Source organism: Stigmatopora nigra, chromosome 13, assembly GCF_051989575.1.
Source record: "Stigmatopora nigra isolate UIUO_SnigA chromosome 13, RoL_Snig_1.1, whole genome shotgun sequence".
NCBI lineage: Eukaryota > Metazoa > Chordata > Actinopteri > Syngnathiformes > Syngnathidae > Stigmatopora > Stigmatopora nigra.
Window position 1 is genome coordinate 10,150,150 of NC_135520.1, and position 140,729 is coordinate 10,290,878.

The 140,729-nt window shown below is 38.8% G+C and overlaps 12 protein-coding genes and 1 non-coding gene across 26 annotated transcripts in view; 4 read left to right on the forward strand and 9 right to left on the reverse strand.

Annotated features, from left to right (window-relative positions):
- Positions 1-2,518: 2,518 nt before the first annotated feature.
- On the reverse strand, positions 2,519-16,169 carry LOC144206582 (uncharacterized). Of its 2 annotated transcripts, none has more exons than XM_077731629.1 (6): positions 16,102-16,169; positions 14,677-14,780; positions 8,900-12,724; positions 7,923-8,049; positions 6,488-7,333; positions 2,519-5,902 (listed from the first exon to the last, which is right to left on the reverse strand). In XM_077731629.1, the coding sequence occupies exons 3-6, from the start codon at positions 12,204-12,206 to the stop codon at positions 5,362-5,364; spliced, it is 4,821 nt and encodes a 1,606-aa protein (XP_077587755.1). In that variant the 5' UTR covers positions 12,207-12,724; positions 14,677-14,780; positions 16,102-16,169; the 3' UTR covers positions 2,519-5,361. The 2 variants fall into 2 exon arrangements, with proteins under 2 accessions (XP_077587755.1, XP_077587756.1); XM_077731630.1 differs by lacking the exon at positions 16,102-16,169 and having other exon boundaries at positions 8,900-12,291; positions 12,646-12,724; positions 14,677-14,863.
- Positions 16,170-18,299: 2,130 nt separating this feature from the next.
- Positions 18,300-29,202, forward strand: rin3 (Ras and Rab interactor 3). Its single transcript, XM_077731617.1, has 14 exons — positions 18,300-18,687; positions 20,271-20,733; positions 21,246-21,357; positions 21,735-21,807; positions 22,256-22,347; positions 23,205-24,192; positions 24,792-24,966; positions 25,056-25,227; positions 26,191-26,312; positions 26,396-26,582; positions 27,526-27,657; positions 27,749-27,915; positions 28,257-28,371; positions 28,648-29,202. Exons 1-14 carry the CDS (start codon positions 18,653-18,655, stop codon positions 28,917-28,919), a joined length of 3,105 nt encoding a protein of 1,034 aa, XP_077587743.1. The 5' UTR covers positions 18,300-18,652; the 3' UTR covers positions 28,920-29,202.
- On the reverse strand, positions 20,568-33,615 carry tedc1 (tubulin epsilon and delta complex 1). 3 transcript variants are annotated; one of them, XR_013328383.1, is made up of 9 exons: positions 33,412-33,615; positions 32,733-32,814; positions 32,431-32,636; positions 31,797-31,934; positions 30,904-30,963; positions 30,673-30,759; positions 30,453-30,599; positions 26,410-26,510; positions 20,568-21,332 (listed from the first exon to the last, which is right to left on the reverse strand). XR_013328383.1 is itself a non-coding variant. In XM_077731616.1 (8 exons), exons 1-8 carry the CDS (start codon positions 33,547-33,549, stop codon positions 26,484-26,486), a joined length of 885 nt encoding a protein of 294 aa, XP_077587742.1. In that variant the 5' UTR covers positions 33,550-33,615; the 3' UTR covers positions 26,195-26,483. The 3 variants fall into 3 exon arrangements, 2 of the variants coding, with proteins under 2 accessions (XP_077587742.1, XP_077587741.1); XM_077731616.1 differs by lacking the exon at positions 20,568-21,332 and having other exon boundaries at positions 26,195-26,510; XM_077731615.1 differs by lacking the exons at positions 20,568-21,332; positions 26,410-26,510 and adding an exon at positions 27,719-30,025.
- Positions 33,616-34,339: 724 nt separating this feature from the next.
- Positions 34,340-38,197, reverse strand: dnal1 (dynein, axonemal, light chain 1). Its single transcript, XM_077731166.1, has 8 exons — positions 38,043-38,197; positions 37,898-37,936; positions 37,506-37,615; positions 37,331-37,386; positions 37,203-37,258; positions 36,923-37,049; positions 36,680-36,820; positions 34,340-34,689 (listed from the first exon to the last, which is right to left on the reverse strand). Exons 1-8 carry the CDS (start codon positions 38,046-38,048, stop codon positions 34,646-34,648), a joined length of 579 nt encoding a protein of 192 aa, XP_077587292.1. The 5' UTR covers positions 38,049-38,197; the 3' UTR covers positions 34,340-34,645.
- Positions 38,198-39,387: 1,190 nt separating this feature from the next.
- On the forward strand, positions 39,388-57,381 carry gphna (gephyrin a). Of its 4 annotated transcripts, XM_077731163.1 has the most exons (24): positions 39,545-39,639; positions 43,168-43,246; positions 43,311-43,368; positions 43,547-43,639; positions 43,914-44,008; positions 44,111-44,177; positions 45,540-45,824; positions 47,251-47,352; positions 48,640-48,777; positions 50,320-50,362; positions 50,442-50,579; positions 50,727-50,819; positions 51,034-51,089; positions 51,891-52,010; positions 52,096-52,154; positions 52,253-52,406; positions 52,486-52,607; positions 53,079-53,166; positions 53,242-53,315; positions 53,666-53,730; positions 54,258-54,361; positions 55,115-55,211; positions 56,273-56,411; positions 56,474-57,381. In XM_077731163.1, exons 1-23 carry the CDS (start codon positions 39,576-39,578, stop codon positions 56,404-56,406), a joined length of 2,328 nt encoding a protein of 775 aa, XP_077587289.1. In that variant the 5' UTR covers positions 39,545-39,575; the 3' UTR covers positions 56,407-56,411; positions 56,474-57,381. The 4 variants fall into 4 exon arrangements, with proteins under 4 accessions (XP_077587291.1, XP_077587288.1, XP_077587290.1 ...); XM_077731162.1 differs by having other exon boundaries at positions 39,389-39,639; positions 53,079-53,315; XM_077731164.1 differs by lacking the exon at positions 47,251-47,352 and having other exon boundaries at positions 39,390-39,639.
- Positions 57,382-62,714: 5,333 nt separating this feature from the next.
- Positions 62,715-66,821, reverse strand: LOC144206238 (C-type mannose receptor 2-like). 2 transcript variants are annotated; one of them, XM_077731078.1, is made up of 8 exons: positions 66,577-66,821; positions 66,214-66,374; positions 66,018-66,127; positions 65,326-65,453; positions 64,676-64,821; positions 64,038-64,153; positions 63,303-63,416; positions 62,715-63,216 (listed from the first exon to the last, which is right to left on the reverse strand). In XM_077731078.1, the coding sequence occupies exons 1-8, from the start codon at positions 66,731-66,733 to the stop codon at positions 63,213-63,215; spliced, it is 936 nt and encodes a 311-aa protein (XP_077587204.1). In that variant the 5' UTR covers positions 66,734-66,821; the 3' UTR covers positions 62,715-63,212. The 2 variants fall into 2 exon arrangements, with proteins under 2 accessions (XP_077587204.1, XP_077587203.1); XM_077731077.1 differs by having other exon boundaries at positions 62,720-63,216; positions 64,676-64,830; positions 66,577-66,820.
- Positions 66,822-79,814: 12,993 nt separating this feature from the next.
- Positions 79,815-91,146, forward strand: LOC144206239 (guanine nucleotide-binding protein G(I)/G(S)/G(O) subunit gamma-2). The gene is made up of 5 exons (XM_077731079.1): positions 79,815-79,946; positions 80,950-81,031; positions 87,463-87,537; positions 89,272-89,367; positions 90,324-91,146. The coding sequence occupies exons 4-5, from the start codon at positions 89,281-89,283 to the stop codon at positions 90,450-90,452; spliced, it is 216 nt and encodes a 71-aa protein (XP_077587205.1). The 5' UTR covers positions 79,815-79,946; positions 80,950-81,031; positions 87,463-87,537; positions 89,272-89,280; the 3' UTR covers positions 90,453-91,146.
- A 727-nt stretch (positions 91,147-91,873) lies between these two features.
- On the reverse strand, positions 91,874-91,956 carry trnal-cag (transfer RNA leucine (anticodon CAG)). The gene has a single exon. It is a non-coding gene; the product is annotated as a tRNA-Leu (tRNA).
- Positions 91,957-91,983: 27 nt separating this feature from the next.
- dusp23b (dual specificity phosphatase 23b) lies at positions 91,984-93,306 on the forward strand. Of its 2 annotated transcripts, none has more exons than XM_077731738.1 (3): positions 91,984-92,107; positions 92,619-92,890; positions 92,968-93,306. In XM_077731738.1, exons 2-3 carry the CDS (start codon positions 92,621-92,623, stop codon positions 93,151-93,153), a joined length of 456 nt encoding a protein of 151 aa, XP_077587864.1. In that variant the 5' UTR covers positions 91,984-92,107; positions 92,619-92,620; the 3' UTR covers positions 93,154-93,306. The 2 variants fall into 2 exon arrangements, with proteins under 2 accessions (XP_077587864.1, XP_077587865.1); XM_077731739.1 differs by lacking the exon at positions 91,984-92,107 and adding an exon at positions 92,119-92,283.
- Positions 93,307-93,594: 288 nt separating this feature from the next.
- Positions 93,595-102,489, reverse strand: afdnb (afadin, adherens junction formation factor b). Of its 2 annotated transcripts, none has more exons than XM_077731737.1 (23): positions 102,303-102,489; positions 102,118-102,224; positions 101,927-102,033; positions 101,749-101,834; positions 101,602-101,667; positions 100,981-101,165; positions 99,822-99,967; positions 99,645-99,739; positions 99,249-99,520; positions 98,743-98,886; positions 98,324-98,522; positions 98,173-98,252; positions 97,442-97,528; positions 97,220-97,285; positions 97,068-97,141; positions 96,872-96,990; positions 96,685-96,804; positions 96,511-96,590; positions 96,282-96,440; positions 95,087-95,752; positions 94,350-94,422; positions 94,202-94,247; positions 93,595-94,027 (listed from the first exon to the last, which is right to left on the reverse strand). In XM_077731737.1, the coding sequence occupies exons 1-23, from the start codon at positions 102,472-102,474 to the stop codon at positions 93,934-93,936; spliced, it is 3,243 nt and encodes a 1,080-aa protein (XP_077587863.1). In that variant the 5' UTR covers positions 102,475-102,489; the 3' UTR covers positions 93,595-93,933. The 2 variants fall into 2 exon arrangements, with proteins under 2 accessions (XP_077587863.1, XP_077587862.1); XM_077731736.1 differs by having other exon boundaries at positions 96,685-96,807.
- Positions 102,490-103,867: 1,378 nt separating this feature from the next.
- On the reverse strand, positions 103,868-112,958 carry slc22a3 (solute carrier family 22 member 3). Of its 3 annotated transcripts, none has more exons than XM_077731903.1 (11): positions 112,365-112,958; positions 110,084-110,187; positions 109,848-110,002; positions 108,059-108,227; positions 107,870-107,987; positions 106,599-106,702; positions 106,307-106,518; positions 106,126-106,234; positions 105,406-105,518; positions 105,208-105,307; positions 103,868-104,168 (listed from the first exon to the last, which is right to left on the reverse strand). In XM_077731903.1, exons 1-11 carry the CDS (start codon positions 112,749-112,751, stop codon positions 104,126-104,128), a joined length of 1,614 nt encoding a protein of 537 aa, XP_077588029.1. In that variant the 5' UTR covers positions 112,752-112,958; the 3' UTR covers positions 103,868-104,125. The 3 variants fall into 3 exon arrangements, with proteins under 3 accessions (XP_077588029.1, XP_077588028.1, XP_077588030.1); XM_077731902.1 differs by having other exon boundaries at positions 106,599-106,705; positions 112,365-112,952; XM_077731904.1 differs by lacking the exons at positions 105,406-105,518; positions 106,126-106,234 and having other exon boundaries at positions 106,599-106,705; positions 112,365-112,957.
- Positions 112,959-115,572: 2,614 nt separating this feature from the next.
- Positions 115,573-124,296, reverse strand: txlnbb (taxilin beta b). The gene is made up of 10 exons (XM_077731956.1): positions 123,723-124,296; positions 122,259-122,496; positions 121,307-121,398; positions 121,069-121,239; positions 119,536-119,730; positions 118,404-118,523; positions 118,263-118,337; positions 117,019-117,111; positions 116,840-116,935; positions 115,573-115,936 (listed from the first exon to the last, which is right to left on the reverse strand). Exons 2-10 carry the CDS (start codon positions 122,479-122,481, stop codon positions 115,607-115,609), a joined length of 1,395 nt encoding a protein of 464 aa, XP_077588082.1. The 5' UTR covers positions 122,482-122,496; positions 123,723-124,296; the 3' UTR covers positions 115,573-115,606.
- A 3,636-nt stretch (positions 124,297-127,932) lies between these two features.
- Positions 127,933-140,729, reverse strand: part of hivep2b (HIVEP zinc finger 2b) — an 18,087-nt gene continuing 5,290 nt past the window's right edge. For 2 of the 3 annotated variants that reach the window (XM_077731644.1, XM_077731643.1), the window contains exons 2-7: positions 133,087-136,591; positions 132,355-132,506; positions 132,113-132,288; positions 131,766-131,864; positions 129,831-130,537; positions 127,933-129,219 (exon numbers count right to left, since the gene is read on the reverse strand). In XM_077731644.1, coding sequence (XP_077587770.1) covers positions 128,917-129,219; positions 129,831-130,537; positions 131,766-131,864; positions 132,113-132,288; positions 132,355-132,506; positions 133,087-136,509 — 4,860 coding nt within the window. In that variant the 5' untranslated portion in view covers positions 136,510-136,591 and the 3' untranslated portion in view covers positions 127,933-128,916. The remainder of the gene's footprint in view (positions 129,220-129,830; positions 130,538-131,765; positions 131,865-132,112; positions 132,289-132,354; positions 132,507-133,086; positions 136,592-140,729) is intronic. The other variant, XM_077731645.1, reaches the window with a different exon arrangement.

Consider the following 140,729-nt stretch of genomic DNA (forward strand, 5'->3'; position numbering starts at 1 on the left):
ATATGTACACATATTTTTTAAACCTTTTCAGTGACAGTGGTCAGTATGGAGGACTTCTATTCAATTTTTTTTTTTGCTCATTTTACTAACTGCCACCTCAAGCCACAGAGTACCGTATTTTTTTCAGGACATAAGCAACATTTTCTCATAGTTTGGCAGGGGCTGCGACTAATTCTCTAGTGTGTTTTTTTTCCTTCTTAAATCTTTCTGACCACAAACGGCCTGTTATGTTGTTCGTTGGCTATAGTTATCTGGAAAATGCTTATATGTTAGAAGATGCCAATTTAGTCTGTTGTTTTTCCATTTTACTTTTGCTACTTGAATTTATGTTTGTTCTTGGTTTCTGATCAAATAAAAAAAATGCCCTTACAAAATGTGCAATTTTTACTCCAGTGCCTTTTTTTATGATTATTTTTTCCTCCTCATTGTGCATTACTTGGCTGTAGTCAGGTATAACTTATTCATCCATTCATTCATCTACTGAACCGCTTATCCTACCAAGGGTTGCGGGGGGTGCTTGAGCCTATCCTAGCTGACTTTAGGCCAGAGGCGGTGAGACCTAAATTTGCAGCCAGCCAAGGAGATGGACAACCATACACTCTCACACTCATAAACTCAGGGCAATTTAGAGTGTCCAATCAGCCTACCTTGCATGTTTTTGGAATTTGGGAGGAAACCGGAATACCCGGAGAAAACGTGGAGCGCGGGGGGCTTCTGTAAGGTGTTTTATGAAATTGCATTGTCCCTATACAATTACATTAAACATGACAAAACAAGGTAGCACAGTGCCTGAGAGTCAAGGCTCTGGGCTCCATGTGTGTGTTTATGTTCTTCCTGTGTTATTGGGTGCCAGCCAATTGAAGGGCACAAGGAGATGAACAACCATTTTTGCACAAACTCATACCCAGAGACAATTTAGAGTTCAATCAGAATACCATGCATTTTTGGGTGATGTGGGAGGAAACCAGAGTACCTTGAGAAATCCCACGCATGCAGGGGAGGCTGGCACCTGATTCAGTGTACCACACCTACTGCCTTTGGTGGGCTACAGTGACTCTTGTGAGGATACACGGCTCAGAAGATGAATGAATGAATATAAACAGCTCTCTACCACCACATTTTCTAGCTCGATTTTGCATCACCTCAAAATCTCACAGCTGACCCTTTGCATCCTTCTCACTAATTTTAACCTGTGACCTAAATAAAGCTTTGAGATAAATTAAGTGCCCCAAAAAGTTCTAGGACATCACATTTGTTTCAGATTTCAACAAACTGGCAAGGGTGGATAATAACAGATTCTATTTAGTCTTGGTTACTGAAACTGAGTTGGGTATTTTTTGTTTTAATTTTTTAAATGATAATTTTATTTGAACTTAATTAGAATTTACTTCAGTGACAAAGTAAAAATTACAATAATAAATATAAAAAATAAGAGGAACAATAAAAAAAAGAATGCTTTCAGGATCAGTGGTTACTACAGTGGACAGTTATTGGAAAAAAAAGACGCTTAAAACGTTTGACCCTTCTAAGGGCAAGTGACTGTTAATGGTAATTAAAATTTTATTCATTTATTTTCTCAACCGCTTTATCTTCACAAGGGTTGCGAGGGGTGTTGAAGCCTACCCCAGCTGACTTCGGGCACGGGTCGGGGACACCCTGAACCGGTCGGTGCAAGCCGATCGCAGCGCATGAGGACAGAGACCCAATTAATCATTGATTCATTCTTTCCTTTTTTGTATTGCTTATCCTCACATCGATCATGGGGATGTTGGAGCGTATCGCAGCCAACTGTTCAGTAGTAGGTGTGAATTCTCAATTTCTTGCCAGCTAATCGCAGGGCACAATAAGACGAACAACCATACACGCTCACACTCATACCTGGAGGCAATTTAGAGTGCCCAACCAGCCTACCATATATTTCTTTGGATTGTGGGAGGAAACTGGAGTACTCGGAGGATAAACCCACATGCAAGCTCCCAATACTAACAAAAAAAATCGAATTAAAATGAATATAAACACAGCGGCTCAGAGACCGAGTGGTTAATGTGTTGGCCTTACAGTTCTGAGGTCAAGGGATCGATCCATGGTGTCCGATGTCAGCTGGGAAAGGCTCCAGCACCCACAATGACCCTTCTGAGGATACACAATGCAGAAAACGAATCAATGAATGAAAACAGAAATATGCTCCGGTTATTGCTCCCAAAAACACAATTCTTGTGCAAATATCATATTGTATCTTATTGGTTTCCATTGCCAAAGACAGATGTCCTATCCAAACTGAAGGAAGGTTGGCTATCAATGCTTATCTTTCAGCACAATTGATGGGACAAAATGTCCAATCCCCTTTGACTGGAAGGAGTGAATGAATACAAGTAAGTAAAAGTTAGATAACTTTTTCTTGAGACCAACTGAGTGACTTCTTTCTCCTGAGGGAAAAGGATATCATCATATTCTGGTTTAGAGTCAGATACCAGGCACGGAATTTGACAAGTGGCATTTGAGCATAACAAATCTCATCTCCAGGGAGAAAAAAAAACACAATTTATTCAATTATTTTAGAACATTAATATTGCAATAATCCTATAGAGTTAATGCTGCCATATTGTTATGAAAGGCAATGCTTTTCAAAAAACTACATTCAGCGTAACTTTGTAATATTAATAATAAGGTTCGAAAATTTCTAGTACAAATAGCATTGTTTTAAAACAAACGTAATATCAGGCATCATCCAGTTACCTCTATTAAATAATAGTAATACCTCTACTTGAGGGCAAAACTACATTCTTCATATCTGCCTGTCTAAAAAATAATGATAAACTACGGTATATTACACAAATAAAATAAACACTTTTCACTTAGAATAAAGCATTGATTTGTAACCATATTGCTCGATCATATTCACATTTTTCAATACCAATCAAAACATTTGAAATAAGTAATCATAAACCCTTCCATTATATTCTCTGTCTGCATATTCATTGCATACAATATAGAATAAATCGTTCTCATCTCACTGTTGAAAATATATTGATCACACTATAGTACACACACTGTAATGGTAGATGTGTTTAAAAACACAGCTTGAACTCAGTCATTTTAAAGGTTTGTCTGTTAAATACATCCAGAGAGTTTCAAGTTTAGAAAAGTAAAATATTCCAGTTCTTGCAAATACAACATAACTCGCTGCTTTTGACAATGATAGATCGATCATGTAGTGTCCAATCGAAATTCTGATGTGAATTGAAATTAGTTTATCTAGAACAAACATCCAATCCATTAAAAAAAAATCAAGTGCCATCTAATCACCCTTCTATTGCCAATTTAGATGAGTTTATGACTAGTAAACTAGCAGCTCATTCGCTCATTAGCAACTCCCCCATTTCATGTTATTGGCAGCCAAGTTATTAAGGAGTCTCTGACGCACTCATGATAGAGTTACTTTACATGTGAACATGCCAATATTCTGTATTGCAGCAAAAAACTTTTAAAAACTAAATGATTTTCAAACGTGGTATCGGTACAGTATCAATACCACACAATCAGAATCGGTAACTGTTGCTGAAAAAAAGTGGTATCAGTTCAACACTGATATGGATTTTGTTGTATCGTTTCTGGAGTGGATTGTTCTTGTGATCATATATGTTCAGTACATTCAACATTAGGTAAAAGAGAACAACTGTAAAAATATGTATACAGTAATAGGCTAGCCTGGCAAAACAGCCTGACTTTGGCAATGTACAAGACACATGGCAAGTCAGGCTAGTCTTTTGTAGTTTTAATTGGATTTCACCTTCAGTCCAATCTGTAGAGGCAAATCATAGCACAGAAAGCGGGATTTTGTGATGCCTCATGAATATGGAGGTGTCATTGTAATATTATAGTGCTGTATCGCTAGAGTTAGTACAGTGGTACCTCTACAAATAAATACTTGAACTTTTTTCAGTTCACAAAATGCTTAGATATGTAAATTATTGTTCCAAAATATGAAAATTTGACTAAATTGCAAAACATCTAAATAAGTTTAGTATATAAATATAACAAGGAAATGCTGCAATGCATGCTGTAGACTTTACTTTCTACACTGTAAAATCTACAGCCATCATGCAAGCCATAATTACAAATTATACTTGTTCCAGCAACATCCATGCTAGGGGCCTATCAGTCCTAGCACCAGTGGTTGCATCACAAGGAGCATTACGAGATAGAGAAAGATAGAGAAGGCGAGATTTGAAAAAAAATCTAAATAAAACAAGTGATTTTTGTGGGAAAACAACAACTACAATGCCCGCCATCACCAGTGGACGAAAAACCCTGCCATCACTTACATCACTTTGGGTAGTGACTCTGACATCATGGACGAGAATAAAGTGGGATTAAAAACCTTTTTTGGGTTTATTTTAGATAGAAAAGAACTATAGGTTGTGGCTCAGTGAAGTTCAATCTATCCAATTCAGTAAAGTACCCCCACAGGGAATGTGGGAAGAAACCAGAGTACCCTGAGGAAACTCACGCAGGCCTGGGAAAAATATGCAAACTCCCCACAGGTGCAGCGACCTGGGTTTGAACCCAGTTCCCCCACTTTGAGGCCGACGTGCTAACCACTCAACTGCCGGGATGACCCCCACCAACCCTACCCCCCTGTTTAAATTAATTGAAAATCCAGTGTTGTCAGTGTCAGGCAATGAGTTACACAAGACACACATTTGTTTACAGTCTGCCAGAGTACAAAATATAAACAATGTTCCTTTTCCCATTAAGAAAGAGTTTGTTATTCTTTTTAATAGTTCTATTGCTGAATAATGATTAATTTCCTGACCCATGTATCGGTAGTTGTTGTATTGCTGCATTGATAATTTATCATTATGAATTTTATTCTATCAGGAGGTACCAAGAGGTTTCCAATATACCATGTACTCTGAACATCGATTATAATATCTAGCCCAAACCACAAAAGACCAGACTGATTTGCCATCTAACTTGTAAATGGCAAAAGTAATGCTGGGTTGCCAGGCTAGTCAAACCTGTAGTTCACAAATACAGGAATTATATCATTCATTTTTAAATATCTATCTAAATATCTTAAACCATCAGTGGCTGTATTTCCTTACAATCTAGTCTTAGGATAACACTCATCACATAAAAATAACTCATTTGATAAAATGCATGATAATCTCATTTGGTTAGCGATACTGCAGCTGAATGTGGCAAAGTCACATGAAGGCAATAGCAAAAGCGAAACGCAAGATTACAAGAACACGGACGGATAAAAGGTTGTAAATTCTTTAAACTGTCACCTCCTACAGAGAAAGTTGAAGAACGTCTCTACCTTACTGGAACCAACACAGCTTTGGTGTTGAAAACTCAACCGGAAGAGGAGGAGGATGGGGAGGATGATAAAGAAGATGAAGATGAACCGGGAGGTTGATACTCAGCACCTGCACCATGTTCGGTGACCATAGCCTCTGAAAACGATGTTATTTCTTTGTTCTTTTCCTTTCTGCTTCCAGTACAGACAGATCTCTGGGCTGGTTTAAATTGCCAGGTAACTTTCTTGGTTGTTGACGACTGCTCACCTGTGGTCGTTCGCGCCTCTGCTGTTGAAGCAGGTCGATTGGCCAAGTCTGATGAACCAGCATTGCTATTTTGCTCCATTTTAATAAAGGACTCGTCCTGGACACAAGGTTCTGCGGTTTCTCCAAATGAGCCCCAACGCTGTTCTGGTGCTGGTCTTTTAGGTCGCGCTATTCCAGAAGATTTAGCTCCAGTGGTTGTGACTCTTGAGGGGCGACTGAGCCCCGAGTCAGAAAGGTCTGAGTCCCAGTCACTGTCACCTGCCACTGAATCACAGCCCAATACAGACTCATCAACAGGTTCAGAGCCAGAACTTTCCGAGTCTGACTCCCTGGGAAATAGAAAAGATACACGAAAATTAGTAGAGTTTATATCACTTTTTGGCTCCCGATACCGACACCCGGCAGTGTGGTAGATGGCATATTGGTAAATTTGACATTTCCCTTCCAAGTTCATGCATTGGATGAGAAAATTTTGTCATAGGTAGCTCATTTCTCAACCAATTTTTACAGGTTATTTGTCTGTGTCAATGCATCTCCTATTTAATCAGTGATGTCCTTTAATTCGCTGCCACCCTCCCCAATTCAATTAGATTGGACATCTACAACTGATAAGCTCTAAATTCACAACAGAAACATGAATGCATGCCACATAATTGGATGTCCAAGTTGGGTAGTAATATAAATTAAACCTTATAATATTGACTTTTTAATCTATGAACATTACAACTTGAATCTCAAAATCTTAAGACCTTGTTTTTGTAGGCCTATTTTTTTCCAATTTATTTCTGTGGTCCTAATTCTCCACCAAAACCAAGTGTTCACACAGAACAAAATGATCAACACTAGGAAAAAATGAACGATTAAGACAAAAGGATTCGTATCTCTGATATTATTATATATTAAACGAAACACACCTGCCACTGTATGATGTTGATCCTTCCGGGCCTAAAAGTAGGCAATCTGGAGCAGCAAGGTACACAAAGCTATCTGTACACAAAAAGTCTCCTTCTTCTGGTTTACGTGGGCCAAAGTGAGACAGCCTAGCATCAGGTTCCATGTTGGACTGCTCCAAGTGTGCTTTTCTAGGGTCAAAGTGTTGGTGTATACTCTCTTGTTTTATGTCTTGAGTGGAGTAATCCGGAACTGCGGAGATCTCCCCTTGTCTTTCAGATACAGCAAGATAAACAAAGCTATCTGGTTGAGCAAAAGGGTCAATATCACCACAGTCCAATCCTGAGCTTCTAATTGGCTTATGATATGGATCAATCAGATGTTTGATTGGCTGCCTCATTGGAGATGGTGGCAGAAGGGGATCATTCCCCATTACGGTAACTTTTCGTTTCTGCCGCATTGCTTCAGACTGACTTGCGTCTTTGTTGTCCAATGAGGATTTGAAAATTGAAAACTGTCCTCCTTCCGTTTGGTCTGTGCTTTTTACGTCACGGCTCCCTTCTGAGGGACAAAGATTCCCATCTCTTTTTATATTTTCCTCAATGTCTTCAGGAGATGTGGTGCTGAGGAGTGAGGGGTAGCACCACTGAAGTTCAGCAGACTCCTCCCTGCCCCATTCCTTTAAACATCCATCCTCTCCCTCCTTCTCCAAGGACGTGTTGCTGCTGCCTAGGTCGGAGCCACTGATAGGCTGGTCGCTGTCAGAGCCAGCCCCTTCCTGGCTCTGATTGGATGATGAGAGAAAGACGCCACTGGAGTCAGATACTAGCGTAAGGTTGGAGTCTGGAGAGCTGTCCTCTTTATTGGGGCTGAACAAAGATGGGACAGTTGCTTATCAGTATTATGTCGTTGACTCAGTAGTACCAAGTAATTTTCCTACAGCCATAGATGGATGGTGACCCAATTATAAATTTAGCTTGTTTAAAAACACAGGGTTGAAATGTTAGTAAGGAAAGTTGTGGCCAAACATTAAACTCAAATGTGATCCTATTAGAAGATAATGCAAATAAAATATAAAGTTAATAATTTGTTGGCAATTCTCACACTTCAAGTGCATTGGACATCTACTAGTTGTAAAATACGTAATTCAAAAATACAAACGATAACTGGATGTCTATCATTGTCAATGGGACTGTTAGAGTTAAGGGTTAAAAATATATTTTATTTTTAATTAAACCATCTAATGAATTTATTATGATTATTAACAGTTAGAATGAATGTTTTTGGAATTTCAACAACAACAATGCAAAACAGCTTAGTCCGTTGTCAAGTCTGAATCGACTGACATCCTACGCGAATGCCTGTTTGTGTATATATTCTAAAAACCTAACACTTGACTTACTGTAGGCTATAAAGATTATAATTTTGCCTGCCAATAATGTTAAGATTGATTCTCACCTGATGCTCACAGTGGAGGTCCCAGCAGGAGATTTTAATGACCACCCGACAGTGTCTTTCTCTGTGTCAGTAACTGGTAATACCATGGAGCTCAACTCAAGATTGACCTGCGACCTGCTCCCTACTCCTGCAAAACATTAGATGTGATTAAATCAAGATCCGAAATAAGCAGGGGAGATTTACGAATCAACATTGCAAACCCACATAAGTAACCTTAGCCCTTCTACTTGTTGACATTCAAAGTACTAATCATCAAATTACACTCTGTGCTCCTGCTGTACACGTGCACGTACACATGTGAATCTGTGTGATGAGGAATAATGATCATTAGATTATATTGTATTGTGTTGCCGACAGCCCGGCGGATGAGTGGTTATGAAATATTTTTACATACTATGTATGGATGCAATGGATGCTAATTTATCTATTACCTAACATCAATGCCTCAGTTTAAAAGAACATTATTAAGAGCATTCACAAATAAGGAAATACATAACTTTGGTCACTTTTTTAGTGCTCTAACAAAAGTAAAATAATGTACTTATATGAACTATTCAGCTGATTTAGCTAAAATGGCCATAGTGCATTGATAAATGTTATGTATGTGGAAATCCCATAATATTACATTAATAATATAACTTTTTTTCTCACAAGATTACATAAAGTTACACAGTATGATGACTTTGATCAAATATTAATGACTTCTCGTAATATTAAAACTTTAATATCGTATGAAATATGACTTTATTCTCATAATATTTCAACTTAATTTTTTTGCTCTATCCAAATTTTCATACTATTTTTGTTCGTAAAATAATGGAGGGTTTTTTGCATTTCACTCGTTAACTCGTTCATTCGCCTCTACTATTCAAAGTGGATTTGAGGTCTAGCAATCATTGTCAATATCAGCCAATGAGTTAAAGTATGTACAGAATTTAGATAAAGATTCAAAATAAAACAATACATGTTCTGCCTACCTGTCCAGACAGAACTTTTCTCTCTCTGTGGCCTGGGGTGTGTTTGGTACATGTCAGCTCGCTCTTTCTGCGACTCCAGCAGTGTCTGGTATAAATCCTGGGTGTCCCCGTGGCTCTGTGACAGATCTAGGTGCTCCAAATCAGAATCCAGTTCTCTCGCTCTCCTCTCTAACTCTGTCAAGCTGAGCTCGGAGGCCGCAGAGGAAGAGGGATGGGAGCCTCCAAAGCCTACAGGGGGCCGAAGGAGCGGCCAACGTTGAAGAGAACCTGTTAAAGAATCCGTATCATCTCCAGCTTCTCCTCCTTTCTCCCAGCCATCATCCCATATAGTGTTGACCATCTCAAGTACTGAATCCCAACATTCCATCTCATGTTCCTCTCCAGAGCCTGCTCCATGTCCTCCTTTCACAACGCATTCTTCATTCTTTGCCACCACCACCTCCACTGTTTTCAACTGGCGTTCTTGTTTTCCATCCTTAGTATTTTCTATTTCCTCTTCAAATACTTGTTTGATTTTGTTTACAGTCTCTTGATCTTCTTCTGATCTTATTTTGATCTCGTCTTGTTGATTTTTTTCCACAAGATATTTTTCAGCCGAAGCCTCCACAATATTGTCCTTAGTTTTACCACGACTCATCTCATTTTCTTTTCTCCCTTGTTCATCATTATCACCTTGTCTTTCTTTGGATTTAGATCTCTTAGTTTCTTCCTGGTCCTTGTAGATCCTCCAGTGCTCCAGGTTCTGTTCTTTAAGGGACGCTCTGCCCACTAAACCAGCTCCTAGTGATTGCTCTTGATGGGAGGGCTCTTTTAGTGAGCACCGGCCTGTGAATATAGTAAGATCTGTTGAAAGCGGGTTCTCTGAGTGATGGCCTGGACGGAAATGGAGGTGGGAATTTGGACGGCGCTTCTCCAAGGCAGAGATTACTGATGGAAGCGGGGGAAGAATAGGAAGGTTATGAATTGCACCACCTTGTCGAACAGTCCTCTTTCTAACCATAATGCGGCGAGGCCAGGTGGACTCGATGCCCTCAGCCGGGCCTGTTGAGTCAAGATCTGCAAGCCCTTTTCGAAGCCTTGGGCTAAGCACCCCAGGTCTCAACCCTGTGGCTGTGCCAGGGCGAGATCTGCCACTGGACTTGGATGATTTGGACTTCTGGCTTTTAGATCCTTTTCCAACATGGCCCGATGTCACCTTTTCCATGTCCATAGGGTTTATCTTAACTTGATCTGGAGGAGTAGTTTCAGTTTTATCCACAGCCTCTTGATTTACCTGAGTCTTATGTATAATGTTGTTGTTTTCATTTTTGGCATTATCGTTTTTAATTTTAGTTTCCATTCCCTTATCAAACCCCACTTCAAGAACTGCCTCCTGTGCAGAAACAAGAGTGACCTCTTTTTCAAATTTAGCTTCTAGCGCAGAACCTGGTGCCAAGTTTAACTTTGTTTCTGTTGCATTTTCCATGGGATTTGTAATGTCCTTTATTTCAGGCCTTGTTTCAATGTCTGCCATTGTTCTAAAATCATATACAGTTCCATCATCAATTTTATCTCCAGCAACAACTTGATTGTCCACAAAATACGGGGTAGATGTAGTAGCTGCAACTGTTGTCTCTGGTTGAGCAGGAGCTCTTCCAGATCTTCCTCCAGCCCTTGTTCCTCCCCTTGAGCCCTCTCTATTTACAGCTTTTGACATATTTTGTACCTGCATTCCAGATTCTACATTTCCTTCAAAATCCCTCCCCCCTGCTCTTGTTTTAACCTGTGAGCCCATTCTTTTGTCAGCACCACTTTTAAAACTAGCTTTGGCATCATTTTCATATTTTGTTGAATTTCCAAATCTATTTTTTCCATGTATTCCTGTCATAATGTCAGCCTCAGCCATGCTTCCACTCCCACTGACTAATCTTGATCCACTGCTGACTAATCTTGATCCATTGCTGTCAACTAGGCCTAAACCCATATTCCCATTGTCAACTTTAGAAACCATTGAGTCTGAGCCGACTTTCGAACCAGCTCTATTCCTACCCACTGCACCAGTGCCCATTCTTGGGGCAGCATTTGGTGAAGGTGAGGGTGAAGGTGAAGGATGGGGAAGTAAAAGAGGGGTTGTGTCTAAAGCCTGTTCAGATTCTAAAAAAACAGAGTCTCTTTCTGAACGCACAGGGACCTGTCGACCATATCCAAAAGTCGCAAAACTTGTTTCCTTCCTCTCCCTTTCTCTCGCTCGCTCTCTTTCTAATCTCCCTCTTTCTCTCTCTTTTTCCCACTCCCGTTGTGCCCATCCTCTTTCCATTTCCCTCTCTCGCTCCCTTTCCCATTCTCGCTCTCTCTCACCACAGCCCCATCCACCTTGCTCTCTGAGGTCCTGCTCAAGGTCATGCGCAGAAAGTTGGACCAACGGGGCTCTGTAGGGGGAACGACTAAGTTCATGGGGCGGCGACATCCTTAGGCTTTGGCTTTGGGAGTAATGCCTCGGTTGAATCATGTGCGGCGGTGAACAACGCAAACTTTGAGACTGACTAGGGCGAGGTTTTGCAGGTGAGAAAAACACTGGTGTATGGTAACCAGATGAGAGAGGAGAGCCAGAGAAAGGGGATATAAGAGGAGATGTAAGAGAAGAAGATTGCCCTGCTTGGTGAGAATAGTGTCCTGGGTTTAAACAGCCGCCTCCTTGGGGTATCATTTCATTTGTAGAGATGTCCATACATTCTAGGTGTTTGGGAGGTGTAAGAACTTTCCATGAATGGCGACTATCTCTACTGTTTGTGCTTTCACCATGATGAGGGTGATAATGATGGTGGTGCTTCTTAGACGATGAAGACATTCCTGGTGCTGAGAAAGAGGACACAGCTGGAGAAACTGATCGATTGAAATGTCCCGGTGAAGGACAGACACCACCGTCGCTATCTTGGACTCCGAGTTTCAAAGAGTCATAGATGATTCGTTCATCGAGTCGGCGAACAAATGATGGGTTTGGTGTCAAAGAGCAAGGGTGAGAGTCAAACATTTCAGCTGGGGCTCTGCTACCCCTAAGGGAGCCACTGGCGGAGTAGCTAAAACTGCCCTCACCTCCACCGTCTCTCCTTCCAGATCCAGAATGGTGGTGATGATGATGGTGGTGGCTGTCAATTTGTTGATTAATACACATTGTATCATAGATAGAGCGTTGCGGCACATACCCATCACCGTATCCCCCTTCCATCATCACGTCTCGGCCTCTTACTCCTCTTTCCCCAACTGGATGTTTCTCCAGACAACATGAGCTCTTCCTGAAACAGCCAGGGCGGCTAAGTGGTTTTCCCATGTTTTGTTGGTAGGTAGCCGGTGGGAAGGGACGATGGGACAAACGGGGGTCGTTTGAAGATTCAATTGTGAAGTCTTTAGTTTAACTAGATAAAACAAATATTGACAGGGATTATAGTATGCACAACAATGGGCAGTTTGGCTGCAGCAGAATTTAAAGTTTAATGAAGAATCATTTTGTCTTCACGCTAATATTAAAAATTGAAATTGGGATCTTGACTTCTAAACAATTTCCTTGCTCAAAAGCATCACTTCATATTTCCATGATTTGAAACATGTCTGAAATTTAGACATTGGATTACATGTACTCCAGGCATATTTTTTTGTCCAGAACATGTTATTTTGTTCGGATGTTTCTTCCAGCATGAGCTTTTTTTATATTTTCTTTTTCTCTGAGTCAGTTGTGTCTTAATCCGCAAAAGCGTTAGAAAGACACGCACTGAGCACAGTGGATGGAAGACTGAATGTTGTCAAAGCTTCTTCTCATTCTTGCTCTGTTTGTTGACTTGAGTCGTCCATCTGTGAAAAGCAAACAAGAAAAATGATGCTGAAAACCATTACATTTTTTCTCCTTAACTGTCATCGTCTCGTACATTATATTTCTATTTTTAAATGCTGTCCACTTTTTTGATGAACAGTAAAATGGACTTTGACCGATTCTCACCCCTTTCTCATTCCAAAAATTTCATGTGACGTAAATTCGTTTAGTTTTTGATTTTTGATAACGAAAAAAAGCCCAATTCATTTCCATGAGTAAAAACATTAAATCATAAAACGTTTCTCATCCTACATTTTCATCCAATTCGTTTACACAAGAATTAAGGAAATACTAGTGAAAAAGTTTTTGCCAAAAAAACTTCCACCAATATGTAACAAAGCATCCCCTTTTTATCTGAATCGCCAAATCTGTTTCCAATTATGGGGGAAATGACCCAATATCATTAGAAAGTGACCAGAATGTACAGACTTACTGTACATTCTGGTCACTTTCTAATGATATCCCCAGAAATGCTCCAAATCATCAGGAGATGATTCAAAATTTACAAGAAGTGACCCTAGAATGCCCAAAAGCATACAAGAAGTGATTAAAAGTCAACAGGAAGTGGCCGGTAAGTACCCTAAAACCAACAAGGAAGTGCCTAAAAAATAACTAAATGACAAAGTAGATATCCAATTCATTCAAACTGGGAGGACTACCTGTGAATACTCTCGGTGTGCCATTCAACAGGGGCGAATTTTTATTTCAAAATGCTATAACATAAATAACAGGAAACAAAGATAATAATTCATGCTTTCATTTCATGCTATATTATATATATATATATATATATATATATATATATATATATATATATATATATATATATATATATATATATATATATATATATATATATATATATATATATATATATATATATATATATATATATATATATATATATATATATATATATATATATATATATATATATATATATATATATATATATATATATATATATATATATTTAAATATATGTATATAGTTATGGAGTCAAGGGTTTGGGTTAGAGTCGGTCCTCACTGTGTGGAATTTCCATGTTATCCCGGGCTCGTGTGAGTTTTCTTCAGGTACTCCGGTTCCCTCCCACATCCCGAAAAAAAAGTGTGGGCTGGTTGAACACTCTAAATTGCTCTTAGGTATGAGTGTGAGCGTGAATGGTTGTCTATATCTTTGTCCCTGCCACCTATTCAGGATGACCCCGCCTGTTAGTAGGTTGGGATAGGCTCCAGCACCCCCCGAGACTCTTGTGAGGATAAAGCGGTTTAGAAAGTAAATGCATTTATAAATATTTCTCTCAGTCCAACTAAGCTTTCTCTACTACCAGATGTCTCACCATTCACACAACTTCCACAGTGAATAACTTTTTTTTAATTGACTTGAAGTCATGAATTATGATGAAGGACCAAACAAAAAAGAAAATAATAGGACTAGAAGAATTATGTCATGTTTGTTTGTGTCTGTTTGTGTGTGCCAACGTCACTCTTTTCAGCTTCTAGACTAATTTTCATCTGTGATCTGGATAATATAATATACGTGACTATTCTTACATCAGCTCAAAATTATTTTTAACAAGTGAATTCTCATAAAACATAAAGAGACATGTTTATTCAGTGTCAATGCTGTGCTTTTCATGAAGGACTGGAAGTTTTTTTGTGCCTTAATTGCCTTCATTAGTAATATCCTGTACACCAAATATTGATCCCCACCCATAGTATATTCATCAATAGCTTAATTACATTTTAAAACATCTATGCATCGTTTTGTTTTCTCTCTGGCTTAATTTAAGCATCTTTAGTTTATCACCGCAGCAGCCATCTGCTCTATTTCCTCCGGTCAATAGAAAACATTCTCAAAATGACAGTTTTTTTAAGAATCAGTTGTTTCATGCCATTCCAGGAATACACTGCAAAATTATTGTCCTTACCAGAATGGTGTCTGTGACGAGCCTCTTGATGCATTTCACATCTTGATCTTTGTCGTTTTCTCCTTCTCTAGCTTATATTCCTCTCCTCCTCTTCTCTTGCTCGCCTGTGAATCATGCCTTCTGTCAGAGGAAGGTTTTTTTTCTTTTTTTCGACACGCGCTCTGCCAACCAATACACCAACGCAAAACCTCCTCCTCTACCCTTCTCTCTCCTCTTCACCTCTCTCTCTCTCTTTTGCTTTCTCACAGGTCCGTAGTCCCTCTCTCCTTCCCTCCCACTAATACTCTATATGCTACTCAAAAAATACTCAATATAATTTTTAATACTACATAAAAATAGTCTCCCATAACCCTAAAATACATTTTATTTTTTATCATCTCTTTCTGTATCATTAATCATGATAAATGTTGAAACGTGGGTCATAAAGCTAATTAAAAAGTCTTCAAAGGAATTCACACACTGCCAACCCTATCAATTTAAATGGATAGGACGTTTAGTGTTCTCAATGAAAGCCAAATGGTTAGGAAGTATATACTTAAAGCATTGGAAAATACATTAGTGTATAAGATGAGTATTAATTAAAAAAACTAAAAACTGCATAAAAATTAAATTGAAATGACTGTTATTTAAATTTTAAGGTTTATTTATTTTGTATTTTGATTCCAATTTTTTTATTTAAATAATTTAACCCAATACCAAAACTCAAAAAGAATGAATAAATCAATCAGTCTGTCTGTCCATCCGTCAATCTATCGTTTGGTCAGTCTATCGATCAGTCAATCTATCGATCGGTCAATCAATCGATCGGTCGGTCAATTGGTTGACCAGCCTGCCTACCACTCTTCCAACCATCCATCCACCCATCATCCATCCATCCACTCACCCATCTATCATCCATCAACATATCTATCCATCCACCCATCATCCATCCATCCACTCACCCATCTATTCATCCAGCTATCCTTCCATCTATCCACCATCCATCATCCCTCATCCATCATCCATTTTCCATCATCCATCGTCCATCATCCATCATTCATCCATCCGTTTATCCTACCATCCATCCATATTTCCATCCATCCATCTATCCATGCATTTATCCATCTATCTATCCATCCATCCATTCACCCATCTATCTATCTATCTACTATCTACAGTAACTGCTCCCACACACTTCTCAACATCTCTTTTTCCCCGGCCTCTTAGTTTGCCCTCTACCTCCCACTCTTCACCTCAACATTAACGCAACATGCATCAGTGTGGAGGCGGCACGGTACTTAGTCCAGGCATCAGCAGCAGCTGTAGTAGCAAAGACATCCACATAGAAAACAGCTGGCGCTACAGACCTCACCAATGGAAGATAATCTTCATTTGATTGAAAAAGAATTACTTATACCCCCATTCCTACCAAAATAATGAGAGTACCTGTTTGGTGCTTGTGCTCTTGCAGTGCTTTGTTGTTGGTTTGAAATCACGTGCTCGATGTTAATCACGTTTCCCTCCATAAGGAGTCAAGTTGAAGCCAAGAGCTTGCTGCACTTCAGTTTTCAGGCTTCAAAACATAAAGATATAAAATTAAAACTTTTGGTCAAGAATCACCAACAAGTGTGGCACAATTGTGAAGTACAATGAAATGTATTGGGTATTTTAAACTTATGAAACAAATGAAAAACTGAAAAGTGGGGCGTGCAATATTATTTCTTTTGCTGCAAATCGCTTGGGGGTATTTCTCTAGCAGTTTTGCACATCGAGATATTGAAATTTTTGCCCATTCTTCCTGGCAAAACAGCTCGAGCTCAGTCAGGTTGGATGGAAAGTGTTTGTGAAGAGCGGTCTTCATCTCTGCCCACAGATTCAGGTCTAAACTTTGACTTGGCCATTCTAACACCCGGATACATTTATGTGTGAAACATTCCATTGTAGATTTGGGTTGATTTTTTTGGATCATTATCTTGATGGAGGATAGATTTCCATCCCAGTCTCCGGTCTTTTGCAGACTCCAACAGGTTTTCTTCCACGAATGGTCCTGTATTTGGGTCCACTCATCTTTCCATCAATTTTAAGCATCTTCCCTGTTCCCCATGAAGAAAAGCAAGCCCAAACCACGATAGTTGCTCAGCTGTGTTTCTGTTAAGCCGAACACATTGTTTTGCAGGGAGTGGATGAAATAGGCTGACGTTTTTAGGTAATGATGAGATTACAGCATTTTTTGGTGCTTTTGCACTCTCTAGTGGCAGTTTGCTCTAGGTGAAACTGCGCAAGTACAACTTGAGCAATACCTATACCCTGCACAAATCTTGTTTTTTATACAGGAAGTAGATGCACAAAAAGTGTGCTCAGTGGTAAATTTGGTCGTGTGCGTATGCTTTGATCACTCACGAATTTATACTGACTTGCTTTTTTATTAGTGGCTCAACAGTCTGGATTTCTGCAATATTTGGATTCAAAGGGGGATTTTTCATCTTTGATATTTCTCCAGAATTTTTTTCAGAAATATTTTATTTTAAAATCTTTATTTTTCATTCATTTCCTGATTTTTTCTTGTTCTTTTTACCTTTTTTATTTCTTAAAAAATATTTAAACCAAATATATTTGCATTAATACTCAAAAATACGTGCAGCCCGGCGGAAGAGTGGTTAGCATGTCAGACCCCTGGGTCCTGGGTTCAAATCCATTGCATGTTTTACCTATGTGGGTTTTTTTCTGGGTACGAAAATTCATGGTAGGCTGGTTGGTCACCCTAAATTGACCCTTTGTATGAGTGTGAGCATGAATGGTTGTCTGTCTCCTGGTGCCCTGCGATTGGCTAGCCACCAAATACACAGGGTGTCTCGAGCCTTGTGTCCGAAGTCAGCTGGAATAGGCTCCAGCACCCCCTGCAACCTTTGTGAGAATAAAGTGATTCAGAAAATGAATGAATAAATACTCAAAAATACTAAATACTGTTTTTGATACATATAAAATAAATACAGTTCTAATAATAATAAATAAATTAACCAAAAATTAAATGCAGCAAGCATCCATTCATTCTTTCGCTGCCAGTCCTCCAACTTGGAAAGAATTGGGCATCTGGTGCTCTCAATAACAGCCAATGAGTAAACAAGAAAAATGCAGAAATAATCTCCACTACTGTCTACAGACGTGCGAAATCAAAATTAGCAGTTGAAAACGAATTCCTGGGTGTACAAAAACAAATAACAAAAATATAATAACCAAGCCTGCAATTGGCTGCAAACCGATTGAGTGAATATACGAACATGTATAGATATTTTTGCAATCAAATATCTCATTACAACATTTCAGTATCAAGACGTACAATACTTTATGATAGCAGTTTTACATGATTTCAAGGTCCAGATTAGAGTAGGAGGGAAGGTTTTCTGGAAAAGTAGTGCAAAAAGGAAGCAGGCAGGAGGAAATTAAGAGGGTGTGTCAGGGAAGTTGGAGAGAGAGAGAGAAACATGAAGTTTTACATTCCACAATGGGACTTTGGATCCATCTGGAAGCCTTTAAAGGAGTGGGGAGGAGACGAGGTGGAGTCATGACTAGCAGCTGTTGAATATGTAGGACAAATAAAATGGGTGAACAGGGCCATTGCTAAGATACTTTAATGGATATATCTTAATAAATAACAACCATTAGAACGATATAACCGATGGTTTCACTAATGCTTGGTTAAAAACTGATTAAAAAAGACATTCAGTTTTTTTTAAACAAAAAACAACCACAACATATGGCCAATACTAAAAGATGTAACTTGACGACATTTAACAGCCACTTCCTCTAACAGCTAAGGAAGTCAAGGCCAGAGCAGACTAATATTTTCCCCTTATTTTTGCCTTTTTCGACCCTTCTTGAATAAACAAGAGGAAGGATCAGGGGGGGAGTGCAAGGCACAGAGAAGGCGGGATTTGAGTGAAGCTGAAAGCAGAACAGAAAAAGTGATTGAGCACTCTTGCAGTCAACTGCAAAAGTTATGATGGAAGACAGCGTTGATTCTCAGGAAAGAGGGTGAGTCCAAAAACATTGAGATTCTATTCTTTCAAAATCCGACTAAGAAGCTGCATTTTGCCATAGCAGACGTGTGTTTTAAGAGAAAGAAGGGGGAGTTATGTGGGTGGGTGGATGGAAGTCCACAGCAGGAAAAACAGATGTGACTCACGAACTAATAAATAGGTCATTGGCTGCAAAAGATCAGCAGTGATGTGTTTACGTCATCACATTTTTACACTGTTACCCATTGATCTAATTTGTAAAGTCATCTGTATTAATGTCAGTCATCTTTGTTATGAAAATCCTGATATTGGAACATTGTCTGATCCATAAGTGCCTTTTAACTACCATAGAGATACTTTTCTTCGACCAATGCCAAAGACAGAAATCGTTGCAATGTCATCTGTACTAATGTCAGTAATATTTTCTAATGAAAATCCTGAAATTGGAACATTGTCCACTTCATAAGCACTATTTGACTACATAAGAGCTATTTATTCGAGCAGTGCCGAAGACAGGAATCTTCGTAATGTACACACACAACTACATGAGCTGGATTGTTTACATCGATGTTTGAAGTTCCCTCGCGGCCTAGTGACTGAGTGGTTAGTATGTTAGCCTCACAGTTTTGGGGTCCTAGGTTCAAGTGTTCCTGTGTGGATTTTGTATGTTCTTCCCAGGCCTGAATGGGTTTTCTCCATGTCGTCCAGTTTACTCCCACATTCCAAAAACATGCATGGTAAGTGGGTTGGACACTCTAAATTGCCCCTAGGTGTGAGTGCGAATTGTTGTCTGTCTCCTCGTGCTTTGTGATTGTCTGGCCACCCGCCTCCGGCCCAAAAGTCAATTGGGATAGGTTCTTTACGGTACATGTTGGCCAGCAGATGGCACCCAATATTCTCTAAATTGCTGCATTTTGGGATTCCATTTTTCATTGTAGTACTATCAATCCACCTGAAAATGTCCCTTTTTCGCAAAAATGAGCTGATTGACTCAAATCAGAACCGGACATGAGTAATGCATACGAGACAATTGAAAATAGTAACTCAAGACACACAGAACACAGACGACACAATTTGTTCCAATATCAATAGTAATTAATTCATTTGAAATGATTACTAAGCCAATTCAAAAGCCAAAAGCATATCTGACAACCATACATGACAAATGCATACAAGCCAATGAAAAATAGCAACTCCAGTCACACAAAACACAGACAACACAATTCCAATATCAATGGAACACAGTCAAAATTGATTTGACTTCTAACATCACATCATTGGCAGCTAATATCTGATGTATGGCTTTATTGCGTGTTAGTAAACTACTTTTATATGATTCTGATTCAGACAGGAAACTTCAAGCCAGATATTTTAACCATATGTATAGTTCTTGTACGTAATCACTTGGGCTAAAAACTAAGTCTCTTTTGATGAAACAATGATCCAAATCGAAAAAATTCCCTAAAGAGAACAATTGTTCATTGTCATCAAATGGGTCAGGAGCAAACAATACACACAGGGGAGTTGTCTCCTGAGGCATACTAAAGTCGGGACAACTTGCCAGTATGGAATTTGTGACCTTCTCCCTGTCCTTCGCAGCCACACAAACAACCGGACAGGAGCACACAACAACCCCGCCCTCCCCCCTTTGAGGCCATATCGACCTAAGCCTCCTCCTCCAATCACAAAGGCCTCTCCTTCTAGACCTCCTCTCCCTCCATCCACTCCTTCGTCACTTCCTTTAGTCTCTTCTCCTGTTCTTCTTCTCCCCTCTAGCCCACTTCCTCCATCTCTCCCACCACCTCTCTCCCCAACCCCACACAATGTGTCCTCTGACAACACTGAGCCAACTCCCTGTTTAATTCCTCTCCCTTCACCCACACCCGAGGCGGTGTCAACCTCACTCTCCTCCTGCCTACCTTCGCCCCCCATGATTTTGCCACTTCTCTCAACACCAAAGTTGAGCCTTGTTGACCAGTTGATGGGGAGCAGCTCTGTATGGCTTACCAAAGGACTCAGCCAAGAACAAATCACATGCATCCTCAAAGATGAAGATGTTGGGGTGAGAAACTCAAAGTAATGTTTCCTTTTTACAGAAAATGTAGATATTTTGAAGTAAGACTTCTCATCTTATTTTACCTAGTATTTGCTTCATTTCCGAACTCCTGTCGTTCACATGGTATACCTATACTTCAAGTTTGAAGATGGGCAAACTATTGTAAATATTTACACCAGCAGATTACGCCAAAAGAAGGAAAGAAACAATCGGTCGGAGTCTTACTTTTTAAGCTATATTTTTGAACTATTATCTAGAATTGACTGGCGACCATTCCAGGGTTAGGGCGTAATCAGCCTCTTGCCAATCAGCTGGGATAGGATTCCAGGGTTAGGGCGTAATCTGCCTCTTGCCAATCAGCTGGGATAGGCTCCAGCACCCAACGACCCTGACCAGGATAGGTGGTGTCGAAGATTAATGTATGTACTCAGAATTCAAACGTACAAAGTAAGAATCTTACCCAAAGCCATATTCCTCATAGTCCGGCTTGCCTTAACAGAATTTGTAATGTCTGGCAGGTCTTCTTGGTTCACAGCACAGAGGAAAATGGTATGATGCTGTCGGTTCGGCTGACTGAGGACCAGGACTCGTTGGCAGTAAATAACCTGGAAATCAAACAGCACAAGTCATGTATGTGCAAGCATTTATATGTGTATATAGTTTCTAAGGATTTAAAAAGTATCTAAAAAATTCTACGTATACTGAAATGTTGCATTCAGATATAATATTTAATTGTATAAGTAGCCGTACATAATTTGTTGTAAATTTAGTACATTTAATTTAGTACTACGTTTTAGAAAAAAATGAGGATATTTTTGCATTTTCCTTCTTACTTAATGGAGGACAGGGAGGGGATGAAATGTCTAATCCATTTAAAGTGGATAAACCCTCTTTGTTTCCTACCACCCCAATTTAATTAATATTAATATGTATATTATTATTGATTGTAATTATAATGGATTAAAGCAAAAATGTAGCAGATCCCACTAGTAATTCTTTTTCCACAGTTCTTCACTTAGACGGTTCCATTTTGGTTTTTGATGACATCTATAGGCTCATCTCCTTCTACTGTGTCAGCAGGTAACAAACACACAAACACACACCATGATGAACTCGATGGGAAAAATAAAACGATAGCACGCACAACCTAATTAAGTCATTAAATTGCTGTTTATAGATGGACTGTGAGCTGTTTTTAATGCAGTTTGTTTTAGTGAAGCCCTACGGCTGACTGGCGACCAGTCTAGTGTGTATAATTTTCTTCTTTATATTTAAGTATGAGAACCCTACTTTTAAATTAAGGTACCTATAATAAAATTTGTTGAAGTTAAGAGTTTGAAGCGTATTTAGATATTTCACTGAAGTCACATTAACTCTCATCCTTATGTATAGATTTTTTGTGATGTTTATAAGTATATAAATAAATTGTATGTGACCGCATACTCCCAGCCAAGTAGTTGTCATGGTAATAGAGCAACCAATCACTTTATAGCATTCTATAATATTGTTTGCTCTTGTATTGAAACAGGGACATCCTGCCTGCAGAACTGAAGTTACCCCAAGCCATTTCATTGGCAACAAAGAAAGAGGAGCTAGAGATCATCTCTGCTATGTGTACAGGTAAATACAGAATTTGCTGTAGATAATAAATAATTTACTTTGTAAAAGATACAAATGCCGACCATCGCAGTTTTCTTTTCATTTCTATCACTGTCAATGCCAGAGAAAATGTAGTAGTTAGCGCGCCCGCCTCATAGTGGACAGTTGAGTTTACATGTTCTTCCTGGTTCTGTGTGTGTTTTCTTCGGGAACTCTGGTTTCATCCCACATCCCCAAAACATGCATGGTAGGCTGTTTGAACACTCTAAATTGCCTTGAGAAATGAGTGTGAGCGTTTCGTGTTGTCTGTCTCTTTGTGTCCTGCGATTGGCTGGTAACCAATTCAGGGTGTCTCACACCTAATCCCTAAGATATGGTACAGTACACTCTGTGATCCTTGTAAGGATAAGCAGGACAGAAAATAAATTAATTAATTTGTAAAATCATGTGTTAAATTTTCACCTGAATATTCATTCATCATCCCAACCATTTATCCTCACTGGGGCTGTGGGGTTTAACTTAATATCAATACAAAACATATATATTTTTTTCTACTACTTTTTCAATGAGCTTAACACTAGTAGACATCCAATCCAATCCATTTGAACCGTGAAGTTGGCTGCCATCTAGTTACTCTTCCAAAATAGAGAAATATCTACCAGTACAACAAGAAATAGTGCAAAATCATTTTTTTTTCATAACAATACATTTCTGGTGATTTGTGTTTGTGCAAGATGCAATCAAATATCGTATCCAATACATTTCCATATTGACACTTTCAGTATTGTTATATTACATTTTTGCACAGTTTCTACAAGTTGATCATTATCTGCCTGTCTGTATTTGAACTATTTTGCATTTTATCGTGTTTCTTGCAGACTTTTGGACATCAGATATTAATCAGAAGAACAAAAACCAGGACCTAGGTTTTGAACAAAGTCCCAAAAATGAGTACATGTACATCAACCCAATGACTTTGTTTGAAAAGGAAGAAACCAAGCAGCAAAATGATTTTTCAGAATCCAAACCACTACTAATTAACACGCCTGAAAGCATAATCACCAAATTGCTCAATGGCAAATCTCGACCAAAGGAAAACAATCAGGTCAAAAATCAGATAAAAACTAACTCTAACCAGGACACAAAATTTAAACGTCCTCCTCCCAGGCCTCCTAGCCTAGGATCAAGCACTGGAATGGGTTTGCTTTTCTCATCTCCCCCTTTAGAAAAAAATGGTTCTCCTGCGGCTGACAAAAAAGAGGAAGGAAGGGTGGGGGGAGGAGACAAACCAGAGAGGAAGACAGCATTGATGTCACCCCCTCCAATAAGGCCTCCTGTCCCCCTGCAGAGTAAAGCCCACCCTTCGTTACCTCCTGCTCCTCTCCGACGCAATTCTTCAAAGAGCAGTACAGATGGTTGTGAAATCGGCCAAAAACCTTTGAAGGGAGCTGAAAAAGAATGTGAGGCTCTAAAAGAGCAATCATGTCTTTTAGATGATGGTGATGAACTATTAAATACTATACATCAAGCGGAAGCTAAGACAGACAATATGAAGGCGAAAGGGGATGAAACTATTTCAGTCAAGAATAAAGAAAAGGATAAACAATTTGGCTGTCCATTATTAGTCAAAGGACCCTCACGACCGATACCTCAGCCAAGAAAGAAACCATGTCCATCAGACAGACCTGAAAGTGGGTTGGCCAATAAGAATGTTGGGAAAAAACTAGGTCCTCCCTCCCCAGTAAGAAGGCCAGACGTTTCACTCTACTCTCCCCAGGGGTGCGCCATGATTGGAACAGATCCCGACACCTGTTCTAACAGCAGCACTGAAGACGAAGGAGAGACGAACCAGGATCAAATCCATTGGTGGGTACAACTAAATAAATGCAAGGGATGTGCCCTACAATTGGCTGGCAACTAATTCAAGACTGCAGACTCATTTACCAAACCGCTTCACCTCAGAAGGGTCATAAGGAGATGTAGCATACATGTATATATATATATATATAGTATTTTTTTGTAATCTAGTGTCATATTCTTGGACGCAATAACAACGTTAATCATTGACTATTGCATAATATATTTGATTTTAGACACGGACACAACCCTACAATACTCCCGGACATAATATTCCCCAGTCAGCTTGTATTGAGTGTCCTCGTGCCATTTACAGTGTCCATTTGCGGTGTACTACCATTCTTTCTAATGATTGGTTATCAATATTTTGTTGTGGTGAATTCAATCTTAAGCCTATATATATATATATATATATATATATATAGATAGATAGATAGATAGAGAGAGAGAGAGAGAGAGAGAGAGAGAGAGAGAGAGAGAGAGAGAGAGAGAGAGAGAGAGAGAGAGAGAGAGAGAGAGAGAAATTCTTCCAATTGTTTTGCTTGTGGCTGTTATCAAACATGTACAAGTTATCAAAGAACTACATTTACTGTACACATTTATTTTAGTAACCCATCGGAAAACCGTGGCGGCAAAATAAAGAGGACGCCAACCACCATCATTTTGGGTAAAGCACGGTCCCGCTTGTCTACTGTTATTACTGGCCTCATCAGTCACGACCGTCGCCTCGCACAACGCTTAGTGGAGCTCGCCAGGGATCCACTGAGCTATTTTGGTAACCTGGTAAATGCGTTATCTTGAAATATAACGGTATACATGTTTCAAAACTGCCAAGACACAATTAAAATGTTTTTCCATTGTGGAATTTGCAGGTTAAAGAGTACCAAGCGTTCAGCCTTGAGACCATGTGCAACCACTCCACCACCACCGAGCTGTTGCAGGAGATCAGGCAGATGATGACTCAGTTAAAAAATTACCTGCTCCAGAGTAGGGAGTTGCAGGCCATGCTGGAGCCACAGCATCAGTATTCACAAGAAAATTTGGGTAAGATTTTGCGGTTGGACATAATTGTTTGCTTTGCCAGGTGTCAACGACATATGAGAATAAGCAAAAGGTTTTGCTCTAGTTCAGATGTGTCAAAAGTGCAGCCCGTGGGCCAGAAATGGCTTGCTAGTGAATCCAATATGGCTCATTCATACCGGATGTACAGAATTGAATGCTTTCATTTTTGCAACTGCAAAAAAACTGAAGTTTTAGAGTTGTGTGATTAAGTGTTTTCACGACTGCACTTTGCTCAATTTCCTTTCCACAGTCACGCTCGGTTATCCACTCCCTGCTTTCAAAACAGCGCCTTGAATGGCAGAGTTAATGAAGAACTTTAAAATGCCCCAAAAAACAACAGGAAGTAACCAGGAAAAGCCCAAAAATCAGCAGGAACCAACAAACGAACATGAAGTCCATTAAAATCAATAGGAAAATGACCCAAAGTGTGACCCGCAAGAACCCTAAAATAGAAGTGAACAGAAAAGTGACGCAAAATTTACTCAGTCTGCTATTGACAATGATAGATGTGCAATTCGCTGAAACTGACGTCCAATCCAATAGCATTCGTTCATTTTCCCCCCAATCAAAATGGATTGGACGTCTAATACCGTCGATGGCGGGAACTAAGTTACATTTTTGGGCCAAAAATAAACTGGTCCAAACCCTATGAGATCTAGTTGTCATTAACGTTGCCTTTGAACCAAACTAAGTCTGACACCTCTGCTCTAGTTCTTATTGTCTACATGAGGTATGATAATTTCATAGCAATTCGTCCACTTTGGATGTATAGTTGTAAATTAAAAAGCACATAGCTCCCTTCACTAAATTGACTGAGATGTTTCCAATCATATTTTTTGTGTACTGTATATACATATAAAGCAAGAAGTTCAGAATGCATGTGGTGTGTAAAATATGTCTCCTTGCAGACAATCTAAAAGTTTTATTTGTACGTTGACTTTGTAGAGACCATAGTCGAAGCTGCTCTGTGTAAGAGCGTATTGAAGCCACTGAGAGAGCCTATTTACCGTAATCTGGAAAAACTGCACACTAGTAATGGTGACCTTAAGCAATTGGCACAGAACCAGGTATAGAAAAATATTTCCGCTCTGCACTTCAATCATTATATGCTCAACTGCACTATTAATTCACTCAATCTTTTCTGAGTTAGTCTGTAGTTCTCACCAGTACCACTACAGCTTTGGGAGTCACCACCGCTGTCCCAGAGGCTTCGGCTATGGAGAAAATTGGTGTGAAACTCAGCAATCTGCATCTTGAATATTCCCCTGCAAAGAAAATTGACATATTGCTGAAGGCCTGTAAAATCATCTATGAATCCATGTCTATAAGCTCTCCAGGTAAGGAAAACTACTTTTTGAAAACACTGTTTTCATTACTACACACACAACACCACCATTTACAATGAATGCATCTTAATGTTTGTGATAGTCCGGCAAAGATGGCTTTTCTGGCCTTTAGCGCTTTCATGGAGCTAAACTCAAAATTTGATACATAATTTTATACCATTTCTACATTTAAGACTTTTTATGCAAAGTGACTTTTTAGGTCATTTAAAATAACTTAAGTATATGAGCAATTTTGATTCAAATTATTTGTTTTTATAATTAACTAAGTGTGGCCCGGTGACGTGAGAGGTTAGCGCGTCGGCCTCACAGCTCTGGTGTCCTGGGTTCTAATCCACGTTACGTCCACCCGTGTGCAGTTTGCATGTTTCCTTCGTTTTCCTCCCACATTCCAAACACATGCATGGTAGGCTGATTGGACACTCTAGATTGCCCCTATGTATGAGTGTAAGCATGCACGTTCTAACTAAATTTTACAATTCATTTAGACTGAAAAATGCTTGTCTGTGTCATTAACGGCACTAGACGTCAAATCCATTTTGACCGGGAGTGGTAATTTAATGTAATACCTTGCGGTCTCCAATATGTTATTCATATGCTCCTGTCTAGAATTGAAAAATATGGTTTATAAAGTTTCACTGTGTAATAAAGGAACCATGTGGTTGCGTCCAAAAATTTCCACTCTAATTGTGTCTGTTATCTTGTTGACTGCCATTGATGACAATAGACATTCAATTCCTTTTGACTGGAAGGTCAAGATGTATTGGACATCTAGTGCTGTCGGTGGCCGCCAATGAGTTCAATGCGTGCCCTCTAACTCTGCATAAGAGTTCAATCTTATTTTGGATTTACACTTTGTGTAATGTTCCCTATGAAGTAAACAGAATTAAATCAACAATCCTCCCATGTGGTGATAACATCTGCATTATTTTTATAGGGCGGGCCCATGGCGCTGATGACTTCCTGCCTGTAATGATGTATGTTTTGGCCAGATCTAATCTGTCAGATTTACTGCTGGATGTGGAATATATGATGGAATTGATGAACCCTGCACTAACAATAGGAGAAGGTACAGTACACTGGTGACATGTTCCTTTTAAGTCAATTTGACTATCTGACACACCTTTAATATTTTTTTTATTTTATGTATGGATACGTAGGGTCATATTATTTGACAACCACATACGGAGCACTTGAGCATATTAAGACATTTGACCAGCAGAAGACAGCCCCACGTCATTTAAGTAGGGAGGTTCAGGATTCCATCCAACGTTGGGAGCGACGACGTACACTCAACCAGGAATGTTCGGGCCAAAGATCTGTCCAGGTCAACATACTCCAATATTCTCAAGCACTAACTAGTACAAGCGAGTACATAAACAGTACAAGTAACTTTAAATCTCCACATTAAAATGTACTTTGGAGCATTTCCAAATGTAAGACGGTGTATTAGGGGTAGATATAAGTAAAATAGGCCCACATGAATACATTTGTGATATTACGACTTTGATAATAAAGTCGTAAACTTTTTGAAGGACTATTGGACAAAATTTACGTTACCCAATATAAAGTAGACGGGAGGTCGTCATTTGATAATAACCATTCAATTTTATTACCACTGTATAAATATTATTGATTTTAATAATTGTTTCTTTGGGTGCTGTGTAGGACTTTTTGACAATTTGCTGTCCTGATATCGGAAGTAATCCCAAAACTCTGGGCATCCTTCCGACAACCACGATCCAACAGCTGATTGAAGAATGTGCTACACGCTTTGAACAAGGTATGTAACTTGTGATTAAAGTTCATTATTGAAAAATGCTCAAATGTTCAGCAGAACTCCCTAAGATTAGTTTCTGTTTCATCACTGATTTTGATGCAGAACATGTTTTTTTTAAGTAGGTTTTTTGTTAGTCAAAAATAGGGGTGGGCGGGTTCTGGGACTTAACAGCAAAATTCCACAAAATACTGGATGTCTTCCATAATGCCAACTAATGGTCATTTGCATTTTAGACAAAATGTATTTATATGGAAAAAAATACCATTTTCTATCCTGCAGATTCATACATGCTCAGCATTCATGACGATGGTGTCCGTCGGCCACTGGCCCCTACAGAACTGGCACTGAGTGTGAAGAACAAATGTCAACCAGGAGCATATTGTTTCATTTATCACCCCTTAGATCACGGACCAATCCAACAAGCACCTCCTGGCCGCATCTGTCCCTCAATCCCACCCCCCCGACCACCTCCCCAAAGTACTTTCCAAAACATTTCAGCAGACAATATTGAAAAGCCTAAAACAGAAGAAACAAGTCTGATTAGCTGGTAACTTTTTTGCACATAACTGCAACACTGGTGCTGAATGCGATCTATAAAATTTGCTCTGATTTGGTGCCTTGACAAAAAAAAAAGCAAGGAATTATTTCCTGACTTTTGTTTCTGTTCATGCCATCTTCTGTTTGTGCAATGTTCAAATATAGTAGAAATTGTCAGCTGTGTGAAATAGTTAACATGGGGTCTGGAACTCCTTTGTGTTAAAATATGTTGTTGTAACTGCAATATCACCATTTTGTTGTAATGTATTTCAATTTTAATAAACCTACTTCTGACAAGCCCTGCTTGTATCCCACCTCTCCACAAATATGAATTGGGAAGGCTTCAAATCCATTTGAATAGTAACAGTGAATGAATATTTAATAAGCATTTAGTGACACAAGGTGGCCGGAATGAGTCTTTACCTTCCCGGGCCGCACAAAATGATGCGGCGGGCCAGATTGGGCCCACTGACTGCCACTTTGACACGTGTGCTAGAGCATATGGAATCCCATTAATAAAGTAAATCCTCTCAAATTTGGAACCATTTGCGAGCCAAAAATGTGGTTTGCTTGAAGTGGCCTACTTAATCATTGGGATATACAATGTTGATAGAAAGTGTTTTATCATAGAGCACTAATGAGCTTCATTATACTATATTTTTCACATGATAATTGATAAAATTGAAACACGATCTAACCATAGTCATCCCCAGATGACAATTCTGTAGCATACTAAACATTAGGAAATCTAAGGAAAAAATGTTTATGGTGGTATCAATAACAGCTTGTGCAGTTTGGCAAACATCTCCTGCAGCTGCATCCTGTTGGCCAAACTCTGTATGTCCCTCTCGTCCAACAGTTGTCTCTCAGCATGAGTAAGCAGCTCGATAACCTGAGATACTGGCAATTCGTCTGCCTCTTCAAGTGCACCTTGAAATGTTTCGACTGAGCTTCTCTTGACTGTCTTCCTAGTGAAAAGTTTAGCTCTGTATGGATGAGAGACTAATAGCCTGGGAGGCAAAGAATTAAGAGGGGGTGCGTCACTGCAAATGTCCAATCCATCCTGACATTGCCATTTCCCGTCCTTGATATCCATTTTCCCGGTCTCCTCTCCTTTCAACTGAGGGTAGGGAAAAAGCACAGTGCTCCTTCTAAATCTTTAAGATTGAGGTTTTTATGTTTTTTTTTTTCCTTTTAGATTGTCAATATTTTTTCAGATTTATCAAACTTCCAAATCTGTTAAAAATATAAGCCTAAAATGCGTCTGTATGCGAGGACTTTGACAAATCTGATTTTAGTATAGTAGTTGCTTTATCTACGGTTAAATACCAAAGATAGTGATAGAAAATGAATGACCTATACAATGACTGAATGGTCACAGTAAATTAAAGTGCTAATCGCAAAGGAGAATTTTTTTTTAAACACTTTTGTCAAAAGAGCGTCTGGTAAGCATTCACAGGGCCACAATGGTGATCAGGCCTTTTACACTGACCTTTGACTTAATGAGTACTGGCATCAAAATGATGTCTGTGCACCTGTCTGTTTACCTCCAAAGTTTTCAGTCTCAGCAGTATTTTATCCAGTTTCTCTAACGCAAGTTCCCCAGCGTGGTAGGTGACATCTCCCCGACCCCGAGTGATGTGTGTAGGCCTCTTCGTGACAGCATCGTTTTCATGATAGTCCACCACACTGTCCTTTAACACGAAGGACACTCATGCTTATAACCTCGAAACAAATTAGACTTATATATATTTAAGTACAACTTACCATCCATGTCCAGAAAACATTCTCCAGCTCCTTCCATTTAAGGTACAATGCAAAGATCTCAGAAAGCCGTTGCGCATCGTTGCATATCTATAAAAAACACAGGGAAGAAAAGAAAAGGTGATGCAATAAGTATCATCAAGTCACATTGAAAATTTATTATTTCTGGAATCTGTGACATTAAAAACTAGTACAGTGGTTTAAATTTCTGTCATTAATCTCTGTACATGATACCTCATTCAGTGCAGGACAGCTCTGTCCTGAAGATGGAGATGATTGGCCAAGAGAAAGAAACTGAAAAATGAAACACAGAAATATATTTATGTATGGGAAATTCTATCACTCCTCCAATGAGCTGATTCAATTTGTCAATAATATAAAGCAGGTGGGGTTAGCGCGTCAGCCTCACAGATCTGGGGTCCTGGGTTCAAATCCAGGGTCAGTCGATCTTTGTGGAGTTTGCATGTTCTCCCCAGGCGTGCATGGAGTTCCTCCGGGTACTCCGGTTTCCTCCCACATTCCAAAATCATGCATGGTAGGCTGACTCTAAATTGCCCCTAGGTATGGGTGGGAGTGTGAGCGTGAATGTTTGTTTGTCTCCATGTGCCCTGTGATTGGCTTGCTGCCGATTCAGGGTGTACCCCGTCTCTGGCCCAGAGTCAGCTGGGATAGGCTATAGCACCCCCCGCGCTCCTAATGAGGATAAAGCGGTTCAGAAAATGAGAACCGAGATAAGGCAGGTGCCAAAGTGGTAATTATTGAAAGCCTGTGGTGAATAGATTTCAACAACACAACAGTACAGTGATCCCTCGATTATCGTGTCTTCGCTTATCCTGAATTCACTACGAGTTTTTTTTGTTGCCTTCATTAATTATTAAAATAATAATAACAATGTTTTAAAAATGCATGAGAATGTGAAAGTCCACGTAGAAACTCATAAGCAGAAGCCACTCTTGCTACGATGGCTCACCATTGAAGAAAGAAAGAAAAAAGTTATAATAGGGGTGACCCTACTTTGCAGATTTTCGATGGCCATGTCCGGTCCACATTAACCACGATATTCGAGGGATTACTGTAAATTCATTCAATTATGTGTTTGGCTAATTATAAAGTATAAACTTACTCACAGCGTGAAACAATGAGGCTTGCTCATCTTGCATGGACAGAAGTATACGTCCTTGATGTCTCAGGGAACCAACGAGCCACTGAAGTCGTCTAATAGAAGTGCAATCAATCACAGGCTCCCGAGGAATCTCAAATTTAATCTAAAAAAAACAAACCACAGTCTCAATCCTTTCACAAACGAATTATGACTTATTCTTGTACCTCTACAGGGCACACACTAAGATTGGCTACCATTGCCAATGCTAGACTTCCTATCTATTTTGACTAGGGGGAGCAAATGAACTTGCATTAGGGATATATCACCTTATTAATACAGTGTCATCCCTCCATTTGATGTATCTTAGTAATTTTTCAAATTTTGCATGTCATAATTTGGAATTTCTTTTGTATCCAGAAAACATTTTTCACTTGAGTCCTTTTGTAACTTGAATATATCATTTGTAGAGACATTCGTAAGTAGAGGTACTATTATACCTAAATAAGATTAACCCATTGTGATCACTCTGGATACCCAACATTGGAAATTTAATGTAGGTACTTAAATTGTATGTGCACGTTCAGTGAATTTAATTTTCACGGATTGCGTAAAAACTAAATTATGCGAAACAAGAGGAGTTGTAATCTATTGGAACTTACAAGTACTGGAGGAAGTAGTGTTTTGTCCAGTTGATGTACTCGCCGGATCAAAAGTTCCTCTAGTGTTCCAGCAGCGAGCAGCCAGCCAAATGCCAAAAGGAGTTCCCTGCTTGAGACTCCTTCCACCTTCTTATCATACAACCAACCAGCATAATAACCACTCTTCCACAGGCCTGTCCTCACCAGCATCTTGCACTCTGAAGTAACTAAAAAATATAGACACCATAGAGGAAACTTGGTCAGTCCTGGATCAACTGAAGACGATTATAAATCAAACAGATCTACCCATATATACGACTGACCATTTTTCATTTGGGTACAGCCAGTAGAGGACACATTTTTTGACTGCAGGATGTTGGCTAGCAGCTGCCAGAATTCCTCTTCCTGGAAAATAATGGGCAAAAAAGGGTACATTGTGAGTGCACAATAATCCAATAACAGTTATAGACATTGGCATTGTATTATCCCAGTTTGGGCAGCCCAGTGGTTAGCTCTGGGATCCTGGGTTCGGTCCACTTGTGTGGAGTTTGCAAGTTCTGCCGGGGCCTGTGTGGGTTTCCTCCGTGTACTATGGGTTTCCTCCCCCATTCCCAAAACATGCAAGGTACACTGATTGAACACTCTAAATTGCCCCTAGATGTGGGTGTGAGTGTGCGTGTTTTTCTGTCTCCTCGTGCCCTGCGATCGGCTGGCGACCGATTCGGGGTGTCCCCTGCCTCTGATCTGAGGTCAGCTGGGATAGAGTACAGCACCCCCTGTGACCCTGATGAGGATAAAGCGGTTCAGAGAATGAGATGATCCCGGTTCTTTACTGGCATTGGCGGCGATGGATGTCCAACCAATCTGGTCTGGGGCAGCGATCAGTTTCCCCAGATATAATGGATTGGATGACTAGCGCCGTCTTTTGCTGCCAAAGAGATAAGTAGTATACTACAAGTAACCTGTTGGTAGGATGTACTACAACAGGGTATTGACACCTACCGCTTTGTGCTCAGCAAACTTTGTCCTTCTAAAGGTCTCCGGCGCAGGCACGTGCAGGACTCCAGTCGACGCCATTAATTTACACAAAGTTGTAATCACTTGCTTTATCTCCACATTCGCTTTGTGGCGATGCATCATTCAGTGAGTGCAACAAGCCTCCAAATGAAACATGAGACACTGGCGACTTCCTCTACTTGAAACTCTCAGCAAGTTGAATTATGTGGCATTACTGCCCTCCTTAGGACAACCATAGAACAACAACTTTCTACCACCAGTACATAGTATGAATGTTTTATTTCATCTTCTTTCATATAGATAAAGGGATAAAAAATTAGAAAATGATAGCTACACAAACCCCCATAATGAGTTAAGACGTACTGAGTATGCAATAGGATGCTGTTAAATTTAACACTGCACACTGGGCAGGAAGTCATGATTAATTTCTATATCACCATAGATGCAAAACTCAGAGAAACAAGGACATAGCATTTGTAATTATTCATCCATTCCTTTTTGATGTCGCTTTTCCTCACAGGGGTGCTAGAGCTTATCCCCACTGACCTCGGGCAGTAGGCAGGGGGCAGGAAATCCCCAGTAAGCACCCCAAATCAGTTGCCAGCCAATCACAGGGCACAATGAAACAAACAACCATTATCACACACACTCATAGAGTTAGACCTACCATGAAGGTTTTTTTGAATATGGGAGGAAACCGGAGTACCCAAAGAAAACCCAAACAAGCGTGGGGAGACCATGCCAACTCCACTAAGACCACTGGATTGAACCTTTCATCTCAGAATTTTGAAGTGGACGTACTAACCACTCTTTCATCGTGCCACCTTTTGTGATTAAAAAAGTATTGTCAGACAAATTTAATGATTAATTCCACAAAATGTCAAGGCAACAAGGTAGTTAAGCAGTATTGAAGTATGTAGAGCATGAAGTTTTTATTTTGTACCAACCCTCTTTACAGTGTTACTTCTTAGGAGGCTCCAAGCAGTTTGAAAAAATTACACTATCCGTGAGTATTGACATTTACAGGAAAGATACTTTCTTCTCAGGGAATATTTTGTAGTTTAAATACATTTAAACCGGATACACCATTTGAAGGGTAGCAACAGTATCACAGCACTAAGGAACTGTTTTGACATTACATTTTTCAAAAAGAAATTTCAAGAAGATGATCCACAAAGAGAACTTTTGTAGTTTTGCAGCAAGACAGTTCTACAGTACATCAGTCGTCATCACCACCTGCATCTTGTTTAATGACTGGTATACCTGGAAACAATAGAAAAGGGGGCTAACGATTACCATTCCATTACACAAAGCAAGGATACTGCACATGAAATGATATTCAGTGCCTTGTGGGTGAGACTAGAACTTAATTGTGCACTGGAATCAAAGTGGTAAGGTTTTCCCAGGAGGTTTTTTTCTTCACTCCCCTTGAAATAACAGGATGAGCAGCATTGTAATACATCTTAGGAAGATCTTCTGGAATGGAGTATGTGCTTGTGTATATTGTGTACCGTATTTTCACGACTATAAGGCGCACTTAAAAGTCTTAAATTTTCTCCAAATTAGACAGTGCGCATTATAATCCAGTGTGCCTTATATATGGAAAAAACAGAAAACCAAAAACCACCACTGTCGGATATTAAAAAAACACAAACGCCTGAACTGAAACAATACTGTTAAATATGCAGATGCCATCTTAGTTTACAAAATCTTCCATTATAAAGCTCCTCCCCCACTGCAAGCTTTTATACAAAAAAATCCAAAACATGAACAATGGCTGGCTCTAGAGGTGACTGTGTAGTGAGTGCTTCATACCTGGAAGTCAATAGCAATTATTTTCACGACTATAAGGCGCACTTAAAAGTCTTACATTTTCTCAAAAATAGACAGTGCGCCTTATAATACAGTGCGCCTTATAATACAGTGCGCCTTATGATACAGTGCGCCTTATATATGGAAAAAATGTCATTCATTGAGTGTGCGCCTTATAATGCGGTGCGCCTTATAGTCGTGAAAATACGGTATTTAAAGAAATCATTGCGTACTATGAATTGAACTTTAGTTTCCAAAAGCAAAGAAAACTAAAGGTTAGATGTAATTTCTGCAGGTCACACAGTTAATGGAAATTAGTGTTGCATCGATTTTGTTTGGTGGTTTATAATCCTATCCCTGTCAACTGGCTGTGTGGTATTGTTCAATGCCTGATCAAAAATTGTTTTTTTTAAATATATAAATTTTTTCTTTTAGTACTAAATTACTCCTTACTCACATGACTGCACAGTTAGTAATGGTATATGTATTACCTTGCTCAGATGCTGCTTAACTCATTTGCTAGGCGTCCAATCCATTTGACGCTATTAATAGATTAACGTCTGCTAGTGGTAAACAGATTGGTGGCATTTAAACTTGGCCAGAAGATCAGCAAATTTTATTTTTACCTCATTGGATGTAATTGACACGACAAGAGGTCAAATCTAAGATGCCCATCAGCAAAAAAATAAATAAAAAATATGTGAATTCACTGCAGCCCTCCTGCTTTTAATTGCATGGACGTTAGAAAATAATTGGTGAGAGGATGAATCTTTTCCAGGGAAGCATTTTTTTTTTAGCTCATTGGCCACTGTTGAATGCACTAGACGTCCAATTCATTTGAAATGGGAGGGCTGATATTAGTAATAAACGTAATGGAATTTGCAACAGACAGCTGATCAGGGGAACACAATTACAAGTCTATTGTGGGAATGACAGGGTTTTTATTTTTTTATTTTTTAGAGTGGCATGCGAAGCTAGTGGTCATCTTGGATAAGGTAACTAGTGACCAGCTAGATGTCGAAAAGTATATACTATGTATTGCAGCGCATCGGCACAGTATTGCTTAGTACTGCCCGGTAAAATTTTGGTGATGTATCATTCCTAATAATAGCCTAGGGGCAATACTTTTGGTTTCCTTTCTTAATGTATCTTAGTAAAACTGGGATAAGTTTAAGAAACTACATGATGTAAATATGTATTTAAAAAAAATGATTAAAGATGGAAAAAACTAATCTATACTTCCTAAACAATGTATAAATGATCCCTGTTTTTAATTTTTCTGCATGGAGTTGTTTACTTCCCTGTAAAAGTTTTCTGTCAAAAACAAACCATATTGTATTTTTGCCGACATTCCATGTTTTTATTGAAATTATGTAAATTTGATGAACATAATTACCAGCAGTAGGATTATGAATAATATCTTATGTTCTGTATTACTTACCATCCAATTTTGTGAGTTTGGGTAACCTTTTCGTGGCTTCCTCCATCCAAGTTCCTTCAGCGGTGTGTTTATCTTCTAGAGGATTTCCTACAAAAAGCAGGTCTACCAGGCATGGTAAATCAGCCAGTTTTGTAAATTCCCCTACAAAAAAAATTAAAAAATATATATATACTTTTAGGAATTTCCATAAACACAGTTTAGTGTCACTTTTCACACATCAGTTGTGTTGAGTGAACATATTACCCCAATCTTTGACTAGATTATTGGACATATAGAGAACCCTTAGTTTTTTCATCAGATGAACACCCTTCATTTTCTCAATCAGGTTGTAAGAAATCCACAATTCTTCTAATGTGTCACCAACTGCATCCTGCGGAATCCAATCACACACAATGTGAATGCAATTGTTAGTCTGCGTTGTGTAACCAACAAAAGAAATACTACATGTAAAAGTTCTTCGCGAAACCACAGACTTGTACGAAATACTTATAAAATGCAACAATATAATTGTGTATACACTCACCAAGCCAGTGAAGGCCTTAATGTTATTTCTACCCAATGACAAAATTTTCAGGTTTTCTGGAAAAACAAAGAAAAAAAACTGTGACAAGTCACAATATTTAATGTATTCACGTGTAATGAAATCCTTACTTAGCTCTCCTAAATTGGTTATTTTGTCGATGCAGTTTGTGGACAAGGACAGCTTTCTGGAAATGCAGTAAAAATAATAATAAAACATTAGGAATATATGCATTACAAAGGACGAATAGGCAGATAATCATCCAAAATTATTGTAGATATATTGAATATCTTTCAAATGACTCACTCGCAACAGGGGATTTTGCTAAGCGCGTTATCTAACTTTTCAATCGGGGGAATTTGACCATAGAGCCTTATAACTTTAGCCTCTCCACTTTTTTCTCCAGTTTTCTCCTCCTGAATATGCAGAAAAACACAAGGAACTTATATTTCCATCACTATTAGTTTATATTTCACAACACTTTCAAACCTTTCTAGGAAATCAGAATATCATGATTTCTGTACCATCAAAACAAGGACCAAAACAGCAATTCCAGCATTCCTGCTGTATTTAATGTGTTTTGGTACTGGTTTTGCTCATACATAAAGCAGCATAAGATGGATTTCTTAGCAAGGAAGAGTCAAGTTAAAAAATATTGCCACTGTATTTTTTTTAAAGGTTTGGCATATGTCACTCACCCATCTAGCCAGAGCTTCCTTTATTGTTGTTCCTTTACCCTGAAACACGACCCAAAGAAGGAAATAACTAAGCTAAATACTTAAATAATATATTTTGAGGTGGCCTAATTTTCTGATAGACAGAAATACCAAAATAATTACTTACCGCCATTTCAAGAGGACACTGTGGTTGCTATGACAACAATAGTAAACAAGCACGCCGCAGTTACCACCCACTTTGTCCGTCTGAGGATAACGCTTTTCCCAAAAGCTTTATTATGTCATCTCTGAAATAGCATGGTTAGATGCACATTAAAGACGAACAAAACTTGAAAGCATTCCGAAAATACCCATGTTTTCATACGTCAACATCTAGTACTACTACACTTTCAGCTTGCCCTATGAGGGGTTGTCACAGTGAATCAACCTTTTTCAACTTCACCATGTCCTTTGTATCATATTTTCTCTATACCAACCACTCTCATGTCCAACCAGCCTACCATGCATGTCTTTGGAATGTAAGAGGATACCAGAGTACCTGGAGGAAAACCCACGCAGGATGGGGGAGAACCTGCAAACTCTACACAGGTGGACCGACCTGGATTTGAACCCGGGACCGCAGAGCTGTGAGGCCGATGCGCTAACCACCAACTCCACTGAGCCGGCCAGTTGTCAGTGAGTTAATAATAATAATAATAATCATATACAGTTATGGTCAAAAGTTTACATACACTTGTGAAGAACATAATGTCATGGCTGTCTTGAGTTTCCAGTTATTTCTACAACTCGTGATTTTTCTCTAATAGAGTGATTGGAACAGATACTTCTTTGTCACAAAAAAACATTCATGAAGTTTGAGAATAAAGTGGTTAAGAAAATGAGAAATGAGATAAGGCAGTTGTCAAAGTGTAAAGTACTTTGAAACTCAGAAAATGACATGACATATATAAAAAATAATTACAGAAGCTTATTGAATTCACCTTAAAAATAAAAAAACCTGGCCGTCTTTTCAAATTAATTAAATAAAATTAATTAAAGAAATACCCCCCGAAAAAATAAAAATTTTAAAAACAGTTTTGAAAAATAAATAATTCAAAAATCAAACACCCAAAAATAATTTGAAAAACGAAGAAAAAAAACAATTAAAAAAACAACTTCAGAAAATAAATTAATTTGAAAAACAGAGTTTTAAATAATGAATTTACAAGAGAGCCGGAGGGAAAAAGTGAAAAACGATGAAGAAAAAAAATTATAACACAAAAAAAAAAATCCCCAGAAAATCAATTAATTTGAAAAAATTGATGTTTCAAAAATTATATCATTGAAAAAGCAACATCAAAATTAAATGAATTTGAAAAGGGGAAATGGCTTTTTATTTTAAGGTGAATCCCATAAGCTTCCCAAAATAATAAATAATTTCACTATTCCTGCGTAAAGACTTTGTACTTTGCCGTAAAATCCTTTATTAAGGTACCCACACAACCTCTTCCCCCCCCCCCCCCCCCCCCCCCCGAAGCCTGTTCTTATTTTTCAAAGCAACCTAAAAATACACTCAGGAAGCAATCGGAAAACGTAGTGTACATCCACGCACGTCCACGCTCAAGCGCCAGTACGCGCAGCCAGAGGTGCAGTGGCAGCTAATGCTTCACAGCACCCTTTCTATATATGTGCTGTCATAGTGCAGACAGCGGTTGTAAACATGGCGACGGACGGGATGGTGCTCACTAACCACGACCATCAGACCCGCGTGGGAATTCTGACTGGTAAGAACGTGTGGGAGGTAAGGTAGTCAAATGGCCCGAAATTGCAAAGCTACGTGCCGCTTTCCCGTCGTTTGCCGCTGCTCGACGGTGTCACGAAACGAGCTGTTTTCACTGCAGAGCTAGCCGTGGTTAGCCACTATGCTAACCGGTTCCATTGACTGTCATTGGTCTCACGCTAGCATCTAGCTGTTTGACAGGTCAGACAGATGTTGCATACGGTTTTAACCCACAGACAAGCTTTTCTGTGTTGATATTTCTAATGCAATAATTGGGCGTGGGATGAAAACACTTGATTCCACGTGATCGAACACTATTTTTTGATTAGATTCACGCTGCTATAGCGAGATATTTTAATCAGCACCAAAGCATATAGGACAGGGGACGTCTGTAAAATACTTTCAAAATTAGGGTTTGTCCTTTCCACAAGTCAGCGTTGGAAAAGGCCTAAACGTTAAATCTATGCTTTATTGTGAAGATCATTTGTACATTTCCTGTAGATGTCCTTTTTCGTTGCTATCTTGATGCTGGGAAGTGGTATAATTTTTTAGCAATGTAACGACTGTGCGACCCACCAAGCCTATGAGCTGCATTATTCATGTGTTTCTGCAGATTTGTTGCCTGCTTTTACGGGAGTATTTCGTTTTCACGACTGCACTGTCACATTGACAGACATCTTGACTGTGCAGCCTGCAAGTGTAACCTTTCATTTCAAGAATTTCAATCTATTAAGCATAAATCAAAACGCTTGCAAATTTAATTAGAAGGCCAAAGCCGTCACCGGGGTAAAATGAATTCTCCTCTGCAGGTTGTTCAGCAACTTCATTAATTCGTTCGCCGATGTTTTCCTCAGAGTCGAGAAGATGGGAATGGGGACTAACGGGGAGTCGTGTGGCAGTCACCAGTAGGCCTACTGCCTCCTCTTCAAGGGAGGAGGAGACGTGCTCAAAATGCTCAAAGAGGATGCAAGGCATCCAGCAGCTTACTGCGAAAGATTTTGATAGTGGTTTTTGACATGGTAGTGTTTTGTATGCAAATTGTTGTTAACAGATCTGATATCGAACACAATTGAGTAACATCTTAAATCATGGCCCAACCATGCAGTGTTTTGTTTTTAGAATTGTATGCTGGCATTTGAGTAAGAAAAATGTCTTAAATTGGTTCAAATGCATTCCCTTGGGTCACATCCTCTTACTTTTGGGCCATCTTTGGGTCACTTCCTTGTTAAATTCATTCGCGGTCATTGACATTTGATTTATTCTGATTGGTGAGGGCTGATGACATATTACGATTCCAGCACCCCTTGAGACCGTTGAGTATAAGCAGTTCAGAAAATGAATGAAACCACTGCTGAACTAATATATTTTTTATGTCTATTACTTTGGGAGCCTTGTTCAAATCGGGGGTCAAAGATGTTTACATTTGCTTTTTATCCCCGTCCCAATATATTTCGCAAGTATCGGTAGATCCTCAAAATTAAGTGGCTCGGGATCGCATTTAAAAATAGGTGATTGGGACATGACTTATAATGTAAACAGCCAATCTATTAAGCCTTTATATATTTTTTATATATATATTATATTTCAAAATTCTATGACTGGTGTGAATGTTAAAATTATTAAAATTATCAAAAGTTTGATGGTTTTGACAACTTGATTCCTTCTCATTAATATTAGCAGGTATATTATTTGGATTCATTCCAATAGTAAAACAAGCATTCCAGAATGTTTTTTTAAGTTTCAGTCCTTTGCAAGCTCTTTCAAAACAATCCTATTTATCAGTCTGTAGAACTGTATCAGTTGAATGAGTTTGAAATTAAGTTCCTATTAGATGATACAGAAAGTAAGGGACAATTTTGTATTTGCCAATTGTTGCATTTTGTTAGTGGGTGTGTAAAGTGGCAACTGCAGTACAGTTTTATGGCACAAGTAATTTACAACTCAGCTGTGTATGGATGACCATTGCAATGGTGGTGGTGGGGGCTCAAGTATCTTACTTGTGTGCATGTTTCCAACCAAACCTGCCAGACACCCGGAGGGTAGCTGGAGAGCTAATGTCTTGGAGAGAGACCTGTGCTCACATCCCATCAATGTAGCATGATTGGCATTGAATACTACAGCACCACAAAGTTGACAGTTTAGCCATCATGCCTCATTTTTCCACAGATTAGAGAAGGTTTATACTGAGTACTTGTGACAGATGCAAGAGTTGGAATGACATGTTGTTTCACTGCCTGCAAAACATCTAGTCATAACCAGTTTTGTTCACTAGCTTCGTTTGCATCTAGCAAAAACCCTACCATAATCCTGTTTTTGGCAGTAACCCATTTATACCAGGCAAGGTAAACGTCTTTCAAAACCCATATTCTGTTTTTAAACCACCTGGCTGGAGAGCTCAAAAAGTTATTCGCTGTTTAAATTTAGTCAAACCTATATTTAATCTGTTTGAGGCATAAGTAGCTCCTTGGCTACTTGCACGATATTGATATTATTATTATTTTTGAGTAACAAGAGGCACACCATCTGTTACAACTCCCCCTAGTGGTAAAAGGTACCAGGGAGTTGCAACTACCACAGCAGAAAAACCCAGCCAATGAGGACACAGTCACACAAGGCAATTAGCATTAAATGATAATTTATTACCAACAAAGTCCACAGAAAACCTGGTCTATGGGACAACATAGGGGAAGCAAAATATACTAAAGTGACACCCTTAATTGAAAAAGGTAAAACAAAAACATCCTCCCAGACAGGTGTTCAAGTGAACACCCCCAAAAATACAGAAAATAAGGCCCAAGGGTGCCACTGTCAGAACTGATGGAATAAATGTCTAGACATGGGAATAAACTGTGCATAAGTGCAACAAACTATATTTATACCGCGGGGTGTCTAAACTTGTCTCAAGCCCCCCCTATACAGCCCAAAATAATTAACTTTATCAACATAAATACTCAATATACAATGAATAGCGTACTCAAAAATCAGGTGAAGCTGGGGCAAACCAAACTTACTTAACCTTAGACAATTGGTGCCTTCTAAAGAAAGTAAGAACTCCACTTTCTTAGCATCTGCAAGCCAGACAGACAGGCCCATAACTGAAAATTTGGAGGGTGTAAATAAGGGCAGGAAGTGGATCTTGATTGGGGGAGGGATGAGTGGAAAGTAGTCACAGCCTTGTTGGCCTGGGCAGGGCTTTGCCACAGTCGTGGAGCCACAGCTTCAGGTACCTGCAGAAAAAGAAAAAAAAACACAAAACACAACCTACTACCAAATTTAAACCCAGGCTGACAGCCGTAACACCATCTTTATTTAATTTGTTTTTGGAAATTAAATTGTTCCAGAAATGGTTGTGCAACTTGTGTAAAAAACTAAATACCAAAATGCAATAAAAAAAAAAAGACAGAAAAGCAGCAAATTCACGAAACGAGCAAGAGCGGACTGATTTTTACGGATATATACGAATAGCAGTTGAAGTTTTAGTTGTTCTGTACAAGTCATTTTGGCCTGTCATAAAATGTGACCTTCTCCCCAGTCAGTGACAGTTGTTTCAAGAACTTGGCTGAGGACAGAAGTGGGGTCAACTTGAAGGACCTGGTCCATGATCCATCATTGTAAGTCTGCAAACACAGATTTTTACATTTACAGGTTACTCTAATTCTTTCTCTCAAAATGCAGGTTAGGTGGGGTCATCGGTGACTATAAAATCGTTCCAGATGAGATTGATGAAATCAAGGTACAAATAATAAGTTGTAATAAATTGAACACATGAAAATAATTTGATGAACATTAAAAATGTGTAAATATTGAGTCTGTATATTTGAAAAAGCCTAATTAATGACAAATTAACACATGATCTAATCTGATTTAAGGGATCGATTGTAGTTCTTCATTCTCCAATTTTGTTTGTACAGGAAACCCTTTTAGAATGGTGTGATGACCAGGAGCTTAATCTCATTCTCACTACAGGAGGAACAGGATTCGCACCACGAGATGTTACACCAGAGGTATTCCCATTTCATCTCTAAAACAACCCCTGTTTGGGGGATTTTGTAACTTGGATCTTTGTATCTCGAGTCACTCCTTTGCTTATAAAAATCTTAACCTGAAAATTTCATACCTAGAGGTATTCGTAAGTAGAGGTATCACTGTATTGTGATATCACCATAACGATATACTGTCACAACTATTCTTGAATGAACTTTTTCCATTGGCTCATGTTCTAATCATAAGGTGTGATTTAATCAATTGTTGACTGTCAGGCCTTGTTTCACACTGTAGGCAACCAGAGAAGTGATTGAGAGGGAAGCTCCAGGCATGGCTCTGGCAATGCTAATGGGTTCTCTGAACGTTACACCGCTGGGGATGTTGTCTAGGTGAAGATCCCAATTCTTCTCAGCCCATATTATCCGTTTTATCTCACAAATCTCTGTTATTGTACCTTTTTCACATGCCTTCATTAACAATTTTAATTCCAGGCCTGTCTGTGGTATCCGTGGTAAAACTCTGATCATCAACCTACCAGGGAGCAAGAAGGGCTCTCAGGTACTTCACTCAGATTTTCTGCACCATTATATTGACTCTCAAAGTTAGATTTTACTTCAGGCGTATTCACACCTGCCCTGTATGGTCCGGATCAAAATCTATGAAGTGTCATGCACATCTTTTGGGCTGGTATGAATACCAACCAACAAACTCTGCTCTGAATCTCTGCTTTTTGTAGAACAGTGTTTCCCAGCCAATGTGCCTCGACACACTGGTGTGCCGTGAGCAATGGTTGGGTGTGCCGCAGGAAATTGCAAGAACTAAAATGTAGTATTCAGAGATAAAAAATTAATATGAATATAACAAGATTAAAATTGAATTATTACAAGGTTAAAATCAAAACATGATGAAGATTAAGGTTGCTTATTTTTCTCTAGCATGAACCAGAAGTTTTCTGGTTTCTAGGGCATCAACTTTAGCTGACGTAAAGTCTGTGTGTGCACATTTTTTTGTGTAATATTAGAAGCTTTAAGTCATATTTGGAGAAAAGTCGTAACATGCGGTTAAAACATTACATTATTATTGTTGATATAGGCGACATAGTTTAAAATGAAGATTTTCAGATGCTGGATTCTTTTCAATGCAAAAAGTGTCAAAGAAGGTTGGGAAACACTGTTGTAGAAGATCCGATTCTTTTGGATTAGTCGAGCTGAAGCCCTCAATTTTAACTGGAGTAGTTTACAGCCGAATGTGAAACGGTTTGGATAAATATATGCACCTCCAAATCTGAGATCATGGTCCTCCTCCAGAAAAGGCCAGATAGCTGGTCCTGGTTCAAGTGGCAGTTGTTTAAGAATCTCAAAGTTCACTAATGAGGGAAGATAGTCTTACACGCATATTTGTGTGGTCTTTCCTGTTAGAATTGGCCAATTTAATTAGTGTGAGATTGATACCGTTAATAGTATTTAGTACGTATAGTATAGTATTTAATAGTTAATAGTACGCGAACCAATACCGCACTGCACTGATATAATCGATATCAGTGAGTGCTAAGTCTTCAATATGTACCTTTTGAGAGCTAGTTCCTAACTGATGGCTGCACAATCGCTCGTCGCACCTTGCCACGAAGATGATAGACCTACAAGCATGTGGCGTCCATTGGCAGCTAATTAATGTCTGTTCACTCACTGCTAGCGCCGTCAAAGGCAGACAAGTTTTTCAGCAGTGTCTGCTCAGTATTAAATTACAAATATATTTATAATAATACATTATAATACATTATTTTCAGAAAGCCATTGGTAGGGTTACAGCATTATCCAATACAATAGAGCCGGTTGTTGGAATATGTAGATAAAAAGGATATTGGTGCAGGAATAGTTGTCACCTTTGTAATTTTGTGTGTTGTCCTTTTTTTTTCTCCAGGAGTGTTTTCAATTTATCCTTCCTGCTTTGCCTCACGCCATTGACCTGTTGCGTGACGCAACTGTCAGGGTTAAATGTGTACATGCCGCGCTAGAGCAACTACCTTCTCCTTCTCTGCTACTCAACGCGCACACCAACGCGCATGCCCACTCACATACCATGGAGCGTGGCACACAGTGCGAGGAGGAAGACGATGAAGAGGAAGACCGGCGGAGAGGTCGACATGCACACCACCATCACCAGCACGGCTCCTCCCACATCACCGCAGCTGCTATTGCTGCAAAGGTAACAGACTGGCAGCTTATGCAGTTCTGTAGTTGCAAAATTGATCACAAAAACTTTCAGAAGCTGAGCCCAAACTATAATTGTATTGGCTGCTATCACATCGTGCACTGCACGCTATTTTTCTCTTTTATGGTGTAATGTTAAGTTCTGTCCAGTCTTCCCTCCAATTTTGCCGGCAATGTAGACCATATATTGCTGCGGTAATTGAAAAGCTGCTAAATAGGATCAACCGTATTACATCTACAGTTGTTGTCAAAAGTTTACATACACGTGTGAAGAACATAATGTTATGGCTCTCTTTAGTTTCCAGTTATTTCTACAACTCAGATTTTTCTCTGATAGAGTGATTGGAACAGATATGTCTTTGTCACAAAAAACATTCATGAAGTTTGGTTCTTTCATGACTTCATTTTGGGTTAACAGAAAAAGTGATCAAATCTGCTGGGTCAAAAATATACATATAGCCACACGAATTAGCAATTTTGGTGACTTAAAAAGTTGTCAGCAAAATGAGCTTCATCGCATGGCCTCTTAACTTCTTGTGAGGCCATTTAAATAGGGCTCATTGGATGCAAAAGCCCACAAACACTACAATGGGAAAGTCAAAGGAGCTCAGCATGGTTCTGAAAAAGTGAATTATTGACTTGAACAAGTCAGGAAAGTCAATTGGAGCCATTTCAAAGCAGCTGCAGGCCCCAAGAGCAACAGTGCAAACAATTGTTTGTAAGTATAGTGTGGCACTGTTTTCTCACCGTCACGATCAGGAAGAATACGCAAGCTATCACCTGCTGCTGAGAGAAAATTGGTAAGTAGGGTGAAGAGTCAACCGAGAGTCACCAAAAAATAGATCTGCCAAGAATGAAATACCTGCTGAAACACAGGTGTCAGTGTCCATAGTCATGCGTGTTTTGCATCGCCATGGACCGAGAGCCTGCCGTGCAAGAAGGAAGCCCTTTCCCCAAAAGCCGCACCTTAAGGCTTGACTAAAGTTTGCTGCTGATCACATGGACAAAGATAAGACCTTCTGGATGAGAGTTCTGTGGTCAGACGAAACTGAAATCGAGCTGTTTGGCCACAATGCCGAGCAATAAATGAAATCAAAAGCCTATAAAGGCTTTTGATTTGATAGTGTAGGACAAAAGCTATTGCTGGTATTCATTCTGCCACTATGTCCCCCACACTCCGCTAGGATATTTTTACATTTTCATTTAAATTCCATATTGTTTGAGCGCTTAACCAGTCAGATCCCAAGGTGTTCAATGTCATGTACAGTACATTGGTATGTATGTATAAAAAATTCATACACCTGCTTTGTTTAAGTAAAATGCTCACAATACAGTGATATTGCCATATCATGTCATTCATGTGTTCATCTCTGCCAACGTGTTTGAGTGTGACCCTTGCATGCATTTTCCATGTCCATCAGACCAGCCATGCGGTGGTCATGGCAAAGGGGGGATCCTATCTTCCCGGCACCACACCAGCCCCTCCTACTCATTTCACCTGCTCCTCTACCCATAAACAGCAGGTGAGGCACTCACGCACTCCCTTCCTCTCCTATCATTGAACAGCTCATTGTGTCTGTCTGTCAGAGTTTTGAACCTGTCATTTCATATTTGAAATTATTTGATAATCTGTTGATGTTGGTTGGATCCATGCAACGTGCTGTACAGCAGTCGTCACTTTTACATAAACCGACACAGTGAAGGGAAGCATGCACACTGTTCAGATTCCAAATTGAAAAGGGAATTGAAAACAAATTGCTAAGCTATAGTTAAGTTATAAATAAAATAAAAATAATGGAAAAAGATAAGATAATTATGTTTGTATTTGGGTAACAACTTGTCGGCTACAGTGCTGCTTATGTTTTCATTGATAGTTTTAGATTGCAGCACTAACTGATGTATTTAACTTAATTTTCATTCAAAAATATAGTGGGGCATCTGGTATCATTTTTCATCAAATATATACATATAATGATGTGGCACATCAATATTGTGATATAAAATAGCCTAAATCTTGATAGATTTTTCTTCTGTATCGCACAAGCAAAACCTACTTTACAAAGGAGGATTTATTCTATCTTTTCACGATTTGTCTGAAAGAGACATGTTTCCTCAGTATTTGTAGTGTATGTCAGAGTCAGTTCACACGTAGAATAAAAACATTTGGGGCAGATGTACAATCTCTTTTGTCACTGTGATAGTGCCGGGTCAGTCTCCTGAAACTGCTTGAATGATGATTGTTAAAGACATCTTAAGTTGCTTTAGAGACTGGTTTTTGCATGTTTTACATTTAACAATTACCAATCTGAGAGGGCTTCACACCTTGCTTTGAAACTACATGATAATTAACAACAGTAAGTTTTTACAACTTTTCACTTTTAGGAAACCATGTTTTAAAATTAATCAAGGTGTGATGTAAGAGCAGCGCTTTCATTGAATATTTAGAAATATGTCTTGATATGTGTATTTCCAGTATTAAAGTATTTGGCTGCCATTGACAGTGATAGACGGCAATTAATGGGGCTTGCATCATCTTTCTGCATTGAATTCAAATGAGTTAATCACTAGAAAATGTCAACGACATTTCAACTAAGAGGGTTGCGGCAAATTAACAAAAGGAATGAGCATCTTTTGTCCCAAATTGCACTGAAACATGATCATTCAAAGACAGTCCTACCATTCAGTTAAAATGGTTTTGATGTCTATTACTGTAAATGGCAGTAAATGAGTTAATGTTCCCAAAATATGTTAATATGCAGCTAGGCCACAGACTTGAATAATTTTAATGCCTATGCTCTCTTAACCTGTAGATTCCAGATTCGATCATTTCTCGAGGCGTTCAGGTGCTTCCTCGAGATTCTGCCTCTTTGAGCTCCACCCCCTCCGAGTCACCACGGGCAACACAGGCAACCTCCCGCCTTTCCACTGCATCATGCCCAACACCTAAGGTACACGCATAAAGTCGAATGTCAATGGAGAGTTGAAAACATCAGGCCTTATTTTTTTAGTTTGAATATTCAAAGATGTATCTTGTCAAGACAAATTGTTTACAGTTAACACAGAAAAAACATGCAAAAACCTTATCATCTCACTAGCAGAATGTGTCCTGTTTGAGCTAGCTAACCATTCATTGAGATGTATGAAATAATGACTTAATATTTGATTTGATCCCTTGTTTATTTTAATTGCCACTAGATATCCCAAAAAAGGCATAAGTATAGAACCAAATATTGAGGAAACTGTTGAAGCAACATCAGTGAATTGAACAGCTGAGATATTTCTTGTATGTTGGGGCACTCGTATGTAAAGTTATTATTGTATTACTAAATTTAAAGGACCTATGTGGTCTTTATCTGTTTGTATCTATTTTTCTTAATTATGTCTTGGTGATTTTCATGTGATCTAAAGCACTTTCTCTTTAGCTATGTTTTACAAATAAATTTGACTTGTCTTTCCGTCAGCGTTAGGTTTTCTTATAGCTTACAAAGATTTATAAAGGATGTCTTCCTGAAACCTGTCATAATATTGAAGCAATTTTGTATAGTTTTTCAATATTTTACTGAAAGACGTTGCCCAGCCAATCTATTTTGACTGGGAGGTGCAAATGAACTTTCGTTCATTTGACAACGAGTTTGGTCAGTGGCAGGCAAAGAGTTAATCATCCACCCCATTTTTTTTGTTAGGGTACTGTCAGGTTCATTAATAATTACCTTCGTCCGTAATTATCAATAACTGCAGGAAGACATCTTATTCAATTATTGACATTTAATTAAATAGAAATGGATACAACAGATAAAAAGCCTCCGGAGGGGAGCATTACAGCAAGTGTCCCTTACAACTTCCGAACGTCTTCCCGAATAGACGTTTTCGTCCCATTCTTATGGTCACAAGTTACAGAGTTGTTGATCATTCCATCACGTATGAGTAAAAACAACATCTGGGACTACAATAACAATCAAAGTATTTTACTAATAACAAAAACAGGGACTAGACCTAACAACATTTAGATTAGAGTAATTATACAACCTCCTTGACCTAAGAATCATATAATATAATCATAATCATATAATCGTTACATACAGAAAAACCCGAAGTGTACGGTTACATAACGATAACAATATTCTTGTTATTGTCCGAATAGCCCTGTCCTCGTCACCAAGGGCCCACCAAATCTCAAGGACCCAGATTGGGTGGATTGTTTGTATAACCATCCTGGAACAGGCTGTCTAGGTTAAAGATGACTTGGTGTGACCTCAACACTTTTGAAAAACAGAAAGAGAATGATTTAACAAAGTAATGAATTAATACAGAGAAAAGAAAGAGAATGATTTAATAAAGAAATGAATTAATATAACTATTATAATAGTAAAACAGAATAAACCCAACAGGTACAATCAAATGAATGTTTTATAATAGAAAGAAGAATTTGAGTTTGTTCCATACAACTCCAAAAATTGACTGAAAACAGGAGAACCATTATCTGCTTGCAGGTCCAGTCCCGATGTGGGAGTAATGAGAACATCCTGAGGGCCAGTAAGTTATAGAACACATCAACCTTGCCACACTGTATTATAGTACAAAAATATAACTTTTGTTGTTTTTATGTGTCCAGGCCACAGTGCAGTTGATATCAGTAAAGTGGCACGACGTCATCGGATGTCCCCATTTCCACTGACGTCAATGGACAAAGCCTTCATCACTGTTTTAGAGATGACTCCTATTCTGGGAATTGAAGTCATTAACTACAGAGGTGAGTCTTCTACATGAGTGATTTTTGGATGCGAGAAACACTTTTTGAATGGTATGCAGTAAAAGGTTTGTTGGTTTCAATGTGTAACTATTAATATGATGTTTAGAGTGTTGCTTACATTTATTTTTGAACATTTAATATTTCTAGATGGATTGGGTCGAGTGCTTGCTCAGGACATCTATGCCAAAGACAACCTTCCACCATTTCCCGCCTCAGTTAAAGATGGCTATGCTGTAAGAGGTACAGTGGGAAGATTTTTGTGAAGACAATGTTTCTGACATTCAATGATCACAACATCAGATCTTTTCTCATGGCACTCAGTGTTTTGAAGATGAAATCATTTTTACTGTGTAATCAGGAATCAATTTTTTATTTATATTTTATTTTTTTATTTCCATTCCAAACATGATTTGGTTTTCACAGCCAATTTGTTTATGGTTTTGTTGTCCTGCAGCTGCTGATGGTCCAGGAGATCGCTTCATTATGGGAGAATCACAGGCTGGGCAACAGGTCAGCCCTTATTTACGCTGCCAGTAATCAGTTTAATGCAAACTAGTTTTGTCAAATTCAACTATACAAACGGTAGCGAAGACAGATATAATAGATGGGAGTGTAGTTCCTGTTCTTGTATCCGGGAACTGGTCCTCTCATCCACTATGAACAACTAGCTAAGATTGAGAATCAGGAAGTGCAAACAAAAGGGCAGCACACTTTTTCTTGTTTTTTAGCACAAGTTTTCCCAATTCAGCTGGCACATGAAGTACCAGCCCAAATTTATAATTGGCCAAAGACAAGGATTTAGCCATTAAAAACTATTTTCATTGACACTTCATAAATTTTACACTAAAACGAAAACAAGCATTATTCTGAGCTAATTTTTAAATTGTTTAATTGTTACTAGCACGTTTCCGTCCGTCAAGTCTCTCTCCTGTCATTTCTCTCGTCCGCGTAGTCCGCGGTAAGATGCTACCTACCGTCTGTCTGTGCTAAGTAATGTTACATTTTAGTTTTGAAAATCATAACCTTTGAGTAGGTGGTGAATTAGAACAAATAAAAAGAATGTCTTAAATTGTAATATCCATTTTTGGGTGGTGTTTCAGAGGGTGGGAATGGATTAATTTGTACTTATTTTCTATGGGGGAAAAAATGATTTGAGATACAAGTAATCGGACATGCGAGCTAGGTCCCTGAATACATTAAGCTCGTATCTCAAGCTATTACTGTATGAATAAATGAAACAGTATTCTTGAGACATGAAACAGTATTCTTGAGACAAATCATGTAGTTTGTGGTGATTGTGTATCAATGCAGCCCACCCACACAGTGATGCCAGGCCAAGTGATGAGGGTGACCACCGGTGCTCCCATTCCTTGTGGTGCTGATGCAGTAGTACAAGTGGAAGATACAGAACTCTTGAGGGAGTCTGAAGATGTAAGCACAAAAAATAAACTGTTAAAATGAATACTTGTTTTTCAAGTTTGATGTGATTTCACTATTATTGTGTTTTATGTCTCAGGGCACAGAAGAGTTAGAAGTGAGGATAATGGTTCAAGCTCGACCTGGACAGGACATCAGGTTAAAAAAAAGATAGACACCAAATACACAAATACACCTGAAAATTGAATTTTCCATTTTTTGAATTCCACCTACTGTAAGTCAACTTTTATTGTCAGGCCAATAGGTCATGACATCAGACGAGGAGAGTGTGTGTTAGCCAAAGGAACACACATGGGTCCATCAGAGATTGGTCTTCTGGCTACAGTGGGAGTGTCCGATGTTAGTGTGCACAAGTTTCCTGTTGTGGCTGTCATGTCCACTGGAAATGAGGTGTGTGCATCCACTAAATATGGGATTAGTCCTATAGTGTTCTCTGTTCATAACTGCACTGATTTAATTTGCATTGAAGTTATTGAATCCAGAGGATGACCTCCACCCAGGGAAGATTAGAGACTCCAACCGCTCGACTCTGCTTGCAACCATCCAAGAGCATGGATACCCCACCATCAACCTGGGCATTGTCGGAGACAAGTAAATACCTTTCCCAAAGTGCCATATTAAACATGCTGGTCGGAGATAATTTAAAAAAATAACTGACAACATTGATCTTGTTAACAGTGGTTTGACTATTAACACATTGATGATATTTTTTTTAGTCTGTTGTAGTGCTGGACAATCTCATGATAGATAGTGCCAAAATGATATATACAGTCGTGCCTCTACTTACAAATGCCTCTAGGTACGAACATTTCAGGTTACAAAAGCTTTTTATATGCAAATGAGTTCCTCGAGATACAAAATAGATCCAAGTTACGAAATCCCCAAAAAGTTTGTTTGTGTTTGTGTATATAAAACTTAATATTTAACGTAATATGCAATTGTGCCATGCAACGCAGCAGTCACTTAAATTAAGTATTTTCAATTGTAACTTTTGTTGAAGTATTTCAGAGGGTAAATCACGAGCCATAAACCTGTTGTGACATTTCATACCTGTGTGTGCAGTCCTGATGACCTGCTGTCAGCTCTCCATGAGGGAATTAGTCGTGCTGATGTCATTATTACCTCAGGGGGTGTGTCCATGGGAGAGAAGGTAAGCCACCACATCCAGTCAGTCATTAATGTTTTGGTCTGTCAAATGACCATATCTTGCTGCATGTTCAACCAGGACTTCCTGAAGCAAGTACTGGACATTGACCTTCATGCACAAATTCATTTTGGACGTGTATTCATGAAGCCAGGGTGAGTAGCCAAATGAAGATGTCATTACATTTCTTAATTCATAACTTGTAGTCCTCCAATTCATGTTGACTGAAAGGATGGCTTTGATTAAACATTTGTGAATATTAAGAGTTTTATTTTTATTACTATTTTCGCCATGAAAACACAGCCTAACAAGATGTTGGGCAGTCAAAGTAAAAAAAAAAACAATTCTTGTAGTCCAGAAAATAGAGTGAATTGTTTATGTATCATGGTTTGTGGTATACAAATTATTTATATTTCATGTACTAATGAATATAGGTAAGATGTGAATCATTGTCATGCAATTTCTGTTTGAAAACATACTAAGTGATCTCTATTTATGTTTTTAGTCTTCCTACTACCTTTGCCACAGTTGACATTGATGGAGCACGGAAACTCATATTTGCTCTTCCAGGTTTGTCTTGCAGTTGAAAGATTTTTTTGTTATTGTTCCATTGGTATTTCCTTATTAAAACATCTGGATTCTCTCTGAGTAACCATAGCTTTTCCCTCTAGCTCTATTAATCAGTGTTCATCTAACGAGTAAAATTTTGAGCAAATAATTATCTCTAGATACGAGATAAATTTTGAGAAACGAGAAAGCCAGGTGGCCAAAACATGAGAGAGTGTTTATGATTTTAGCGCAGTATCTTTTTTTGCCGCATCTCTTTTGTGTATGACAGATATCTACGAGCATTGGGCGGACCGTTGCATTTTTTTCAGTTTTTTTTTTCCGTCACTCAGCAAGAAATACAGAGCGATCGCTAATACAAAGAATATATATTACTTCCGTATCTAAATTTCACAAGAGGATGAAAAAAGCCGCATGATTGGACATCTATCATCGTCAATAGCGATGCAAGAGTTAACCGGATGCAACTGCAATTTAGCTAAATGGGACACTACTTCATTCTTTAAACCTATGCTACTTTGTTTTTGTAGGAAACCCAGTGTCTGCAGTGGTCACGTGTAATCTTTTTGTGATTCCTGCACTGAGGAAGATGCAAGGCATTCTGGATCCCAGGCCCACAATTATTAAAGCAAGGGTATTACACTACTCACCAATTTTACACTACTACACACATTGGCAAAGCATGTCAAGGCTATTCTCATAGCTATATTAGATAGATGGATGGAAGATTTTTTTTTTTTCACATTTTCTTGGACTGTGGTGGTATATAATCCCAGTAGCCGGACCTTGATTTGTAATCAAAACTTTTCACTCCAACTAAGTTCTGAAACTTTCAGCTAGCAACTTGAGTGCTTAAGTTCGAGCAAAAAAAAAAAAAAGAAACATAATTCATTATAACCAACTTGAATTTAGTAGCTTTGTACATATTAGCTCCAAATCTGTTCTCAAATCATATTCTGACAAATGCACGAACCACACATCTCTCATTTATGTTTTTAGATGCTAAAATGTATGTGATTTTCACAAGTTTTGAAATCCTCCAATATATGCAACTATTGTTACGTGTGTTGGTATTCATTTCTGAAAAGATTTATCCTCACAAGGGTTGCAGGGGGTGCTGGAGCCTGTTCCAGCTGACTTTCAGATACGGGGTGGGGGACAAAACCTTGATCACAACATTTCACTCTCATACTCATAGCAAAGGGTAATTTGGAGTGTCCAACCAACCTACCACTACCAAAAAACTTGCTGAGACAAAGCAGAACCCATGTTTTTAATTTATGATAATACATCTAACACGAATATTACGGTAATTTTTTTCTTTGTCACATAGCCTCCTGTAATTTAGATGATTATTTTTCCCACTGTTAATTTGTCTCCATTTCAGCTTTCATGTGATGTAAAACTGGATCCTCGGCCAGAGTATCACCGTTGCATTCTCACCTGGCATCACCAGGAGCCATTACCCTGGGCTCAAAGCACAGGTAATAGCATGCATGCAAACAAACACACTAGTCATGTATGTGCACCAGATTATTATGTATTACATTTTTTCCAATACTGTTATATATTTACTGTATTTACTTCCATATGAGCCACTTGTGGGGACAAAAATCAAGGGTATGGATTGTATGCGCATAAATCATGATTTGCACGAAACTGACTACTCCATGACACAATGGCGCATTGACATCATGACGCAAGACAATGCAGCCGATACTTTCATTTATTTCAAATTACAGTGTTACCTCGAGATACGAGCTTAATTCGTTCTGTGACTAAGTTCGTATGTCGATATTCTCGTAACTCGAACGAACGTTTCCCGTTGAAATGAACTAAAAACTAATTAATTCGTTCCAGCCTTCTGAAAAAACACTAAACACAGGATATTGGGTTAAAACAATGGTTTATTTCTTCTAATTTCCCATCTATTAACAAAGTAACACACTGTGTACAAAACACTAAGCTAAATTTCTGTTGCAAGTTTTACTGCAAATGTTTACATCCTTGTTATTTATTATTTTCCAGATCTTGTTTTAGTCCAATAGACTTGAAAACTCTTAAGTTTTTACACTTTTCGTGAACAATGTTGGTATTTGAATGCCAAATTTAGCAATTTATCTGTCAGTCGAGCTTGTTGTGGTCGATTGGTTAAGGCGATGGCCTTGAAATCCATTGGGGTCTCCCCATGCGGGTTCGAATTCTGCAGGCAACAGAGGTACTCATTTATCATTATCTTCAATGTTTGCGTCTTTGTGTTATTTATTATTGTCAGGATTTTGTGTTAGGCCAATAGACTTGAAAACCCTTCACAATCTTAACGGATTTGTAGTAACAATTCTAAATGTTGCTAATTGAATTTTAGCAAAATGTTATCCAGTGAGTGTTCTTGTGGTTAAGGCGATGGATTAGAAATCCATTGGGGTCTCCCATTGAAAACCATTCACAATCTTAATTACTTAGTTGTGACACGTCTAGTTGTTTGACAATTTGTTAACAGGATAATTCTTTGATGCTAAAATCATTCTCAATTCTTCTCTCACAGGTAACCAAGTGTCCAGCAGGCTAATGTCAATGCGGAGTGCCAACGGCCTGCTGATGTTACCCCCTAAAACAGAGCAGTATGTTGAACTGCGCAAGGGAGAAGTTGTGGACGTCATGGTTATCGGACGTCTATGATGCAGGTACGTTCTATTGTTTTGTCGTTTGAAAATGCATCAACCGTTTAAGCTATTTTCCTCCCCAGCTTTCAGTCACTCAAGACAAAACACATTGATGGTGCTGGCACTTACTGTCTGGACAGAAAAAAAATGGGCGGAGACATCTGTTAGCTGTGATGTCATATGCAACAGCCAATTGGAAACAGCAGAGGCTGAATGCTCCTCATAAGTCTGTAATGGGAAGATTTAAAAAAAAAAAAAAAAGAAGAAATTTAAAAGATATATGAAAAGGAGATTTATTCTGTAATATTATATAATTATCCTGATTCTAATGATTATTAATATTCGTACTTCATATTATATTATTATGGTTCTGATTGAATATCCTCATTATAGTAGTAATCACGTTCTTGTCTTTCATTTGCTTTGTGCGTACAGCCTTTTTCCTTAGTAAAAAAAAAAAAGAGATACAAAATGATTCTTTCCTCTGCTTCGGCCATGGACATTTGACCACATCTGTCTTCTTTTTTTTTACTCTTATATCCTACATCAAGATATTTAGACCTTCTCCACACTCCCTTTATTGAATCACAAAAATCCGCCCCTGCACTTGACTGAAGACCCTTCGCCCTACTTTATTTTAGAATGGACAAAAAAAAACCAAGCAATCGTGCAATTTATTGCGCAATAAAGCTGACCATTAGCAGAGACTTTCAGTGGTTGAATGGCACATGACAACCATATATTACACCTATACGCACCTTAAAAATTACGTGATAAAAGACCTAGTTGTGGCTTAAATCATGCATTCAAAAATAATAGTACACTAAGACCATGCCTGTGGAATATTTTCCCTTTTGAAGAAAAAAAATCCCTACCAATGTAAGGAGGTGTGAAGTTTTTAACACAATTACAGTAGTTGTCTGAGGATTTTCTCTAAGAGTTTCTGTCTGGAGTTATCAAATCAAAATTAAAAGCCTTTATTGTCATCATACACAGCTGCGTATAATGAAATTAATTGGTGGTGCTACTCTACAAAGTGTGTTTTCCCAATAAATAAGTAATATAAAAATATAAAAATTATACTCAATCACATGATGCCTGGATTTACCATTAACAAATATACTGTCCATCAAAAAAGCATTGGGGAGATATATATATAAATCAAAACAAAATCCTATATTATTGTTAAAAGAAATAGAAGAACATTTTTTAACAACACAAATGTTTAAATGGCACATTTTTTATTGAAAGATTTTTTTTGGGAATAAGATAAATATTTAGTAATAAATATTTAATTTTTTTAAATGTATTAGTTTTTCAGTTTTGTTTTATGCTTTTTGAAATATTTTTCCATTTTCCAATTTACTTTTAATCCATTTTTTCAGAATTTTCTCATTTTTATCTGTATTTTGTATTTCATGTAAATTTAGGATCTATTTTTTAAAATTAATACCTTTTTAATTTAACTATGTATTCCTTCAATGCTTTACGTATATTTTTTTTAAATGTAAATTCGGGCGTCCATGTGTTAAGCCTTGTGTAGACATAATGTTGCTCGATAAAACTTCAAGGCTTCAAGTTGGATCCATTACGTTCATTAGAGGACAAAAATGTCTCGTTCTTACTCTTTTGATATATTGTTTTGTTTATATTATTTGGAGCCGAGCATACAATTTAGAAACCTAATTGTGATCTGAACTGCTGCGCACATTTATTTATAGTATATTATTGGAATTAGGCCTGGGCGATAAGGCAAAAATTGTTATCCCGATTTAAAAAAAAAAAAAATGATCAGTTGATATCAATTTAACTATCACATCTTTTTTTCTTTCAAATTTGAAACTTTAAACTTCTTTGAATAAGTACATATTTTTCCCTTGTTATTAAATTCTGAAAATTACTGTTACGTTACTTTAAAAGAAAGGAGAATTTAAAATGAGACAATTTTAGAAAGTATTTTTGTTGTGCAATAAAGATAAGACCACTGCGTCATTAAACTTTGAAAAGTAATGAATAATAAAACCAGCAGAAATTTTGACAGGCGTCTTTATTTTCATAAATTCGCCTTCCTACCAATATTGGCATTATGAAATAAATAAAATAATCAACTGAAGACATCTCCATGGGCAAGCAGACTATTTACCTCACATATGGCATTTAAAAAAAATAAAAAGCTGGATGAACTTAACCCAACTTAACAAGTTTTAAATTTTTGCAACGTTTTCATAACATTTGCATAAAATGGGTAAACTCCATTATATTTAGTAAGAAAAGAATTACAGCCTGTCCTCAAATGAGATGAGTGGGTTAAAGGGGGTTAAGGAAATTTTCAATAAGGAGGAAAGACAACGACAGGCAAACATCATTTGGATCTTTTAGTGGGTCGTCTCGGCATTGTCCTGCGTCTCATAATCGCTCATTTTGACTGTGTCATAGTCCTTATGCTTTTATACATGTTAGACGCTCTTATGCCAACCATGCTAAAAATATCAGTTTGTTCCTTACCATCTTTTATGTCTACTAAACCTTGGTCTGGAACTAGCATTCACGTCACATCAACGTCCCCGTTCTTTGTTGTGTTTGGGTTGTGTAATTGCAGTTTAAATCTGTCAAATTTTACCAATTTTTTTTATTCTAATTGTTGAGTTAGATTATTTGACTCCAATTATTGTTATCGTTTTATCGCCCAGGTCTATTTTGAATACCAAGTTATAGAATATCAAAACCCACAAACAAATAACTGTACATTTACATTTTTTGACCACCCTTTTGAACTTATTGGCTGCTCTTGACGGTGACAATGATCTAGAGTTGCTTTAAAAATGTGCTGTTTTTCATAAACACTAACTTAAACTTAAATATATTACTATTTATGGAATTCAAAATGAGAGAACCGTTCAGCAGTCCTACTATTAAAAGACATTCATTGTATTTCATAAATAATATTGGCTTCGGTAGACTGCCAATCTATTTTGACTGAGACATAACATAGGCTGGACGTCTACTGACGTCAGTGACACTGAAACATGATCAGTCAATGCTAGCCACCCCAATTCCCTGTCAATGGCAATGAATGAGTTTCATTTCTTAACGATTTAAAGGGTACAATTCTATTAATGTCCTTTAGACTTCTGAATCTAAAATATACGTTTAAAAATCCTGAATTCATTATATTTTTGTATTGTACTTAAGATTAGAGATAAATGTCAGGGAATTAAAAAGTAGTGTACCCCTCTACATATGAAGATGTTGGTGTCTTGCTCAATTCCAATGCTCAGGAAGTAGACTATCATGTCGTCTTCAACAACCAGTCCCAGTCCAAAAATTATTTGACAGATTTTGAATTTTATGACTCCTTATCGCTAATGGTATTATATATATTTGTTTCGGGTTCAATCTTCTGCTTCTACTTCTGCTGAGGCTCGATTTTTTTGGCTCTGACAAAGTCTGCACAATCTTTATTAAGTTAAGGCCTGAATTTTATGTGCGATAAAATAAATATGTGGCACCTCACCAAACAAGAATTAAAAAAAATGGAAAGAATTATGTAATGATGTCCCAATTTACTCTAAATTTTAGATGCTGGTACTTCATTCAAATTAACAATGCATTTCTAATTAAATGTTCATTTGCACACAAATGAAGTTTGTGTTATGACAATTTCCTGCCACACACTTGATTCTCCCACATGGACTTTCTCCGTGTATCATACATAGTACATGACAAGTTGGTTTGGTATTCTGCGTTTTAAACTGGATTTCAAAATTAATGCTACAGTTGGCGACAACAATCTCAGCCTAAATCTAACAAATCCAACATTTACACATATACGTACACATATACACATTTACACATATACATATATACACATATACACATATACACATATACACACACATATACACATATTGACATATACACATTTACACATTTACACATTTACACATATACACGTATACACGTATACACGTATACACATTAACACATTTACACATATACACATATACACATATACACATTTACACATATACACATATACACATATTGACATATACACATTTACACATTTACACATATACACGTATACACGTATACACATATACACGTATACACGTATACACGTTTACACGTATACACGTATACACATATACACATATACACATATACACATATACACATATACACATACACATACACATTTACACATTTACACATTTACACATTTACACATTTACACATTTACACATTTACACATTTACACATTTACACATTTACACATTTACACATTTACACATATACACATATACACATACACATTTACACATATAAACATACACATTTACACATACACATACACACGTATATATACATATATATGTTTGTATATGTCGGCAGAGTAGAAATCACAGAAGACCAGACTGACTTGCCATTTGCCTTGTACAAAGTAATTCAGGCTAACTTGCTGTGTGCTCATAACAAAACTTGCGTCAGCAAAGCCACAATTATATGCTTAGCAATGATGATTTACCACAGTATTGTTCAGGTGTATAAAAAAGTAAAAGAAATAATAAAACAACACAAAAAATCTCACTCCTTTCAAACTACTATTTTCTCACTGTACTGTATGCAGCCCAAGAAATGTGAAAAAGACAGAATAATGATATTGTATCTGTTGTTTTTATACGTATTCAACTGATTCGAACAAGTTGACTGCAATGTTATCATTAAGAAATAACCTCAATTTGCCAAATAATCATAATTTGCTCCGGAGGTTTGTGAGTCTTCATGTCGATGTGATCAGTGCCAAACAAAACCCTGTCAAACCAATCAATGGTTTAATGCTGCATTCTGATCATGAGAAAAGCAAGTTTATTGCACCAATACTTATCATTTAAAAAATTGTGTTGACACCAAGACAATGCCATTTTATAATTATAATTATAAATGTTTTGTTTTACTGGCTCAAAGTTAGATGATACAACTATTTTGTGTTTATTCGTTTTTAATAATTAGTGTTGCACCAATATTATATCCGATACTGATATCCCAACAAAATTATATCATCAGTATCGGCAGGTTCTAAAAAAATGACTTGCCAATAATTATAAGTGTAGGCTTTTTGAGATGTATTTGTCAACCACTAGCCTCCATACACAAGATGGCTACCAGCTACTCATATCGGCATAAAATAATCAGACCTTGTCGCTTTTCCTAAAATTATGATCAATGATGTTGCGTCCAATCATTCTTCTTCTATGAATTAAGACTTAACGAGTTAATCACACTGCCCCCCCACACACACTTTAAATGGATGACTGAGAAAGTAGCAGAGGCTTTGATACTGTTAAAATAATCTTTTTAAATTGAAGAAATTATCCAGTTTGACTTAATGTTGATGTCAATATATTCATTTTGATAAAAATACCTGAGGCCGTATTGTCGGTAGGGGCGATGGAGTCTTTGTTAAGCTTCTACCTTTAATCGAAACTAGTTTATCACTAGTAGACGTCAAGCAGTTAAACAGTGTCCAATCAAGCTGTGATAGCTATTAGTACTTAACATTCAAGTGAATCTGGAGTACTTTAGTGTGATTTTTCTTTCCCTCCCCCCCAACGCAGTACAATGTTGCTGCGGTATCGGCATTGGCCAACACCACACAACTGGAATCTGTATCAGTAGCCAAAAAAAAAGTATATCGGTGCAACACTATAAATGATCAAATGTTAACATGTTGTCCAGTTCCTATTTTTTGAGCTTTAACTTTTCTCCTGAGTGACTTTTGTACTGTTTACTCCCCCCACCACCAGTAGCTCTTCAGACTTTTATTCTCATCTATAGCTATTGCCCGCCTTGGAAAGGGCCATGTCTTACTTTTGTGGGGGTTTGACCGCAAGTGGGCAAGATTTCTTTCTGAGGATAGTGCTTCATTTGTGCTTGTGCTTATTTTGGTTGTACAGTACATATGATGATGTTGGGCCATTCCTTCCTATCCCTGTAGTATGTAAATCAGAGATTTCCTTGATACTGTACCTCAAAATCATTGTATTTGTATTGGGGGCTCATGCTGCGTTCATAATAGATGGCAAGGACGGTTAATAGGATAAAATTTCATTTGTGCTCGGTCGATAGTTGTGTGGTCTATGTTAGAATAAAAAGATCAAAACACTTGCCCAATTTGGTGCAACTTTATTTCCTGTAAATCCATTATGACCTGAACACAGCATGAGATCTCCTCCAAGTCACTTTCCCAAAAAGGCTCAATCAAACCTTGACAGATTCATTTGAGTAAGAAGAAGCAGGTTATTACTGCCTTTGTACTGACTGATTCTTAACACCGGACTGAGATCAGTCTGACATTGCACACATTATAAACTATGACCAGCACTTGAAGCAATTACACAGCATTCTCTTATTACTGTATAAAATATAATGTAAATTGTTTTTCTGTAATGATATTATTGAAACTAAAGATGAATTAATAAAATGAATCCTGATTATTCTCTATTCCCAGTTTTCTTCCAGTTCTGTTGAATCTGAAATGTAGTATTGCATTTATCAATGGACGACAAGGTTTTCATGTCAATGTTTTTTATTTATTCATTTTTCCTGTAGAGTATTTAACTCAAATGTACTTTATCAAAAAGTCAATTCCCATTAGAAATACATTCACATTGAAGGCCACTGTATTTCAAAATCGTATATCTTGAGTCTTAGCTCTTAGACTAGTTAACAATTTCTATATTTGTGCAATCAATGAATTCAATATCCTAAGCTACCTGTGTCTGAGTCTCAAGTGGGAAAGGTTGACTTCACACTGCCTCATCATCTGTAGGATGAAGAAGATGGTGAGGTGAACATATTGCAAAGTCTACCCAAAATGCCTGCAGCGATTGTTCAGGGTCACATTCTTACTTTTTGCAGATGAAGCCTCGATGATGGTTGCAATTGACGTCGTTCCAGCCACCTTGCATCTCCACACAATCTTCCTTGTTACCGTCATTATTTGGCTCACCTTTATGCCAGTTCCTGCACGGAAAAACATTTCACACACATACCTATCATTCCATAAGAATTTTCCATAAATCATACATATTTGTGAGGAAAAAATTAACACTACAGCTGTAGTGCTAAAGTCAAGCGGATTCACATTTTTTTTTGCCAATGATGTTTGTTTTTTTTCATCACTGTTGCCGTTTTTGCCAGACATACCTAACTTCGCTTTGCTTTTCCACAAACTCTTCCGTGTGTGCAATCATGGCAATGTTGCGATATACTTAGGCCAGAAGTGGGGAATTTACCAAACTAAAAGAAGTTGTTATAGAGCTTCTTTTGGTAAATCCCCCTGCTCCTGTACTGGATGTTGTGATATAGTTGGAATGTCCAATTTCTTGTTGGTGCTGATTCACATAAGGATATTCAAGTCCATGTACAGATTATTGTAGCCAGTCATATGGATTTATGTACTCTTAGGTTGACAGGTATGCTGACACAGAGACCCTTTAATGAAAAATCTGTAAAATGGAGAACTCTCTCCATGATCTTGTCTCAAAATCAGGCAATCTGACATTGTAAATGCACATCAGGCACCCGGTATCTATCGACTTTACCAAATGTTGACGTTGCTTCAACTCATTACCAGCCACTTACGCTAGTTTTGGGTCCAAAGAAGTTGTGTCGATCCACTCCCATTTTCCCTCATTGTTCATGTCCGTCAGACCGATATAGTGGTAGGCGTAGTCAGCAATTTGCGATCGTACCCAGTCCTACAAGAAATAGCACCTTACATGAATACTTTGTATAGGGAGAGCAATGGCAGCCCCAGAAGTGGCTACAGTCCTCCCTAATAAATTAACGAGCTACCCAAATAGTTCGTATTGATTGTAGGGATCAGTTATGCATTATACCCAAAATAAGCAGCCAGGTAAGAAAGCATGATTACATCCATACCCTCTACAACAGTATCATTGATTTATCTTTTGAGCCACTTCTCTTCACGATGGTTGCCTATTCTAGTTAAGAATGAGCAGTAAGTGGGTTACACCATAAATCAGTTCCCAGCCAATTGCAGGGCACATGGAGATGTAAACCATGCATGCGCACACATACTTTCAGAGAACTTGGAATGTACACCAAGCGAACAATGATTCACGCACACACATGACCTATCCAGGAAAAGGGCTTTCGTACAATATTTGAAGTGACCCGATTTTGTCACACGTGTAAAAAATTCAGCATCACCACTGGGGAACAGAACAGTGAGAGAGGGCAGGGAGTTTTCAACTCACCCTCTCTTCGAGGTCCTTAATGATCAACAGTTGGGCATTTTTATCCTCACAGTAGTCCTGGGCAGAAAACCACGATTTCCCTTCCCCAGTCTTGGAAAAGTAGTAACATTTTCTCTTGTACTCCGTCCAGCCTGCCTCACAGACTTCTGGCGTAACTAAGGTACAGAAAAAGCAATTACATATGACCTCAATGGAAAATGTCTACTTTTAACTTTAGTGCATTAATTTTGAATAAAATTAATCCACCCTACACTGACTTTGACTATGTATGTACAAGATACACTTAAGTCAGTCTAGTAATCTGGGGTTTGGGTTAGATTTCAAAATAGATGCGAGAGCTGGTGAAAAGCACCAAATGAATCTGAAATAACCAATCAGAGAAGTGCAGATATGACATAAACAGAATGTGAGTCATGCTGTTGTTTTTAATGTAGTCAATTTGTAATCAAACAATCATTTACTTACAACAAATGACTGACATGTTTGAAAAATCCAAGAGTAAATGATTTATAGTCAATGAAAAAAAGACTTTGTGCTTCTACAATATAGGTCATCCGCTTAGGTAAATAAAACCCAATTCATGTTTCTTTTAAATACTTAACACTTCCCACAAACTGCATGGAGTCCCACTCAACAATGTGTGTACTCACTTGCGGGCCGCTTGCAGATGTAGCCATGTCTTCTAGTGCACCATTCGTCGTTCCAGCCATGTCGTCGCCATGTTATCGCAGCACAGTCTTGATTTCTTATGTTGTTAGGCTGATTTTGACCCCAGTTCCTGCAAAAAATGCCCATTTAACACAGCGTCTCTGCCAAATAGCACCTGCCCTCCGTACTACATACTTGTCAGGTGTCCAATTAAACCATTGTCAAACCCTTTTTCAAAGCAAAGGCATAATCCACAAGCCTTACAACAGGATTTGAGTTCAGTGCAATGAAAGCTACTTGATCGTTCAGTTCTGAACACGGAATATATACACGGAAAAAGCAAAATAGTTAAGCTGAATACGGTCAACATTACACAAGCGACTAAAAACAATATGCCCTCCTCGATGGGGTAGATACCTACACTATTGAGAGATTTAGTGCCTATAACGAGGCCCGTGGTTATTTCAGGTTGGTGGAGGAGAAATTATCACCATTACTGCCATTGTTTCTAGGCCTGCACCTACATCACTGTTATCATTGGAGCTCAGGGTTAGGTAAAAGTACCAAAGAATTGCATATTTGGCACGGAGTAGGCTGGGATAGGTTCCAGCACCCCTCGCAACTCTAGTGAGGATAAAACGGTTCAGAAAATGAGATGGAGCCCAACTTTTGTAACTTTTTTCAAGCTACTTACGCATCGTAGTATTTCAGAGGGGCTCCGTTAATCCACTTCCACTTTCCTTCTCTATCCCTGTCTGACAGCCCGATCCAGCTGTTCCTCTTAACAGATGATTCCAGCCATTTCTTCAATAAATTTTATCAGACATGTATCATTAAGAGTAGGAAAAAAACAAGGAGAATGTGTGTGTGCGTGTGTGTGAGTGGCTCACCCTCTCCCCAATATTCTGAATGACCACCAGGTCTGCGCTGTGGTCCTGGCAGCTGTTTCTGGCTTCATACCACGATTTCCGCTGTGACCAATATTGGGCAAAGTAGTAGCAATTGTCCTTGTACAGCAACCAGCCTGGTGGACATGGCTGGGACCGGACCTCTAATACAAACAACATAAAGAAACAGTATGCATGAGTTTATATTAAAAAAATGACAAGCTGTAATGTGTCATCATTAGCAGTGGCCAAAATCCAAGTGGAAGTGAAAGCTTAATTGGAGTGAATACTCCTGTTGGACTTCTGTTTCACCTGCATCATGAAGGTAAGTCCTTGTGAGAAGATCACAAGTTAATGTTGACTCACCATTAAAAGCCCAAAAGGCAAGCAGGATGGACACCTGGAAAAGAAGCGCTGATGCCTTCATCTCAATGTCCAGGAAATGCAGTTTCGCACCTGCAAAATCTCCTACTGAATGTGATTGTGCTCTGAAGTTAAATACTTTCTTCACCACAACGTCCATCACAAAGCCACATCCCACCACTGATTTCCACCAATCATTCTTCGAGGAACAGCCAGTTTTTTACCCGCCCATCAAATTGGAGGTCATCGTGAATGATTTTTCCGTAATTTAAATCTTATGCACTCCAAATATATATATTTTTTCACAATTATTTTAATTATTTTATATTCGGAAATGTGTTGGGTCACATTAATAAGAAAAGCTACTGGTTTTGCATTGGGGAAACGAAATGACTTATTATTATTTTCTGTTGTGAAAATGCAAATTCATTGAATGAATCTCGTTTAACATGTTTTTCTGCTAAAACTTTTCCTTATTTTTTTTCTTTGCCTGAGGTGTCGTGTCTGTCGTATGACTGAACCAGTCCACCATCGGCATTTTTGTAAAAACGTACCTTGTAGCTACCTACAATTCAGAAATTACATACAGTTCACAGCCCTGTGTTGAGATTTGTTAAAATAATGTTTGGTAAAATGTAGCTCCAGTAGTTGATTTTTTAAAAATGTTTGCCTGTGGTGTTGTGTGAGTGACCTGTCTGCATTTTTGTGTGGACAGGTGAAAATAAAGATTTTTTAAGGGGCGGGCCATACCCTGACCACAAATGCAGCCCGACCAGTTTCCCAATTGCACTCTGTGTCAGGTGGTCCTTTTTGAATGGCAGGCCGCACCCTCACCACATGCCTGACATCTCACATAGGTCTTAGAAACGCTTTCGACACAACTGTGATTTGTATTTAGTCCAAAATCAAATATTTTCTGACAATAACGTGGATTTTAGATGAGATTTCCCTGTTTAAAAACCGTTGATTGATGTTCCTGCTAAAATAGAAGATTAAAATACACAAAGTGGAAATGGAAAGTGGAAACTGACTAAGCTGCTTGTCCCACCATGTTTGATTTTTCATTACAAATTGTGCCTTATTTGTGACATCAATCATAAATCATCCAAAAATATTCTCTTTCTAAGAGAAAATTATATCAATTTCCGACTAAAATTCTGACTGAAATTGAGGTTTGAACCCAAGGTCAACCACAGATGGACCATTGTGCCGCCATCACCAGATTGGTTACATTAAGCCAAATCATAACGTTATTGAGTTGTTGCTGCTCCATATTATTATTATTATCATTTTACCTGGGGTGTCTTTAACGGGTTTTAAGGTAGCCACACCAGTTACCTAGCTGCATTTTTGTGTCAGAATGTAAGAATGTGACAATTAGACTTTTTGGAAAGTTCCTGACCACTTGCCTTAGGGATATTATCAGTGCTTAAAACAAATGCACTCTCTGCATTTCCTATTATTTGGAATTAGTAGAAATACAAATTCTGTCTACATGGTTACCTGCTGACAAAACAATAAACTCTGAGCATGTCAGATAAATTAAAAAAACTTGAAAATTGGAAGATTCGGTGTGATTGCCTCAGTTGGCATATTTTTATGTCTGTGTTCACTTCAAATTTTAGACTTCGATCACACACTTGAATTTTCTTCTACTAATACAGTAGTGTCATTATCTCCACTATGATCCATTATGGCTTCAGTTTCCCAATTAGAAGACAAAATAAATTCCTATCATCCAATTCCCTATACTATTTAAGAAATATATTCCTATTTCCTGCAAGTTAATAAACTGCGTTCAGTTAATCAACTAGGAGATGCACAGCTGGGCTAGGAAAAAATCATTTTTTTGTGTCAGAAATATATGTCTCGCAAAATAAATATATTTTAATTTAGGCCACAGAAAATGAATATTTTTAAAATTTTCGCCATAGAAAATAATAATCAAAAATATTGCAATATATTTCTAAATCTAGTTTTTAATATTTTGCAAAATTACAAAAGAAAATCGGTGTGTAACGCGCTAAGTTTCAAGGAAATGTATCACCTTCCGAAGGAGAATTGAATGATGCAATGGGAGAGACGAACTTGCGATCCGGAAAACATTGGTTTAGGTGCAAAAAAAAAAAAAAAAGTTGCATTTCCAACCACACGGGGGATGTGCTGTCTGCGGTCGTCAAAAACAATCGAAGCAGAACTGAAAAATCGACCTCTGTAAAATGGATTCTCTCATCAGCGCTTCGTTCTTTTTAGACATGTTGAGTCAATGTTGAGTACAGTATAACGTTCGCAATTAGTGGTGCCCAGTTCAAAGCGTGCGGTCAACGTGGGGAAATACATTAGCCAATCAACTAGCTCCAATTGTCCCGACCAATAATTAGCCACGTTGTGATCACGGGGATTGCGGATTGATACAGTATTTGACCTTGAATGCATGGAGAAAAGCGAGCAATGTCCGTGCAGGTGTGTTTTGCGCACGTTCATTTGCGAATATCTCAAACGGCCAAATAATTTTGGTTTGGCGACCAATAATTGATCATTTTTTTGCATAAACATAAATATATTTACATTGTGAAAGCCCAATTGAAAATATATTTATGGCAATATACTGAAAGCGGTTCAGAAAATGAGATGAGGTGAGACTTTCCCTACAATGTATTCTGTAAAACGATCTACCATGTGACTGCTCTGTTGTACATTCTAATGGTGAACTTGACCCCCCTGCCTGTTGTTTCAACCTGTATCACATGTTCTGCTCTCTTAGGATTCGGATTGATTCGTTTCTTGTTCGTTTTTGAATTCATGGAGCGTTTTCTCTTGCAAGTAGACTGTTGACTAGGCACAATGAAAATAGCTGCTAAAAGTCACATGACCTACGAATAATTCCTCTCCCTAACAACAGAATGGCCTTTTTTCCTGTTCAAAGGCCACTACGATGAGAACAAAACTGAAAATTGCACTCTAAGTTTATAGATCCGGTCCATGCAAGACATCGGGTCATGTTAAGTTTTTTGTTGTAACTTTTGTGCATAGCTGAATATTATAAATGAGGTGTTTATAATGGTTTTGAAACACCATTGAGAGCACACGTGGCCGGTCTATTCGGCAAGTACTCACTGAACTGTGAATGGCTGTGTCCTCGTCAGTGTTGTTAAATAAAATTCTTCCCAGTTGTTGAGTTTAAAAAGACTTTAATGATATAACTCAGGCACACATTGTTCTCAGTACTTGCACATGATTTCAGAATTTTTCATCAAACACATTTTTTGTATTATAATTACAGAATTTGAGAGATTACGTGAATCAAATTAAACACAATTTTTCCTGTGTGTCAACATCCCAACAAGAAGTAACGTCAACTTGATGTTTTGTATCCTCTTCCACCACCAGCTTCCCAATTGACTACTGTTGGTGCACAAATATAGCGACAATTGACTAGTGTCCGCTAACAAACTACCGCTCTAAATTGCAGGTAATTTGACAAGAAAAAAAGAGTCTTTAGCATTTGACAGAGACTTATTTCTTTTCAGGCTGCAAGATCATAAATATTCATTCCTGTGTGTCATTTTGTCCTGTTGCAAAAAGAAATGAATTAATATCTACGCATTGGCCATTGATGCTGTACTAAAACATACTAGTGAACTGTATAACAGCATTTATTTTAAATTTCATGTTAGACACTTTAAAAAAAACATTACCAATTGTTAGTGTTTCTACTGCTTCATCAGTTAGGCTTAATGAAGAGATCGGGTTCACTAATACTTAAAAAAAATGTTGTTCATTTTTTCGCTGATTCCGTAGTTTCTGCAGTGTAAGCCAAAAATGTTGCTCAAAAGGTGGGTGAACGTTGGTCTTTTTGGCACAAAATAGGGTGGGACGTGTGGTTGAAGTCCCTATACATATATGTTATGTGAATACAAAAGTGGGCTCGCTGATGTCTGGCAAAAACACTGTTTCCGAACCCAGTCACTTTTGTATTTGGAACAACACCAGAACGCAAAAACGTATCCCTTCTTGCTTCTAGATGCGTTGGACTGCATGGCGGCATAAAGGCGTGTCCTTTTAATGCTTAATAGAATCAGTTTTGACCTAAGGTCTGTCAGCTTACACTAGTTAACAATTTCTATATTTGTGCACTCAATGAATTCAATATCCTAAGCTACCTGTGCCTGAGTCTCAAGTGGGAAAGGGTGATGTCACACTGCGTCATCCTCTGAAATCTGAAAAAGACGGTCAGATCAAATTAATCCAAATCGATAGCCTTTACAAACCACCCTGACTTTGACTATTTATGCACAAGATACACATAAGTCAGTCTCGTATTCTGGGGTTTGGGTTGGATTTCAAAATGGATGCGAGAGCTGGAGAAAAGCACCGAATGAATCTGAAATAACCAATCATAGAAGTGCAGATGTGGCATAAACAGAATGCGAGTAATGCTGTTATTGGTATTGTAGTCAATTTGTAATCAAACAATCATGTATGTACTTACAACAAATGACTGACATGTTTGTTTGAAAAATCCAAGAGTAAATGATTTGTAGTCAATCAAAAAAGACTTCAATTGTGCTCCTACATAATAGGTCATCCGCTTAATACTTAAATTTTCCCACAAGCTGCATGGAGTCCCACTCAACAATTTGTGTACTCACTTGCGCTTCGCTTGCAGATGTAGCCACGTCTTTTAGTGCACCATTCGTCATTCCAGCCAAGTGGTGGCTTTCTTATCACAGCACAGTCTTCATTTTTGTAGTTGTTAGGCTCATTCCGATGCCAGTTCCTGCAAAAATGTGCCTTTTACACAGCGCCTCTGCCAAATAGCATCCGTTCCTCTGTACTAAATGCTTTTCAGGCATCCAATTCAACCATTGTCAAAACCTTTTTAAAAGCAAGGTCATAATCCACAAGCCTCACAACAGGATTTGAGTTCAGTGCAAAGAATGTTACGTGATCGTTCAGTTCTGAACAATACAATATACACGAAAAAAGCAAAATAGTCAAGCTGTATATGGTCAACATTAAACAAGCGACTAAAAACAATATGCCCTCCTCGCTGGTGTAGGTACATATATTGAGAGATTTAGCGCCTATAACGAGGCTCGTGGAGGAGAAATTATCACTATTACTGCCATTGTTTCTAGGCCTGTAGCTACATCACCGTTACCTTTGGTGGTCAGGGTTAGGTAAAAGTACCAAACAATCGCATATTTGGCCCCGTGTAGGCTGGGATAGGTTCCAGCACCCCTCGCGACCCTAGTGAGGATAAAATGGTTCAGAAAATGAGATGAAGCCCAACTTTTGTAATTTTCTTTAAGCTACTTACGCTATGTGGTAATTCAGAGGAGTTCCATCAATCCACTCCCACTTTCTTTCTTTCTTCCTGTCTGACAGCCCGATCCAGCTGTCCCTCTCCACATATGATTCCAGCAATTTCTTCACGAAATGTTATCAGGCATGTATCATTAAGAGTAGGGAAAAAAAACAAGGAAAATATGTGTGTGTGTGTGTGTGTGTGTGTGTGTGTGTGTGTGTGTGTGTGTGTGTGTGTGTGTGTGTGTGTGTGTGTGTGTGTGTGTGTGTGTGTGTGTGTGTGTGTGTGTGTGTGTGTGTGTGTGTGTGTGAGTGGCTCACCCTCTCCCAGATATTCTGAAAGACTACCAGTTCGGCGTTACGTTCGTGGCAGTTGATTCTGGCTTCATACCATGATACCCGCTCTTTTTCAGCAAAGAAGTAGCAATTGTCCTTGTACTTCAACCATGGTCGTGGACATGGCTGGGACAGGACCTCTAGTACATACAAGATAAAGAATCAGTACACATGAGTTTATTTAAAAAAATGACAAGCTGTAATGTGTCATCGTTAGCAGTGGCCAAAATCCAAGTGGAAGTGAAAGCTTAATTGGAGTGAATACTCCTGTTGGACTTCTGTTTCACCTGCACCATGAAGGTAAGTCCTTGTGAGAAGATCACAAGTAAATGTTGACTCACCATTAAAAGCCCAAAAGGCAAGCAGGATGGACACCTGGAAAAGAAGCGCTGATGCCTTCATCTCAATGTCCAGGAAATGCAGCTTCGCACCTGCAAAATCTCCTACTGAATGTGATTGTGCTCTGAAGTTAAATACTTTCTTCACCACAACGTCCATCACAAAGCCACATCCCACCACTGATTTCCACCAATCATTCTTTGAGGGACAGCCAGTTTTTTACCCGCCCATCAAATTGGAGGTCATTGTGAATGATTTTTCAGTAATTTAAATCTTATGCACTCCAAATATATATATATTTTTCAAAATTATTTTAATTATTTTATTTTCGGAAATGTGTTGGGTCACATTAATAAGAGAAGCTACTGGTTTTGCATTGGGGAAACGGAATGACTTATTATTATTTTCTGTTGTGAAAATGCAAATTCATTGAATGAATCACGTTTATAACGTGTTTTTCTTCTAAAACTTTTCCTTCTTTTTTTTTTTTTTGCTTGAGGTGTCGTGTCTGTCGTATGACTGAACCAGTCCACCATCGGCATTTTTGTAAAAACATAAGAATGTGACCGTTGGTCAATTTTGGTGGACAGGACGCACCCTGAGCACTCATGTGGTTTCACCGGTCCTCAAACTGCATTTTTGGGCAAAATTGTTAGATACAGCCACTTGCCAACTCATCACCACATACAAAACCGTCAGATCAGTCGAATATTTTATTGTATATTTGAGTTTCCCATTGCAATTGAGGTTATTGTTTGGGAGATCTTAATGTTGATTTATCAAAAGTGAAAAAAAAATAGCTGAATTATCTCCTTATTTTCTTTTGTTAGATTCACTGCAAATAACTGTTGTACGCAACTCTCGCACTCCACCAAAATCCCCTCTTCATCTAGTTGTTTTTGCACATGTACAATCATTTACTATTAGGTGACAATTAAGGTGAAGCATCAGTGTGATATGCCAACTCAAGTATTCAAGTATTCATCTTCCATGCAGCTTATTTTCACAAGGGATGCAGAGATATTGGACCCTACTATGAGCAGTTGGATACACTCTGAATCTATTATACATGTTTTTTTTTTATGTGGCAATAAACCAGGGTATCTAGAAAACACCAATGCAGGCACGAGAAATATATATATATATATATATATATATATATATATATATATATATATATATATATATATATATATATATATATATATATATATATATATATATATATATATATATATATATATATATATATATATATATATATATATATATATATATATATATATATATATATATATATATATATATATATATATATATATATATATATATATATATATATATATATATATATATATATATATATATATATATATATATATATATACATATATACATATATACATATATACATATATATATATATATATATATATATATATATATATATATATATATATATATATATATATATATATATATATATATATATATATATACATATATATATATATATATATATATATATATATTTTTTTTTTTTTTTTTTTTAAACAGCGCAAATTACAAACTCCTGCTCAAGTTAGAATGGTAAAGATGTATTTATTCTGACAGGATCGTTTCAACAAATATATAATAATTGATAAACTACTTTATATTTCTAATTACAAACTCCTGCTCAAGTTAGAATGTTTCTGCAAAATAACTCCATATTATTGTATTATAATCAGAAAAGCCATCATAAAAGATGTAGTTCTTTTGACAGGATAGTTCAATAAATATATCATATTTGATTAACATCAAAATAAAAGAATATTCCGAATAATATGAAGACCCAGCCTATTTATCTATTGAAGAAAACCAGAAGATATTTCTAAAAAAAATTAAAAATGTCATGCAGTAGACTGATATTGCAAGGAAAGAAGACCTTAATCCCTCTACCATTGCTCTGACATTGAAGGAGAAAACAACATTAAAAGTAATGACTTATATGACCATTACTCGTTTGGATAGAGGAGGACGAAATTGCAGAAGATAAACAACGTGTGGCAAAGACTATAACACAAATCTTCGTTGACGGAAATGTTGAAATTTATTTTTATTTGACAATTTCCGATTATTAGAAAATGTTCTAAAAAAAACGTTTTGTTTGTCTGCTTACAGAAACCTTATTAAAGCAAATAACATATTTCCCTCCACCATCTTTTTCTTTTTTAAAAAGTCAATTAAAAAAACACAAGGGGGCCACTAGAGCGCTGGTTGCTGACCCCCCAGCCAAGGCGTTGTCCGAAAGTGTTATTGATTATCTGACCTTTGTACTTCAAAATACCAAAATTCATTGACTTACAAGTTATGCGAGTTAAGCTTGTTCGACTTTATGACCGAAAAACTTCTGAAACATGATTCTTGACAGTGAAGTCCGACTATGGCGTACTACTTCCTACTGAATCCTAAAAAGCAAATCAGTAGATGATTCATCTATTTTATTTCCCTTTTGATACAGTTTCATGTATTTCTCATGCTTGCATTGGTGTTTTCTAGGTACTCTGGTTTATTGCCACATCAAAAATAAAAAATAAAAACATGCACAATAGCTTCAGAGTGTGTCCAACTGCTCAAATTAGGGCCCTGAACCCCTTTTGAAAATAAGCTGCGTGGAAGATGAATACTTGAATACTTTAGTTCGCACACCAAACTGATGATTCCCCTTAATTGTCACCTAATAGTAAATGATTGTACTTGTACAAAAACAACTAGATGAAGAGGGGATTTTGGTGCAGTGCAAGTGTTGCGTACAACAGTTATTTGCAGTGAGTCTAACAAAAGAAAATAAAGAGATGATTCAGCTATTTTATTTCCCTTTTGATAAATCAACATTGAAATCTCCCAAACAATAACCTCAATTGCAATGGGGAAACTCAAACATACAATAAAATATTCGACTGATCTGACGGTTTTGTATGTGGTGATGAGTTGGCAAGTGCCTGTATCTAACAATTTTGCCCAAAAATGCAGTTTGAGGACCTGTGAAACCACATGAGTGCTCAGGGTGCGTCCTGTCCACCAAAATTGACCAACTGTCACATTCTTACGTTTTTACAAAAATGCCCATGGTGGACTGGTTCAGTCATACGACAGAAACGACACCTCAGGCAAAGAAAAAAAAGAAGGAAAAGTTTTAGAAGAAAAACACGTGATTCATTCAATGAATTTGCATTTTCACAACAGAAAATAATAAGTCATTTTGTTTCCCCAATACAAAACCAGTAGCATCTATTATGAATGTGACCCAACACATTTCCGAATATAAAATAATTAAAGTAATTGTGAAAAAATATATATATTTGGAGTGCATAAGATTTAGATTGCTGAAGAATCATTCACGATGACCATCAATTTGATGGGCGGGTAAAAAACTGCTCCCAAACAATAACTCAATTGCAATACGGAAACACAAATGTACGATAGAATGTCCGACCGATCTGACGGTCCTGAAATTGACACCTGCCTGTATCTAACTTTTTTTGCACAAAAATGCAGTTAAAGGACCGGTGAGGCCACTATGAGTGCTCAGGGTGCAGCCTGCCCACCAAAATTGACCAACAGTCACAGTTTTACGTTTTTACAAAAATGCATGTGGTGGACTGGTTCAGTCACATGACAGACACCTCAGGCATAGAAAAAAAATGAGGGAAAGGTTTTCAGAAGATCAACACGATAAACGATATTCATTCTATTGAATTTCCATTTTCACAACAGTAGCTTTCATTTTCTCTAACTTCCTTGCGACAAAGTGAATTTTCAAGCAATCCTTCCACATTGGCAATGAAGTCAAATTATTCGGTGCGAGATACTTTGAATTCTCGGTTTTTGTCAATTAATTTTCTCCTTTCCCCTTGAGATCCAGGGCCCATCACACAGCCCTCCAGTATATTTACAACAACCACCTTCATTGCATCCCACCCTCGTGATAGAAACGTGTTTATGTTCGTCGACAGAAAAGTTGAAATTTTATATTCATTTTACATATTTTTACAGCATTGGAAAACGTAAAAAAAAGTTTTTCTCGTTGGCAAGTGGTCGTGCGTTATTCTATTGTGAGGACATTTGTGTGCATCATTTTCGGAAAATTTTGAAGGGAAAGCAAAAGCAAACTTTAATATAAAATAAGAATTTAGTTTAGTGTTATTAGTGTGGGTATATTAAACTTATCTTTTTATTGTGTTTGCGTTGTAATCCAAGTTCATTTAAATTTGTTTATGTTATTAAACAAGCATGTTGCCTTCTTGCTTGTCCAAATGTAATAAATGCACAGGTAGGCCACAGGGGAAGGTAAAATGTAATTAATATGTCACTTCATGTTAATTGCAATATATTTCTGGTTCTTTTTCTAAAAATGATCTCATCTTATTTCATTTTTCTGAACCGCTGTATATCCTCACTAGGGGGTACTGGAGCCTACGCCTGCTGATTTCAGGCCAGAGGCAGGGGACACCCTGATATGGTGGCTAGCCAATCGCAGGGCACAAGGAGACAAATGACCATTCACACTCACACTCATACCAAGGGGCAATTTTCGAGTGTCCAATCAGCCTACCATGCATTTCTTTGGAATGTGAGAGGAAACTGGAGTGCCCGGAGAAAACCCACACAGGCCCAGGGAGAACATGCAAACTCCACACAGGTGAACCAAACTGGATTTGGACCCAAGTCCCCCACTGTGAGGCCGACGCGCCACTCATCCGGCGGGCCGCCCCTCTAAAAATGATGTAGTATCTGAAAATGAATGAACGAACTAAAACCCTAACACTCACCCTGATCAGTCTGACTTTGAAATATAAAAATATTCATGTAAATATGAATTTCTTGACTTGTATACCTACAATTGCGCCTCAAGCTTGATCGAGGAACAAATTAAATTCGTAAGTCAAGGTGAAAGCGTACAGGCACTGTTTATTTACGCAGACACGTGACTAAACTGATTTGTGGCCATCTGGACCCCTCCCTATGCCCCTCTCATCCATCCAAGCAGGCAGCTGCTGCCCTGCCCCAATGCCTCATGGGATTTAGCCAAGCTACACAATCACACAGACTCCTAACACTACCACACACACACACATACAATGTGTAGTCCAATAAAAAATCAACTAATTACATTTTTGAGGGGGGTGTAGTTTTGAATATGTAAACATCACAAAAGCAGCTTAAGCAAATTCAAATAGACAAAAGCAAGGAGCATGGTTGGGTACGTTGTTGTCATTGGTGACGACTATGGGAGAATCAGAGAATGGATTTCCCCTCTCTGTGTTGCCTGGCGACAGCGCTGGATAGAGCATGACTGAATTCAAGTACAGCTGTTCACACTACCAAGGGGAGGGAGAGGCCAACTTAGCATACATCTTATAGTCTATAATATTATTGATTAGGGGTGCAATCATATAGGGATCTGGATTGATACATGGATTGTCTAAGGAATGAGCCAGTGATATATAAATAAATGTCTGAATTGTTTTGTTTTTATTGATTTAGATAAAATGCCACTGAAATATGATCAATTAATGTCAGTCTACTTACTTCAAATGGATTGTTTAGTCCAGAGGTGGGCAAACTATTCCAGAAAAGGCCGCAGTGGGTGTGGGTTTTCGTTCCAACCTATAAGAGGCAGTAACCTTTCCACCAAGCTGGTATCTTAGAAGTGCAATCAGTGGATTGCAGTCAGGTGCTTATTGCTTCAGCAAAAACCTCATTGGTTAAACAGTTTCTGTTGAATTGGTTGGGGCAAAAACCCACACCCACCCCTTGTGTAGTTGAATAGATGTTCATTCTCATGATTATCATCAATGTCAGTGAACACGCTTTATCTTCACTGGGGTTGCGAGGGGTGCTGGATTTTATCTCAGCTGACTTCGAGCCAGAGGAAGGGTACATCATCAATTGGTGAACGCAGAGCATCAGGACAAGGACAACACATTCACTTAAATTTAGGGCCAATTTAGAGTTTCCAAGCAGCCTATCAAGCATGATTTGGGAGAAAGATATGGGAGGAAACTAGAGTAAACGGAAAAAAACCACACAACATGGAAACTCCACAAAGGTGGACCTGGATTTGAACCAAGGACTCCAGAGCTGAAGTCAGCTGGGATGGGCTCCTGCACTCCCTAGTGAGGATAAAGTGGTTCAGAAAACGAATGAATGAATGAATGCCCATTTGTATAAAGGTGCTCCGATGGACGGGTGATTAACGCACTGGCCTCCCAGTTCTGAGTTCCAGGGTTTGATCCAAGATCCGGATCTTCATGTGTTGATTTTACTTTTTCTTTGTGTAGATTTACATGTATTTGAAAGAATGTTCTATATATAGTTAAATATCCATTAAAGGCCATTGCAATACTAATAGTAACGTTTAGAGATTCAACTTCTGATTAGATTACCTGATCAGAAGATCATAATCAGGTGAAAATATGTTTTGGAAGTTGATTTTTATTGTTGTGGGACGAATAAACCAAATAAATAATCCATATGCCCAAAATATTACCAAAATATTCATTTCACGACACAACAACGTGGAAATCCAGTTGAAAATGGCAGAAGCGGAAATATACAACACAGTTTGGAGAAAGTTTTGTCACAGAAAGCTAATGTGAGATAGCAGTGATAACTTCAAGTCAAATTACCTTATAGGCCTAAATCATGAAAAAAGATTGCAAAACTCCTCACATCTGAATGCAAACAGTAAACATTTCCATACTTTAAAAACACACTAAAACAAATGATTAATTTGTATGGAATCAAGATATTTTAACATTTAGATGGCTACCCCCCTCCCCAATTTTAATACATTCCTGACATATCAGATTGGAGCTGCTATTGACAGATCCAGTAAATCAGGTGACGAATCGTAAAAAATACGTGATTGGAACACCACTAATCCATATGGTATCATCTTCTTAATCAGGGTAACCCCAAACAAAATCCAGCATCCTCTTTATGTTTCACAAAAAGAGAGGAGGTAGAATATATTTGTGACGACTCTGTGTTTTGAGACTGGATTGTGCCAAACTGGATGTTGACAAGCTACAAATCTTGTTAGAAAATTTTCAACGTAGGTTACCACTCATTAAGTTCAGTGTGTGAGGATGGTCTTAGCGTGTCAAAAAATGGCAGACGGAGAGAGAAACGAAAGGGGAGGAAGATGGGGCGGGTGTGTAGTGGTGGTGGTGGTGGTGGAGGGGGGGGGGGTATATTCTTGCAGCCTGGCTGGAGGGTGGAGACTGTGGGAGCGGCAGGCGAGGAGAGCGAGGGAAGCGGGGGGGATCTTTGCCAGGGAAGAGCAGGACATCATAGATGTAAGCTCAACTGGATGTGTTTTGGCTCTATGCATAAGAAAGGTATGTCTTTTTTTTAAATTGTTTTATTTTATTTTTTGAATGATCTCTTATAAGACTGTTAAATAACATAGTATGTGCTTTCACTTGATTGATTGTGATGCTGCCAGTAGGTTTACAATCAGGAATCTTTCCCACTCAATGCTCGTGGAATGAAAAATTCCCCTTTGCCTGGTTGCCAGATTTTCAATGATGAAAAGAGGGTGGGTCTGATGGTAAAGCTTACATCGTTCTGGACTGTTTTCCTTCTTCGAGCGTCATGTCGTGGTCAGAGGAGAAAGGGTTTGAGGGGGGAGGGTCTGCTCTTTTTCATCAAGCATACCCAAGAAAATTATACGCAGCATGTCGTGCTTAAGATAAATCTGTTGTCCTCTTTTGTGTAGTCAATCATGGCCTGTTCGGAATTCACTATCTCAAGGCCATTGAGGCGCCGGCAAGACAAAACACGGCAGGTTAACAAGTGTTGGAAAATATCAGAGCGACAAATAAGACCGGGATGACAAGGGAATTGTTGAGAGGATCGATGATCCATCTGGAGTGGCTGAGAAAGGGTTGAAACTGGCTTGTGGGCTAATAAGCTTGGAAAGATGGTGTGGAGATGAAGGCTATGAGCTGTTTTTTTGTTTGCAAGATGCATTTTTTTTACTCTTCACAAATGTTGATTTTTGCTTTTGATGAGCTTGTTTGACAAGCTCATAGCAGGCGGGATCACAATTCAAACACAGCAGTAAACAAATGAGTTTTTTTTTATTGAACTGAGTCACTAAAGCCACAATTTGGCTCAAGGAACAACAAACCAAGACAAAAAAACATTGGTCTATAGATCAGGGGTTCTAGGGATAGACTCATTTGGGTGTGACTCAAATTCAAGTTCAACCCTCTTTCAAAGATCTTTACACAAAAGTAAAACAAAATAAAGTCTGTTTTTGCTCTACTCTTTTTTTTTTTTTTTAAGGTGAAATCTTGTTTTTATCCTTGTCAATTCATATGTGTTTTATCTTTCCAGGACAACATCTAAAAAAGTCAACAGATACATATCGTGGATGTTTCTTTTAATCTTTGGGACTCTTTCAAGTGGTCTTGTCCAGGTAAGATCCAAACTCAGAGTTCCTTTTCTCCACAACAAGCTCTAAAAGAGTATTTCGGTAACTGAGCGTCAGTACTTTTCATTGAGAAGCACATTATAGGTTTTATTTTGCTTGTAAGTTTGAATCAAGTGCTACTCCTAATCAACCATTCCTATATCATTTCTTTATACATTGTTCAGAATTTTGGTGGCATCCGTTTTAAATACTCCTGAAAAGATGGTTGTGGTAATACTCCAATATAAGTTTCACAGTAAAAGGATAAAGATGATGTGTCATAATCACAAAAAAGTTCCTAACATAACTAAAGAAACCAAGTATTTTCCCTAACAGTGGTTAGGAGCCACCTCAACAATTGACTATGATCAACACAAGGAGCCATTTAAAGCAAAAAAACGAACATTTCATGACATGGAATGGAAAAGAAAGTACTGCAGCAAGGGTTGTAAGCAGGGATCAAGATTTAGTGGTACTGACACCAACACACTTGGCGGATACTACATTCCCAAATTTAAATTTGCATTCACTTTTGCATCTTCACATGTAGAATTCCTCACATTAATCAGTTGTGTTTACAGGGATTTTTTATTTTTTTGTAAAAACACCCCTTTAATGTTTATTTTTATTTTTTGCTTTAGACCGTTTGGGTGTTAATGTCTCATCTTATTTTCTGAGCCACTTTATCCTCATTAGGATTGTGGGGGGTGCTGGAGCCTGCCTGTCCCATAGCCTATACAGTATTTCTGTAATATTATCATTGGAAGGACTGTTAGCAATTGAACGGTCTCTATATTTTTTTTTTCTAAACCGCTTTATCATCATTAGGGTCGTGGGGGTGCTGGAGCCTATCCCAACTGACTCTAGGCCAGAGGCGGGTGGCCAGCAGGGCACAAGGAGTCGGACAACCATACACACTCACCCAAACCTAGGGACAATTTAGAGTGTCCAATCAGCCTTCCATGCATGTCTTTGGAATGTGGGAGGAAACTGAAGTACCTGGAGAAAACCCACACAAGCCAGAGGCAAACATGCAAACTCCTCAATGGAAATGCCCGAACCTGGATTTGAACCATTGTGAGGCCAAGGCGCTAAACACTCACCCCCTGGGCCACCCGATATGAAAGTTTTACTGTTGAAATGACTTAAAACAGTTCATTTCAAATCAAGGCCGATTTTATCAACCCAAACAATGCATGCTCCCAAGTCCTTGAAAGTAGACAGCCCAATCTGGCAACACTGTTACATACTGTGCCTTACTGGACTACTTGTTTAATGCAATTTGAAATCTCCTTTTTTCCTTTTTTAAAAAGTTTTTATTTTTTATGTTGAGTGAGTGCCCTGTCTGCATGTTTTGTGTGGACAGGAGACAATATTAATTTTTAAGGGGCAGGCCACACCCTGATTTGAACCCAGGACCAATGAGATTTCTGTTGAAAACAAGAAGCACCTGACTGCAATTCATTGATCGCACTTGTAGGACACCTGATTAGTGAAAAAGTGCCCTCTCTATTGGTTGGAATGAAAACCCGCACCCACTGCGGCCCTTTGTGGAATAGTTTGCCCAATCTATGCTGACCAGTCAGCTGCCAGGCCGCCCTCCTTAAGAATTTACTACAGAAAGAAAAAAATCCCTGAACAAACGACTGATTTTCTTGATCATTTGTCACTAAACCGGAGTTGTATTTTTTTTGCAGTTTCAAACCTACCCGTTTGTCAACACTTTACAGAAAGATCATTCTCTGAACTCCTGAGTCTTAGCAGAACCCTCCCCGCACTCTCAGCACAATCCAAACAAGGCCGGATGTTTGTCATATTGCTAACAGCTCAGAAGTCTGACACTGTTATTCTTGGCCGGCTGAATGGTTCCAGAGAAGACTAATGTTTATCTCCAATGCAATCTCAACCAAACAGTTTCAAGTCCTACTTAAGCCCATGAACTGCCATTACATCTTTTCAGTGGAAATATTCCTACCTTGGAAATGTGAAAGTACTACCCGTCAACTTGCATCTAGTACTCGGTAGTTGCCGCTCTTATGCATTGTTTCTACCCCATTTCCCGCTGTGCTATTACGTAATGTGCGACTTCAAGGTTTTAACCCTTCAGTGTATGAGCCTAATTTTTTCTTATCGACATTTCACGCTGGCAGGGCTGTTCGTGATTGCCCGCTGCTCTTTGAATCCGACAGAGGAGATATAGCGGGATGCTCTCGTTTGATCTGCTAAACATAAGAGAGCAAATTTGCACTCCCTGGAGCAAAAGCCTCCCCCCCTACTGCCTCCTCAACTCCCAGGAGATGCATCATTTCCTGGGCCACTGCCTCCTGCCAACATCCCTCCCCCACCAAACACCCCGCTCATCCTGGTGGGACGTCGACTACGGTCCGAGACTCATAAACACACACACACACTAAACTGTATACGTGGCAGAATGGGAAGGACTTGCTAGGGGTGTCGCAGATGTCCGGACTAATGGAATGATGACGGGTAGTGGTGGGCCGACTGCGAGGCAGCGGGAGAAAGCCCTAAAGCACCTGTGCCAGCTATCAAACTCAAGGCTAGCGGGCGAGCTCGGGACTCCTACATCATTTTTTTGTGGCCCGTGAATGTAAATCATGAGCATTTACTTTGTTTTCTGATTTTTAAAAAAAATGAAGTTCAGTTTCTTTGGTGTTCAATGAAAGATCGGGACTATAGACATCAGAATACCACGCGCCAACCACTTGGCTGCAGAGTCACCATGTTTCTTTCCATTTTTAAAAATAATATGTATACATACACGGCCCAGTGGTTGAGTGGTTACCGCGTCGGCCTCACTGCTTTGGTGTCCTGAGTTGAAATCCAGGTCGTTCCACCTGTGTGTTCTCCCAGGCTTCCGTGGGTTTCTTCCGGGTACTCCTGTTTCCTCCCACATAAAAAAACATGCATGGTAGGCTGATTAGACACTCTAAATTGCCCCAAGGTATGGGTTTGAACTGTTGTTTGTCTCCTTGTGCCCTGCAATTGGCTGGCCACCGATTCAGGGTGTCCCCCGCCTCTGGCCCAGAGTCAGCTGGGATAGGCTCCAGCACCCACCGCGACCCTGATGATGATAAAGCGGTTCAGAAAAAAATAGATAGACCGTTCAATTGCTAACAGTCTTTCCAATGATAATATTACAGAATTACTGTATGGTTGGAGCCGCCTGATGGTGGTTTACTTGCCTGACTTTGGTACGGGCAAGTGCGGGCTTGATTCGTACTAGTGGCGGTATGGTTGTTTGTGTGAATGGTCGTCTATCTCTCTCTGTGCCCTATGGGTGACTGACAACCAGTCTAGAGTGTAGTCAGCATTTCCCCTGAAGTCAGGCTCCAGAACCCCCGCAAGCCTTACGGATGTGCGGTACAGAATATGAATAAATAATTGAACACTAAATGGTTAATATAAAAATAGCTTATTTTTTAATCTGTTTACCTCAATCAATGGACCATTTATTGGTCAAGAATCTTTTGAAATGATTCATGATCTATGAAAATAATTGTCACTTCCTTTGAAGAGGATTAGTTCAATTCTGACAGACACCATACTGTGACAAAGATGAAGTTGACATCTGTTTTTTGCTCGCAAGAATAGCAAACATATGTCCCATCTAATCAGATTGGAAGGGTTGGCACTGGAAATCCACTGCCATTCCCTATTTATCACTGTCAATGGAAGCCAAAACGACTTGAACAAAACAATATATAGGGCAAAATGGCACTAGTATTAAAGACAACATGGACTGAACAACACAAAGACCTACAGTGAAGGTCGAAGCTAGGAAGTGAAGTGTGACAGGATGACAAAAGTGATGATAAGATGATATCGTCTTGCGTTGCTTTGTAACGCAACACTGGCCGAGTGACTTATGACATGTAATCCAGTACAAACCTCTGGCCCTGAGCAAGGACGCAACACCTATATCAACTCCAGTAACGTCATACTCGTGATGCCAAATTATGATAAAACATAAATTAAATACTGTATTTTCACGACTATAAGGCGCACTTAAAAGTCTTAAATTTTCTCCAAAATAGACAGTACGCCTTATAATCCAGTGCGCCTTATATATGGAAAAAACAGAAAACCAAAAACGAAAAACCACCACTGTCGGATATTAAAAAAAACACAAACGCCTGAACTGAAACAATACTGTTTATATGCAGATGCCATCTTAGTTTACAAAATCTTCCGTCACATAGCTCCTCCCCCCACTGTAAGATTTTATACCCAAAAAAAATCCAAAACATCAACAATGGCTGGCTCTGGAGGTGACTGTGTAGTGAGTGCTTCATCCCTGGAAGTCAATAGCAATTACCGTATTTTCACGACTGTAAGGCGCATTTAAAAGTCTTAAATTTACTCCAAAATAGACAATGCGCCTTATAATACAGTGTGCCTTATAATACAGTGCGCCTTACATATGGAAAAGATGTCATTCATTGAGGGTGCGCCTTATAATGCGGTGCGCCTTATAGTTGTGAAAATACGGTACTTTCAAAAAGTGATGCAAGATCATTTTCATCTACTTCTAATGTTAAAGATTAACTAGAAGGATCATCTAAGCTTTTTTGACAAAAAAAAAAAAAAACTAAATTTTTGATCATTTTCTCTTCTGTGTTTTGCTTTGGCATTTATTTTTGTCATTTACTTAAATTGTGTTTTATTTAGAATTTTTTCCAATAAGTTTCCTTTTCTACCAGCTGTTGTCTGCCCTTCCCCTCTGCCAATCATTACTTGGTTGATTGTTGAGGCAGAAATGCTAAATTTTGCGCATCAAACTAATTGTTCTGGTTCTCATTATTTAAAAGGACAGACAACACATTTTGTGAAAGATGCTTTGTCAAAGTTTTAGTCCTTTAAAGGTGTTTGCTATTGACCTCACCTTCGGAGTCAGCTTAGATAGGCTCCGCCCCCCCCCCCCCCCCTCCGACCTTAATGAGGATAAAGCAGTTCAGTAAATGAGATGAGATGAGATGAGTTGAGGGTGCTATTGGAACAGGAACAGTGTGAGCAACATCATAGTTGCTTCTTATGTATCACACCTGCCATAAACAGGTGCATGTCTACTACCCATAAATGTTCTAGTCACAATACAATTTAATTGTCACTAGAATATGCACAAATCTGATTTTACATTATCTCTCATGTCGGTACTTCTCACTTCTCATTCTCATTCAAATGACTGTTGAGTGAACCTCTACACCACGAGGCTTCTCCTTGGGCTTGGGTGGATTTTCTCCAGGTACTCTGGTTTCCTCCTACATCCCAAAGACATGCAGGGAAGGGTGGTTGAACACTCTAAATTGCCCCTAGGTATGAGTGTGAGCGTGAGAAGTTGTTCGTCCCTGGGTGCCCTGCGATTGGCTGCCCACCAATTTAGGGTGTCTCCCGCCTGGCGCACGGTGTTTGCTGGAATTTGGCTCCAGAGCCCCCCTGTAACATTTACGAGGATAAATGAATCTTTAAAAGATGAATGTTGAACCCATAATAAATTTCCGATTCAAAAGTAATTGTGGTAATTCTGACTAGACATCGTTCATGTATCTTTCTCTCTAAGTCTATAGTCTATAAATGTAATTTCTATACATTTTCTTCAAATTTCTAAACAGAAAGCATTAGTTATTACTTTCTTCTCATAACTCATTGGCTGCCATTGACCAATATGACCCAGCTTTTCTCTAAATATGGTTTTCACCTGATCGCAGAGTAACAAATAAAATCTATTTTCACTAAAACGAGATGTCAACACTGGTTTGACTTTACAACTACAAAAAGAACCTCACACTGTTTCAGCTCATTTGGTAGATCAACAATCTCTTTATTGTTAAAACTGCATTCATATTTCTTGAAGTTACGGGTTGGCGCTCGTGTGCACTCTGGCCAACAATTTGTATGTTTCCTGTGTGTGGGCTAGCTCTCCAAAAAGATGCACAATGTTCCACCCCTTCTTCCCATTGTACTGCAAGGAGGCTTGACTTCATTGGTGAGAAGGTTAATTTTGCTGTTTGGTGCTTCCGGCAGGCATTTTTTTTTTTTTTTTTGCAAACGGATGCTTTTCTGCCACACCGCATCAATGGCAGAGTTACGACAAGGCGGAATTCCCTTCCTCTGCAGATCTACTCATGCAGAGTAATTGGTCCATTTGTCAGAAGCAGCAGACAGCGAGGGTCACGTGACTGCAGTCAATGATGCACCAAGGCCCAGGGAATGTAGGATGAGGCACATAAACCAGGGTTGTGCAACCTAAAGTGCGTGGGTCACACATAGAAAGATTTTGTTCAAATTTAGGAGCTTTCATAAACTCTGACCCCAGAAACATTCCCTTCAAGGTTCAAGAATCATTGAGTTTTATGGGTTGGTTGGAGCTAGATGCATTTCAATCTGTTTTTAAATGTTTTTTCTTCTCTTAAATACAGAGTGGTCTGAGCTCTGAACACTGACTTGAGCTGTAGACAGTGACTGAGGAGGAGAGTGCGCCGTGAGTGGACCAGGTAAACAATTATAGAACAGTTTTGTTCCCGAAAAGATGTTGGCTTCTCATAGGGAACAAAATTGCCACAATTTACTATTCAGCCCTAATTGAGTCCCCTCGTGAGCTTTTATCGTCTCAGACAACTTCACTTTGAGGGCTAATAAAGTCCTCGTTTTGTGCCGATAGCCCAGAAACCTGAAAGCGCTGGCCTGTTTTGAAAGAATGACCTCGATACAAACAATGACTGTAACTTATCAGTTGTGCTCTGGAAGTAAACCGCCAAACCATTTTCACTAAGTTTCCCAAAAGTGGGCGTGCCTTTTGGAATAATACATTAACGGGAAGTCCAACTATTGCTTTATATTTAACATGGTAAAATTAGTATTCACTGCCAAATATTGCCACCTAATGATGTAGTGCAGGGGTGTCAAAGTCTTTTTGGTCTGCGAGCCGAATACAGCTTAATTTGAGATCAAGCCGGCCGGACCAGTAAACTCATTGCAAAATTACATAGAACTAACAATAAGCCCACTTTTTTCCTTTGTATTAGTCACTAATACTAATAATTAGTACAAAAAATGAGTAAATTATCAAAATGTTTCTTAAAAGAATCTTCCTTTAACATTATGAACAATATATTATGAACAAGAGAATAACATAAGAACATAAATAAATGTCAATTCATGTTGTCTGCACGTACTAAAACACTAGCGGATAATACAAGAACTACAAATTTTAAAGAAAATTCTTTTTTTTTTATACAATTTATACGGGCCGTACCAAACCACCAGACGGGCCGGATCCGGCCCGCTGGCCATATGTTTGACACCACTGATGTAGTGGTTCACTTGCTGGACTTTGGTATGAAAAGGTGTGGGATTGATTCCCGCCCGGTGGAGGTGTGATTGTAAGTGTCCCAAAGTCAACTGGGATAGACTCCATCACCCTTGAAAATGAATAAATGGATGGGACTTTTGTATCCATTGATGGTAGCAAATGGATTCAGGGTGCTTTGTCCAAATCATTTTGAACAGGAGCATTTGGCAGTGAATGGTCATGATTCGTGCCATTGACAGTAGCGTGACTGGACATTTTGTTTTCGGACACTTCATCGCCGGACTCTTAATCCTCAAATGTAAACTAAACAAAATGAAAAAAAAATGTTTTAAATAATTAAGCAGTCTTTTATACACAAAGAAAAAAGAAAATTATTCAGTCATTCATTTTCTGAACTGTTTATCCTCACAAGAGTCGCGGGGGTGCTGGAGCCTAACCCAGCTGACTTTGGGCACCATGTAGGGGACAATTGTAGGGCAGGCAGAGACGGACAACCATAGACACACACTCATACATAGAGGCCATTTAAAGTCGAAGCACTCTAACAGTAAAACATGAAATTTGCTTTATGTGTGCCAAATCGACGACAAATTATAAACATAATCAGTGATTAATCGACCAACAAATAAATCCTGCAAAGATGACTGAATAGCAAGTCATGAAAATGTACATCAACTTGTGTCAAGTTCACAACATGGAAACTTTCTCTACAATGATCTATTTGAGAGGGAGTTGAACCCCATACAAACCTAACTCACCCCCATCCAATCTCCCGCCGCCAGCCAGCTGCCTAGCAACTGAGGCCATAAATAAAATGGTCGCATGTGTGTGATCATTGCGCGTGTGTGGGTGCGCGGCACGCCATGTGTGACGATCCTGTTATGTGACCAAGTTCTGTCCCCCCGACCCCCCGCAGATTGTGCCCATGGCGAGCAATAACACGGCCAGCATTGCGCAAGCCAGGAAGCTGGTGGAGCAGCTCAAGATGGAGGCCAACATCGACAGGATAAAGGTGAGACACAAGATTAATATTTACATACATACATTGTTAATATACCAACAAATGCTGCCTACATGAGTCCAAATGTGATGTCCATATATGTGGATGCAATGTTTCAATAATATACAAAGTACCGTATTTTCACGACTATAAGGCGCACCGCAATATAAGGCGCACCCTCAATGAATGACATTTTTCCATATATAAGGCGCACTGTATTATAAGGCGCACTGTCTGTTTTGGAAAAATACTTTTAAGTGTGCCTTGGTATAAAGCACTCTCTCACTACACAGTCACCTGTAGAGCCAGCCATTGTTAATGTTTTGGATTTTTTTGTATAAAATCTTGCAGTGGGGGAGGAGCTTTATGATGAAAGATTTTGTAAACTAAGATGGCATCTGCATATTTAACAGCATTGTTTCAGTTCAGGTGTTTTTGTTTTTTTTTAATATCCGACAGTGGTGGTTTTTCGTTTTTGGCTTTCTGTTTTTCCCATATATAAGGCGCACTGTCTATTTTGGAGAAAATTTAAGACTTTTAAGTGCACCTTATAGTCGTGAAAATACGGTATATTATTACTAACCATTATTGGGCAGTCCGGCGGATGAGTGGTTAGCGCGTCGGCCACACATTGGGCGACCTGGGCTCAAATCCAGTTCGATCCACCTGTGTGGAGTTTGCATGTTCTCCCTGGGCCTGTGTGGGTTTTCTATGGGTACTCTGGTTTCCTCCCACATTCCAAAGACATGCATGGTAGGCTGATTGGACACTCTAAAATTGCCTCTTGGTATGAGTGTGAGCGTGAATAGTTATTTGCGTGGTTTGCAACGGCGGTGCTATTTGAAATACCCAATTCTTGTCATTTCTGTGCAGCCCTAAGGGGAACTTTATTTGACCAAACAACTGTCTAAATTGCCTGTCCGATAACCCCATCCATCAATCTCATAACGTTCTTGTGCAATATTTAGGTGTCGAAAGCAGCAGCAGACCTGATGTCCTACTGCGAAGCGCACGCCAAAGAGGATCCACTGATGTCGCCGGTTCCCGCTTCGGAGAACCCCTTTAGGGAGAAGAAGTTCTTCTGTGCCATCTTGTAAAAAAAAAAAAAAATATATATATATATATAAAAATGATTGGGAATACATGAACAAAGGTGAAGCTTTTAAAGTTCAGAATGCAGACATTTGTGGAGAAAAAAATGTCAAAACCTTCGAAGATCATCGATGGATGGGAAACGTCGAAGGTGTGCTTTTTTCGGGGTGAAGCATGTTGAGGTCGTCGTTTTGATGATGATGATAATATTGATGATGATGATGGTGGTGATGATGATGGGAAAGGTGATGATGATGATGGACGACTCTTCAGGCTGTGACATGTACAGAACTAGTTACATTTTCGTGGTTATTGTTTAGAAGTGTGAGTGTGCTCAAGTGGCACACAGTAGGACTGCAAACTAATCTTCGCTTCCTCCGTTGACAGCCCAAACCATGATTTAAGTGGTTCCCCCTACCTGGATATATCTTTCTATTACTCTATGTTGTTTATTTTCCAGTATTTCCCTACTTACCTGTAAAGTTAGCAACAGCCTTTCAATGGAATGTTTTTGAAAAAACTCGATGTGAATTTCTTCTCGACATTCAGTGGTGAGTAACTTCATGGGGGAAAACAATTCTTAAGGATTTTGTTCGATGAAGATGTGATTGATCTGTCTCCTTTTCCCAAAGCAAACTTTCTTTCTACTCTTCGTATAAAAACAAAATGATACGCGATTAAAAAATGTTATGTGGTGTAGAGTGAGTGTCTCTTCCTTTTTTTAAACAAAAACAGTCACCAAACTAATAATACAAATACAAAAAGTACACATCTTATTTGAAGTTATAGTACAGAAAACAAAAAACATGGAAGCAACTTAGCAAGAATGAATATTTAATCTGGAAAATGATCAAAAAATGTTCAATTAGTCCAATTGAGACATAATAAAAGAGTAATATTCGCAAAGTGTAGCATGTATTACAGTATCTTATAGTATGAAATAGAAAAAATAATAAAAATCCTATTCAAACTGACAATTTTTAATGAATGTCTAATGAAAAAAAATTAAATGTCAGTAAATTAAAGTACAGCATATTAAACAAACATACATACGAAAGACTCAATTTTAAAAATTCCTAGTAAAATTTAAAAAATACTAAATCTTAGTTTTTTAAAGAAAGAATGTATATTAATGAATGAAAAATACAAAATAAATATGCTTTATTTTAGACTAAGAATACATTAAAACTAAATAGCTTTTTCAAAATATCTTTTAAAAATGTGATGTCTATTGTAGAAAAAAATATTAATATTAAAATTAAACCTTATGAATGGTTCAATATAAGGTTGTTGTTTTTTTGTCCTGTACTTGAATGTATGCGCAATTGTATCGTAGGTTACTATAATATTATGACATATAGTACAATTTGTAGAATCTCCCTCAGGTTTCTGTCATTAAAAAAAAATGATTAAAAAAAAAAAGTTATGTCAGAAGTGGGATTCGAACCCACGCCTCCGGGGGAGACTGCGACCTGAACGCAGCGCCTTAGACCGCTCGGCCATCCTGACAGTTGACGGCAAACGTGGGAGTTTGCCTATAAGAAAAAAATACTCCTTGAATATCCGCTTATTAATGTTTTTGCAAACGTGCTGTTACGTAACAAAAGCAAACCGGTTGACAAACGCGCATGTCACCACTTCCGGCTTCACTCCGAAAGTGGTGAGTTCGATACCTTATTCGGGGCGAGATCCCGTTGTTAGCTAGCATTTAGCTTCTTGTCTTTATTTGCACAAGCTGCCGACCTTAAGAATTGTTTCTAGCCAGAGTAGTATTCCCAGATTTGCTGAAATGTGGCATGTGCCATGTGTCCGAAAATATTTATCTATAGTGTCTAGGTAACGCAGAATGGTATCTTAATTCATTTTGGAGCCTTAGAACAAACCTTTAACAAGTGGTTTGGAGCGTATCCATGTGTCCCGAATGACAAAATGAGTAAACAAATGAATGAATTATTTTTCAAATAGAAGGTCCTCTACAAGAAAGGAACCTAGTTGTTAGACACTAAAAAGCCACAAGATGGCGGTATTTCATTCATTAATTTTCAACACCGCTTTGGCCCAAAGCGGTGTTGAAAATTAATCAAAGAATCTTAGCAGAATAAAAAGTGAAATAGTTATTGTTATGTTTACAAGACAAAGGCATTTTAAATGAAAACAAGTGTTTTCCTCAGAAATGGCCTCCACTCCCCCCAGCAACTTCTCTTGGGTGGACCAGGGCAAAGTGGCCGGACTGGCCCTCCCACGGATGACGGCGGAGTACCAGTTCCTGCTGGACAGCGGCATCCGACACCTAGTGTGTCTATGCGAGCGTAAGCCCCCCAATTATGACACGTGTCCTGAACTAAGCTTGCATCATATCAAGATCACCGACTTCACGCCACCCACACAAGAGCAGATTGATCAATTCCTCAAAATAGTGGAAGAGGCCAACGCTAAGGGAGAGGTACTAGACCACGCAATATGGACGGCTCTGCTTTAGCCTTCTTTCGTGTGGGTTTGACAAGGGTGTTAACTTTCTAGGGTGTGGCTGTTCACTGTATGCACGGGCACGGACGAACAGGCACCATGTTGGCCTGCTACCTGGTGAAGACAAAGAAAATGCCTGGCACCGACGCCATTCAGGAGATCCGACGACTACGTTCTGGCTCCATTGAAACTCATGACCAAGAAAAGGCAGTGGTACAGTTTTATCAACGTATTAAATAGAAAGAGCGAATGTGAAAAGCACATCCTTTTAAAGAACATCTGTGTCATCAGAGTGTAACACTCAAATTTGAAATCCAATCACAATCATTCATTTGCAAAAAAATCACTGGTCAAAAAATTGAATGGCATTAATTCAGTAGCAAAAAAAATCATTCCTAAAAATTCAGACGTGAAAAATCTATTCTATTTTTATGTGATGAGCGTACTGTAATTTGTTTGCCTATAATTAGATGGGGATCAATTTCTCATTCCTCAATTACCTTGGTGTCACAACTAAAAAAACAGTTTGTGACTAATATTATTTTCTCTCAGAATTTTTCATGATAACTTATTTTGTGACCGAGTATTTTCATTTGTGGGACTGAATTTTCACGGTTGGATTTATTTAACTGATTTTTTTTGCAATTACAATTTGGCTACTTTTTTTCAACTGAACTTCAATGGTGGCAAAATTCAATGTTAAAAACTTCACATGAACGCCAATTGTACAGTTCCTTCCATATTATACTGCTTTGGCAAAGAATAGTTTGCAATAAAAATCTTTAGAACTGCAGGAAAAGAAATCAACAATCATGTGCAAAAATGCAATTCTTTATGATTTGAGTATACCATGGAGATTGAAAGATGAGATGAAATGACAAAAAGATAATCACGTCAAAGTATAATAAGATCCAATTAATTTATTACTACCTAACCCGGCGTAGGCTGAAACCAAACTCTAAGTTAAACCCTATGTTCTATTGACATGTCACAGTTTAATATGGACATTTCAACCTAAATTTATGCATTGGGTGCCAGAGAAAAGAGGCGTTGGCGCTCCTTGAACGGTAACTTCTCTGGAGCCGACATCTTCCGCATTTTGTCGTCGCGGCACCTGTGGATCAATAATGTTTTTAGAAAATGCATTACTTTTCTTTATGGGGAACATAAGACATAAGAACAGATCCTATGGGATTTTAAGTATCATGGTTCTCTGTTTTGCGGTATTTATATAAAAGGCATGACTGGAAGCAAACAGTAATTCATGTTTTTTTCTTTGTGTACTCACTCTGTAAACGCCACATCATTTTGATGCTGTCCACTTGAGATGTAGTCTACACCAAATAAATAAACAATAAAGTCAAATTCTGACTGAAAAACAAGAACACAAAGTGTTTCAAATCAATAATGTGGAAACAAAGTACCCCTGTTTTTACCTTTTGGAGTGGAAAGAGTTTTAGACTGCTCTTTAAAATTTCCATTTGCATTCCATGGTGGGTTTCTCAATTTCTACAAGAAAAAAAATGGCAATGTATTTTACTTTCTTATGAATTCGTAAAAACTTAAAATACAAGGCTATTTCCATATTTTCTTTAAGTTCGTCAACACAAAGCAGGAAATGAATGGTCTTCTGTTTCCAAATTAAAAACAGTTAACTGGAAAACTGGCCTCTTATTAAAGAGTTTAACACATATTTGGAAATAAAATCTGACTATTAGTTATCACATTGCCGTGATCAGGAATACGTTCTGAGGCTGCTCTGGGTTTTGTCTCATTTTTGCAGTGATTTACCGTATTTTCTCGCATATAAGCCGTATTTGTAACTCGTTTACTATTTGTTGGTTATTTTCTGTTTTGCAGTAAATAACCATTACTGGATGATTTACCAACTTCCTTATACAATTGACCCTAATAATGTGCTTTTGATTCATACAGTACCTCAGAAATACCATGTGCGATGATTTTTCTTAAAATTTCTCCTTCAAAGTAATACATTTCTACTCCCTATTAAAACCATAAACATGGAGGTGAAGATTGTAAATCAGGGGTCATCTTATACATGAGAAATTGTAAAATTCAGCCATTTTAAGGCGATTTTAGGGGTGCGACTTATACGGGGGGCTTATATGCAAGAAAATACAGTAGTTAAGGTTTACACAAACTATAGACTTACTTGTGCTCGTTTCTCTAACTCTTGTATTATAACCATCATGTCCAAGTCTTGTTCGTCGTCACCCTCATCCGCCTGTTGCTGAACCTCTCGCAGTTTCTGCTGAAACCGCCTCTCGACCTCATGCATTTTAATCTTTTCGTCACGTTCCCTGAAGTTTTCGGGCTCTGCCTTAGTGGCGTTCTGCTTCTCCTGGCTCAGTGGTTCTTGGAAAGAAACATGCTTTGTTGGGGTGATGCTAACTTGAGGTTTTGCCACAGTTTGCGGTGCTAGCCGTGAGGGTCCGGCACGGATAGGACATTTTGGATGGGAGTGTCCGTTTATTTGGAGAGCTTGACTTGACCTTGGTGCCACCAAATAAGAACCGTGTTGGAATGTAGTAAGAGGAGGATTGGTATGAGAAACCGCCGGCCTGGTAATGGGGACGTCAATGCGTATGGGTTGGATGGAAGGCATTGGCGTGAGCTGTTGTGAAAAGGGTGTCCGCCACACTCCAGCACGGGTTTCTCGTTCTTTGACTGGATCACGGAGGAGGATGTTTTGGGTGGAGAAGCTTGAGCGAATGGGAAGGTGCGAGTGATGGTTTTGCTTGGTTGTGATTGTCTGACTTTTGTCCAGTAAAAGGCCTACTGTGTCCATGGACAAGTTCTCCTGGGATAGAGCTTGACGCTAAAAAAAAAATAATAATAATTGTCTTTTTTCATGAACAAAGCATATTGCCACTTCTTCATATAAAATAGTGTCATACTGTTTCTCCCCTCAACTGTAAACTGCTTCCTTAGGAAATTAAGATGCACTTTTGTCTACAAATATGATCATCTATGGAACTAAATATGAAATTAAGAAAGTCTAGACCAGAGGAATCCCAATTGATTTAAAAAAATAATTACAACTTTGGTGAAAACTGCATATTTTTTAACCATTTCACCTAAACCAGCCACATAAAATGCGGAAAAAGTCACAAATGGAGAACTTTTCATTCGCCACAAGTTTAAAATGCAAACACTCACATGAACATATCTAAAGTAAATGTTTATTCTTACATAAGTTTTCTGGTTTTGGTGGAATTATTTTCACAAGCTGCAATTGGAAATGTTATGAAGTTTCATTGCATTATTTTCCCCAAAAATGAAATGAGGTGCACGGAATGTCCCGGCATTCATTTCAGATCATTAATAGGAGTGAAATGATAATTTACCATGAACGTCCTTTGGTTGACATAATTCTGTCCCGTCAAAGGCCTTAAAGACACCTGAAATATTTGCTGTGGCCGACTGCTGTTTTGTTGACTGGATGTAGATCTGTTGCTGTCCTGAGATTTCGGGGTTGGGAGTGTCAGGTATTCTCGGTGAAACGTCTAAGAACAACAAACAAATTGTATTATGCATATTGAATCATTAGCAAGGTAGAGTTGGTAACAAGTTTACCTCCTTCACAAGGTTGGAAAGTGACTTGTTTACTCGCAAGTCTCGGTTGGTGGACTCTTCTAATTCCTCTGGTGCAAAATCTGTCAGAATATGGAGGAACAATAGGCTAAATACTAAAAATATGAAGTGACACCCACAGAATGTTTCACATTCATCATAATGAATATCACTCACTGGCCACGTTAGGGTTGGAGCGATAAAACTGTCTCTTCTTCTGCATTGTTTCTACTTTGTTTTTCCCACTGATGCTCTGATCCTCGAGGGCATATAGAAGAATCTCTCGAGTGTTAACCCCTCCTTCAGGAAGAGAAAATTGGGATCAGAATTTTGCAACAATATGGTTTATGGAGATTGTGATTACCCGCAGTCCCAGAGCTGGCAGGATCGTCCAACAGAGCATCAAGACCGTGGTAGCTGGCTCCGAATTTAGCCACTTGCAAGGTCACAATCGAACCGGTTTGCATCATGATCGCTGCGGCCCTGAACCAGACAAAATTCCAAAATGTGGAAAAAGACCCTTGAAATTCTCAGATTCCAGGGTGACCAAGAAAATCTACCTTTCCTGACTAAGACCCAGCAAACTCTGACCGTCCACACTGAGCAGCTGGTCCCCTGCAGTCAGTAGACCATTCTGGAAAAAGTGGAAGCATTTTACAATAGGCCCTCCATGCCCTCACAGATGGAGATTTTCAGCTTTGTTAACATAAACCTTCTCAGCTGGTCCTCCCTTGACAATGGATTTGATGTAAATCCCAAGATTGTCTTGGCTTGCTCCCTGAGGCATACAGGAAGTGGTTGATGATTAGCTGAGTTTTTTTTACAGAGAAAGTTTTGGGATGAATTGTATGTCTAACGTCACTAATGCTAATCAAAACAGCTGTTCATCGAGATAGCGGCGAGAATAGTGTTTGGTCAGCGTTGCCACAGTTACCTTTGCAGCCACAATGCTAACCCCTATTCCACTGTTAAAAGGTTTCTTCACAGTAACCGTGACCGTTTCTGGCTTTCCTTTTTTGTCCTATTGATGAGAAACAAGTTTGAATTAACTGATAGACCACCAAGATGAACAAACTTAAACTAACAATGTTAGGTTATATTTCCCTACGTTATGTCTAAAAGAGGCATTATTTGGTCAGGCCATTGGCCTCACAGTTCTCAGATCAAAGATTTGGTCCCAGGCCGGTCCTCACTTTGTAGAGTTTGCATGGCCAGCGTGGGTTTTCTCCAGGTTTTCTCCCACATTCCAAAAACATGCAGGGTAGGCTGGTTAAGCACTCTAAATTGCCCCTAGGTATCGTGACTGTCGGCGAAAAGTCTTTCGGCGAATCTTCCGAGTACCCTAGGTATGAGTGTGAGCGTGATTGGTTGTCTGTGATCTTGTGCCCTGCGATTGGCTGGCCAGGGATTCAGGGTGTCCCCTGCCTAGTGTCCTTAGTTGGTTGGGATAGGCTCCAGCACCCCCCGCGACTTGTGAAAATAAGCAGTATAGAAAATGAATGATTTATTTGTGTCAATGAATTAAAATTTGAGTTGTGAGTGAATTTCCACTAGAGGGAAAAAAGTTTTAATGAACTACGAACGCCCACACTTTAACTGAATTCCCCTCAAATGTTACCAAATAGAGGATGAGTGGCGGATGCTACATAAATACTACATGCATACCGAGTTTGGAGTTCCTGGTTCAGTGAAAAATATGGTCCAATCGCTGTTTTGGTTTGGCCGGGAGGTTAAATTGCAGAGACCTGTGAAAGAAGCATCACAGACAATTCATGCTTCTATTTAGTACAATTTAATAATGTGAGTAGTCCCTTACCTCTTTGACGAATTGGCTCCAGAAACTCACGAAAGCCAGAAGGGATTCCTCTCACATTGTCGCAGGAGTATCCCCCATCTGGTAGCAGGAAAGGGAGATGAAGGTCTAGGTTCTCCTCTAGGTTGATGTTTCGGCCTTCCTGACAAATGGCTTTATCCACAGAAGACTGCGCAGCCGTGACCACGGTTTCAATCAAATCCTGTAGAGATGCAAGGAGCATTTGACACGTTACATCAACAAGATATAATACAGTGTTCCCCCGCTACTTCGCGCTTCAGTTAACGCGGACGCAGAGCTTCGCAGATTTTTTGGGGAAAAAAATAAAATTACAAATATTACATCGGTGGTCCCGGTCCCCATTAACCGCGATAAGCGAGGGAACACTGTATATAGGCTAACTTATTATTTATAATACAAACCGTTGGGATTTCAGGCTCATTGGGGGCGTAAAAGTATCCACACAACAAAGCACGAAGCTGCAGTGAATTCAACTTGAAACAAGTGTTCTGGATCTCAATTGCATCATTTATCGTGTACTTGTTCATGGTCAGGAGTGTTGTTGCCTGTAAAAAAATATATATTTACTTAAATTATAATGAATAAAATATATAAAATCTAAATCTAGTTTTCACCATATCCAGCATTATTGATCTCATGACTAATGAACCTATTAACTGCCATTGACAGCTCTAAAAGTTATTGTAATATTCCGTCAGTGACTCTATTTTAAATAAGCTTTTTTACTCAATTTTCCACAGCAAGAACATTGTGCTGAACAGGACTCCACTGTTAGAACTCTCACTCTCCACTTTGCAGTTTGGTAATAAACCTTTTTCCTATTAAATTGATCTCACTCTTTCTGCTCCTAAAGTTGTATTTCAGATCAATCAGTTTACATCCTATTTGCGTTGGAGCAAAGGCTGACCTGGATGAAATGTCCTAGGTGGCAGTCAGCAGCCAGCTCCAGCCCCTGTCTCTCTGCCCAAGCTTCAATGCCGGTCAATCTTTGGCGTAGAGCTGCCCCCCAGTAATGGGAACGCAAGCCTGGCGTACTAGTGTCCGGGCTCATGAGGTGGTTGAAGAGCCAGGTGCTGATGAAGTGAAATATCTGGGAGAAAAGCTGAATGGCAAGGGCAGGGTTGACCTGGTAGTGTCGTAAGAGTGACATGGTGTTCATCAAGGTATTCAAAACCCTCTCTGGAACCAGTGAAAGACAGAAAACAAACCGTTATGAACCTAAAAAGCTCAGTACAGTTGTTTTTCAGTATTTTATGAAGAGATCTAGAAATTGTGCAACTTCGAAACAAAACAACCCTCTTACCGATGCCAGTTGGAAGAGAACCATGTTGCTCAGGATCGATCAGAAATGTTGGCAAATTTTTGCATAGCTCAATCTGTACACACTGAATCAGGAGACTAGGGTGAAAAAAACACATGGAATTAACAGTTGAATTGATGGCTTGTATTGAAATCTTTCCGGAGAGACAAGAGTGCTGACCTGTAAGCCTTATGCACCAGGCAAGACAGGTCCAGCTGACTCTGCTGTGTAAGTCTGCTGAGGTCCTTGTCGTGTTTGAAGAAGTTTAGAAGCTCCGAAGTGTTGGCCATCCAGAAGGCCAGAGCTCCAGGGACATCCTGTTGCCTCTGTGAAACAAATAAAACCTGTTGTATTTGTACTATTCTTAACCTATCTGTCCAGAGATGGGATCACGTCACAAGTCCAAGTTTTAAACCTGAAGGCTCAAATAACACTTTTTGTTATTGGTCAAGTCAAATTACAGTTTATCGGTAATAGGTCGTGTATACCTGACTTAAACCATTCCCAAAACCAACGTCATGTCACAATTGTGGCCAGATCAATGACATTTTCTAGGTCTTGGACTTGTCTATGAACTTTGAGACAGTATTGAAATTTTTCTCGATGTCTACTGATTTCGGACAACTCTTGATCTGGTCTTGTTTATGGTTTTCACTGGTTTTGATGTAGACCAGCGGTCTCAAACTGGTCCTCAAAAGGATGCAGAGGCTGCAGGTTTTCATTCAAACCGAAAAAGCTGACACCTTTTGCAAGTGTAATCAGTTAATTGCAGTCAGGTGCTACTTGTTTAAGAAGATACCCCTAATTGGTTAAACTGTCGATACAGGATCGGTTGAAAAAAAGACTAGGACCCCCTTTTCGGATTTGGTCTGAGACCCCTGACCTAGACTGAGTTACAGTGATTTTTGGTTTTTGAGCATTTTAAATCCAAGTTGGTTATGAGCTTACATTCTCAAAGTCTTGATCTATACTTCAGTTCACTTATATCTGGTTTAAGCCTAGTCTACTGCTGGTCTTGTTTGTGATCTTGACTGCTTAAAACTTTTTTTAATCTCGATGTACTCACAGTATTTTTAGGGCCGATTGCTGGTCATGATTTGGGTCTTGACTTTCAAAAGTCTATTTATTTACATTGTCTCAGTGATTTTTGTTTTTGGGCAAGCCAAGATCTAGTCTTGGAATTGAGCAACAGTCACCAAACATGTTTTTTTCCCATTTTTTTTTAAATCACGTTTTAAGTCTTTAAAATGCTATCTCTAAAACTACGTTCCAAGCCACCCTGTGTGCCTCTAACACTGGGAGCACTCAAAAGGTGTGAAGAGTATAATCTTGGACTTGCTTGAATAATTTTGCCCATCGCAAACACCATTTTGTCCGCAATGGAAGACGTGCCGCCGATCACGGCGTCCGGACATTGCAGCGTAAAGCGGCCTGCGGCATAGAGTGCGTAAGCTGGCGAGAGCTTGAAGTGAATCGTGGAGCTGTTGGCGTAATTTACGACCGCTGTCAGGAAGGCTTCTTCAGCTGAAACATCACATGGGGGAATTAGAAGATGTGGAGAACCATGCCAACTATACCACTAAGACACATTGTACCGTGACGGGATGATTTGCCGAAAGCCGTTTCGGCGACGGACGTTTCGCTGGCGGACAGTTCACCAAATGTTTGTTTCGCCGAAACGGGATTCGCACGCTCTCGCCCCGCCCCCGAATCGTGTGTGTATATGTTTTTCAACCTCGGCACTAAGAGCAACACAATGAGAAACATCCCCACTTTTATTTGTTTCATAAAATAATAAATTAAACACTAATTCTTTCGGCGAAACGTCCGTTCGGCAAACTGTCCGTTCGGTGAACTGTATGTTCGGCAAACTGTCCATTTGGCGAACTGTCCGTCGGCGAAACGTCTTTCGGCGAATCGTCCGAGTACCCATTGTACTGAAAATCCTGGCTATACTCACAGTGATCACAGAGCTGAATTCCAAGTGGTAGACCAAACTGATCAAACAAATCATGCCGGGGACTGTCTGTGTGGTGAAATAATCATTTAACGAAGAAAAAGACACAATAACCTGGAGCCACAATCTTTGTTTAGACAGATGACCTACTTGTGTCCACCTGTACCTCTTCTTGTGTTTTCTTTCCCATGGACTGTTCTGCTTCAAGCTTGCTATTTGATGGGTTTTCACATGCCCTAGATATTAGTTGAAAGAAGAAGAAAAAGGTATTATCATGAAGAAGATTGGTATGATGATACTATTTTTCTTCTTTAAACCATTTTCATACCCTGTAGGCTTGTCAAAAGCTTTGTTTTTGTTCTTCTTTTCTTTTCTTGATAAAGTCCTCTTGAAGGTTTGAATTATGCCCACCTTTTCCTGGTCATGGCAGCTCTCCTTAATTGATCACATGGATGTTAACATTGATAAATATACTTTTAGTGTGTTCTTAAAGGGTACAGTATATGAATAATACTATACCTCCAGTGTTTCTTTGCTTTTCTTGAGCACAAACCTTCCTTCTCGGTTGTCCGTGTTCCAGTTTAACTGAACTACCAAAGGCCTCTCATCTTGGTCTAGTTTTCGTTCTTTTAGTACGTACAGAAAATATACCAGAATTTGTAGTTGCAGGAACTTGAAAGTTTAACTGTGACTCAATGTATTACCTTTATTGCCATGAATCTCAAAAAGAGAATAGCAAGTGCTCAGCATCTTCATATCGGGCCGGAATTTCTCAGCAAGAGCCTCAACCACCTCACTGGTCGTAGCGTTGCTGCAAAACCGCACACACTTGGTGGCGATATTTCCTCCACTGCAATCTTCTAAGTAGAAGCGCATCACACCCTGAAAAACCAGATTCTAACAACGGGGAGGGTCATTAGCACGTTTTTGGAGCGGATTGCACTGCCAGTTCCTCCCAGTCAAAATAGAGGACATCTAGCGCCGTCAATGGTACTGAAAGATCCGTATTCACAGCCACTAGTCCCAGTTGAATTAGATTAGATTAGATAACTTTAGGTATGTGGAAAGTATTGACAAGATATGTGTCGTAAGCAAAAGAACCAAAAGATTTGGATTAAAAACATTCATTGCCCAAAACAGTCTGTAGCATCTGAAATTGTTCAAAAAGTCTCACTCTTATGAAGAGTTAAAAGGTGGTCAATTAGACCAAAATAGCAATTAAACATGTCTGTTTATGAAATGAAGTTAGCCACTTGCATTCAAACAAAAAATAAATGAAAATCACGTCATCTTCCACATTTTCTATGATGAAAAATATTAGGGCTCCATAAAGAGAAAAGAAAACACCACTTTAGCATCTATTAGACCAATCTTAATAAGATGTGGCAACACACCCAAAATCTTATGATTGATTTAGTTAACATGAAATTAAGCTCCAAGTCATTAGGGACCTTGGTACATGAGGTCTAAACTGTCAAATGTAAAGTTAGGTAGTATAATTTCATGTTATTACTCACTGCGTCCGGTTGGCTTATTTCAAATAAGTCCAGTCTGTTGTTGTTCCACTGTCTGATGACGTGGGCTAGCTTTTCCTGTTCTTCTTCTGATGGCATTTTTCACAAATGAATGTTCCTTCAAGACTACTGTTGAAGTCGACAGAAATATTCCCTACTGTCCTAATCCTTCTCCTTGTGCTTTTTAACTCACTGCATCCCCTCAAGTGAGGTCATACCATAATTGCCTACTTCATCCCCTCTATGAAGCCCCTTTCCATGCCCCCTCTTCTCATTTAACGGGTCAGTGGAGCTTCGTTATGTGTGGGAAACTTTTTTCTGAACTTACATCCATCAGAGCTGTGTAATTTCTGTCCTTTCCTTTCCAATTGACAGTAAATCCCCAATGTTGATTGTTGTTTCAATCCCAAAACCGACTGTGTGCATCATGAGATTCTGTGATTGTCATTTTTCTTAGTCACCATCAGATCTATTTTTCAAATGGTCTGTGTGGAAATCCACTTCTCACGCATACTAGTCATCTTTGGCACAGCTGATGTGTAGAGGTTGTCCCATTCAGTCTATGTGTCGTATGTGGGGCAGCTTTTGTTGGCAGCCATCAGTCCTTTCTGGGTATACGGTCTGCAAGACAAAAGCTTGTGCACAAACCTGCATCAATTAAATATACAATGTATAAATAGACTTAACAATCGCTGGTATTGTTGTCTGGATGTTTGAAAGGCAAAAAAAAAAAGAAATGCTCTAGAAGGATGGGCTTAGTATCACAGTTCATTTATTGACATCTCGAGAATGGGTAAATTCAAAATAAGGACAAAGTAAGAAAAGAGGATGTCAAACATGGGTGTATTAGAATGTATTTGGTTCTAATGAGTTGTGGCTGTACATGCCATGGGAACCCTGAATTCAAGTCCACATGCTGATGAAGGATCTGTAACTGTGCTATTTTTATTTTATTTTTTTTATCCTTGGAACGTTCAAACAGAAGGAAGAAGAGATCGTGTGACTCCCACCGCTCAAATCAACAAGACGGTTCCTTCCTTGGACTGTTTTAGTTTTCTACAAGGAAACAAAAATGTATGAGAGGACATTCTAGGCATATTGAAACACACTTCACATTGGAGGAAGAGGGAATATATCCAATATCTGAACCTATTTTCTAAAGTGACACAAGCACATTTGATTCCATCAGTCGTAGTACAGTGTTCCCTCGCTACTTCGCGCTTCAGCTATCGCGGACTCAGAGCTTCGCGGATTTTTTTCAGGAAAAATAAAAATACAAATTTTAAAGATATTAAGTTAAAATTATAAATTACATCATTTTACAAGAGGTAGAAACGGAATATTCAATAAGAATTAGTAATTGCATCGAAAAAAAAGGCCAAATAAAAGGTCAATAATATGGTGAGAGTTCAGGAATTGCATGTACTTCGACTGACCAGTGAGGCAGACACATTCCACAGGGCACCCGAACTGCTGGAAAACTCAATGAAAAATCTTATCTATTGTTATTTTGTTCAGACTTTTAAGGTATTAGTGCGTTGGTGATTGATTATAAAATATGCATATAAGTTAATTACAACATTTTGGATAAGGTGATTAATCCGAAATTGCCAGCAGAGGGAAGCAAAATACCATTCATTTTCTCATACTGAATAATGAGGGGAGTCATAAATCTCATGGGCCATGTCATATTTATGATTTATCTCTGAGGGCAATGCCATTGGTAATCAACAATTAATCAATTATCAAATGTATTAAAAATTATTTTGATAGTCGAATAATTTTGCAGCATAATTAATCAGAGAATAGTCCAATCATCTTTTTTGAGCTTCTTAACAGAAAATATCATCATCATCATCATTTTTTTCAGTTTTATCCGTTTTTTAAATTTATTTATTAAATATGAGGGGAAAATATAAACATTTTTAAAAAAAGACAAAGAAATCCATATTGTACATATTTCAATTATTCTTAATTTGTTGTTACATTCTTTTAAATTTTGAAGAATGAACAACATTAAATATTTAGATTTTTGTAGTCATTAATCTGTCGTCTGATTATATTCAACATTTATGTAGAACATTAATCCCCATACCGTCTTTGATCCTCTATTTCGCTGATGGTGTCAGGTATCACAACTCCCGTCGTCTCGGGCAGCAATGTTAACAAACTGCAGTTAACAACTGTCAGAAGCCCTTAAACAAAACAAGAACAAAGGATTTCAAGTACATTCTCATTCATGGCATGGTACCTAACTTGGATGTGGTGTCAAATGGTACAACGTTTTCAGTACCATAGACGCAAAAGGGAAGCTCGTGCCAGATGCCTTTAAGCCAGTGGACCAGGAAAGGAGACATCATGACTGCAGCCTCAAGGGCTGATGAACAAACGCTCAGGCCCAGATTTCTAGGCAAAAAGATTTCATTTATTGATATCCATAACAGAGTCATCGCAAAATGGTATTTATGGTTTTTGCGGGTGACATTTAGCTTAAAAGAAGTGGTAAGTGTGTGGGCCTCAAAGTGGGTTCAAATCCAGGTCGGTGCACCTGTGTGGAGTTTGCATGTTCTGCGTGGGTTTTCTCCGGGTACTCTGGTTTTCAGCCACATTACAAAGACATGATAGACAAAGGCAGGGTAGGCTGACTGGACACTCTAAAATGCCCCTACGTATGAGTGTGACGGTGAATGTTTGTTTGGCTTCTTTTGCCCCGCGATTGGCTGCCCGGCCTGCGACCCAAAGTCAGCTCGAATAGGCCCCAGCACCCCCTGCGCCCTTAGTGAGTTTAAAGCAGTTCAGAAAATGAGATAAGATGAGAATCAAGATTAATGGCAGTTCACTCATTCCGTCACTGACAACGATATTTTAACGATTGGTTCATTTCTATGGGAAAAATATGTGATCGGTGCATCCCTAGTTAGAACACTAGGTTTTTGATCTGATATCTTAGTTTCAGCGTGGTGATATGCCAAAAATTTGGAGTGGTCAATGTAAAAACGTTTCATTTTCATACCTTAGGGAGGTGGGATAGAGCTCCGCGTTCGCAAAAAAGAGCGTCACTAGCATCACAGCAAAAGCCAGGTTACCGATATTCTTTGAAATTTTTTTCACCACGGTATAATCTGTCAAGAAGGTTCGGTTACAGCAAAGCAGGTTATGTAACTTGAGTGTGCTGGGGGTTGCCAATAACTTACCTGCGAAAATAAAGTGTGCGGCGAAGTTAAAGATGGTCACAATTAAACTGGTCCCAGCTAACAAGTAGCGGCGGCCCACTCTGTCGACCAGCAGGTACATAATAATACCCACAGGGAGGAGGACTGCCGAAGCCACTAAGAATTCAAAAAAGTGGTGTTCGGGCACTGTCAGCCACAAAACCAGGCCATGGAACACAACACCGTTTGAAAACCTGAAGAGGGCAAATATGGCAAAACTTGACTGTTAGACATGATCGAAGACAACACAAAGAGGATAATCAAAATAACTTGCCAAATACAAATTAAGATGACCGTGTGCCGTCTGATGAAGGGTGTCTTGAACAAGTCCAGAAATGATAAGCGATGGCCTTCACTCCTGTTCTGCAGGTGAATAACCTGCTGCAAATTAAAAAAAAACTGTATTTGGATCATAGTTCTTGCAATAAATGACCGATGATACAATCGGTTACCAATAAAGTAAAAGGCCAAATAGCCTAATTCAGTTGAATTTTCAGGTTTTGTTGGAGAGCCTACAATTTTAAGTTCCTTCACTTTCCAGACTATTTATCTTCACAACAGGGGTACTCGAGGCTATCCCAGCCAGGTAAATACGCCTCAGGCAGGGGACAGCCTTAAGTGGTGGCGAGAGAATTTCAGGGCACAAGGAGATTGACAACCATAACGCACATACAGTAATCCCTCAATTATCGCGCCTTAACTTCATCACATTTTTTTCTGGGGGAATTTTTTTTTCTTAATAAAATTTTCTTTTGTAAGTTGATAAAAATGTGAAAATCCACGTTGAAATTTGCAAGAGGAAGCCACTCCCCTACACTTGCTACTAGGACTAAGCACTTAAGTAAAAAAAATAAATATATATTTCTATTATATATATATATATATATATATATATATATATATATATATATATATATATATATATATATATATATATATATATATATATATATATATATATATATATATATATATATATATATATATATATATATATATATATATATATATATATATATATATATATATATATATATATGCATGCATGCATGCATGCATACATACATACATACATACATACATACATACACACACACACACACACATACATACATACATACATACATACATACATACATACATACACACACACACACACACATACATACATACATACATACATACATACACACACATACACTCATACACACATACACATACATATATACTTGTGGTCAAAAGTTTATATACATGTGTGAAGAACATAATGTCATGGCTCTCTTGAGTTTCCAGTTATTTCTGCAACTCTGATTTTGTTCTGATATACAATTAAATGGACTATGGCTTGTGGCTCAGCGAAGTCAACTCCATAGAATTCAGTAAGGACCCCCCCCCCCCCCCCCCTCACACACACACACACACACACAAACCCACCCGAGATAGGGGCTCTTGAAATTAGGATGACTTAAAAGAAGATATATATTTTTACAATGTATACGTACTTCTATATACCCGTCTTTGGACGTGATATGAACCCCTGGTTACCTTTTTCAAGTTTTGTGGAAATGATCTCCCATTTTCTTTGGCAACTTTTGCCATGATCTTCAAGGCCTCCATGTTCTTCCTTTGAGCCAAGAGCCAACATGGCGACTCAGGAATCAACCTGGACAATGAATCTTCAATAGATGCCTTCAATGTGACCATGATTATAATACGTATAGCCAATCTACTTACCAGTAAAAAGGGATAAAGAGGAACCAGGGTAGTGTCAGGATGATTTGCAGAGTCCTCCAAGAGGATACTAAGTACGCCAAGCCAGGCAGCATTACCATGCCAATGACGAAAAATGAAGTGGTCATCATGGCCACATATTTTCGGTTTTCTGGTGTAAAAAACTCTACCACTGCATTTTGAAGACATATGAAATAGTTTGACAGAGATTAGTTGAAGCCAAACCAACTTTTGACCTCAAGAGGGGTACACACAACGAGTATTTCTCCTCACTTGAAATCAAATGCTCAATTCAGACGTCTCTGAAAGATTGTACTTTTTTTACAAAAACAAAATCGTGCTGTAGACTTAAAATGACTGAATGTAAGTAAATTGTAAGACATTTATTTTCGTTTTGATTACATGTAATTTTATTAAAGCTGTTTATGTAAATTGTAAGGCATTTATTTCCGTTTTGATTAGATGTCATTTCATTAAAGCGGTTTATGTAAATTTTATATTCACAAAGCTAGAAAAAATATTAAAACACAATCATCATTCAATCATCTTCCATGGTCTTAATTCTCACCAGGGTCTTCGTACTTTTGCGAGAACCTATCACAGCTAACTATATTCAGTAGGCGGGATACACCCTAATTTGGTTTCCAGCCAATCACAGGGCAGAAGGAGACGTTTTGTAAGAACACTCATACCGTGACACTCTAAATGGCCCCTAGGTATGTGTGTGGGTGTGAACTGTTGTTTGTCTCCTTGTGCTCTGCGATTGGCTGGACACCGATTCAGGGTGTCGTCCGCTCCTGGCCTGAAGTCAGCTGGGATAGGCTCCAGCACCCCTCCAAGACCTTAATGAGGATAAAATGTGGCCTATCCTTGTGATTACCCATTGATTTCACCTGTTGTTTTGCCCTTGGTGTCTCTAATTATTTGTGTCAGCCAGCTGAATGAGATTGTCTCCTCAACTCCTGTCTGTCTAGTTACACCGATTGCCACAGTGGGTGATGGTCTTTGTCACAACCGACCCAGTGCCGACAGTTTAACCAATGAGCTGTCTTGTAAAATAAGTAGCATCTGACTGCAATCAACTGATTACACTTGCAAAAAGAAACCTCTTGTTTGGTTTCAATGAAAACCTTCACCCACTGTGGCCCTTTGAGGACCGGGATTTGATGCCCCTGATTTAAACCCTTAATCTTTTTCAGGCCTGGTGGATTCATCTGTTTGTGTATGCCAGCCAGTTGAGTCCTCGTCGTGTGTCTCTTGTTGTCCCCTAAGTTTTGGTTTTGTTAATTATGTTGATACGTTGTCACTCTGGTTTTTGTATGAAGGTTTGTTGTTAGTGAACATATCATGTCATCTAATTTTCTGATCCCGCTTTATCCTCACTAGGGTTGCGGGGGGTGCTTGAGCCTAATTCATGAGTGCACCACATTCCCATGTGTCTGTGAACATGCACACTCCACTCAGGCGGACCGACCTGGATTTGAATCCAGGACCCCCACTGCGTGGCCGACATTCTAACCACTCTGCCGCCAGGCCACCATTGTATTTTTATATTAATATTATTTATTAATCGGGCCGCCACTCGAACCTTAACATAAATGAATGAATTGGCTGCTATTAAGGGCGATAGACATACAAATGGATTGGACATCTAGCAACGTCTATGGAACTGAGACATGATGGCATTGAATGTTTTAAAAACGGTTGGTTGTGTGTACCCTTCTTAAGGAATAAAATCACTTGTTATTAATAAGTACTATCAAAGCATTCAATTCAATTCAATTCAACATACAGAGACTATAGCATGAGGTCCAAGCTCCCTTTTCCAAAAATCCTTGAAGGAAACGAAACATCAGCACCAGTGGATACCACGGTGACAGCACGATGCCCACGCCAACGACACCGAGAAAAAACATGAAGCCGATAAAACACGGCTTCCTGCCAAATCTGTGAGGAGGAAATTTCATTTCTGTTTGTGTTACCCTATCTACTGTTTTCCGAAAAGAAAATTCTGGTCGGTAGGCAAACCTGTCTGGCATGTAACCAGTGATGATTGAGCTGATGATGAGTCCGGACACCAGCATGATTTGATTGAGACCAGCCATCCATGACATACCGCAAACCAGAGAAAACTGTGAGGGAAAAGATTTGTTTTTAATGGATAATGCATAAAATAATAAACTTGTAAAATATTTTTACTTTGTGCATTGAGGTATAACCCTTTAGGGCAGTGTTTTCCAAGCTTTTTTTAAGTTGTGGTAAACTTTTTGCAATGAAAAAATCTTAAGGGACCACCATGTTAAAATCTTTTGATTTAAAACGATGTCTCCTATATTAACAATAGTCAAGTTTTATCGGCAGGGATCGCAGTAACCTCCACAACTATTCCAAAATCGAATTTTTCACATTGACCTAATGTCACAAAAGTTGATGTCTGCGGACCCTGAACAACTTGCTGTTTGAGTCCTCCAAACATAGGTAATGTAATGTTTTGAGTTGCATGATTTTATGACTTTTCTCCAAATATTCCTTAAATCTCCTAATATTGTGCAAAAATGTTGACAAAAGTTGATGCCCTAGAAACCAAACAACTTCTGGTTCATGGTAGAGAAGAAAAAGCAACAAAAGGAGTCACATTTTGAGTCCAGTAATAGTATAATCCACAGTGGCGGTCTGTGCATTTCGTAGCGCCTTCAATGGTGCTCGGACGGGGTGATTTTCCCGGGAAAAGACAGCGATGAACGTCAATGGCATAACGGCAAACATTGCCCGAAAATGGGGTAAAATCCAGCCGAAAACAGCATTTATTAAATAAAAATATTGGAGCTTTTTAGAGATCAGAACCGGGCCCGGAGTATCATTTCCTCAGGAAAAAGACGGCGATGAACGCGTTGATACGTCCATATACGTCCATACGCGGAAATTGCACTAAAATGGGGTAAAATCCACTTTCTAGCAGCATTTAGTGATGAAATACAAACACTGGAGCTTTTCAGATATCAGAACTTGGCCCACAATTGAAATATTATTTAGGAATATAGCCATATTTTATTCACCAAAAATCCTTTTTAACTGTACACAATATCCATCCTCCTTTCTTTCTTCCTTCTTTTATATCGCCATCGATATTTCTGTCATAATCCGTCTTGAAAATGGCTTTAAATCAACACAACAATATATTTGCTTGTGTAGCTCGCTCAGATACAGTTTGGTAGCTTTGGCCCGCCAACTTCATCATATTTTGATTTTAACCTTGTAATAATAAAGTTTTACTCTCGTTATAGTAATTTTTCTCTTTAATGGGGACTTTTTAATGTTATTGACATGTTCAAAAATGTGATCTCCACATAGGTGGACATCAGGTCTTCATGAGCTTTTTTAATATCACAAATAGTCATTTAGCCACTAAAAGTTTAAGATCTAATTCTCCATTCAACGAGGGGCAGCATTCAAAATTTGTATATTAACGTATTCTATTGTAATATCTATCTGACATGAGAGCCTTTAAAAAATTGGATTGGACATCTGTAACTCTAAAGGCAGCCAATCAGTTATCAGATAAGGAACTAGGTTTGTCTTTATGCTTTGTATTTATGTATATATTTATAAATATTCATTCATTTTCTCAACTGCCTATCCTCACAAGGGTGGGGGTGGGGGTCTATTCCAAATGGCTTCGGGTACATGGTGGAGGACAACACCCTGACTCGGTGGCCAGCCAATCGCAGGGCACGAGGAGCTGGACAACCATTGATGCTCACACTCATACCAAGCGACAATTTAGAGTGTCCAATCACCTTACCAAGCATGTTTTTTGGAATGTGGGAGGAAAATGGAATAGCCGGAGAAAAAATGGCTGCAATTGCCCAAAAAATAAACACAAAAAGTCCAATCCCTTTAAGGCGGGAGTCAAACGCCTAAATGTATACATTATATTTATAGAAGTGTTGTTGTAACCCATTAAAAAAATAATATGTATTGTCATTATTGGGTGATATTGGCGATTTGGAAAGAAAGATGTGTGAGTCCTCTTGGGGTCAATGGCATCTTAATACACCAGCTATGTATAGTTTTACAGAACATGTGCTGTGGTAGTTAGCAATGAGATTATATAAAATAGAAATCATAATTAAAATTGAATGAATAAATAGATATTGTATTCGTGATTCAGTCGAATCATCTTGGAAAGAAACTAAGCTCTCGGATGAATGTTTGAGAACAAGCTTTGTGTACAAATATCGAACTTTGAAAAACAAAAATGTTCTTTGTTTGATTTGATGTCATAAAAATCGGGTGAATAGAGAAGTACCTCCGTTACAATGGTGGAATATCTTGAATCGAATTCCCAGTCGCCATTACAAGGTACCACCTGAGTCCCGTCGAAGAACCATGGGTGGTCCAAATCCTCGCAAGTCCTCCGACTCAGATTCCACTCGAACCTCTCGCATCGGTGAAAATATCCCCCCGAACGGGGAACGGTGTGTTCCATCAATTGGGCATGCGTCCAGACGCACTGATTGAAAAGGCGTTTGGCCTCCGGGTCCACGCACCAATGATCCGGAGTTTTACTGAGGAAAATCGGACTGGCCAGGGCAAAAGAGAGGAGAATTATCGATAGTGAACAGAGCAAAACCAGTCGCTTCTGAAATTGCCCAAAGTCTCCAATTTGTACGAGGATTTCGCAGAAGTCTGCCATCGCCTTTTTTTTGCCTTTTGCAGCTGCGGCTGCTGATTCCACTTTTTTTGGTGACAACTTTGTATGTTGTTTTCCGGTTACTTCGGCAATCCCTCGAGATGTATGTATATAGCGTTTATTGAAGAAAGTAACTGCGTCAATCCTAACTGGCACCTATGTAAACGCCTTTTTTTCGTATTGAATACTTTGCCATAAACATAAAAGGAATTATATAAGAACAGTTGATAGGTTGTGTAACCCTATCAACAAAGCATTTTCAGTTAAAAAAAAAAAAAAAAGCAACAAAAAAATATATAGAACAAAGAACAAGACATGGACCATCCCATTTCAAATTGTTTTATCTATGTGACCACATAATTGTTATACATAATTTGTAAACATACTTTCATGCATCTGTTTATTCATATTATTCATTAGTCTTTGTTTGTTGTTGTTATTTGTGCACTTTGTGGCCAAGCTTTATAACTCTATATACATGTATAATGACAATAAAAGCATTCATTTCAATTTTCCGTAATGCTTATCCTTGCAGTAGTAAAATTGTTTTCCTAGGAGAAAACAAAAAATATAAGTAAACCGTAAGAAGATATATTGAAGACTAAGTCATATTAAGAAACAATTCTGTTTTAAATTGTATAATTCTGGACAAATCTATAATCTTGATGATAATAGTTTTAGAATAGATTTTAATTGTTGTCAGATTTTTGTTAACATTATTTGATGAAGTTATACTAAAATGTAGCATTGATTGCTTGAAATCATTCTGGGACTGGTTTATTGTTCTTCATGATTTCTTCCCTCTGAACTTCAGATGAAAGCGACAAAGAGCCTTGTTACATCATCTTCTTTGTTCATTATGACATCTTCAAAGTGGGGCTTTCTAAATGTATGGCAACCCTTATCGGAGTCAACACCTCGACCTAGACGTTGTTTAGTCAGTGCTGTCTTGTAAAGCAAATTTACACTGGCCTGACAGCTTGGGTATTCAGGCTCATGTTGCCATGGTGACAAAAAAAAACATGGCACAGTATCCGGTTATAATAATACTTAAGACCGGTCTTAGTTTCAAGACTACATTTCGACAATCCTGATCGTGTCCTCCTCTCGGATCGTCTATGTGGACTCAGGTTTTTTTGTTTTTGTGTTTTCATAGACCACCGTTTCCACCCCAAAAAATACGTTTTCAGGTTACTAACGTTCCACTACCCCTGAAAATTATTGCACTCATTCACTTTATTTGACCACGATAGACATCAAATCTAATTGAACTGAGATGGCTGATGATTATACTTCAGTGCCAATGATGACACCATCATGGAGATAAGCTAATTTATTACATAATATCGAAGCATGAGCTACACCATTTGGAAGGTTGTTGATGTGTTTGCTTATTATCAGTGTTTTAAGCGTTGTGTCAGGATGGGCAGCTGGCATAAAAACAAATGTATCATGTGGATACACTAGCCTGGACTAAGCTGCCACATCTTCATTTCACTCCAATTTTAGGGGATCTATACAATTTAGACATCTGTAGGCTGAATACTTTGATTTCCATTACAAGGGTTAGAATCATTTTGTTCCTTAGACAATGCTCTGTTGATATTTGTATAGATATCCAACTTCATATTGAGATCTGATGTATCTCATTGTCTCTTATAAGTGCTCCTTTAATTTTTGTGAGCATTGTACTTTAACCTCCAAAGATCCAGAACCATGGAAGCTATGCATTTTTATTTTCACCTGGATATTTAGGCTAATTGGGACCTGATGAGTGTAAAAACAAGGAATTATCTTTTTACATAATGTAGTTTCTGAGAAAAATGATGTCCACATCATAAGTAGACGCCAAAAAAAATTTAATTCCATTTCATTTGTTAATTTTCTGAACTGTTTTTATCCTCATTAGGATCGTAGGGGGTGATGGAGCCAATCGCATGGCACAAGCTAACAGACAACCATGGACAATCGCACCCATACCGAGGGGCAATTTAAAGTGTCCAATCAGCCTACCTCTTATCTCATCTGAACAGCTATTTTCCTCACTAGGTTTGCGGGAGGTGCTAGAGCCTAACCCACCTGACTCCGGGCCAAAGGCGAGGAACATCCTGAATCGGTGGCCAGCCAATCGCAGAGCACAAGGAGACCAACAACCATTCACACTCACAGTAATACATAGGGGCCATTTAGAGATTTCAACCAGCCTACCCTGCCTGTCTTTGTAAAGTGGGAGGAAACCGGAGATCCCGGAGAAAACCCACGCAGGCCCGGGATAAACAATGCAAACTCCACACAGTTGAACCGACCTGGATTTGAACCTAGGAACCCAGAGTTGTGAGGCCGACGCACTAACCACTAACCAGCACCAGGCTGACATGAGTTAATTTATTAAATAAACTTAAAGCTGGTAGAACAGTAATCAAGCAACCATTCACACTCACACCCATACATAGAGTTCACTCAGCCTACCATTCATGTTTTTGGAATGTGGGAGGAAACCGGAGTACCCGGAGTAAACCCACACAGGCCCAGAGAACATGCAAACTACACACACATGGACCGACCTGGATTTGAACCCAGGACCTCAGAGCTGTGAGCCCGACCCGCTAACCACTCAACTGCTGGGCCACCACTGTGTAGTCAATATAAATCAGTTAACTTTTAATCAAAAGAACAAAGTGATAAGTGATGGATATCTAAACGGCTTTTTCTATCATGAAACATAATCATATACTTTTTTTTTACCCTTAGTCTAGAAATAGGTAATACATCTTTGCCTGTCAAAAAAAAAAAAAACTTTTTTCTTTTTTTCTTACTTATTTTATTGCTAACCAGTAAAAAGAAGTACATTTGAAGTGTTAATCAGCAGGCTCCAGTTCCAAATGTTCTTGGCATTGTTTGCTGCCTTCTGTGTGGTTGTCCTCCAGTCCAGTGGCGCTTTCTGAGGGCGCGGGTGTCGTTGTGTTGTCAGTTTCTTTCGAGAGGGCCTGCTCCTGGACCAAAGGGGCTTCTGGGGAGCTGACCATTGTCGGCTCATCCCCTGGATCCTCCTTCTGCAAGACCTCTTTTTTGGCCGCTTGCACTTTCTCGGAGAGATTTTTCCTCTCCTCTTGCAAAGCTCTGCATAAACTCTCCAACCTTTGGTTCTTGATGGTGAACAACTCCAGCTCCTTGTCCTGTACTGCTTTCTGCACAGCACACAAACATGAGCGTCTGATTTGTAAAATTGTATCTTGGAATTATACATCTGTAGCTAACAGGTTTGAAGATTAAACAATGCTTACAAAAGTCAAAGTATAGTTTGTAGTAGAGGCCAGGTGACTATTCATGGCAATTTAAAATTACTAGCCTTTTAAATACCTGGCATCCACATAGATACATACCTACTTTATAGGTAGATGGCTCATATCTGTATGTCTATGTCTATCTGTCTGTCTATCTGGCTTGTTAAATATGTATATGTACATGTATGTGGATAATTAAATTATAAAAATGTATTTTGATTCCCATATCTCACTTTCTGACCTGCTTTATCCTCACTAGGGTTGCGGGGGGTGCTGGAGCCTATCCCAGCTGACCGGGGCAAAGGTGGAGGACACCCTGGACTGGTGGCCAGCCAATCGCAGGGCACAAACAACTATTCACACTCAGAGTCATATCTAGGGGAAATTTAGAATGTCCAATCATCCTACCATGCATGTCTTTGGAATGCGGGAGGAAACCGGAGTACCCAGAGAAACCCACGCAAGTCCGGGGAGAACATGCAAGGTACACACAGTGAGGACCAACATGGAATCAACCCCTCAACCTCTGAACTGTGAGGAGGACGCACTAATCACTCATCTACTATCATTTGCTTAAAACCCCCAGAATTGCAAAAACTACACAGGCAGGCCAAATATTTTTTCCTGAATAATCAAATTTTTGCATACAGGTTGTTACCTATTTCTCATAAATCAAAGTGTGTACACTGTACAGTATATCCGGTGAAGCTGACACCCCCCGCCTCCTGCTCCTTTTGAGCTATAATGAGCATCACACGTGCACTCCATCACTTGATTAGGAAAGAACAAAGAGAAAAGTCGCCTTACATCCGCCACCATGTTAATGAGGCTCTTGTTGCAGCCATCGAAGCGACTCTTCCATGATTGACACTCCTTGTCCAGCTTCCTCATCTTCTTGGCCATCTTAGAATACAACAAACATGTTAAGCGCCTAAAAATATCTCGCTCTTTTTTTTCCAACTGCCTTCAAAAGATGCCATTCTTACTTTGTCCATGTCCTGTTTGAAGCTGCTGTAGATGCTGTTACTTTTTGAAATGGTTCCCTGGAATTCATCAAACTTCTTGGAGTACATGTCAAGCTGAGGAGAATAGATAAATCTTATTGTTTAAAAATAGTATATTATAGGGCACACATTGACCTAATTGGCTGCCATTGAAAGCAATAAACATCAAATTCATTTTGACTGGGAGAGTCTGGCATCAAATGATCAAATACAATCAAAAGATAATCTAAATGGACAAAATAGTTCATTTATCTTAATTTATTTCGGAAACTTCATTCAGCATTAAAGTAAACATGTTGTTTGAACCACATATGGCCTTCATTGTATAATTTTCTCAAGCTTTTGGTGCCAACCAGCTTTAGTCTAAATCTGCTTAAATTTAAGATTCAAAGTTTTTAAAAGAACATCTTTAAGTATGAACCATTTAGCCCAGAATTATCACGCCACTGTATCAAACATTACGCCGCCAGCCCTCCAAAACCTTTACTATTTATACTTTACATAAAATTTAGACCTGGCATCCGCACTTATACTAAATGGCAGCCATTTGAGAAAAAAAAAACATACTTTTTGGAAATACTTAGTTACACAGTAAACAGTTCTCCATGGATAGGCCGAGATTTTCCAATTATATTGTTTTAATTCTGTGTTCACAACAGATGTCCCGCCCTCCATTAATCAGCCAATTGTGAAATCACTTCCCAGTTCGTTTTGCCACAGCTACGTAAACTAAGGTTGTCACAATAGATCAAAAATATACTGTCCCAAATTTCAAATGAGTTATAACAAATTGAGAAACAAAACAAGGAGATCCACTGGAGATGGCATGAACTGATTAGGAGGAAAATACATTTATGGCAGACCCCAAATTTACACCACTCCTCCTCGAGAATAAAGAATTTGGACTCTTCCTATATTACTGTACTGTATGTAAAATTGACATTAAGAATAGAAACGAAGTTCTTGCTAACGTAATACTGCATGTAGATCGAATTATTTTGTAAGTAGAAGTGCCACAGTAATATGAAGTTATCTGACTCGGGTTGCAGTACCATTTTTGACCACCAATGGTAGATAATACTCCTTTAAGGAGTTAATTTTTTTCTACTTGACAAACAAAAAGAATCACTTACTTAGTATAAAGGGTCATAAAATGAGCCACAGTAAACAAAATACTTTTCAAAAATGTTTTTACAACCATGTTTTTCAGTTCTCTTTGAGCTTACCTGCCCCTTCAGGTCAACCTCATTGTCCTTCAGGTGCTTTGCTTGTGACCTGTACTCGGCTGCCTTTTGTAGCAGCTGTTGGGACATGAAGAAAGTTGGCAAAGGGGGATGGGCACCAAAGAAATATGTATGAGCACATACCAGTTCCCTCTCCAGCTTGTGCTTTTCGTTGGCCTCCTTCAGCAACATATTGGCCTGAGTCAGTTTGGTATCCAGAAGCTTCTCCTTCAGGTCACGGTGCTTGAATACTTTCTCTAGGTTCTGGCAGAAGACAGTTGCAAAGATTAAATTAACTAAACATCAACATTATTTGGTATGTGTGTGTAATGTAAGTCTTTGTTCAAACATTTGAAATTATTTAGCAATACATTTGCGCGAAAACAAATGTTTTTTAAGGTGAAATGTAACTGATTTTGTTCATATTTTAAATTCACCGAACACTTCCGATCCAAATGTATAGGTAGGTGACTTTGCAATATTGGTAAATATTTTTATATGTATTCATGAAATTTGTGACATACATACCTATGTACTACACGAAATGTTTAAGAGCGCTTTTTTTTTTTTATAGCGACCCAATGATCCATTGGTTCGCGTGTCTGCCTCACAGTTCTGAGATTGAGGGTTAAATTCCAGATTCGGAGTTTGCGTTGTGGAGATTGCATGTAGTAAGTAAATTTGTGTTCATTAATACGAAAATTTGTTTTTTTTTTGTTTGTAAATACGTACATTTTTGTTCTCGAGAGAGGAAATTCATATTTCTGGAATAAAAAAAAGAACAACTTTCGAATTTCTTTTAATCTTGATAAAGTCTCTTAATAGACTTAAATTTTCTTTCATCTAAAAATAATCTTGGAAAAAAAACTGTCATCCAAATACATCAAGATTTTGAGTCATGTGGGCCACAATAATTAATCAAGTGTGGTATATGCATTTTTTTGGGTATATGGAAGGGAACCGAAGTACCCAGAGAAAAACTATTCAAGCCAGGCAGAACATGGAAACTCCACATAGAAAGGTCTGAACGCACCTGGGATTGAACCTTCGATGTCAGAACGTTGAGGCTGAAGAACTGAGATGTCTTCTGACAATTTGGAAATTAGTTTTTTTGTTTTTGCTAGGTTGCCAATGAGCTTTCCCACAGAATTATTATTAAATTTAGTTTTAAGTGGTCTTAAGTATGTCTTGAAATTCTCAAAATGAAAATGTGCATTCAGTGTAGAAAGGACAACCACAATCTAAAAATTACAGTCTCGCAACTAAGACTACATACGGCCTCCCGCTGGTCGTACTGCGAGACGAGGCCCTTGAGTTTGTCGGCCAGGGCGCTATTCTCCTGGCAAAGCTTGGTATTGCGGTTGCTGTGCTCCTCGATCTGGGCCTGTATGTCACTCAGGGTTCCCTGGAAGTGGGTGGTGATCTCCTTCCTCTTTAGGTCATCTTCACGGCACCTCTGTAGAGTCTCCTCCTGCCAATGACATTTGCATTATTTCCATCTGGATTGGCCTCCCCAGAAATCTCATAGAAGTGATCAGTTCAGAATATCCTTATGCCTTATGAAAACTCTCAAAAAGACTTAAAAAGACGGGCAATAGCTCGTATTAATAATCTTAAATCTAAAAGTATTTAATTATTCATTTTCTGAGCCGCTTATCCTCACAAGGATTGCGGGGGTGCTGGAGCCTATCCTAGCTGACTTCAGGCACGAGGCAGACCCTGGGAATTGGTGGTGAGCCAATTACTGGAGACAGACCATTCTTACTCATACTTAGAGCCAAAATTAAGCAGCCTATGATGTATTTTTTTGGAATGTGGGAGGAAACCAAAGTATCCGATGAAAACCCACAAAGGAGAGAACATGCAAACTCCACACAGGTGGACCGATCTGGGTTCAAACCCAGGACCCCAAAAACTGTGAGGCCGCCACACTAATTACCCCCCTTGTGTTTAATTATGTGAATTTAAAAAAATCATTTAAATGGGCGGCCCAGCGGTTAAGTGGTTAGCACATCGGCCTTCAAAATCAAATCCAGATTCAAATCCAGGTCGGTCTACCTGTGTGGAGTTTGCATGTTCTCCCTGGGCCTGTGTGGGTTTTCTATGGGTACTCTGGTTTCCTCCCACATTCCAAAGATATGCACGGTAGGCTGATTGGACACTCTAAATTGCTCCTAGGTATGAGTGTGAGCGTGAATGGTTGTTTGTGTCCTTGTGTCCTGCGATTAGCTGGCCACTGTTTCAGGGTGTCCCTCGCATCTGACCCGAATTCAGCTGGTATAAGCTCCGGCACCTCCCGTGACCCTAGTGAGGATAAAGCGGTTCAGGAAAATGAGATGAGAAATTGCTTAAACATCTGGGCCTGGATTCCACAAAAAAAGAAAGTTAATTGAAGGCCTTTGCATAGCAATGTGTTTCAATTTGAAAAAAATTTAGCAGTGATAAAACTGCCAGCCACTACTCACGATGGCCACTTCCTAAAAAAAAATTAGCTTTAATTTATTTTTTCCACTGTCAAAGAACATAAGAATGAAAATGATATTTTCTTCAAAGATTCTTTCTGCTTGGACTTACATGATAAAGTTGGATCAGTTATCTAAAGTTTTATCAGTTTTGTATCATGTTTGTTAAAGTAGTTGTCTTCAAGAAATTATTGATCTTTGGCTTATTTAGTTTTTTTTTTAATGTTATGAATGATGGCATTTGCGGTGACCAATAATAATACAGTTATAAAGCCAGTAAACTAGTCCAGCCATTAAATTTATTTGAGTACGCCCCATTTTGTCACCCTATTCAAGTAGAGGTTTACCTTCAGCGTCTTGTTGTGCCGCTGCAGTTCCCGACAGAGCCCCTCCAGTTTGCTGCGGGCGAGGACAGCACGACTATGCTCACTTTGCAGAGTGTCTTTCTCTTTCATGACCTGCAGAAGCTTCTTCTGTAGAAACTTCAACTGCTTCTGGTCGCTCCGATGTTCCTCCAACTACACCCACAGTCCAGACATCTTACACCGGGTGAAACACTCCCACGTCTGTTAAAAAACCACTCACCAGTTCGGCGTGCTTCTTTATGGTGGCCTCTAGTTTCAGCTCGGGAGTGGCAAGTTTGTTCAGACTTTGCATCAGGAGCATGGCGTCCTTCCCTGAGGGTTGACAGAGAAACTCCCATTTAGTGTTAGTTTAGGTTGGTGCTGTTATGATTGGCCATAAAATGGTTGTCTGTCTTTCTGTGTGCCCTGCGGATGACTGCCGACCAGTCCACAAGTGTCCGGCCGACGAACTGTCCGGTCGACGAAAAGTCCGGCGACGAAACATCCGTTCGACGAGCCGTCCGGGGACGAAGTGTCCGTCGATGAAATATCCGGTCACGGCATTTTAAGGTCAAAAAGTCCAAATGTGTTCTTATTTTTTGTGTACATGTAAAAGTTTTAGACAAAAATCACTTTGTTTGTTTAAAGCACCATGAAGACAAACATTTTAAGCCTATCTTTTTCCAGGTCAATGGCTGTATGTAGCGAAGAATCGATAAAAACCCTCAAAACTGTAAACTTTGTAGTGCCTTCTCAAAAACAACCTATTCCTAAGTTCAGCACATTTTACAGCTACATTTTACATCCAACATGCAGAAGGACCCATCTTCTGTTACTTCAATGGCTACTCCGAAAGTGGAGAGGCTTTGTTGCAGGTGGGACCAGCAAAGCCGGGTCCCTCTGAATGTACCCTATGAGTGTAGTGTTTATCCCTTCTACCTAGAACACTTGTGTGACTGTTGGTTTTCCACGAATGGCTCCAGCTAATATTAAAAATATACACAATATGGCAGGAATATGAAGTGCACAGGGCTTAAAACCATCAACAGTGACGGACTCCCACCCTTTAAAGTGAAAATGCAATATTTACAAAATAGACCATATTGAAAAAAAAATGCTACATATATTAGCTCTACTTTCGCCGATGGCACCTAGTCACCCAGGAGGGGTCATGCCAAAAAAAAAAACCCTACCCAAGTTTTTCAGCATCTTTTTCTCCAATTTCTGGTCCCGTCGGGTGTTGGGCCGGACCACTTCCTTCTCTTCCAACTCCTCTGGAACCTCGTCCGTCTGATAGGTGCTGATGATATCATCCAGTTGTTTGCCCAGGTCTTCGATCAGGTCGGGGTCAGGATCTCCAACCGGGACTGCTGGCTTAGTCTCAGCATTGGTGGTCTTCTCCAGACAGGGCTCCATCTTTAATTTACTTTCCTGCAGGGTAATCATATTTTCATTTGTATTTATGTATTTGTATTTATTTTCTAGCTAGGCCAATACGGAAAGACAAAAAAACTGAAGACTTGACCAGATTTTGAGAATTTCAAATTTTGTAGGATCTCTTCCAAATACATTTTTGACATCTTTAACTTTACTCAAAAACAAATACTTTTGGGAAAACCTCTACCTTTTAATGCCCAAATGCATGACAATGTGATGTGATATCAATATTTTGGACAACAATACGATTTGTCAACATTGTTAAATCTGATACAATTCAATTTCAGAGCCTCTGATCGATCTAATATTATCTATACATTTAACACAACGCACAACATTTTAGCTAAATGAATGAAATAACCAAATAGAATTGCAAAATTTTAATACTTAACATTTCAGATATTTGAATGAAAGATGCTTTTGAACAAAATAGCATATGACGAATAATTCAAGTTTTGCATTTCTATTGATTCGATTGTATCATTGCCAGCACAATTGATGTTATCAGTGTAGATTGAATCATCATTATATCCTTAATTGCTATCCTTCTTTGTTGGATTTTTTTTTTTTACTACATTGGATATTCCATTTATAAGTCGGTCACACTTTTGTAAAGATTTGCCAACAAATATCACTGTACTTCCAATTTTTATGTACCATTTTATGCAAAAATGATGTGAAACATGCATGTTACACTCACACTTGAACAGCTGGTCAGAAAAGACATTTAAAAAATGTGTATTTGAGAAAGAAGGATCAAAAACAAGTAACTATATTGTGCAGAATCCCAGTTGGAAAATGTTTACGTGCATAAAATTAGCACGGCCTTCACACTGCTCTCACAAGCTGAGCACATGGCACCTGTTCCCGAGCCATGGCTATTTTTAGATCCTCTTTATATGGACAAGACATTTATTCATTTCCTCCCAAACCCACGCTATTGATGGTTGGCGGCAACAGAAAAACAGCAGTGGTTTGCTCGGAAGAAAAAATTCAGGAAAGAAAAAACGAAATTCTTTAAAAAAACAAATAACAGGGCTTATGGGTTAGTCTAAGACTGTAAAGCCACCATTGAATGTGTCAATGTCAAACAATGCAAACATGCATCAAACAAACAATTTTACAGAGAAAAGAACACAGAATGATATTTTTAAAACTATTTAAGGTGAATTATTTTCAATACAAATGGGCTGAAGCTAGCCAAACACAAGGGGTCTTACCAGGATCGAGGGCCGCAAGGGGAAAGAAAATGCTTGGAGGGGCTTGAAAAGGCTGCCTGCCACCACAGATGCAACAGCTGTGATAAGACCACCTCAAAATAGACCACCCCCCAACTAGAGAGCAACATGAGGATAGGACAGGAGAGAATGTTTATTTTCACATTCTCAACAGTTACTTGTTATCTCAAGTATTCCTGATTACTTCTTATTTCACGTTTAGCCTTTAAAGGACATTCACTAAATTCATGATCTAATATTGACGATGATAGATTTCTGGTCAATTTGACTGGAATCCGCTGCAACCCTTTCGCTCAAAATAAATTGGACGTCTAACGCCTTCAATGGCATCTCTCTACAAGGAGTCAAATAAACATTCACGCTCATATTCACACCACCGTGGAATTGAACCCAGACTGCCCGCACAAAAGTCAGGCTGGAAAAACAACTGCACCATCGGGTGGCCTACCACACACAACACATACTCTAAATCATAGGTGTCAAAGCGGCAGCCCGGGGGCCAAATCTGACACTCCGCATCATTTTGTGTGGCCCGGGAAAGGAAATCATGTGCCGACTTTCTGTTTTAGGATCCAATTCAAATGATAGATTATAGATGTATATTAAATTTCCAGATTTTCCCCGCTTATAAATCAATAATTGAAATTTTTCAATCCATTTTTTTCTGTGTTTTTAGTTCAAAAATCATTATGCCAAATATAAAAATATTGTCTGTTTTCCACTTTAATATGGAACATAATGATTGAAAGAGATTTTCCCTTTCTAAGAAATAAACTATTTTTTTAGATCTATTAAAAAAATAAACGGAATATTAAGGGCTTTTAACCAAGTTCCATTTATAAGAAAAATATCTAAATATTATATCTAAAATGGTCCGGCTCACATGAAACCGAGTTGACATTAAATGTGGCCCGAGAACCAACCCGAGTTTGAAACCCTTGCTCTAAAATACTTCACTTATACCAGGACTGTTAAATTGTGGCTTGCCATTGATGGAAATAGATGTCCAATCTATCTAAGCTGGTCGAAGGTAGCGACCAGATTGACAGTCAACCGGTCAACTTTTGAATTTCTTAAATTTTTTGTTAAATTGATCATAAAATTTGGTCTGACCCTCAACATGAACAAACAACACATTCAGAGGACTGCTTTCCAAAATCTCACAATATGTTTTCATATTTTTATTGAAAATAACAGGTCAATATTCACAGGACAAAAGGGGGAGGGAGTAGTATGTGAATGCTTGCATTTAGGAGCGGGTCAAGCTTACTTTTTCCATTTATCTTTAGAAAACAGCTCCTTAAAACATTTTAGGGCATTCATTTAACCCATTGGCTGCCCTTGACAGCGCTAGACCTCCAAATATATTGTGACTGGGGAAGGCTAGCAGTGGACTGAAATTTAGGGTAGCCATTGGTACTGAAATTTGAACATTAACAGCCAGTCCACCCAGTTTAAATGAATTGGATGTCCATTGCTATCAATGACAGGGAGTAAGGATAAACAAGCAATTGTACGAAATGTAATATTGTGGCCTACATGACCCAAAAAGTGATGTTGAGTTAATTTTTTTACCCTCTAAAGAATCAAATTCACATACTTTATCCACCCTGCATTGTGATTTTTACTTGAGTTCAGTAAAAACATGGAAACATAAAGAAGTCCAGATATGGTATGTATGAGTCGAGGGAAACCATGTTTGGCTATACTTTAAAAAAAGTATAACAACCATTCCTTATTTCTGCATTAATTGCTGCTAATATTTCGCATTTACGGTTCACTTAGTAGTTTTCCTTAGAACTGTACCATTATTTTTGAAACCTCTTTTTTTGTTTTTGTTTCCATTTCTGTTTTGGAACAAAGTGTGAAATAAATTGCAACACGCACACATTCCTGGGTTAGAAGTATCTTCTATTAAAACAATTTTGAATTGAACGTGAGCACCAAATGATAATAATAGAACCTCAAAAGCATCAAAGAGGCACTCCATCCCGACTGTGCAAATTTAACGCAAACTAGTCAAAGGATGGATTGGCTACTGAGGCCTTTTGCCCTCAATAAATCTCAGCTGAGAGGTAAATGATTTCTCCTCTTCCACATATGAGAGGCACAATGCACTTCAGTATATATATATTTATATATATATATATATATATATATATATATATATATATATATATATATATATATATATATATATATATATATATATATATATATATATATATATATATATATATATATATATATATATATATATATATATCTGATGTCTATATGTATATATATTATTATATATATATTTATGAATACAGAATAAAAAACAAACACAAACACAATCCGGGTGCATAAGCTTTTCCCTTCGCACCCGCTTTGACGTAAAAGTGATCAAAATCTGCAAGACGCGTAGTTAAAGCAGTGCACCTCTTAAATATGATTTATGTAAACATGAACGGCATTTATCAATCCTTTTCCTAAGCAGACACGGTAACGCTCCAATAAAAAGCTCCACCGCATTACGGTCGTTTAGCGTTAATACAAATAATCCACGTTAAAAGTTTTCAGAGTTCCGATACTGAAATCAAACACGAAATGTATGTACAGAGAAGCTTATGGTGAACCATCGCTTAAAATTTCCAATAAATATCGATAACCAGCGCATGTGCAATGTGAGTAGGGATGGGCATTTGACGTGTTGTATGTATATGAATATCAATTTGAAATATGCCTTGTAAGCTGATAAAACAAGGAAACAGAAAACTATTGGAAAGGAATATAATTGGAAGAGATAAACAAAGCATATTATAACATGTTGGATGGATATGGATGATGTGCAAATGAATGCAAAAGTTGTTTTTATTTCTTTAATTGTTTTTAACTTTTGAAGGCAAATTAGTATTAAGTACTGGTTAATGTGAAATATATAAAATACAAAATCAAATTAGAATCATTAAGCGACAACCTAGTAGTTACCCTTTTTGCCACTTAAACAAAAAAAATATATTAAATATAAATTATTCTAGGCAGCCCAGTGACCTAGTGCCTCGTAGTTTTGAGATCGAGGGTTCAATACCAGGGCTTCCTGTGTGGTGTTTGCATGTTCTCCCTGGCCTAACATGGCCTTTTTTTTGCATTGATTCAAACTAATTTTGATGCATAACTTTAGTGTGATGATTCAATATCTGACAATTTGTGTGCACGTGTGCAATGAGAAATTATTGGAAGTGATATTTTTAACCAAGTGGATCTGTCGCTGATACTGAAAAAACAACGCTAACCTTTTGTTAGAATATGAAACGAAATAATACCTGTTATGCTGGGAAATGGGAAAAACAATACATATAAGAACAATGCGATAATACTGCGCATGTGCTCCAATTTGTCAAAATGTATCAATAGCTAATGTTGACCATAATTCCAAAAAATGCTTGCAAGGGACTGAAATATTAAAGTGGTACTATCTGAATAATCTGTGTAAAAAAAAACACAAAAATATGAATTCCAAAAATTCCTATTGCAGAAAAACTGAAGCATGCAGAAAGAAAAACAATAGCAGATGTGAAACCAGTGAGCAAACAATTGTATAGAATAAGTTAGAAAAACTATGCAACAGAAAATGAAGAATAATTCTTGACCAGTATTATATATAATATTTAACATAATAAAGTTGGCCAATGATCTCACATTTTAATCACAATTAATAGCATTTATGCCATTAATCGGTGTCATATTTAGACACAATTCTCACATCATGCCCATCCCTAAACATGTATTGCATTCGCATTTCTCTTTTATGGCATTGTATCAAAAAGAAATGGAATGTTTAAAAAAGCGCTCTAAAACAACATGTTCCCCGCTTTGACAAAGTGCATTGTGGGAACATGGCAACTACTTGTTCTGATGGTCAGTACAGGAGAGGAAAAAACACAAAGAAAATACTTATCAAAAGCAACACCAGCTTGGTGGCTCACTGCATAAATTGCTGCATAATAAATATATATATGTATATATATATATATATGTATGTGTATATATATATATATATATATATATATATATATATATATATATATATATATATATATATATATATATATATATATATATATATATATATATATATATATATATATATATATATATATATATATATATATATATGTATATATGTATATATATATATATAATATAGTAGTCAAATTTAACCGTAACAATAAGTGCTTAAGTCCTAATATATAAATACATCTTACAGTAATTACATGTTGACTTCCTGTACTTTTTGTGCAATAGCAAATCCCATGCAAGTTAAAAAGACAATATGATATTGTGAAAACTAAATCTTGGTTCTTTTTGGATTTTTTAAAACTCTTTCAATCCCACTGACAATAATAGACGTCCAATCAAATGTGAATGTTACATCATCACTAGATAGACGTCCAATCGTGCGTTCACTGCCAGCCCTTCTCAGTCAATATGCATTGGACATTTAACGCTGTCTATGGCGGCCAATGAGTAAATTTATGAAATAATGTAGCCTTGTAGTACAGTAGAAATTGTCTTGGCCTGTTCCTTTAGTTTCTGTATTATAAATGGAAATTTACCAAAGTTACTGAGTGGTTAAGGTATAAATTTATTCTTCAAGCAACTCTGGTTAGTCTGTTACCGTCAGTAGCAGCCAATGAATTAAACTCGGCAAGCTCTTTCCCAAACTTGTTAAAACAAAGCAAAAAATAAAGGCACAGATCCTTTTCGCGCAACATTTGGACCGTCTCGTCGTACGCGCCCCCGGCCTTTTTATTTTAAATATAAATAATTACTGCACTACTGCATCACACCTCGATATGAATACATGAAACAACAGTCTATTCGCAAAATACACGTACGTTAAAATACATTGCGTCTAGAAGGAGGGAGTGTAATAGTCAAAGAGGGGAGGGGTTTGTACAGTAATCTATAAATATAATTTATGTGCAATCGTATGCAAACTGCTATGTCAAACAAAAGGCATTTTAGCGTAATACAGAATATCTCTTCTTCATATTGCACCTGCACCCAATGATGATAATAATAATTTGATTTTCTCGTCTAGTCCAAAACCAAGAAATCTTCGTCATGTTGCCGCGCAAAATGAGGGTCCTTCCACGTTGTGGCGGTCCTAAGAGAAGCTGTGTCCTATTTAATGCGGGTCCTCCGTGTTGATGTTAAGCGAGGCGATGGCTTTCAAGCACGTTTGGACGTTCTCTTCCTGTCCGCCGTCCCTGACGGACGATTCCAAACTCCCACAGCGCTCCTCCCCTTCTTCGCCAGGTGAGCTTGGGGGAATGTCGGAGGAGGGGAGGGACGGCGTCGACACCTGTGGGGTTCCTCCGACGGGCAGGACGGGAAGCAAGCTGAAGGCCTGCTGCTGAGAGTGGAGAGGCAGGTGACTCAGGAGATTCTGGTGGGATCCTCCACCAGTGATGGAGATGTTCCTCTGTTCCTGAAAGACATGTTATGGTGGTCACAATATATTTAATGTGAGTGATGTGTGTTATTATAAGTTATTACAACATTTCAACAGTTTTATAAAAAGGCACAATCTTCAAATTGTTAAAAAAAATTGATCTAATCAAATTCAGTGCACATTTGCTCATATATAGATCATAAAATGTCGCCAATGTGTGTTCTGCTGTATCAGTAGTTGTGGACATATTTTTCTTCAGTGGCGCTGTCTTAGACTTGTAGAGAGCCTCAAGAGAAGACTGGCAACCCACCAGGCTTATAAAGCAATGGTAAAAACCTCGGCTATTGACAAATATATGTATATATGTGCTTATATATATATGCATGTGTATGTACACGTATGTGTATATTCATATTTCAGCAACACGCTTATTTATTTATATATTTATTCATGTATTTATTTATTAACTTACTTATTACTTATATATTTTTGTCTAAAATGCCTTTCCTATTTCTGCATCGTCACCCTCTTGCTACTGTGACAACGAAATTTTCCAAATACGGGATGAATAAAGTTATCCAATCCAATCCAAATACAAGACAAAATCCTAAAGAAATATTTAAGAAAGAAAAAGATATCACACTTACCAGATCCACTTCAACAGCCCCTTGTTGCTGACTGACATCCATCTTTGCGTTCTGTCTGCCCTTGTCGGTGTTGCACCGCTGCTGGTGGCAACCACCTCGCCGTGGCGACACGGCCCTGAGAACGACCCGTTGCCTGCCTCGGATCGCCGACTCGCGCTTTCCGGCTAACTCCACCCCTCCGGCGGAAGCGGGTCGTTCCGGCGCCACGGGAGGAGAAAGATGCTGACCGGGGGAGAAGCCAGGTGAGCCAGGCCTTAGCGGTGAGGCGTCCCATCTGGGGGAACAGCGACCACGTGGCGAGAGCTCCCGCCTTGGGGATGGATACCGCAGACGTGAGGGGGATGGTTCCCTGATAGGTGACTCCCAGCCAGGTGAGAGGAGACATGAAGAATAAGGGTCGAAGAGGAAGCCGGCCTGATCCGGCGACAAAACACTCAGCGAGTCGTCCTCTCTCTGCTCGGTGCCCTGCCACCTGCCGGAGACCGTGACGGTGACCGGCAGGGACGTGATGACTCCGCCTGGCTGCGGGCTGGTGCTCCTGGAGTGCAGTTTGGGTGTAGAGTCACCCTCGTAATCGTCTTCCTCCTCCTCGTCCTCGTCTACGTCATCCGCGTCTTCGTCCATTCCGTCTGAGTATTCGGCGTCGGAGAACTGATGTTTGGCCGTCGTCGCCACCTCTGCCTTGGATTCCTGCGGCACCTCGTCTACTTGAAAAGACATTAGTTTAGTGAGAGGAATGGAGTATGTTTATTTTTTACATTTGATTTGTAGAGTTATGGGCGGATGGGCAGATTGAGTGGTTAGGACGTCACCCTAACAGCTCAGGGGTCCTGGGTTCCAATCCAGGTCGGTCCACTTGTGTGGAACACCCTGAACCGGTGGCCAGGCAATGGCAGGTCACAAGGAGACCAACAACCATTCACACTCACAGTAATGCATAGGGGCAATTTAGAGATTTCAACCAGCCTACTCTGCATGTATTTGGGATGTGGGAGAGGACCAAAATACCCAGAGAAAACCCATGCAATCCCAGGGAGTACATGCAAACTGCACACAAGCGGACCGACTTGGATTTGAACCCAGGACCCCACAAATGGGAGGGAGACCCGCTAACCACTCATTGCCCTGACCCCCATATATAGCTCATCTCATTTTCTGAACCGCTTTATCCTCATTAGGGTCGCGGGCGGTGCTGGAGCCAATCCCAGCTGTCACCGGGCCAGAGTCAGGAAACATGAGACGGACAACCATGCACACTCATACCCATACCTTGGGGCAATTTAGAGTGTCCAATTAGCCTTTCATGCATGTTTTTGTGTGTATGTATATATATATATATACATATATATATATATGTATATGTATATATATATATATATATATATATATATATATATATATATATATATATATATATATATATATATATATATATATATATATATATATATATATATATATATATATATATATATATATATATATATATATATATATATATATATATATATATATATATATATATATATATATATATATATATATATATATATATATATATATATATATATATATATATATATATATATATATATATATATATATATATATATATATATAAATATATATAAATATATATATATATATATATATCAATATATATCAATATATATATATATATATATATATATATCAATATATATCAATATATATATATATATATATATATATATACATACACATACGTATATATATATATATATATATATATATATATATATATATATATATATATATATATATATATATATATATATATATATATATATATATATATATATATATATATATATATATATATATATATATATATATATATATATATATATATATATATATATATACCTCCTTTAAATACACTGGATGTGTTCTTACCAAGTTCTTGAATCTCCGTCTCATCCATTGAAACTGACACACCGAGCTCGAGACACTTCTTCATGTGCGCCTTTGACTTCATGTGTTTGGTCAAGTTCCCTTTCCACACAAAAAAAAAAAGCAGAAGGGATCGGCCTCAATTCCTGGCGCGTGTGAGCAAACAAAGACTCGGCAGGAAGAAAAATGACATGCTAAAACAAATCAGCTGATACTGTAGAAGCTGGAAATAGACCCGATGTTGTTCCGCTGGAGCTGCATTTCCACATTGTGATTGTCACGCACATTTTTGGACTACTTTCCAGAAACTGCGCAGAAAACTTTAGACTTGAATGAATATTAGCGCTTACCTTTGGTTTTGAATGCAAAGTTGCAGACCTTGCAGATGTACGGCCTCACGTCTGTATGAGTTCGGATGTGTTTCTTAAGCATGCTGGGCTTTTTACAGCGGATGCCACATTCCTCGCATATGTATTTCCCACGGCCGCGGCCACGGACATAGACGTAGTCCTCGTTGGATTTGTACCTAAAAAGACAAATAAATAGTGAGTGAGGAATCATCTTACAGAGCGACGAAGACCGATTTACTGACCCTCCCTCAAAGATTTTGACACGTGTCGGCCCAGTTTGAGTATTGGACGCTTCCCTTTCCTTCCACTCCTCCTTGGCGGCCTTCAGTCTGAAGCTGGTGTCTTTTACTTTCTTGCCCAGGTTGACGTCTGCCTCTTTGGGCTCCGGTTTCCTCTGCATTTGTATGGGAGCAGCAAATGTATTGTTAACACGTTGGCAGTAACGTGACTCGGCTAGGCACTCCTTGTGTCTTACACGGCAAAGTTGGCAAACATCAAGTGCATTTCCACAGCTGGGAATAACCCTGTCTTTGTTTGTTTGTTTTATTTTTTTTTATCGTGGTTTTGGCAAAGTACCACTGCATGGAACATTGTGGTTTGCAACTAGCTGGGCTTTTTGTGAACTTGTCCACAATGGTCTGTTTTAGTGATACATACACTATATAAACAAAAAAAAACTCTACAAAGACTGCTATATTTTTTCCATTAGAACATTTTTAAGGGAATGTGACAATTTTTGCTCTCCAAACCCTTAAACAACAAAAAGTCCTGGCTTCCACATACATGACCATGACGCAATGACAACATTTGCTATATTTCAGGGGTGGAAGTTTCAGCCAGACCCTCTAGGAGTCCCAGTTTGTGAACGTTAAGGGGTCATGGACAAGAAGAAAAACGTAAAAGAAAATGTATAATGATGCTAAAGGTTTCAATATAATGTTTACCTGTTCATATTGTCTATTTCACACCCTCACCTGCTCAAATGTTTGCCGCCACTGGACGAGAGAGGAAACCAGTTTCCCATTGCCAGGCTGACACATGGCGGCCATTGAGTAGATGATCTTGCATTCCTTCTGTCTGGAGTGTAGCAGTGCCAGAGCGGCGCCGGTGCTCAACTCTGCTGGATTGGGATTACGGGAGCTGACAGGCCACGTAGCGTAGACGGAGGAAAAAGGGGCACTGCCGCCACCTTCGCCATCGTGAAAGCAGCTCGGCTTGGTGTAGCTGAGATAGCACCAGCTCACGCCCGTTGCCGTGCGAAGACTAGGAAAGGGAGACGGCTGTTGCCGATGTAACCGTTTCTCCGATCCGACATCTTTCGTATACGGAGGCGAGCGGGTATCCGAAGAGCTACTTTCCATAGCGGATTCCTGGTCGCTAGCCAGATTTTGAAGTGTGATAAACTTGCTTCTGTGCGAATCATCTTCCAAGTGGCACTTACCCAGTTCCACCGCGCTCAGTTCTTCCACAATTTGCCCGAACATCCTTTCCTCCTTTACGCGCTTCTGCTGCTTGACCTCCATGAAGAGGTCTAAGCTGCTGGCAGGAGAGAGCATACGTTTGTTGGCGCCGCCGCTGGATGCGTTGGTGGTAGAGATGGTCCGGGAAGTGAGCGAGAGGGGGAAGCCGGTCTTGAGTTTAGCGGGGGAAAGATCCAAAGCTTCAAACGAAAGGGTATGCGTGGCAGGTCGAGTTTGAGAGGCGGCTAAAATGGGGCTAACTCTATCATAGTGATTGTCAACGAAAATCTGGGACACTGATGTGTACGTGAGGCTGCCATAGCTTGGCATGTGAGTCTGGATTCTTACAGGGATCAACAAGCCGGGATGTGGCGGCTGAGGGAGCGTGTTTCCACTTGAAAAGATGCTTGCGCTTCCACAAAACATTTGCACGTGCGAAGCTTCAGTGTCCATGCTCAGTGACTCTTGCCGTACTAAGTTCCCTCTTTGTCTTTCGTTGGCCAGGTCACCAGGTCTAACTTTGGATGTCGGTGAGAGACATCCATAGTCAAATGATACGCTGCGGGCTTCTGGGAACTCCTTGCGCAAGTTGCACGGTGCCTGCTCAGAAGAGGAGCGTCGCATTTCATGTTGCTGACGTTGATGGAGAACAGAGAGCGAGTGGCCGCTTCCTGGGACAGCTAAGAGCTCCAAGGGTTTGCCAAATTCATCCTGCCTGGCAGGCGAGACTGGCTTCAGGCTCTCCTCCCTGTCAAAGGAGAAGGTCGAGCTATAAGATAAGTTGCTGTCCTGACTAGGGCTGCGTGAGAGGCTGGTGCAGGCCGACTCGAAACTGGATTCCCCTGATGAGTGCTCGATGTCGGCCAAGCGCAACCTTTTCTTCTTAGGGGGGAGTTTTTCAGGGGGGAACTGAGCTAAAGTTTCACTGCGCTGCGGCCACTGAAACTCTTCCACGTGCTTTTCCGGCTCCTTTACTGGCACATCCAAAGCTTTTTCTGGACTATCGGGCTCCACGGTGACCCTGATCTCCGGTACTTGTATGTTGGGTTGCCGCACTAGTTTGGCCCCCAACTGAAAGGACTGCCTAAGTGCTCCATCACCCCTTCCCATTTCAAACGACTCCTCCATGGGCTGAATGGAGGGAAAAGCCTCCTGCCTCTGCCTGAGACTCTTGTAGGAATCGGACTGGTCGCCGTATGGCCTGTTGATGAAGTTAGTATGCTGGATAACAGAAATTACGTTTCCTAATGTTTTTCGGGTGGACATTTCAGGGATCACCGATACGTCCATGTCACTACTCAAACGTCCTTTTAAGACGGCGACCGGTTTCGACTCGTAATCGTTGCCGGCGTCGCACATTTCTTCACACTGCTCATGATGCACGTTGTAATGTGATGGAAAATCCTCCTCTTCCCGTTTTTCTTTCCGGCGCTTTCGTGTTGCCAGCTCTATGGCTTGCCTCTGCAGGTTTACGTTAGGTGGGTAACTGTCCATTTCTGGTCCCGTAGGTGACAGCTCGTTTGTTTTTGCATGACCGTCATTGTCCGTGTGGCCTTCGTGAGTCGGCACTTCGAAAGCAGCTTGCCGTCGGAGTCTCCTCATGCCAGCGTTGCTCGTTCTTTCGTCAAATGAGTGGCTCCCACGGAGGGCCTGGGGCATGGTCAGGCTGACCGCTGAGGCGGTGGGCATGCTGTTGCTCCTTAGGAGGGTACTCATGTCAGAAGCACATTCAAACTGCGCCTCTTTCAACTCTTCTCTCATCAAGGAATTTGTATTTATCCTGATTGATTCGACGGTGTCCTTTTCCTGTGTAAAAACTCGGGACAATCCTTTCTCTGGGCCACTCGCAGCATCTTCAGAATCTATGCTGCAAGCCTGGGATGATGTGGTCCGCTTGGGGCTGGGTCTATAACATTTCCCAAACATAATTTCCTGGTAGGATTTGGCGTTGGCGTTCGGTGGGCTGGTTTGATGCTCAGCACTTTCAGATCTGGAAAAGTAGCCGGAATCCGTGCTCCCTTTACTGGACTGACTCGGAAGGGATAGATTGTGTTCGGAGTCACTGCTCCTTTTTTCCGACAGCCGGAGCGCCAGCCTTTGTTTAACTGCGCAAGATTGAATTGCACGGTTGGCCTCGGCAGCGTTGATTTCCGCCGGTTGGGTCGTGCCATCCTGAGCTGATGTTAATGCCTTTTTGTGTGAAATGAGGGTGAGCACTTTGACGGCGGTGTGATCGGACACCTCCGCTGGGGAATCCAGCAGCAGCAGTGGGTCACTGAAGGTGTCCTCGTCCGTGTCCGTGCTCTGCTCAGCATCAGAGAACAGTTCGCCTTCGCCTTCGAAAGACCCCTGATCCACGCTGACGTGAGAGAACAGTGACGTTCCAGCTTTAACAGAGTGTGCGTGGGACTTTCGGTGCTTGTACAAATTGCTCTTGGTTTTGAAGGAGAACCCGCAAGGAACGCAGGGGTAAGGGCGCTCGCCGGTGTGCGAACGGATGTGTTTCTTAAGCACGCTGGGTTTGGCGCATGCCCTTCCACAATAATTGCAAACATATTTGCCAGGCTTCTGCGGTTTGGGGTCAGTCTTACTAACGCCGTCTGATTGTAGCTCCATCTCTTGCTCAGTCGAACCAAGCGACTTCCTTTGCCTGACGGCGGCTTTGGGAGTTTGCGGTGAAAACGACGACACTTCAGTGTCTTGAATCAAGGAAATGGAATCCTCGATTGTCGGTGGCTTCCCTGAGTCATGTATTTTTTTAGAACCGCATATCTCTCTGGTCGGACCTTCCTGCAGGTGCTTATGGTGCAAACCTTTGACATCCATTTCCACCGATGGATTCATACTTATAAAACCCGCTTCAGGTGAGCATTTTTTCGGAGCAACATCTCTGTCCTGACCTTCCCGAGAGCCTGCGGCGGTTTCGAGCGACTCCATGAATCCAGCGCTGTAATCGTATTTTTCAGGATATCCTTTGGATGTCAGTAACAATGTTTCCAATGCACATGTGATGTCTCATCTGCAATGATAAAAAGGTGGAGATTGATGAGGAATAAAGAGCATTCCCAACTAGGAATCGGTTAGCACAATGTTGTATGGCACTAAATATTGTGTTGACCAATGAAACAGAACCAAATAAAATAGTTTTTTTCAGTTGATTTTGTAGTATTTTTATCATCTAATAAAGCGCACTTGTATACAATTGGAGGATATTGGATTCCTATCCTTCAGGTTTTTAATCAAATTAGAAATGACCCACATAGAAAATGCATGCAGTTTCTGAGTAAATGCTTCACAATTTAGGTTTTGTGGCGTGATTTTTGGTTTGATTTCACTGATTCCCAATTATGTCAGCATGTTATTGCTTTGTCATGGTGTATTTTGACCAATCAGCTTTCCCTCTGCCTCATGCTCAATCAGTTTAAGTCACAGTTTTTGTTCCTTCCTCCATGTTCTATTCCCTTATAATTCCACTATGTCAATGTGTGCTTTACAATAAATGTTGCTACTTATCTTAAATATGCTACACTTTCTTTGTACTTTATTATTATTATTATTATTATTATTGGATTCCATTAAATTCTAAGGTTTTTTGTTTGTTTGCAATAGTTCCCCTGTTTTCTTGCTTTGTTTTTATCAGATGTTGCATCCACTTCCCTCGTCCCTGCCCTGGTCGTCCTCCATCGTTGACAAAATTGACTTGTCCTCATACCAATTATATAAAACATGTTCATTAATGTTTTATATAATCGGAAGAAAATAGGTCAAGAGTATCCCTTTCAATGCCATTTTTCTCTAGTCCAAATCCTCCTAATGACCCAATTAATCTAAAAGTGGTAAATGGTATTTTGGGGATATGATTTCTTTCATTGCTTTATATTTGTAGTATAATAATCAGAATATTTGAGTGGTTATTGGAGGAACATAAGTCCCATAGTATGCACACAACTGTATTCCCACAGACTATTTACAGTAAATGACATGCTATAAGTAAATGTATGTCCCTATTGTCTCTATTTGTCATATTTTCACGATTTTTGTTGTTATGTGTAAATATGAACAAGATAAAATATTTTTTTCCTCTACTTATTCCCAAGTTCAATGTCTTGATTAGTAGTGACATCTAACTAAAGAACTAGCTTCTGCCAAAAAAATTATTACCGATTTGCAACCGTTACAAATTGTAAAAACAAAACTTGTACAATCATACCTCTACTTACAAATGCCTCGAGGTACGAAATTTTCAGGTTACAACATTTTTAATATCTAAATGAGTGACTCGAGTTATAAAAAAGATCCATGTTACGAAATCCCCCAAAATGTAAATGCATTTCCTTATCTGTTATTTTATTTCAGAAATATGGTCCCGAATGCAGTGATTCTCACTTTCGCTACCCTCTACTGGGCTCTCATTTCATCGCTCTCATTCTTTCTCATATAATAAAAATAAAAGCATTCAATTCAATTCAATTGGCTGTCTCACAACAACCAATATCCATGTTTGAAGATTCGCTCTTACATACCTGTCCACCTCGACTAAATACTCCCCTCATTAATGATAGCAAATCCCCTTATTAAGCGATTAAAAACTGTCCACATGCAACGCAGCACATATTTTCACATACACACACACACATAATTGGGCACAGGTATAAGTCTAAAATGTAGTACAAAGTGGACGACTGTAGTACGGGCCCTTGGCTCCATCTGACGGACAAACACGGGTATTAGACCTTCCATAATAATGGCCGCGGAGGTGCAACCCCAACCCTAATTTCCTCTCATTTTTGTGTGTTGCTTCACATCGTTTAAACAAAATTGAGACACTTTGAACAATGTTAAAGAGTTTAGTTGGTAGTTGTATGAGGACCGTGGAACGACTCAGATAATTTTACATATAAAGTACACTTCTACTTACGAAATTTTCAAGTTAGGAAAAAAGTTCTGGAACCAATTACTTTCTAAAGTAGAGCTAAGACTGCATTAAAAATAATCGTTTATCTATAAGATGAGCTAATCAAGCCTTTGATAGTTTATTATCTCTCTCTGATAGGTTAAAACTATTGAAGCGAGAGGCTCTTTTTTTATATAAGCCAAAAGAAGAAACTATGTACATAACGAAGAAAAATCAATCAAAGTGTATCATTTTAATGCACTGCGCTGTTGGGAAATAGCAGTGCAGCAGTCATTCGTCAAAAGTGTGTCTGGCAATGGTTTATTTGTATCTCTGCCAGGTGGATTATTCAAGCGACTTCTGCTGGAATAGTTTGGACGAATTACGATGGGATGGCCCCTTCTTTGCGGTCAGACGCTCTTCCAAATCTTAGATTTATTTACAGTTGTCTTTTCAGTTTGCTTTCCACCACCGTCACCCTCCCCCTTTTGTTTAAATGACATTGACGTAGTTTGCACAAAATGTTCTTGTTAAAAGTGCAGCTGTCATCTGATTTTTTAAAATTTGGAAACTAGCTCAGAAATGTGATCACGCCAAGCTGCTCCCCTTAACTCTTACGCTACGGCGATAAACAACCAACTCATTTTAAACGGGCGTAACAGCTTTGAATTCTAATGCGCCTCCATAGACAGTGGTCAACATCACCTGGTATTCCCTCACGTCTCACACTCAGCAAAGAAACTCCCTCCCCTCACGAATCCTGGGAATTGGTTTAGCTTTAACACTGGAAGGCACGTCTACCTCCCCCCCCTCTCCCCCTCCTCGTCCTCCTCCTCTTCATCCTCTCAGTATCAAATACTGCCTCCCTTCTAACGAGGTTATGTAAGATTATCTGGTTCAAACCCTCCGAGTTCCCCCTTAATTAGGACATCCTCTCTCTATATATATTTTTCATCTCTTGTCTTGCCATCTCTCCTTTGTTGGTGAAGCTCAGATGCACTTCAACTCACCGCAATTGACCGAGGATGCGAATCCAAGGTGACTCGCCGCATGCGGACGCCCGCGTGAAAATGACGGAGGTGAAAATGAAGGCTATTGGGGGTCACCTGACTCAAGTGATGTTTGTGAGCATCATAATGAGATTCAACTTATAAAGTGATTTCACAATAATAGTAATTCCCTGTTGAATTGTGGCAACATCAATTTTTAATATAGCCTATCTTCATAACTAATCCAACTGATTGGTCCAGTTTCATTTTATTGCAGTTTCCTACTGTAACCCAGGTTTTAAATCACCAATTTCATGACTTATGATACCGATTCTATGGAATATAATGCATTACTTGCCATTATTAAAAAGTATGTCCCATTAGCTCAATTTGAAACAATTATGTACACGGTTACATTTCACATAAACTGATAAAAATATGAAGCATTTTTGATATTTTGACAATTTTGATGATAACATTTTAATGCAAGCCATTCTGAATGGCATATTTAGAAGATGGCCATATTAAACCATGTATTCTATTTTGATCGATATGTTGAATTTTGTGCGAGAACCTTCTTTGAGTGAGAGGGTGTCAAGATGTAATGGCCGAAACATGCAATGGTCTTAACGGTGCAGCAAGTGACTTTAAAATGATAGCAGAGCATATTTTGGACACAAATCAATGCAAAAACATAACAGAAAAGGCTTACTTTTGAAATTAGATCCTATTTATGCTTTCTTTCTCAGATGCCTGCTCACTAAAAATGTGAAAACAGAAAAGGATGTCATACCTAGAATGAGCTGCAGATTTTTGCTGTCTGCCAGCAAGCATGCTATCCAAAGACATGCTTTTCTCTTGTTGCCACCATTATTTCAACATGCACAAGTCAGTGGAGCGCTAGAAAAACTAGATATGATGACCAATTCTGCTTGTGATGTAACAACCAGAGTTCCTGAAAAAAATGTGGATGTCCCCTGATACATTGCTTTGGGTGGAATAACTACAAAATGGTTCAAAAGGAAAAACTGGCAAATACATGGCAAATACAGTTTCTACATGTAACATTAGATCAGGACGGCTGGGCGTCTGAGTGGATAGAGTCAGCCTCACAGTGGGGGACTTGGTTCAAATCTAGCTCGGTCCACTTGTGTGGAGTTTGCATGTTTTCCCTGGGTCTGCATGGGTTTTCTATGGGTACCCCAGTTTCCTCCCACAATCCAAAGACATGAATGTTAGGCTGATTGAACACTCTAAATTGCCCCTGTGAGTGT

What these genes read in the sequence shown, in the direction of transcription:
- LOC144206582 (XM_077731629.1), bottom strand. Translation starts at nt 12,206, where the DNA reads ATGGGAAAACCACTTAGCCGCCCTGGCTGTTTCAGGAAGAGCTCATGT. An exon ending in GAAAAGTTCTGTCTGGACAG is followed by an intron (nt 8,050 to 8,899) that starts GTAGGCAGAACA and finishes AATGTTTTGCAG; the next exon opens with GAGTAGGGAGCAGGTCGCAG. An exon ending in ACCTCCACTGTGAGCATCAG is followed by an intron (nt 7,334 to 7,922) that starts GTGAGAATCAAT and finishes ATCTTTGTTCAG; the next exon opens with CCCCAATAAAGAGGACAGCT.
- rin3 (XM_077731617.1), top strand. Translation starts at nt 18,653, where the DNA reads ATGATGGAAGACAGCGTTGATTCTCAGGAAAGAGG. An exon ending in AACCAGGATCAAATCCATTG is followed by an intron (nt 24,193 to 24,791) that starts GTGGGTACAACT and finishes CATTTATTTTAG; the next exon opens with TAACCCATCGGAAAACCGTG. An exon ending in AGCAATTGGCACAGAACCAG is followed by an intron (nt 26,313 to 26,395) that starts GTATAGAAAAAT and finishes TTTCTGAGTTAG; the next exon opens with TCTGTAGTTCTCACCAGTAC.
- tedc1 (XM_077731615.1), bottom strand. Translation starts at nt 33,549, where the DNA reads ATGATGCATCGCCACAAAGCGAATGTGGAGATAAAGCAAGTGATTACA. An exon ending in AGTTTGCTGAGCACAAAGCG is followed by an intron (nt 32,815 to 33,411) that starts GTAGGTGTCAAT and finishes ATTATTTTCCAG; the next exon opens with GAAGAGGAATTCTGGCAGCT. An exon ending in CACTACTTCCTCCAGTACTT is followed by an intron (nt 31,935 to 32,430) that starts GTAAGTTCCAAT and finishes TGTTTTTTTTAG; the next exon opens with ATTAAATTTGAGATTCCTCG.
- dnal1 (XM_077731166.1), bottom strand. An exon ending in AGGAAGCTCTGGCTAGATGG is followed by an intron (nt 37,616 to 37,897) that starts GTGAGTGACATA and finishes CTGCATATTCAG; the next exon opens with GAGGAGAAAACTGGAGAAAA. An exon ending in AGCAAAATCCCCTGTTGCGA is followed by an intron (nt 37,387 to 37,505) that starts GTGAGTCATTTG and finishes CTGCATTTCCAG; the next exon opens with AAAGCTGTCCTTGTCCACAA.
- gphna (XM_077731162.1), top strand. Translation starts at nt 39,576, where the DNA reads ATGGCGACGGACGGGATGGTGCTCACTAACCACGACCATCAGACCCGC. An exon ending in CCTCTACCCATAAACAGCAG is followed by an intron (nt 47,353 to 48,639) that starts GTGAGGCACTCA and finishes CTTAACCTGTAG; the next exon opens with ATTCCAGATTCGATCATTTC. An exon ending in TGAGAACATCCTGAGGGCCA is followed by an intron (nt 50,363 to 50,441) that starts GTAAGTTATAGA and finishes TTATGTGTCCAG; the next exon opens with GCCACAGTGCAGTTGATATC.
- LOC144206238 (XM_077731077.1), bottom strand. Translation starts at nt 66,733, where the DNA reads ATGGACGTTGTGGTGAAGAAAGTATTTAACTTCAGAGCACAATCACAT. An exon ending in CCTCTGAAATACTACGATGC is followed by an intron (nt 65,454 to 66,017) that starts GTAAGTAGCTTG and finishes CATTTTTTGCAG; the next exon opens with GAACTGGGGTCAAAATCAGC. An exon ending in CATCTGCAAGCGGCCCGCAA is followed by an intron (nt 64,831 to 65,325) that starts GTGAGTACACAC and finishes TCTGTACCTTAG; the next exon opens with TTACGCCAGAAGTCTGTGAG.
- LOC144206239 (XM_077731079.1), top strand. Translation starts at nt 89,281, where the DNA reads ATGGCGAGCAATAACACGGCCAGCATTGCGCAAGCCAGGAAGCTGGTG. An exon ending in CCAACATCGACAGGATAAAG is followed by an intron (nt 89,368 to 90,323) that starts GTGAGACACAAG and finishes TGCAATATTTAG; the next exon opens with GTGTCGAAAGCAGCAGCAGA.
- dusp23b (XM_077731738.1), top strand. Translation starts at nt 92,621, where the DNA reads ATGGCCTCCACTCCCCCCAGCAACTTCTCTTGGGTGGACCAGGGCAAA. An exon ending in AGGCCAACGCTAAGGGAGAG is followed by an intron (nt 92,891 to 92,967) that starts GTACTAGACCAC and finishes TTAACTTTCTAG; the next exon opens with GGTGTGGCTGTTCACTGTAT.
- afdnb (XM_077731736.1), bottom strand. Translation starts at nt 102,474, where the DNA reads ATGCGCTTCTACTTAGAAGATTGCAGTGGAGGAAATATCGCCACCAAG. An exon ending in GGAGCCAATTCGTCAAAGAG is followed by an intron (nt 98,253 to 98,323) that starts GTAAGGGACTAC and finishes CTTCTTTCACAG; the next exon opens with GTCTCTGCAATTTAACCTCC. An exon ending in AGGGAGGACCAGCTGAGAAG is followed by an intron (nt 97,142 to 97,219) that starts GTTTATGTTAAC and finishes CACTTTTTCCAG; the next exon opens with AATGGTCTACTGACTGCAGG.
- slc22a3 (XM_077731902.1), bottom strand. Translation starts at nt 112,751, where the DNA reads ATGGCAGACTTCTGCGAAATCCTCGTACAAATTGGAGACTTTGGGCAA. An exon ending in ATTCCACCATTGTAACGGAG is followed by an intron (nt 110,188 to 112,364) that starts GTACTTCTCTAT and finishes TTTCCCTCACAG; the next exon opens with TTTTCTCTGGTTTGCGGTAT. An exon ending in CTCTATCCCACCTCCCTAAG is followed by an intron (nt 105,519 to 106,125) that starts GTATGAAAATGA and finishes CTTTTTGCCTAG; the next exon opens with AAATCTGGGCCTGAGCGTTT.
- txlnbb (XM_077731956.1), bottom strand. Translation starts at nt 122,481, where the DNA reads ATGGAGCCCTGTCTGGAGAAGACCACCAATGCTGAGACTAAGCCAGCA. An exon ending in AGGTTGACCTGAAGGGGCAG is followed by an intron (nt 117,112 to 118,262) that starts GTAAGCTCAAAG and finishes TATTCTCCTCAG; the next exon opens with CTTGACATGTACTCCAAGAA. An exon ending in TCATTAACATGGTGGCGGAT is followed by an intron (nt 115,937 to 116,839) that starts GTAAGGCGACTT and finishes TGTGCTGTGCAG; the next exon opens with AAAGCAGTACAGGACAAGGA.